The sequence below is a fragment of the Apodemus sylvaticus genome, chromosome 21 (genome assembly GCF_947179515.1).
Source record: "Apodemus sylvaticus chromosome 21, mApoSyl1.1, whole genome shotgun sequence".
Lineage (NCBI taxonomy): Eukaryota > Metazoa > Chordata > Mammalia > Rodentia > Muridae > Apodemus > Apodemus sylvaticus.
Window position 1 is genome coordinate 47,068,541 of NC_067492.1, and position 139,510 is coordinate 47,208,050.

At 51.6% G+C, this 139,510-nt stretch overlaps 5 protein-coding genes and 1 long non-coding RNA gene across 14 annotated transcripts in view; 2 read left to right on the forward strand and 4 right to left on the reverse strand.

Moving 5' to 3' along the window:
* Window positions 1-11,145: 11,145 nt before the first annotated feature.
* LOC127672021 (uncharacterized) lies at window positions 11,146-45,841 on the reverse strand. Of its 2 annotated transcripts, XR_007974818.1 has the most exons (4): window positions 45,556-45,841; window positions 44,904-45,106; window positions 44,369-44,741; window positions 11,146-11,240 (listed from the first exon to the last, which is right to left on the reverse strand). It is a non-coding gene; the product is annotated as an uncharacterized LOC127672021 (long non-coding RNA). The 2 variants fall into 2 exon arrangements; XR_007974817.1 differs by lacking the exon at window positions 11,146-11,240 and having other exon boundaries at window positions 44,254-44,741.
* Window positions 45,842-45,943: 102 nt separating this feature from the next.
* Adgre5 (adhesion G protein-coupled receptor E5) lies at window positions 45,944-65,675 on the forward strand. Of its 3 annotated transcripts, XM_052167179.1 has the most exons (20): window positions 45,944-46,073; window positions 53,242-53,292; window positions 53,554-53,670; window positions 54,093-54,245; window positions 56,188-56,322; window positions 57,985-58,131; window positions 58,792-58,938; window positions 59,017-59,063; window positions 59,159-59,236; window positions 59,985-60,150; window positions 60,221-60,337; window positions 60,613-60,836; window positions 62,717-62,884; window positions 63,654-63,845; window positions 64,000-64,229; window positions 64,318-64,387; window positions 64,487-64,578; window positions 64,697-64,865; window positions 64,987-65,085; window positions 65,163-65,675. In XM_052167179.1, exons 1-20 carry the CDS (start codon window positions 46,043-46,045, stop codon window positions 65,190-65,192), a joined length of 2,463 nt encoding a protein of 820 aa, XP_052023139.1. In that variant the 5' UTR covers window positions 45,944-46,042; the 3' UTR covers window positions 65,193-65,675. The 3 variants fall into 3 exon arrangements, with proteins under 3 accessions (XP_052023139.1, XP_052023140.1, XP_052023141.1); XM_052167180.1 differs by lacking the exon at window positions 56,188-56,322 and having other exon boundaries at window positions 45,957-46,073; XM_052167181.1 differs by lacking the exons at window positions 56,188-56,322; window positions 57,985-58,131 and having other exon boundaries at window positions 45,957-46,073.
* A 92-nt stretch (window positions 65,676-65,767) lies between these two features.
* On the reverse strand, window positions 65,768-73,718 carry Ddx39a (DExD-box helicase 39A). 2 transcript variants are annotated; one of them, XM_052167182.1, is made up of 11 exons: window positions 73,586-73,718; window positions 69,438-69,649; window positions 69,090-69,217; window positions 68,378-68,470; window positions 67,872-68,055; window positions 67,134-67,252; window positions 66,664-66,795; window positions 66,475-66,584; window positions 66,245-66,389; window positions 66,016-66,163; window positions 65,768-65,925 (listed from the first exon to the last, which is right to left on the reverse strand). In XM_052167182.1, exons 2-11 carry the CDS (start codon window positions 69,643-69,645, stop codon window positions 65,909-65,911), a joined length of 1,284 nt encoding a protein of 427 aa, XP_052023142.1. In that variant the 5' UTR covers window positions 69,646-69,649; window positions 73,586-73,718; the 3' UTR covers window positions 65,768-65,908. The 2 variants fall into 2 exon arrangements, with proteins under 2 accessions (XP_052023142.1, XP_052023143.1); XM_052167183.1 differs by lacking the exons at window positions 68,378-68,470; window positions 69,090-69,217; window positions 69,438-69,649; window positions 73,586-73,718 and adding an exon at window positions 67,462-67,522 and having other exon boundaries at window positions 67,872-67,986.
* A 23,831-nt stretch (window positions 73,719-97,549) lies between these two features.
* Pkn1 (protein kinase N1) lies at window positions 97,550-128,082 on the forward strand. 5 transcript variants are annotated; one of them, XM_052166711.1, is made up of 23 exons: window positions 97,550-97,763; window positions 104,242-104,542; window positions 106,965-107,116; window positions 110,670-110,814; window positions 113,340-113,485; window positions 113,890-114,103; window positions 114,486-114,680; window positions 116,782-116,891; window positions 116,971-117,114; window positions 120,096-120,171; window positions 120,255-120,396; window positions 120,489-120,582; window positions 120,790-120,969; window positions 124,333-124,412; window positions 124,486-124,561; window positions 124,651-124,742; window positions 125,876-126,052; window positions 126,236-126,298; window positions 126,414-126,490; window positions 126,765-126,907; window positions 127,185-127,292; window positions 127,393-127,473; window positions 127,816-128,082. In XM_052166711.1, the coding sequence occupies exons 1-23, from the start codon at window positions 97,743-97,745 to the stop codon at window positions 128,017-128,019; spliced, it is 3,021 nt and encodes a 1,006-aa protein (XP_052022671.1). In that variant the 5' UTR covers window positions 97,550-97,742; the 3' UTR covers window positions 128,020-128,082. The 5 variants fall into 5 exon arrangements, with proteins under 5 accessions (XP_052022671.1, XP_052022673.1, XP_052022668.1 ...); XM_052166708.1 differs by lacking the exon at window positions 97,550-97,763 and adding an exon at window positions 102,843-102,942; XM_052166710.1 differs by lacking the exon at window positions 97,550-97,763 and adding an exon at window positions 102,844-102,942 and having other exon boundaries at window positions 120,790-120,885.
* An 80-nt stretch (window positions 128,083-128,162) lies between these two features.
* On the reverse strand, window positions 128,163-130,804 carry Ptger1 (prostaglandin E receptor 1). Its single transcript, XM_052166715.1, has 2 exons — window positions 129,354-130,804; window positions 128,163-128,960 (listed from the first exon to the last, which is right to left on the reverse strand). Exons 1-2 carry the CDS (start codon window positions 130,401-130,403, stop codon window positions 128,694-128,696), a joined length of 1,317 nt encoding a protein of 438 aa, XP_052022675.1. The 5' UTR covers window positions 130,404-130,804; the 3' UTR covers window positions 128,163-128,693.
* Window positions 130,805-133,829: 3,025 nt separating this feature from the next.
* Gipc1 (GIPC PDZ domain containing family member 1) overlaps window positions 133,830-139,510 on the reverse strand; it is an 11,995-nt gene continuing 6,314 nt past the window's right edge. The window contains exons 2-7 of the mRNA XM_052166714.1: window positions 137,417-137,737; window positions 136,576-136,761; window positions 136,301-136,481; window positions 135,619-135,731; window positions 134,632-134,713; window positions 133,830-134,513 (exon numbers count right to left, since the gene is read on the reverse strand). Of these exons, the coding sequence (XP_052022674.1) occupies window positions 134,362-134,513; window positions 134,632-134,713; window positions 135,619-135,731; window positions 136,301-136,481; window positions 136,576-136,761; window positions 137,417-137,704 (1,002 nt within the window). The 5' untranslated portion in view covers window positions 137,705-137,737 and the 3' untranslated portion in view covers window positions 133,830-134,361. The remainder of the gene's footprint in view (window positions 134,514-134,631; window positions 134,714-135,618; window positions 135,732-136,300; window positions 136,482-136,575; window positions 136,762-137,416; window positions 137,738-139,510) is intronic.

The following is a 139,510-nucleotide window of genomic DNA, read 5'->3' on the forward strand; positions in this document are numbered from 1 at the left end:
GGACACTGCATGCACATGATGGATGTATATCTATAGAGGCAGAACACCAAAAGGAAACAGAAACTAAATAAATCTGGGGCCAGAGACATGACTCAGAGGCTAAGACAATGTTTTGAAGCCATAAAACTATATTTCTATTTGTAATCATGTATCCCTGTTTCCAGAGAAAGCTATATTCACAGGGGCAATAGCTAAGCTTTAAGAAGGCCTTTAAAGTCTTTTCTTATATGTTGCTTTTTTATTGTATATGTGCAGACTTGGGCATATCGTGGTGCACATGTGAAGGTCAGAGGGCATCTGGTGAGCTTGGTGTCTTCTTCCATTCTGCAATCCCTAGAGACACAAGCCAGGCTTGGAGGCACACAAGGTAAGGCCTGGGCTGGACAAGAAACCCATCTCAGCTGTTCAGGGGGGGACACGGCTAAGCCGTCCTCGACGGGCAAGTCATGGGTAAGGTGAGGCTGGTGTGCAGGGAAACGGGGCCCTCCCGGGCTGCATGTATGGGCATATGGTCATGAGCTGACCTCACTTGTTCAAAGGCCAATACTGAAGAATAAGATGACCTAAAAGAAAAGCTAAATTGTGCGTGCTGGTACCGGCCTGTTATCCAGCACTGGAAGGCTGAAATTGTTCAAGGCTAGCTGGGTTTCACTGTGAAATCCTAAAAACCTTAACCAGAAAAAGCATTCTCTTGCCACGAATACCGTACCTCCAAAATTATGTGTGATTATGTGAATGTCGGTGCACATGTGCAGAGGTCAGAGGTCAGGATGTTGGTCCCCTGGGCTGCTGCTTGCTTGCCCCACTAGCCACACTTTGAATTTCTGAGGAGTCCTGATCTCTGCTGTAGAAACACTGGCATCCCAGATGTGCGTGGCGTTGAGGGGCGTTGGGGATCTGAGTTTAGGTCCCCATCCTTGCATGACAAAAGCTGTATCCACTGGGACCCACTTCCCAGCCCCCCTTACACAGTTGACACGAATATTCACTGTGCTCAGTCACCACACTCATAAGACTGTAAAGCCAAACTCTAGTTCATCTTTTTCTTAAAACATTTTATTTATTATGTTTATGAACGTGTTGCCTGTGTGTATTTGAGTATGCCACTTGTATGCTCATGGAGACCAGAAGAGGACATTGGCTCTTCTGGAACTAGCACTGCAGACAGCTGTGGGCTGCCATTGGGGGTGCTGGGAATCGAACCTAGGTCCTAGACAAGACCAGCCAGTGTGTTCTGAGCCATTTCTTTAGCCCTGTTTAGCAATCCCATGAAGTTTGAACCGGACAAAGCCCAGTTTTACAGACTAGGAAACCCTAGCCGGCCGTGCAGAATACCTGTTTCGGATCACAGTGCTGGTAGCTGACAAATGCTTGCCTCCTAGCCCCTGTCCCCAACTTTCCTTGTCACTGTGTGACATGAAACTTCCATGACCATTTATCTTTCCCAGTGACTCTGCAAAGAAAAAATAACCCTCGCCGGGCGGTGGTGACACATGCTTTTAATCCCAGCACTTGGGAGGCAGAGGCAGGCGGATTTCTGAGTTCGAAGCCAGCCTGGTCTACAAAGTGAGTTCAGAACAGCCCGAACTACACAGAGAAACCCTGTCTCGAAAACAAACAAACAAACAAACAAACAAACCCACAAAACAAAAAACCCTCGTGTTACAGATGAAGAAACTGAGGCAAAGATGAAGAAGAAGTTACCAAAGAGTTTGATTCTGTGTGGAGTATTGGTGACCTTTTGGGGGAGCCCAGGTCACATCTCTTGGCAGGTGGGCGAGCAGGCCCAGGAGCAGGTCGGGAGCCGGGGTTCTGAGCATGAGTGGCCCTTAAAGCTTTCACTGAGGTGCTGACCCGTGGGCCCTGGTTTTGGCCCCAACTGGATCCTCAGACCCTGAATGCCACATACTAGAGACTCACACCAGCCTCAAGATCCTTCAGAGCTTGGGGACCTGTCACTGGTCCACTGCTGATCCTACAGGGATTATTCGTTAATGCTAATCGGAGTATCTGTTCCCAGATCCAACCAGCCCTTTTGGGCTCACAGGAGGAAAAATACAAGAAATTGGACACCCTGCTAAGAAACACAGACTCTTCACCCGCCAAGGATCCTCTCCTGGGACTCATGGATGATAAAGGGAAACTGAGGCACAGAGAAGCCCATCACTGGTGGAGCTTCAAGAGTGCTGTCAGGCTGGCTATGATGGTATATATCCATAATCCTAGCACTGGCAAAGCTGAGACAGGACGGTTGTCATGAAGTTGGCGCCAGTCTGGGGTCTGGGCTTCAGGCAAAAAAATAGGGAGTTCAAGGCCAGCCTGGCTATTAGCTAGTTTGAGGCTAGACTGGGCCTACATGAGACTCTATCTCAAAAAAAACCAAAAATGTAGTTGTTATTTGAAATGAGCAAAGAAATACAAGGCATAGGCCTTGGAGATCTGAGCTCCCAGAGGTCTGGAGCTCCCCTCCCCCAGCCCTTTTTTTCTTTTGTAACTAGGAACAAGAGAGTTCCTTGTATGTTGCAGGTGTTGGGAACACCCCAGACAGCTGCTACATCTCAGCTACATTTGTAGCACTGTTTAAAAATTGTGGGGCTGGAGAGAGGCTCAGTGGTGAAGAGCTTAACCCTGCCCTGGCAGAAGACAGAGTTCAGTTTCCAGCACCCGGGGGGCTCTCAGTGCCCTGTAACTTCAGCTCCTGGGGATAAGATTCCGTCTCCTGGCATCTCTGAGCACCTGCACTGATGGGCACAAACCCATATAGGCACACACACACACACACACACACACACACACACACGGAACTTTTCAAATTAGATTCAAATTTTTAAATATTTTTATTTAGTGTGTATGAACACACACCTGGTGGTCACGGAATCCAAAAACTGTCACATCCTCTTGAACTGAACTTCCAGAAGCTGTGAGCCTTCAGAGGGGTGCTGGGACTCAAACCTGGGTCCTCTGCAAGGACATCCTGTACTCTTAACACTGAGCTATCTCTCCAACCCCTAAAAGTCTTCCTTTTTTGTTTGAAAGCAGGTAGGGTGGCTCAGGGCTGTAATCCAGCATGGGGTAAGTTGAGGAAGGAGGTTGGCCACAGGTGGCAGCCTTATGGGCTCCATGGTGAGTCTCAGCCCGTCCTAGGCTACAGGATAGGACTCTGTCTCAAACATAAAGTGAAATTCATTTTATAATTTTTTTTTTTAATTTTGAGATGGGCTCTTGCTCTGTGGCCTGGGCCAGCATGCAATTCACTATCCTCCCATGGATAGATAATCTTAGTTGTCAACCTGGTTACATTAGAAATTAACTGAAGTCCAAGCAGCTGGAGACACTGTGAGGGGTTTTTTTTCTTGATTAGATCCACCTTGAATCTGGGCCACACCCTCTACATAAGGATATGGAAGCCAGAAGCTCTCGTCCTTTGCCTGCGGGTCCTCACAATCACTGGTAAATTTGTTCCTTCTCTGATATAGAGCCTATTTCTTTGGGATTCTGCTGTACACTGAGGATCCCCCGAGAGATCCAGCCCTGTAGGTGGGACAAGTATTCGATTCTTGAGCTTGCTGTTGGGAGGCAGCCATTGTTGCACCAGCCAGATCACAGCCAGTAAGCCACTCTAATAAACTCCTTTTATATAGCTATAGATTTATTCTATCAGTTTCGTTTCTCTGGAGAACCCTAGATAATACACCTCCCTTCTCAGTCTCCAAGTGGCAAGAAAGGCATTGTGTGTGCCATTGCACCCAGCTCATAAAGCATTTAAGCAAGTAGAACGCTCTGGTTGGTTTATAGCAGATATTCCCTGTTTCTGGCTACCCTCTCTCAGGCCACCCTGGGCCTCAGTTTCTTTCCTGAGCACAGAAGGAGCAGTTCTGGCAGCTTGTCCTTTTGGCCTGGATTCAGGCAGGAACCCTCCCCTACTCTAGCCTCAGAGAATCCAGTGGGAAATCACTTCCAATCCATCTGAGCACACGTAGCAGTAAGATATTTCTCTGGCCCCCGATTGAAAACAGAAGTTTCCTCCGCATTCATGGAGACAGAGCAGAAGGATAAACAAAGACAGACACACTCGGGCCAGAAAAATCCGATGTAAACACATCGCAGCAGACAAACACATGGGCATGCCAAACATACACACAGCCGGCTGCAGCCACCCGCTTGGGCTAGGGTAGCAGGCTCACTGTGCCCAAAGAGCCTTCTGGATGGCCACAGCGAAGGGCGGGGGCAGCCCTGAGTAGATGCTCTGGGCGTGACCTCATCTGGGCATCCAAGCTTTTGATGAGTTCCCCAACCCCAAGCCAGAAGTTCAGGGATTAACACACCACAAGGTGAGATCTCTGGGGAGGTTAACACAGAGCCTAGCACCCAGTCACAGCAGGTGCTTGGTGTAGAGACCCAGTGACTTCTCAAGAGTCTCCAGCCATAAGCTTCTCTCCAAAAGCCTTTTAGGATTCTTGGCTGAATCAGGCACTAGGTCCCCAGTCTTAAATCCCATCTGATCTTGAACCAGGTAAAAGCACTCACCAACTTACAAAATCCTACATCTGTCTGCCCGATAGATGACAGACATTCTCTCTCATTTCCTGGCTATTCTCCCCCTAAGGCCTTCTTGCACCTGAGTTTCCCTCCTGTGCATTGTGGAGATGGGGGTCCAGGAGGGCCCTCTGGACTCTGACCTTGGAGAAAGTCCTGGGGTGGGGCTTGGAGTAGAGTCGCCACAGGCAAGGGGCCCACTGGAGGCAGAGGAGTTCAGCTTCAACGACCAGGGTTCTACCCAGCATCCTCCAAACTGCAGGATGATCTCCTTCAAACAGTGAGCCAACACCAAGAGGCAGAGACGCAGGAACCACAGAGACCGGCTGAGCCAGATGCCCTACAGCACTGAGCCAGCAGTGGGGTGGGAGCTGGGGAGAGGGAACATTCAAGGCTGACGTGTCTCTGGCCAGGGTGTAACCCACCTGGAAGAGGCATTTTATAGCCTGGGCACCACTCCTGTGCCAGGGTTTACCAATGCTTTTTGAGGGGGAAGGTCCGGGGATTGAACCCAGGACCTTATTCTGCATACTCAGAAATGTCCTACCACTGGGCCACACCCCCAGCTCTAAGCTATTTTATTTTATTTTATTTTATTTTATTTTATGAGATAGGTTTCATGTGGGCTGGAGAGATGGCTCAGAGGTTAAGAGCACTGACTGCTCTTCTAGAGGTCCAGAGTTCAATTCCCAGCAACCACATGGTAGCTCACAAGCATCTGTAATGGGATCTAACGCCCTCTTCTGGTGTGTCTGAAGACAGCGACAGTGTCCTCATATGCATAAAATAAATAAATCTTTTTTTTAAAAAAAAAGATAGGTCTCATGTTGCCTGGGATGGCCTTGAGTTTGCTATGAGATAGGGTCCTGTGCTTGTACCTTGTGAACACCAGATGACAGGTGAGAACCGCATTTCTGGTTTTATGCAGTGCTGGAGACCCAGCCCAGAGCAACATGCATACAGAAGAGAGAGCATTGTACCAACTCCAGCCTACATGCTTGGTTGGCTATTTATTTATTGACAGGGTCTCACCCTATAGCTCTGCCTGTCCTGGAACTTCCTGTGTAGAACAGGTTGGGCTCAAACTCACAGAGATCTGTCTGCCTGTTTTACTTATTCCTGGCGGAGGGGTCCATAGCGCACGCGCGGAGGCTAGATGGCAACTTTGTAGAACCCGTTCTCTCCTCCCACCTTCATGCGGTTTCAGGGGTTTGAACTTGGGTCACTAGGCTGAAATGTATTTTTATGTTCGGTCACCCATTCATCTGGTGACCTCAGCAAGTCATGTGACTAGCCTGAGCCTCAGTTTCTCTGTACAACAGAGAGTCATTCGTCCCTAAGGCAAATGTGCACCTACCTACACCCCAATGCTAGCTGTGGCCTGTGTGAGTTTAATAAGATACCCACCCGGTACCGCACACATACGCTGGGGGTTGCTTACTAGTGTACGCACAGCTAGGAGATGAGTAGAGAGGACACCTTCATCTGTACCTCACACATGATCAAAAAGCTTCCCAATCAGGCGGTGGACTCTGAAAAGGCGAAGTCTACAGGCCTCTGTCTGAGAAAATGCACAGGGACACATCACTAGTAACCAGGGCCGAGGCTGCGGCAGCGCGGGGAGTGAGCGCCACCTGTGGGCCGCCAAGGGGAGGTGCGAGCGGCGCCTGCGAAAGTGGGTCACAGCCACCTCCTCCCCGCCCAGGGCGCACCCTCCCCCATCCCCAGGAGTAGTTTTAGAAACAGCTCACGTTTATGAAATTCTCCTGCAAAGGACGCTTTCTCAGCCAGAATTTGTCCATGTATTCATGCAACAGACATTTGCTGAGCGCCGCTGTGCTTGTCCTGGCCTGGGGTCAGAGACAGGGAAGAGAGCATTTAAATCTGCCAGAGCTCCTGATAGCACGAGGGTGGGGGTGAGCTCAGGGGGTCAACTGGGACCGGACAGGACGATGGCTGGCTTCAGTAAGTGTCCTGAGGAGACGAAGGCTAATAGAGGGGTAAAGTGACTTCGTTCATGACGGAAGAGCCAGACCACGGATCAGAGAGGAGGCGTGGCTTGAAGAGCTCTGAGCCACCTCATGAGCTCCAGGTGCCAATACACACACATACACACATAGACACACACGTACATGCACACACACATGAACGAGAGAGAGAGAGAGAGAGAGAGAGAAAGAGAGAGAGAGAGAGAGAGAGAGACTACAGACTACATTAGATTTTCCAGTTAGGTGTGGCAAAGGCCCTGGGGCAAGTTTGAAGGTAAAGTGTCCTCCCTCTTTTAGATTGTCTTATGTGGGTGACTATTTTCCCTGCACGTGTGTCTGTACACCATATGCCTGGTGCCCTCTGAGGTCAGAAGAGTGTCCGATGCCCTGGGACTGGAGTTACATCTGGTTGTGATCCGCCAGTGGGTGGGGGCTGGGAACTGGATTCAGGTCATCTGTCAGACTGAAGCACAGAGCCGACGTCTTTAAGCCAATGTGCCATTTAATCATTTATTTCCTGTGTATGTGCACACATGACAGTGCACATGCTATAGCACACATGTAGAGGTCAGAGGATACTTGCAGGAGTTGCTGCTGTCCTACCAGGCAGGCTCTGGGGATTAAAGTCAAGTCATCATGTTAGGCTGATAGTGGCTCTACCCACTGAGCCATCTGGGGGCGGTGGGGGGGGGGGAGTTAATGAATTCCTTTTTTTTTTTTTTTTTTTTTTGGCTTTTTTCCGAGACAGGGTTTCTCTGTGTAGCCCTGGCTGTCCTGGAACTCACTCTGTAGACCAGGCTGGCCTCAAACTCAGAAATCCACCTGCTTCTGCCTCCCAAGTGCTGGGATTAAAGGTGTGTGCCACCATTGCTCAGCTAGTTAATGAATTCTTATGAGAAAGATCAGGGTAGCCAGAACTGAGAGTGGGCTGGTATCAAGACCCCCCCCTGCTGTGAGACTCACAGAAAGGACCCCGGCTCACAGAGAAGTCAAAGCATCACTCTCTTTAGCCTTTATCTCTGACCACAAATTTTTAAAAATGTATGAAGCTAGATGAGGTTGCAGAGGCTGGAGGACCAGGCTTAGCTACATAGCAAATTAGGGACTATTCTGAATGACATGAGTCTATTCTGAGGGTTTTTTTTTTTTTTTTTTGAGACCCTGTCTCAAAAAAATAAATGAAAATTTAAAAGCACGGGTGGCAGGGGTAGGAGGCCATATATCTAGTCCTCCCGCACAGCACAAAGCTCTTACTCCAGTCCTCAACAACCTTGCTTGCTCTTTGAATGTTAAAATAAAAGTATTTCTTTACTGTGTGCTGCTATGGCTGGAGCCTACAGCTTCCAGCCACTCACTCTCAGACCCTCAGTAAATCGAAGACTGGCCTCGAGCTTGCTCTGCAGCTCAGCCAGACCTCAGACACAGTCAGGAGGACTGTGGTGTCCGTCTGAGCAGCTGGGGTGAGTGACAGGAATGTGACATTCCGTGGCTTATGTGACCCTATAGACCTGGCTTAGTCAACCGTGATCTATGTGACAGGCCTGACCGCCGGCATCCTGTCCTTGCCCTCTTGTCTCCCTTGGTGGCTAACTGCAGGTTCTGCATAGCCATTTTGGGTCTGGAGCCAATGCCTGGCCTCAGATATTTAGTCAGCACGGGCCCAAGCAGGCCCTGTTCCCAGACACGTACAGCAGGGCCTGTATCTGGTCTCCTTTCCTCTCTGAGCCCTGAACCTCTGTCACCACCCCTGAGAGAGCCGGTGTCTCTACCTTCTTTACCTCAACCTGGGGCTGCAGTGTGAAACCTCTCAGCCAGACAAAAATGTCCTCGAAACAGATGTGGTGGCACAGGCCTGTATTCTTTTCACTAAGGAACCTGAGGCAGGGGAATCTTGAATTTACAGTGAGATTCTGTTTCAAAAAAAAAAAGTACTCTGCAAGCCCCCCCACCCCCACCCCGTGCTAGACCCCAGCCTAGCCTAGCCTCCTTGCTTCCCCCACAGTTTTGGGCACTCTCAGAAAGAAGAACTTGATTCCAGGAACACTGCTTCTTTCTATCTGTGAGGGGCCCCTGGCCAGACTGATGGCTTCCCTAGCCTCCTAGGAAAGCCAGGACTGTCCCCAAGTTTGCTGGTGCGCTTAGGGAGGGGCGGAGCCTCTAGGGCTTCTAATTATGGCTTCAGCAGCACAGACTTAATTACTGCCTTGCGAAGGGTTAATTACTCCTAATCGGTTGGGAATCAGGCAATTTCCTCGCCTCCTGAGAACCAAAATATTTTCCCTTCCTCAAGCCCCCTCACCCCCTCTCTTTCCTTGGGCTTTTTCTACTTTGCCTGCTTGGAGGGTCTAGGCCTGTCGACAAGTGGGAGTCAGAGCTGGTGTGATGGAGCCCGGTGGTTCTGACCTCGGGCATGAGCAGATTCTGGCCTAAGGCAGATCTGAGCACTGCCTTCGAGAGGTGGTCCAGAGCTTGTGTTCCTTGGGCTCTAGAAGAATCCTGGCCCACCTTGGGGGATTTCTGGGCTCTGGAGGCTGAAGCTGAAGATTGCTCTAGGCCTCAGTTTCCCCATCTGTAAAAGTACTGGCACCTGCCTGTGTGGCTTTGTAGGTGGCAGGGTGGCCTGGTAGTGAGGGTAAGCAAACTGACACCTACCTGGGTGGCCTTGCAGTCAAAGGACCAGGGAGCAAAGTGTGTGTCAGGCAGGGAGATGAAGCTCTGGACGGTCTAGCTGATAGTTACAAAAGTTAGAGGAGAGAGAAAGAGAGAGAGAGAGAGAGAGAGAGAGAGAGAGAGAGAGAGAGAGAGAGAGAGAGAGAGTAATGGCAGGCTGGGGGAAACAGGCCACACCACCTTTAGTAGGGAAGTAGGGAACCAGAACGAGCACACACACTTCATTGAGTCCTAAACCCAAGGGGCCTGGAGAAACATTGTTGCTAAAACTGTTTGTTACAGAGCGGTTTGTTAGGAAAGACAAAATGTATCTTTGTGCAACCTGTGTGTGAGAAGGTGGTGGGTGGTTCATTCTAAGCTGTGCTGAAGACTGGTGGTGAGGAGGGGCTTGGGGAATCACCTGTGGGAGCCTAGGCCTTCCAGTACCTCAGCCTGCTTTCTCGCCCGCTGTCTTTCAGCCTTTGTCCCCGAACCAGTGTCCTTGAAGTTCCCATTGTTATCTTTTCCAGTGACCCTCGGGGAGCTGCCCACGAAGGTGCCCTAGCCTCTCTACACAGCCTGGATCACCCTGAGTGAGGCTGCCTTGTGGGAAGAGCTGCCGACCCCCCATACTGTGGGGCTCAGCTGTGGAGGCGGAAGCTGGGACATGGAGCCCAACCTCTGAGGACCTCGCTGTCAGCTGTCTCCTGTTGCAGCAAAGCAGAAGGCAGGTTGTATGGGGGGGGGGGCACAGAGCTACTAATGGGTAGATTGATAAGGACGGTGGCTGGACCTCAGCACTGAAGGGATTGGCCAACTTCCTGTTTACAGAGATGCCAAAGGCCAAGCATTCTATGTTCTTCCCTGCTCTGCCCCCAGTGAGGGAGCTGCAGAGAAGCATTGGGACTGAGCCCCCACTCCCCGAGACCCCGGCTTCCAACCCCAGAACTGGGAATTTGTGGCATTTGCTTGTGTTCACCAGCATGCGAGTATGCGTGCACACACACACACACACACACACACACACACCTGTGTTCATGTGTGACTGCCCATATGTGTCTGCTCATGTGTATGTGACTGTGTGTGTTTGTGTGTATGTGACTGTGTGTGTGTATGTGTGGCTGCAGGTGTAAATATATGACTCTGCACGTGTGTGAGTGTGGAGGTCACAGGACAGTTCCAGGGGCCATGCCTCAGGAGCTGTGTTTTGAGATGAGGTCTCTCCCTGCCAGCAAGCCGGGGTGGGGGGGGGGGGCTTCTAGCTCACCCTCCCCAGTGCTGGGATTGAAAGTGCACACACATCCTGCCTTTTATTCTGTGGGCACTGAACTCAGGTCCTCATGCTTACAAGGCAGATACGCCCTCCTGAGCTAGCTTTCCGGGCCCCAAACTACTAAAGCATTAAAGGAGACATTAGCAGCTTTATTTATCTTTTTTGAAACACGGCCTTTTGTACTGCCCAGACTGGCCTCAAACACTGGCAGCTCTCCTATCTTGGGCAGTCGAGTGCTGGAATGCCAGACACTGGTCTTGTTTGGTTTGCTGTCAGCCCAACAAAGACTTGGATTTCTCTCCATCTTCCTCTCTGTACTGATCCGCCATTTGTATCAAACTGTGAAGTCTTGCTCCCACCAATGACATGAGATACAGTTACCACCTAAGTACTGGGTAGAAGACACAGGCGATTTTTGGTTAGTGTATTTGCTAACCAAACACTTTGAGTTCTGGTATTCCCTTTTTATAAAAAAGAAGAAATCACTTTGCCAAAGTTTCCCTTTGTTGGTGTGCTCCTTTGTGGGACATCAAGATTCTTTTCTTTTTTTCTTTTCTTTTCTTTCTTTCCTTCTTTCTTTCTTTCTTTCTTTCTTTCTTTTTCTTTTCTTTCTTTCTTTCTTTCTTCTTCTTTTTTTTTTTTTTGGCTTTTTGGATTTGTTTTTTTCAAGACAGGGTTTCTCTGTATAGCCCTGGCTGTCCTGGAACTCACTCTGTAGACCAGGCTGGCCTCGAACTCAGAAATCCACCTGCCTCTGCCTCCCAGAGTGCTGGGATTACAGGCGTGCGCCACCACTGCCCGGCTCTTTCTTTTCTTTCTTTTTTTCCTTCTTTCTTTCTTTCTTTCTTTCTTTCTTTCTTTCTTTCTTTCTTTCTTTCTTTTTCTGGTGGTGGAGGAGCTTTACGTAGGCCATGTGTACAGGCGTAGTAACTAGGCTCCTTCCATATTCATGCTAAACTAACTCAATTTTCTTCCCCATTACCATGAGCCCTTATTGGATCAACAAATACCCTAGAATTTTCTGCACTACTGCCATCCAGTCTGCATGTTCTAATGTTCTTCTAATTCCCCCCTCAATTCCTTATCCCAATTTCTTTCTCCCACCTCTGTCCCTCCCTTCTTCCCTTCTTCCCTTCCTTCCTTAGTCTTCACCTTCCTAATGCCTAATCGGATCATAGAAATGGGGTCTGGGGACAGCTCCACCATGAGCTGTATTAATTGCCAAGGTCAATACATTTTCATACCAGACAAAGGAGGTAACACGACCTCTGTGGTGCGCTTTTCCTTTTTAGTTTCTGGGTTTGTTTTGACGCCTTGTTTGAGATGATGTATTTACTGGTTTCTAGAGGGGGCTTGAGAGCCTTCCCAGCCGAGTGGCAACAACGCTAAAAGCATCCAAGAGGGCTGAGCACTGAGCTGTCTAGACTCGGACGCTCATGTGATTTGCAGTAGCGCAGGAAGACCTGGGGAGAGCACAGATCCCAAGCGGGCCTTGATGGCCCCAGGTGTGGCTGGTTACCCTTGGAACCAAGGAAACCAGCTTGCTTGGGGACACTGCAGTCTGAGACATTGGGGTCATCGAACCTGCTCTCTGCCGGTGTCTCCCATTCTGCGTTTCTCTAGCTGACATAGAGCATTCTTCCCCCTTTCCTCTCCCTGCTCGTCTGCTTCTGTTTCTGCCCCGTGGAGCCCTGGGCGCCCTGGGCTTTTACTCTCCGGTTACTCTTACATGGACAGACTAAAGCTAAGGCTGCCCCTCTCGAAGCTCTTAAGTTCGGCGCCACAGTTTAAACAACGCTTCCTTAGCTGAGTTCTTCCACTGTTCATTCTTCAAAGCCATTGGTGCCGCTAAGACAGGTCACTCTGTGTTCTATTAAGACAGTGTTTTCTACAAGACTTACCTGGGAAATTAAAAGCCGTGACTACATTGGCCTATGTGTGTAGTTTGGCGTCAACTGACTTTTATTAAATTGGTGTTGCACAGACGAACAGCTGTCACTGGCATGATTTCTTTGACTGCTTACAGAAGATCATCACAGCTGGAGTTGTTGATTGTTGATGTTCTTTCAATGGGGAGGGCATAACTGAGTCACTGGACCCTCGCCGAGTATCCAGCCCCCCCACCCCCAGGCAGCTGTGTGCAGTTCTGTCCTAATTGCGCTTGGCCTCGAGGTCTTAGCAGGGAGTTGGAGTTTAACGCTGGAGGAAGATTAGGAAGAGGGGCTCTGTCGATTAAGCTCCTGGGAAGCCACCATTCATGCTGGGTGTAGACTTTCCAGCATGGCTGCCCGTCAGTAACCCCTCAGCCACGTTCTAGTAGTAAGCCCCTGGGCTCTCCAGGGTGAACATTAGTGAAATCAAATTTGGTTTGTCATTGGGATGCTCTGAAGAGGGTAGACATTGCTTAGTCCCTTCATGGGGAGTGGGAGGGGTATTCTCACAATACCTGACAAGTTTGTTACTGTTTTTAGGTCTCATGATAAAAACTAATAATCAAAACTAAACCAAAAGGTTTATGCAAGTTACGAAGTTCCGAGCAAATGAAGGGAGTAAAAGATGAGGCTTAGAGTTGATGTATATGACATCAGATTTTCTAAGGTCAAAGTTCAACACATTGCTATCAACTCTCTGCTAAAAGCCTGAGGGGCCAAGCTAGGCTTTGGACTTTACTCTCACATAAAAGAAACAACTGGGAAAAGGGATGAAGGAGCCAGAGGTCTCTCTCAAACCCAGGTGACCCCTGAGGACCAGAGACTCAACTGGCCTTCACAGTTAAAAGAGAAAGGGTTAATATCACACCAATACAATCTTAACTTCCCAGCAGGAAAATACAACCAAAGACCAATGATTTGCTCTACAGTCCAGGGGGTCACACTCCCCGATGGTAGACTTAACTCCACACAGACCACTGTTTAGACAACCATGCTTCAGGAATGATTGTCTTCTCGATAAGAAAACCTCAGGCCTTGTTCACTGTGGCACCTGCCTGCCGCCCAGACAGACAGATGGATCCACTGTTATTCTCATCTTAACCTAAAACACAATGATAGCTAAATACCACGTCTCTCTACCCAGAAGCCACAGCAGGGTAGGGAGCACCCACTGATCCCAGCCACTCCAGCAGCTAGCAAAGGGCCTGGAAGCAGGTCCTGGGCTCACCACTCTGGAGACCAGCTTCAGAGGCCAAAGACTAACAACAGTAAATGGAACTCTTGTGAGCCCATCAGGAGATCCTAATGGGCTTTGATTTTGACACTTAAAATCTCGATCCTGACTCCCGGCTCCCCGCCTGGGCCTTGACATGCTGACCACTGTCTTTCCCTTGCCACTCCTGACAGCTACACAAATGAAGTCACCCATGCATCTGGGGGTGGGGGTGTCTTTTTTTCTAATAGTCCCACTAGAAGGGAATCCTGACTGCCATACCTGATGACACTTCCAGCTGCAAACGCCAGGCCAATGTTTGCCCTGTCTTCATAATGGCTGTTATCTCTTCAGAAAGCAGAGAGAGGATTTTTAAAAAATTAGAAAAGAGGGGAATTGGGGACATTAGTCTGTCTTTTCTTGAGCCTCCCCTTCTCTGTGCTGATTGGTCAATTGAGTCAGATGTCACCACCACCTTCACTAGGAAGGCAGGTGCCATTTTGCCGAGTGTGTGGCCTAGCCTAGTTTTGGGTTGTGGGGCAATCGATTTGTAAGAAGATATCACCTTGCCAAATTACATGTGTCCTGTGTAACACCCAAATTGTTCTTTTCCTGACATGGTGTTCCAGCTTGCTCTCTTACACCATCAGAGATCAGCCCTGCTCCGTGTGTGTGTGTGTGTGTGTGTGTGTGTGTGTCTGTGTGTCTGTGTGTCTGTGTGTGTGCGCGCGCGTGCACACGCGCTAAGCAAACGCTCCAACAGGCTGCATCCCCAGCTCTGCGACTGGAGGCTTGTAATGGGCAAATTACATGGTACATAAATCGTACCTCAACAAAGCAATTAAAATGTCACGATAACAAACCACAGGGATAGCCTTTCAGCTCACTGGGTTGACAAATACCCGTAGACCCTGTTCTAAGGAGCCTTGGGGAACAATCAGATAAAAATGCCCACTCTCTACACTGACCAGATGGTGTCTGTACCTGTCAGCGCAGCACTTCCTAGGTAGGCAGGAGGATCCAATGGGCGGCTACCCTGGCTACGTGGCATAAGCCTGTCTTGAAACAGCACCCAGAGGGAGGCTGTGGAGACGGCCTGGGTGCTAAAGTGCTCACTGTGCAAACATGAGGACCTCAGTGTGATTCCCCAGAACCTGGGTGGCTCACCTATAATCTTAGCACTGAGGTGTGTGTCAGGGTCGAGGCCGTGTGTGTGTGTGGGGGGGCGGGGGGGGTTAGGGGTAGGAGTTGGAGATAGGTGGATCCTGGAAGGCTCACTGGTCAGCTAAGTTTTTGGTTCTATGAAAGACTGTGTCTCAAAAAATGAAGACCATTAAGGAAGATACTTAACATGGACCTGTGCTAGGTCAAAGAAGCCAGGAGTGTGTGCTCTGGTCTCTAATCCTACCCAGCACTTGGGAGGCTGAGACAGGGGCATTGCTTTGATTTAGAAGACAACCTTGACTACAGAGAACCTATCTCAAAAGCAAAACAAAACAAAAATCCCCCCCAAACAAAGGAACCCCCACCTTCCACAGGGCAGACAGGAAGCAAGATAAACACATGCTAACAGCTGTGTTAAGAGAACGGAAACAGGGAAGGGTGGAGTTTTGTGTTTGCTTTTTCATTTGAGATAGATTCTCGAGTATCCCAGGCTGGCCTCAAACTAGATACATAGCTGAGGCTGGCCTTGATTGAACTCCTAATTCTCCCCCACCCCCTCCGCTTTCCGAGTGCTGATACCGCAGGCACGAGCCACCAAGACTCTGGAGCAGTTTTAAGCAGGGGCATCTGGGGACGTTAGGACGCGTATGGGGCTCTCTGGAGAAGAATACCAGGCAAACGGATAAGCAGAAAGAAAGGTCCCGAGGCAGGCTCACGCAGGGAACGGAAAGAAGCCAGTGGGGCTGGAGGGAAGAGAGAACACAGGGGTGCGGGGACAGGTCTGTGGGACCACAAGGACGGCTCTGACTCGGCACTGGCCAGAGAGAACGATTAGGCGGAGCTAAGGGGGAGGAGCCATCTGACTGCGCAGGTTCCTGGGCACAGAATGGGGCTGGACCAGGTGGGGGAGATGGCGAGCAGGTAGGTTCCGAGCAGATTTTGAAATTGAGACCTTGAAGTTTCCTGGTATGGTGTAAAGGAACATGAACTCCAAGCACTTAGACATGAGCTGCGGAGCCAACTTAGGCTCGGAGAAAGAGAAGGTGTCCCCGAGCTGCGGGTGGCGACGGCCACGTCCCAGGCGGACGTGGTTCTCCACTCTCCGTTTTCATCCAACCTCTCTGTCCACAACGGCTCCCCTGGGACCCAGTCCAGGAGCTTCTAATTCTTTTTGTCCTGAACTCAAAGGGCGCAAGCTTCCTCCTCAGCCACCCAATCACCGCCAGCCAAGCCTTAAGTGGAAATGTTTGGATGCCAGGGCTGCAGGGAGGCGTGGCGTCTCCCAGGCCGGTGAGGACAAGCTGCAGAGCCTGGCGCTACCGGCTCAGCTCCCCTCTACTCTCCCTCGTTCTTCTCCACCCTAGATCTTTGGATCAGACCCCTCCTTCATCTCTGCTCTCCCACTGCTCCTCCGGTTCACTCTCTGCTGACCACACAGGGACGCGTCCCATAGCCCGTTACGGCTCTGGCTTGGCTGTGTGGCTAGCACCACGCCCCCCGCCCCAGGCTCTCTCTTCCTTGTGCCTTTAAGCTTCCTTTTCTTTTCCATCTAAGCATCCTTCATCCCACTCCTTCCTCCAGAAAAGGATCCTTCATTCTCGTTCCTTTTCCTGGGCACAGCCCCGAGGCTACTACCAAAGCAGAAAACAAACGAACAAACAAACACACCTAAAAGATAAGTTTTGTAAAGGCCTCGCTGGGCATGGTGGGAATGTCTTTAATCCTAGCACTAGGGAGGCAAGTAGGTCAGCCTAGTCTACAAAGTGAGTTCCAGGACAGCCAGGGCTACACAGAGAAACTCAGACTCAAAATAAATAAATAAATAAATAAATAAATAGTAAAAAAAAAAATTAAAAAATAAACAAAAAATTGTAAATGCCTTACCAGGACAGGATAAACCAGCTGTGATTGGCCCTCAGACCTAAAAAAGCAAGTGTTCCCATTTTACAAACTGGAAGACTGGATCACACAGCCTCCTGCTGGAGGAGAGACTGGGAAATAAGTGATTAAGAAGGCCCAGCAAAGAGGCTGGAGGGAGGCTTGGCTCAGCTGTTCGGAGCACTAGCTGCTCTTCTGAGGGCCCTTGGTTCTGTTCTCAGCATCTACCTGGTGACTCAATCATCCTTAACTCAGGTCCTAGGGGATCTGATGCCCTCTTCTGGCCTCCAAAGGAACGTGCATACATGTGGTATACATACACGCACGCACTCAGGCATATCCCGACTCACACAAGCAGGAACGGCGTTGGCGGCAACGCTGGGGGCTTTGCCCAGAATCAATACTGCACTGGGGAAGAGGCTCTGCACAGAGTGCATTTGCATGAGAGCTAGGGCACCGAGTTCAGAGTTCAGTCTGCAGCGCATGTGTAAAACGCCGTGCCCATAGCAGCCAGCAATGCTGGGCAGGTGCAGGTCCTGGAGCCCTCTAGCCAACCCGCCTAGCAGATCTCAAGACTCAGGGGCCATGAGAAACCCTGTCTCAAAACAGTAATGTGGGCCGGGCGGTAGTGGCACACACCTTTAATCCCAACACTTGGGAGGCAGAGGCAGGGGGATTTCTGAGTTGGAGGCCAGCCTGGTCTACAGAGTGAGTTCCAGGACAGCCAGGGCTATGTAGAGAAACCCTGTCTCGAAAAACAAAACAACAACAACAAAACCAGTAATGTGGGCAGGCATGCTATTACACAAGAGGGTAGAGGCAGGTGGATGTCTACGAATTCAAGCCTGGTCTACACAGTGAGACTCTACTTCAAAAATTAATTATTTGAGGGAGTCTCTGCCATCTCTGGGGCCAGCAGAGGAACGATCTGAGGGGGGCAAGACGGTGGTTCAGTTCACCGTGACTAAGTAGCAGTGTTGGCTCAAACTTTGGGAGTCTCGCCCCAAGCAGCTTATTTTAGACACATTTAAGCACAGTACAATTTGGCAACAATTTCCTGATGATAATTAAGTCAATCCTCTGTGTACAGTAACATGTAAGACATGACTATGTTGAAGTTCTTTGCAAAGTGCATGTGACAGTTTCCATAAAGATGGGGTCTATTGATTAACAACATGTGACAGTTTCCATAGAGATAGGCTCTTATGGACTGATAAGCTCATGGTAACCGTCTGGGGAAGGATCCAGTGTAGCCACAGAGTACAGCAGAGATCACCGGGCTATTAGCCACATCGTCTTCCAGTCTTCTGGGCAGAAAACAGATTCTACGTCTCTCCCTTTGCAGATACAACTCTGTTTCTTCTGCTTGGCTCCCTAGTACTTATCTGTGAGCATTTATCTGAGACCCTCTGTCTTAGGGCTTTACTAACTAAGAGGACACCATGACCAAGGCAACTCTTATAAGGACAACATTTAACTGGGGCTGGCTTACAGGTTCAGAGGGTCAGTCCATTGTCATCAAGGCTGGAACATGGCAACATCCAGGCAGGCATGGCGCAGGAGGAGCTGAGAGTTCTACATCTTCATCTGAAGGCTGCTAGAAGACTGGCTTCCAGGTAGCTAGGATGAGGCTATTAAAGCCCATGTCCACTGTGACATGCCTACTCCAAAAAGGCTATACCTCCTAACAGTGCCACTCCCTGGGGCATACAATCACATACAAACCACCACACCCTCTGTGCCTCCCACAATTAGCTAGTTAAAAAAAAAATGCAGGCCAGGGACAGTGACCCAAGCCTATAGTCCCAGTACTTGGGAGGCAAACACAGGGGATTCTCTGTGATGCTGGTCTGCATAGTGACATCCAGGACAGTCAAGACATGGACATAGAAAGACCTGTCTCCAAAAAAAGAAAGAAAGAAAGGAAGGAAGGAAGGAAGGAAGGAAGGAAGGAAGAGAAAAAAGAAAGAAAGAAAAGAAAGAAAAAGAAAAGAAAAAAAAAAGGAAAGGAAAGAAAAGAAAAAGAATGCCAAACAGTGGTGGCACACGCCTGTAATCTCAACACTCTGGGAGGCAGAGGCAGGCAGATTTTTGAGTTTGAGGCCAGCCTGGTCTACAGAGTGAGTTCCAGGATAGCCAGGGCTATACAGAGAAACCCTGTCTCAAAAACAAAAACAAAAACAAAAACAAAAAAACAAATCCAAAAAAACAAAACAAAACAAAAAAGAAAAGTGTGGGCTGTGATTGAGAAAGACACCTCTAGCCGTCACACGTGAACATACATACATGTGTGTACACACATGGGGGGAGGGACCTCAGACATGAAGTTGAAATAGGGAGGAAGGTGGTGCCTGCCTAAGGGAGCCTCCAGACTCAGCTCTGTCCTCTGCTAACACCCGCACCGCAGACTAGCCTGAGACCCTGAACTGCATGACATCAGGGAACAGAGCTCCAGATGGAGACTGAGGACCGCAAAGGCCTGAGGTACCATTGAGCCAGCAGAAAGCCAAGGTCACGTGAATCAGCTGGGGTAAGAGGAGGGAGGCTGGCTATCTGAAGCCATACCAGAGGTCTTTCTGTCACCCGTGGATCCGGTGGCAGAAAACAGTCCTGAGCCCCCTCCGTGCCCCTCCCCCACCCCCGACTTGAGGCCTGGAGAACTGGGCTGCTGACTCAGTGGTGGCACCTGAGAGTGGGAAATGGAGGCTGTCTGGCTCCTGCCTTCCCTAGGGTAGCTTAGCTGTCTCTGTCCTCTCCGGCCTTTCTATTGGAGGTTTGGTCCTTGGCAAGAGGGCACTGGAATGGTAGGAACTTTAAAGAAGCAACTTGGTGGCGGTGGGAGATGGTGAGCAGGCTCGTGGACCAGAGTTCAATTCCAGTCCCCAGCACCTGCATGGAAAACTGGACACGTGGGGCTGACGAGGTTAAGCCTTCGCTGCTCTTGCAGAGGAGGATCCGGGTTCTGTTCCCAGCACAAGGCAGCTCACAACCATCCTTAACGCTCGTGCCAGGGGATTCAGTGCCCTCTTCTGACTTCTGAGAGCACCAGGCACGTGCACAGTGTACAGACACACATGCAGTCAAAACACCCACAAACAAACATCTTTAAAAGATTCAGCACAGTGGTTAGAGCTCTGCATGGCTTCAAGGCCTACCTGGGGCACTGAGGGAATGAAGAAAGGACACACACACACACACACACACACACACACACACACACGCACAGACCCATGCCCAGAAAAGCTGGGTTTGGGTGGGCTGGGCTGTGCAGAAGGTCAGCAAGTTTGCTCCGTCTGTGGGAATCGAGCAGGCAGTTCGCGTTGTACCGCTAATCTCAGCAGGAGGTCTCCGCGGAGGAGCAGCCTGACTGCAGTCGTCCAGAGGAGGAAGCTGTGGCTGACAGTGTTTATACTCCCTGGTGAATCATTCATAAACACTGAACTTGGACCAGAAGAAGGTTTTGCCTTTACCCAGAATGGACTTTGCCAATCCCATGAGGCACCGGGGTCCTACATGTGGCCACACCCATATCAACAATACATATTCACTCAGGATTTAATCTGCTGCTTGCACGTAGTCTCAGGGCTTCCTCCGCTCCCCCACAGTGCAGCACCGGGATCAGTTGACGCACAACTGACCGTAACTCCAGCTCCAGGGGAGCAAATGCAGGAGGTTCTCTTGGGGTACCTGTACTCATGTGCACGCAAGCATGCGCACTAGCACACACACACACACACACACACACACACACACACACACACACGCACACTCCTCAGGCCACTCTCCCAGGAGGGGACTGCTGAACCCAATCTCCTCGGGCGGGCATCTTGTCCTGTGTGTGGGCTCCTACCTCAGCACACATTTCCAGTACCGTGATGCCACCAGTGGCAGAGTGCTCACCAGCCGACACTGTCCCGGTCTTGAACTCTTAAGAGCTATGAGCTAAGTACCTTTGCCCCAGTTTTCCCAGCCAAATAAGTTGGTTAGGCTGACTTTCCAAGGAGCATCACAGCGCTGGGATTACAAGGATCACATCTTGTCCTGCGGTTCTGGGTTGAACTCAGGCCCTTGCCCTGGCACCGTCAACCAGTTACCAGCAGAGCCATCTCCCTGTCTTCAATTTGACTCTGACAACAGAATGTGACCCTGTCAAAATGCTCCAAAATGTTCCTTCTGAGACCGGGCTACAAAAGGCACACACACACACACACACACACACACACACACACACACACACGAGAAAGAGTGAGAGCCTAAAAATAAAAATTAGAAAAATAATTAAAGATTAAAAATAATAAAAACAGATGGGCAGTAGTATATTGGTGCACACCTTTAATCCCACTTGGGAGGTAGAGGCAGGCAGATCTCTGTGAATTGAAGTCCAGCCTGGTTTACAGAGTGAGTTCCAGAATAGCCACAGTTACACAGAAAGACCCTGTCTCAACAAAACAAAACAACAACATAAACCAAATAATTTTTAAGCCAAGAAAAGGAGGTCAATTCCCAGCAACAACATGGTGGCTCGAAACCATCTATAATGGAGTCCAGTGCCCTCTTCTTGTGTGTCTGAAGACAGCAACAGTGTGCTCAGATACATAAAATAAATAAATCTTTAAAAAAAAAAAAAGAAAAGAGACACACTGAATTAAAAAAAATAGTATTTATTCTTGCCAGATAGGGCAGCACACACCTTTAATCCCAGCACCCGGAAGGCAGAGGCAAGCTGAACTCTGAGCTCAAGGTTTGCCTGGTCTATGCTGTGAGTTCCAGGCTATTCAAGGATGAATAGTAAGACCCAGTCTCCAGTAAAATAGACAACAAACGATTTGTATATTTTAAATTTTGTATGTTGGTGTTTTGCCCTGTGGATGTCTGTGTGGTTTGTGCATGTAGTGCTTGTGGGTCCAGAAGAGGGTAGACCTCACAGGAATTAGAGTTAAAAATGACTGTGAGCGTTCACGTGGGTGCTGGGAAACGAACCCTGGTCCTTTAGCCGGTGCTCCTAACTACTGGGCTATCTCTCCAGTCCCCAAATAAACTTTTCTAGAAAGAGGCACCAGCTGGTGTGTGTGTCAGTCTGTGGTTGGCTGAGGTCACCTTCATACTGACAGTTTATTCTCTTGTTCCCGTGGTAGGGATGGAACACGAGGCCTGGAATATGCTAGAAGGTGGGCTATCGCTGAGCCACACCCCCAGCCCCTCACAAAGGGGTCCTAGGTGGAGGCTCAACCTCTGAGCAGTATCCCACCCTTCCTGCTAAAATCTGATCTTGATTATTGGTGAGAGCAGGACCCAGCAGGTCCTACAGTCTAGTTGTACAGGCAGAGCAGATCTTGGTAAGCGCAGGTCTGCTTTTGTGACTCTGGTTAGGTCTCCTCCAAGCCCCTATCTCTTATGACAAGAGACACTGCCTCAGGACCCTACCACCCAACGATGCCCCCCCCCCCCCCGACCTTGGACCATAATCATGACCTTATAAAAACTTTGTTTAAAACTCACACAGTCTGTGATGTTGGACTGCCAGCAACAGAAGACACAGCAGCTCAAGCATACGGCTGCTTTAGGCCTCTGGGCTGACTGAAGGGATTATTGTGTGACCCCCCCCCCATTCCCTTGCTGCCCTAGCAGCAGCCTCCTGAGCAGAATGCAAAAGTCTTTAGTAGGGGAGAGACCAGAAGGAGGTAACACAGACAAAGACCAAATCTTGGTGCCCCACCCCCCCTTTAAGACAAGGATTCTCTGTGTAGCCCTGGCTGTCCTGGAACTTGCTCTGTAGACCAGACTGGTCTCGAACTCACAAGGATCCACCTGCCTCTGCCTCCCAAGCACCAGGATTAAAGGTGTGCACCACAACTGCTGGGCAGAGCTGAAATTTATTTATTTATTTATTTATTTATTTATTTATTTATTTATTTATTTATTTATTGTTTTTTTTTGTTTTTTGTTTTTTGTTTTTGTTTTTTTTTTTTTTTTTCAAGACAGGGTTTCTCTGTGTAGCCCTGGCTGTCTGGAACTCACTCTATAGACCAGGCTGGCCTCAAACTCAGAGATCCACCTGCCTCTGCCTCCCAAGTGCTGGGATTAAAGGCGTACGCCGCCGCCGCCGCCGCCGCCGCCGCCGCCGCCGCCGCCACCACCACCACCACCACCACCACCCGGCTTGAAATTTATTTCAAACAGTGAAAGTTTAATTCATTATCTTGGATCCACCTTTCTTTTCATTAATTTTGAGTTTTACAAAATATGGCTCAGCCGGGCAGTGGTGGCGCACGCCTGTAATCCCAGCACTCTGGGAGGCAGAGGCAGGCGGATTTCTGAGTTCGAGACCAGTCTGGTCTACAGAGTGAGCTCCAGGACAGCCAAGGCTACACAGAGAAACCCTGTCTCAAAAACAAACAAACAAAAACAAAGAAAAAAAAAACAAATCCAAAAACAAAAACAGCAACAAAATATGGCTCAACCAGTAAAGGTTTTTCCCAATGAGCCTGATGGTCCGAGTTCAGTCCCTGGGCCTGGGCTGAAGTGGGAGAGTCATTCCTGGATTGCTGTCTTAGTTAGGGTTTTCATGGCTGTGATGAGATACCATCACCAAGACAACTCTTATAAAAGAAAACATACAATTGGGCCTGGCGTACAGTTCAGAGGTTCAGTCCATTGTCACCTCGAGAAGCATGGTAGCATACAGACTGGTGCTGGGAGAGGGAACTGAGAGTTCTAAGTCTGGAACTGAGGGCAGCCAGGAGGGGAGAATCTTCTGAACGGGGCGGAGCTTTAGCATAGGACCTCAACGCCCACCTCTGCTGTGATACACTTCCTCCAACAAAGCCACACCTCCTAGCATTACCACTTCCCATGGGCCATGCATATTCAAACCACCACAGTTGCCCTACCTTACCCATGCCCCCCCAACAATGAATAAAATGTAATTATTTTAAATGACCTGAGGCATTTAATCTCCTTTATTGCTTTTGCTTCCTTGTGTGTCCTCCCTTGTGAGATCAGGGGGCAAAACTGAGTATTGTTCCTCAGGCACTGTCCGCTGTCCCGCTTGGGGTTTTCCTCTTCTTCTTTTTCTTTTTTAAAGGTTACTTACTTATTGGGCATGATAGAACACACCTTTAATCTCAACACTTGTGTAGTGGTGGCAGGCAGATCTCTGAGTTGTAGGTCAGCTAGGTCTACACAGTCAGAGACTGTTTCCAAAATATGTGTGCCTGCATGCCTGCCTGTGACCACATGTGTGCCTGGTCTACGTGAAGGCCACAGAAGGGTGTTGGATGCTCTGGAATTGAACAGGTATGAGATGCTATGCCGGGGGTGGGGGGGTGGGAGGGCAGGGGAATGGGGGGCAGAGGAGGTGGGGGGTGGGGGGTGGAGGTCATGCTGGGGGGGGTCAGAGGGGGTGGGGGGAGTCATGCCGGGGGTGGGGAGGTGCGCACGCCTTTAACCCCAGCACTTGGGAGGCAGAGGCAGGCGGATTTCTGAGTTGGAGACCAGCCTGGTCTACAGAGTGAGTTCCAGAACAGCCAGGGCTACACAGAGAAACCCTGTCTTGAAAAAATAAATAAATAAATAAAAATAAAAATAAAATAAATAAAATAAAAAATAAAAAAAAAAGGAGATGCCATGCAGGTGCTGGCACTGAATCCAGGTCCTGTGCAAGAGCAGCCCGCGCTGTGGACCACGGAGCAACTGCTACAGCTCCATCTTGTTCTTTGAGGAGGGACCTGAAGTTTGGCAGCTGGACAAGCAGGCCATCCAGGGGACCTCAGGTTCTTTCTGTCTCTGCAGCACAGGGCTGCAGCTGTTCTTACCTGAGTGCCCGGAGGTGGGGAGGGGAGGGGAAGGAGGGGCTTTCTCACTGATTCATCTCCGAAAAGTTAGCCTTGGCCATCCTCAAACATGTGTAGCCAAGGATGACCCTGAGCTTCCAATCCTCCTGCCTCTGTTTCCCTGGTGCTGAGATTACAGGTGTGAGCCACACCTGTTTACAGAGCACAAGATTAGAAATATTAAATGCGTCTTCTCGATCAAATACTATTAGACGTGTTTAGGACAAGAAATTCAAAACTTTTATCTCCCTACGGTGTAAGAATTTTATGCAAATATTTTCATCTCATACACACCTGGCGATACCTTTGTTAACAAAGGTCCACAGATCTAGTTTTTGTTTGTTTTTTTTTTTAAATTTAGGTTTATTTATTTATGTTGAGCACATTGTAGCTGTCTTCAGACACACCAGAAGAGGGCATCAGATCCTATTACAGATGGTCGTGAGGCACCATGTGGTTGCTGGGAATTGAACTCAGGACCTCTGGAAGAGCAGTCAGTGCTCTCAACCTCTGAGCCATCTCTCCAGCCCTAGTGTAAAATGTGATGGCCTGGAGAGGTGACCCTTTTCCCCTTGGAACAGTGACCTTTTCCCCTTCCTCTGTCATTTCTGGTGTGCCAATTCTTTTAAAACCAGCCAATCAGATAAGACTGTGAGACTGGGCCCCACCCAGAGGGGAGAAAAGATGCAGAAACCCAAACTTCCTGTCTCTGTTGTGTTTGTTCTTCAGAGGGCACCCTCTTGGTCAAGAGTAAAGTTCTGCTGTTCTGCCTTTTCCAGACTTTACAGTTAGAGTAGTGGACTCTTCCCACCTGAATTTATGTCTTACGATTTGGGAGCTCCTCCAGGATCCTAGCTCACATGGGGAAGTGCTTCAGACCCCACACCCAGGTTTTCCACCATTGTGCGCGTGTGTGTGTGTGTGTGTGTGCGTGTGTGTGTGTGTGTGTGTGTGTGTGTGTGTGTGTGCGTGCGTGCGCGCGCCCTCTGATACCCTCCATGCTGGCAAAAGATCCTAGGGTTTAGAAGTCTCTATGGATGCAGGCAGGGCCAGCCCAAGAGAACACCCTGTGCACAAACCAAAGGTAAGAGGTGCTGTGGGGAGCACAGTGTCCCTGTGGCGGCTGCGTCATCTAGGGCTGGAGGCCTGTCTTTGGCATGAAGCTAGGTATAAGAAACTTCCATAAAAGGGCACCAAGCACAAGATATGCCAGGATGGGAAACCACCCAGGGAAAAGGAACTGCTTTGGTCTTCACTTTCAAATGCTGTGGCATAGCTGTGCTAAGGAAAAAGAACACTCTCATGCTGTCTTTTTCTGAATTATTTTATTTGTGACATCATGAAGATGGCGGATGCCATATGATTTCATCATTGTCTTAATTGATGTAACTGCATGGCATACACCAAAATGACAGCTCCCATAAACCTCCAGGTGCCCCTGAGCCCTCCGGGGTTTCCCCTTTTACAGTATACCTAGGAGGTAACACTTTTTATTTTTCCATGTTTTCTGTGTCCCACATCCTCTAAACCTCCGTACTTAATCCGAGATTGTGTGGAGTAAAGTATGCTAAGTCTTTTCTAACTGAGGCAGCCTGACTTACAGAAAGCCATCTTTGAAAAGGAGGTTCGGCCTGAGTGCTATCGTGCTTGCTTCCTGGCGAGTCTGAGGTAAGAGGAATTGACAGTTCATAAATGTGAAGAAAAGGGTCAAAGGAAATATTGGGAGGTTAACCCACAAAGGTGCCAAATTCTTCCCTAATTTACATGATCATTAGATGTTAACTGATTTCTTTGAATATATGAGGATATACTTTTCCTCAGGAGTGTCGCTGCATGAGATTTCCAGCACAAACAGGTTGAAACCAGCCAGGCAAAACACAGAGAATCCGGTCAGGTCACAGGCATTAGAGTCACAGCTGGAGAGGTGGATAAGTGGATCTGACTTTGTCTTCTCCGTGGCGGCTAATGATACAGGTGTCCCATCGGTACTGTGGCTAACCAGAGAGGAGGATTCTTTGCAGGGGGAGACAAAGAAGATCCGGAAGGCATCCCAATATGTGTCTTACAGATGGGTCGTTGTCAATCAATGCTCCCATACCACTGGGATCGCTTCCATCCATAGGCCTTCAGAAAGAAATGTCTGAAGCAGTGAGGTAGCTCAGAGATTCGTGCCGGCTGGCCCTGAAGAGGACCCGGGCGTGGTTCCCTGCACCCACATGGACATAGACACATTCTGGCAAAGCACTCATGCACATGAAGAAAAAAAGGAGAGTCTGATAGTTTCCTGTACACAGGCCTGGCCTGAGTATAAACTAGAGGATGAAAGGTGCCTCCCTAGAAGTGGCAGCCAGGGTATTGTATCGTCCTACTACACTGTCTCTTTATAGGAAGGAGGGTACTTACTAAGGTTTTTTAGGTGTTTGCCTTCCTCTGCAGATATACCCAGACTGACTGGGTATTGGTCACCCCAAGTCTAATCACGGAGGGTTCCAGTGTGCACATTTGTAAAGGCAGGTGTTTCTGTTGGCTTGATCTTCAAAACAGGTGTTCCGTCTGCTATAGGATGTGCGTGCACATGTGTCATGCACATGCACACACATGTGCACACGCACATTTCTTTCTCCCCCAAATCCCTTTTCCCAATGCAAAACCGAATAGAGGATAAAGAAGTAAGAGACTCAGGTGTTTCAGTCCATGCAGCTGTCTCCGGATTCAACAGCAAGTCTCTTTTCCAAGGTGAACCAATGGGTCCAGTGTTGTAAAGGAACAGTACTTTTGTATACACTCTTATTTATCACATGAGATAAAGATGTCTGGGTTGAAAAGCTAATGGGTTGCTCTTCCACGGAGAAGACAGAGGGACCCTGTGAAAAAGTCTCTCCCTAGAGACTGGCGCGTCATGGTTTGAACGGGGGCTCCTTGGGAGCACTGCTGGATGCTGTGACCATCCGCCTGGTGATGTTTTGTTGTGTGTCTGTCTCACACACTCATTCACAACCAAGAGCACAGCTGTGGCAGTGACCCCGCACACTGTACACGCAGTCTTCTGCTTTCAATGGGGTTTACCTGGGAAAGCCTCACAGTTTAACATTATGTCCCGAGTAGCATCAGTTGATCATCTTGTCTCACGTATGAAGTCTCTACTCCGCTTTGTTAAACTGGAGTTGCTCAGCACGACCCTGAGACAAACACTGGCCATGTTCTTGAGGCTGGCTGTGCCTGCCTGCGAAAGGTGGCCACTGCTGACCTGGTCACTGCTGGCACCTTTCAGAGAACGAGGGGGTAAGGAAGGTCGCTGGACCCTCACCTGATATCCAGTCTGTCTCCCAGCCAGTTGTAGCGACTCTGTCCTGATCACATGCGGCCCCACGGCCTTAGGGTCTAGAGTACATAGGCTTCGGAAAGACTAGGAAGCGACTCCAGCTGGGAGCAGTGTGCTCCTGTGTGCTGGGTGGAGACTTCCAGTGTGGCTGCTTGGAGACCCCACGATCCTGTCAGGAACCCCTCACTTAGGCCTCGTAATGAAGCCCAGTAAATTCATTGGTCCCCCAGGGTGAACTCTGCTGAAATGGCTCTCTGGTTTGTCATTGGGACCACACTTCAAGGCTATGGGAATGTGGTCAGAGAGATGATTAAAAGGGAGAACATTTCCCCTACCCCTTTCTGGTCACTGAGGTCCCAGGGGACTGCTGGCCTTCTCTCAATGATCTGTAGGAGAGTCACCTATTCAGGGAGCTTTCGAAGGCCCACCCAGTAACTCGAACCAGTGTTCAGCCTACAAAGAAGAGTCAGAACAGGGAAAAGATTTCCTCAGTGCTGCACGGAAGCCACTGTCCAGCAAGGCTCCGACTGCTCGCCAAGGAGAGGGAACAACTGACAAAAGCCAGGCTAGAGAAGAAAAGAAGTTCCTCTCAGGCCCAAGTGGCCCTGAGACCTAGATCCTCAACTGGCCTTGACAGTACCAAAAGAAAAAATGTAATTTTTTTGATACCCTCCTGGTTTTGAACATACAGCCTAATAGATGGGGCGGGGATGGGAGGTGTGGTGGGAGGTGTCTTGTGAACCCACAAGGGCTCTGATGGACTTCCACTGGGATTGTTTTCCTTTTAGCTTTGTTTGTTTGGCAGGGTCCCTCTGTGTATCACTGGTATAGACCAGGCTAGCCTCAAATTCAACAGAGCATCTGCCACTAAGTACTGCGACTAAGGCATGTGGCACCATGCCTGGCTGACAAGCGTGCTGTAGAATTGTCAGGGCTTCTCCCAGTTCTCTGCCTCAGATCTGTGGTGCCAATAACTGTTGTCTTCATTTCTCCCTTTCCAGACACCAGTCAAACACCTCCTCCCCTGCCTACATTTGATAATTGGGGCCTTTTAGATAAGCCCCCAAACTGCCACACCTGACACCCCAAATGCAGCTGGAAGAAGCCAGACCACTCATTACTCCAATCCCATAATGGTCTTTAGGGTTACCTCATCAGGGGGCTGAGGGGGATGAGAACAGTTGAGGTATGAAGGCCGCAAAGGACAGCAGGCCATTTCTTTCTCTGACTAAAAGCCAGGGAAGTCCTTGGGACTCTTGGCAGCTTCGCCCTTGCTAGAGGCTGGAGACGCCAAAGTGTTTGGGGGGCGCTGAGCTCTGATCCGGTTCCTAAATGATTCTAGGGAATAGAATGTTAAGGTTCCGATGAACGCCTGTTAAGGAGAAACTGGCTCAGCATCTCTGGCCTGGGTGCAGACTTAACATTCCAATGGGGCCAGGTCAGTCTGCTGGCCAAGGACCCACTCCCCCAGGAAGGCAGGCTCAGCACGAACCATGCTAACAAAATACAGGGAATACTAGGTGCCTATCATACATGAAGACAAAATGTTTATGCACGCGCGCGCGCACGCGTGCGTGAGTGTGTGCATACACACACACACACAGACAGAGGTATAGTCATACGTGTCTGTCATCCTAGCACAAGGCAGCTGAGGGAGGAGGATGCTGTGTTCAGTGACAGCCTACACCACACTGTGAGGCTCTGTCTCTAAAAACTAAGAATGACAGAGACATGGCAGAGCTGACAGCATCAGAAATGGACGGAGGATTGAGTGGGAAGGTGCAGTTGGAGGCCTCAGGGACAGGATGAAACCTGCCCAAACAGCTGAGGGAGGAGGGGAGAGGGGAGGGGAGGGGAGGGGAGGGGAGAGGGGAGGGGAGGGGAGAGGGGATGTGGGTATCTGGGGAGAAGCTTTCATGCAAACCAAGAACCCTGCAAGTGCCCTGGGCAGAGTTGGGAGGAGGTCTCAGTGCAGCCTTGGAGGCCAGGGTTTCTCTGCTAACACTAGGAAGGTAAACATTGCCCCTCCGAAGGCCTGGACAGAATAAACCATCAGGCCTGGGGTGGGTACTTTGTGACTTTGTGATCACCAAAGATTAGAATTTAGCAAGACAGTTTCAGGAGTGTCACCTTTAATTCCAGTACTCCCGAGGCAGAAGCTGGCAAAACTCTAAGTTTGAGGCCAGCCTGGTCTACATAAGGAGTTCCAGGCTAGCCAAAATTACACAGTATGACTGTCTTGAACACAAGCAGACTGGGAAAACGGCTCAGTAGTTAACCTGCTCTTACAGAAGACCTATGCTCAGTGCCAGCACCCACACCAGGCAGAGCACAACCACGGTGCCCAACCCTAAGAGGGCCCGCTCTGTTGTTTTTCTAGTAAACTCGGATTAAATTGTCCCCAGAATTCCTGAGTCCATTTCTAAATTCTTTTCTTAATGAGACTAATAAACCAGTAAGGACTCTTAGCTTCCCTGGTGACTAGGGAGTGTGTAAGGGAGACACTGGGAGGCCAGGAGGGAGGTGTGCAGCCTAGGGATTGAGGCCACACGGAGGGTCTGGGATTTTGCTCTAGGGGAGGGGGGATCACAGAGACTTTTGAGCTCAAAGGTATCACATGACCAAGGAGGGGGAGAGTCTGGAGTTTTCTTTTTCCCTTTTGAGATACGGCCTCCTTATGCATATCCCAGAATAGCTTGGAACTCACAGACCTTCCTGTCTGCATCCCTGGCACTGGGACTTGTTGTGCAATACCATGTCCAGTTCGTTGCATTTTTATTTGTGTGTGTGTGTGTGTGTGTGTGTGTGCGCGCGCGCGTGCGCACACGCGGTCCACAGCTTTGGGATGTTGCTTCCCTCCCTCCACTGTATGGCCTGGGGATTGAACTCAGGTACTCAACCTTTATCTGTTGAGCCATCTTTCTGGCTCAGGGCATCTGGATTCTTGAATTTACCCAGAAGTCAAACTCCTACCTCAGGGTAAAAGAAACTGTCATTGACCCCTGCACTGTCCCGTCTGTGACCCTGAGCAATTTCTACTCCCGTCTCAGTTTCCCCAGCTGTAAAGCTACGTGTAGTCCTTCCTGCTTGTGTTTCCGAAGCCAGACGCTGCTCAGCTTGGAGGGGCCAGGAGGGCAGGGCAGACCATCCTGAGACGTGTGTCCTTCTGCACCTGTGCGGCCCCTGTGCAGGCCATCCCCAGCCTCCCTCATCGCTGGGAGTCTAGGTACTTTGTTTCCTTTGTTTGTAGCGGCACTGGGGGCCCCCATCGCTGACTGGTACTTGGTGAGCAGGGCTCTTTACTGGGTGACACCCAGCACAGGGTACACATCGCTCGCGTACCCCTTGCTCACCGGTACATGGCCTGGTTCTAATCTAGGAGCCATCCTGCTCCAGGCGGCCGCAGCCCCAGAGCCCTGCACGGCCTCTCTCCAAGTGTGACAGGCTCCTCCTAAGCTGTCCTCTGGCTCCGTCCTCACCCACACCTTTTTCCTTTGCTTTTAAAAATAGTTTATTTATCGTTTTTATGTGTATAGACTTTTGCTTGCATGATTCTGTGCACTACACGGAGGCCAGGACAGTGTGTTACATCCTTGGAACAGACAGTTGTGAGCCCCTATGTGGGTGTTGGGATTTGAACTCAGGACCTCTGGAAGAGCAGCTGGTGCTCTTACCCGCTGAGCCGTCTCTCCAGCCCCCACTGAGCTCTTTTTAAACATTATCCTTCCCTTCCTCTTTGTTTTACTCGCACCCCCCTGCTCTCCCTCCTTTATTTTCCTAGCTCTCTGTTCCAAACTTTCTCCTTATTTTAGCATCTTACCCCCATCGCCTTGCTTTCTGCCCATCTGCAGTGTCTGCCCGTCTGCAGTGTCTGCCTGTCTGCAATGTTTGCCCGTCTGCAATGTCTGCCCCACAGGCCAGGGTTTTGGGGGGCGGGGGCGGTTCACACGCATGTGTTTCCTACAGCGCGACGTGTGCAGTGGTCACCGGCTCACTGAGTGCTCAGTGGACAACCGAGTAAGAAGGAGACGTGGGTGCCTTGTCTCAGGACTGTGTGGCTATGGATGGCCTTAACTCCTGATTGTCCCTGCCTCCGAGGGTGGGCCTGACGTGGCGCTTTCTGAAAGCCTCCCTACAACCTGCAGGCTCGGGCTTTGAGAACGGACAGCACAGGGCTGACAGCTGCCAGCCCAGCAGCATGGCACGCAAAGGAGACAAGAACTCAACTGGTGCCTACCATGGTGGTGCTCACCCTCAGTCCCAGCACTCCGGAGGCAGAGGCCGGCTGATCTCTGGGTTTGAGTCCGGAGTGGTCTACAGAGTGAGTTCCAGCACAGCCAGGACTACGCAGAGAAACTATCTTGAAAAACCAAAAGCAAACAAGCAAAAATCATCTGAGATGACAAAGCAAAATCACGGGGTTGAGTGCGGGAGGAGCAGTAGTCCTCCCAGGAACCAATGTTCAGGAACTAATCTTTCTTTCTTTCTTTCTTTCTTTCTTTCTTTCTTTCTTTCTTTCTTTCTTTCTTTCTTTCTTTCTTTCTTTCTTTCTTTCTTTTTTTTTTTTTTTCCAGACAGGGTTTCTCTGTGTAGTCCTGGCTGTCCTGGAACTCACTCTGTAGACCAGGCTGGCCTCGAACTCAGAAATCGGCCTACCTCTGCCTCCCAAGTGCTGGGATTAAAGGCGTGCGCCACCACTGCCCAGTTAGGAACTAATATTTCTTAACAAGTATCTGCTGAGGCAGACTCCTATAAACTCGGCTGTATACTTGTAAAAATAGATTTTATTTATGTTTTAAAATTGTCTGTGTATGCTGGACAGTGGTGGCGCATGCCTGTAATCCCAGCACTCTGGGAGGCAGAGGCAGGCAGATTTCTGAGTTTGAGGCCAGCCTGGTCTACAGAGTGAGTTCCAGGACAGCCAGGGCTATACATAGAAACCCTGTCTCAATTAAAAAAAAAAAAAAATCCCCAAAAAAAACAAAAAAAAATTGTCTGTGTATGTGCGCATCTGTGTGTAGTACCGGTGCCCATGGAGGCCAGAAGTGGGCATCCTAGTCCCCGGAGCAGGAGTCACAGGTGAGTGTGAGCCTGACAGCCTTGTGCTGCTCAGCCTGGTCCTCTGGCCTGCAGCAAGCATTCTGGAGAGCTGTGTGGAGGCTCTGTCAGGGGATCGAGAGCAGCTGCTTCCTTGATGGAGGCCAGCCCTCCTCTGGGGGAAGGTCATCCTCTTCCACTGAGCATGCGGCTTCCGGCAGGATGCACACGGAGCGGTGAGCTGTGAGGGAGGAAGAAGGCACCCACTCGGCCAGCCAGACCAGCCGGATCAACCCTGGTGATCAACGGGGTGACAGATATCGACTTCACATCCCAGCAGCAAGCACTTTTAGCCGAACCAGCTCTCCATGCCAGACCGGGAACTTTTGGTGACTTGGGTGTTAGCATTCTAAGCTCCGCCCCACAGTTACCTGGCAACAGCCAGGTAGGCCTGGCCCGCTATAAAAGGGGCTGCTTGACCCCTCCTCGCTCTCTTACTCCTGTTTCCTGCTTGCTTCTCTCTTGTCCTCTCTCTCCCTTCCCTTCCCCCTCTCTCCATGTGGTCATGGCCGGCCTCTACTTCTCTACTCTCTCCTTCTCTCTGCCTTTCTCTGCCTCTGCTACCCTCTTTGTTTGTTTGTTTATTTTTTGGATTTGTTTTTTTCCGAGACAGGGTTTCTCTGTGTAGCCCTGGCTGTCCTGGAACTCACTCGGTAGACCAGGCTGGCCTCAAACTCAGAAATCCGCCTGCCTCTGCCTCCCAAGTGCTGGGATTACAGGCGTGTGCCACCACTGCCCGGCCCTCTGCTACCCTCTTAACCCCCTTCCCATGCCCTGAATAAACTCTATTCTATACTATACTGTCTGGTCCCTCAGGGCGAAGGGGTGCCTCAGCATGGGCCCACTGAGGCACCCCCTTGCCCCACACCTCACCACACCCTATAGAACATATCTTTTACCCCTTTATCTCTTTATAATCCCAACACCGGTGCTGAGACTCAGATCTAGAAACTCTTCAGGTTCACATCTCATCGCAGCCACAAGAGACCCGTGCTCGCTGGTCAGCCCAACCCCACCCCCCACTGATCAGAGCACCAGGGGAGAGTTCTTGAGCTCCGGAGCTACCCCTGGGCTGCCCTGACCCTCATTTTAGGACTTTTCCCTTGGGTGAGATTTCCCTCTCCTTGGAGACAGTCACTTTCTCACCGCCCCTCCCCGGCTGAGCTGGTCTCTGGCTCAAGAGCACCGACTCTGAGCATCAGCCCCCAGGGCTCCATGTGATGACCTGGTGGTCGGGCCTGTGCTAGAATCCCTCTTGGGTTATTAATGCCCTCAGGGCTCTGGTAGTGCAGTTAATAATCTTATTCTCTCGCCCAGGGTCCGGTCTTCGGCGTCTCTGTCCCTGTTTAATAGGATGTCTTGGTCTAAAACAAAATCACCGCTAATCTGGCACTTTCTCAATTACTTCACAGACGTCCCCTACCCCTCCCTCAGTTGCTGGCTCTCGCCACCGCCACCGAGCCCGAGCACGATTTCCTACTTTTTCCGCCTTATTTGTATGCCCATATCCATCCGCTGGTACCCCACAATCCCGGCTCCAGCTCACAGGACACTGTAGAATTCAATAGAGGAGGAAGGTCAGACTGCCTCTAAACGTGCTGAGAAGGGGGAACTGTGCCTGAGAGTTTTCCCCTGGCCAGGAGCTCATTCAAGGTCGGCTTCAGGACTCAACTGGACTAATGCCTCAGCCTCAGCTAAGGGTGGGTGGGAACTCCTCGGAACTTACCACACTCTAGATGTGGAGCCCCACAAGCTAGAGGCCTTGTTGCTCAGGGAACCTTAGAGGGCTCTCAGGCGAACTCACTGCCACCAGGGCGTCAAACCTTCTTTGTTTAAAACCAGCATGGCAGGCGGTTCTAAGAGGGTTTAATCCCATTTTCAAGTTGCTAATCCAGAACTCACAATAAAGCACTCTGCTGGCCTGCCCACTCCATGGGGGGGGGGGGGAGTAGGGTGGGACAAGAGCCCAGTTGGGGACAGTAGATGGTCCCCACTGACCCTTTCACCTGCACATATCGAGTGCTGGGATTATTGATATGCTGGAGGCCTGGTTCTTTATTCCTGCTAATAACTGAATAATATCCAGCTCCAGAATGACCCATTGTGTTTATCCATTAAAACCTGCTGATTGACACTTGGATTGCTTCGGCTGTGGGCTACTGTGAACTGTACACGTGCGAGGAAAACAGATTTGGGGTCCCCGCTGTCAGTTATTTTTATTTGGAAAAATTTTTTTGTGTTTGTTTATTGCACATTTGTGGACGCACAGGCCTTAGTGTCCATGTCCACAGGAGTCCAAAGATTGCATCTGGAAGTCGGGTCTCTCCTTCTGCGGTGTGGCTTCCAGGACCTGAGGTCCTCAGACTTGGAAGCAACCCACCGAGTCATCTCGCTAGTCCAGTTATTTTAAGATTCTGTTTCATCTCCATGACCGACCCACCAGAGGATCTGAGTCGGTCTAGGAAGGGACTCTGGGCTGGGCCACGCCTCTGCCCCTCACCGCCCCCCCCCCCCCCCCCGCTTTCATTTGTGTTAAGCACGTGCCACTGAAGGAAATGACAGTCTCTCTGGGTAGCTGAAAAAGTGACAGTTTGTGTGTGAGAGGGTTCCTAACGGCAGGCTCTGACTCTGAGTCACAGGGACCTCGAAGCTCTGGTCTTCCCTTGCTTGCTGGGTCTGCTGGTGTGTTTGCTGGCTGACATCTTCCTTTTGAGGATTTGACACACAATCCCCAAGGCTGTACCACTCACCCCACCTGGATGGGTCCCGGCCTCTTTCTGGGATGGTTGTGACCCTCCATACCTTCCCTGTTCCTGGTGCCCAGGAAACCCACAGAGGTGTCTCAGGCAGGTGCAAGGGCCAGAACACCCCCAAAGAGGCCTCATCCTCACCCTGACTTTGCCACAGGCTCCCAGAAGACTCCTGTAGAACAAGGAGGAGGCAGGAGTCTGCGAGTCACAGAAACCCCACCAAGTGCTCTGGTATCCAGCAGGCTGCAGAGCTTCCAGCGGCCGGAGCCCAGCCCCACTCCCACGGGGCAGCTGTCCAGCCCGCCCGCCCCTCCCTGCCCCCCCTGCCCCTCCCTGCCCCCCCTGCCCCTCCCTGCCCCCCCCCTGCCCCTCCCTGCCCCCAGCCCCCCACACCCCCTGCCCCCCCCCCCGCCCGCCCGCAGCTAGTTGGCCCAGCCCCTCCCCCTCTCTAGTTCTGCCCCTAACCGTTTGTTGGCCCCTCCTCTTTCTTTTGTTTTATTTCAAAACAGGATTTCACTCTGTAGCCCAGCTGGCCCACTGAGCTACCCGCAGTGTAGCCCAGGCTAGCTTTAAACTCACAGTGGTCCTCTTATCGCCTACACAGCCTCTCCAGTGCTGTGATCAAAGGGGTGGGGTGCGCCCCTCCCACCCCCTCAGCTCTCCATTCTTAAAACGCAAAGAAAAGAGAAAAATTGAGGCAAGTGAGATGGACCAGAGGTAAAGGCGCTTAAAGCTAAAGAGAAAACAAATCCCACCACTGCAGAGTAAGCTGTGCTCTAACTTCCATTCCACGCGTGGGCCAAGATGTGTGCACCCCTCACACACACACACACACCCCGCATACCCTCGGAAAGTAATTTTTTTTTCAAGTCTTAGTTGATCTTGGGCTGGAGAGATGATGACTTAGAGGTTAAGAGCACTGACTGTTTTTCCAGAGGTCCTGAGTTCAAATCCCAGCAACCACATGGTGGCTCACAACCCTCTGTAATGGGATCAGACGCCCTCTTCTGGTGTGTCTGAAGACAGCGACAGTGTGCTTACATATAATAAATAAATCTTAAAAAAAAAAAAAAAAAAAGACTTATTTGGTCTTGAAAGTAAGGTTATCCTTGACTTCAGAGGTCGGCCTGCCTCTGCCTCCCAGCACTGGGAGTAAAGGTGTATGTCACCACACCTGATGCAAAACAAAATTTTAATGTAAGTAAAGTAAAATATTAAGTCAAAAAGAAAAAATGTGCCAGGCACAAATTTTAGTCCCAGCACTTGGGAGGCAGAAGAAAGCAGAACTCTGTAAGTTTAAGGGCCAGCCTGGTCTACATAGAGAGTTCCAGGATAGCCAGGGCTACATATTAAGAGTAGTATGTGCTAGAGTTCTACGTCTTCTCCACATTCACACGCGTGCATGAATGCATGTAAGCGAGAGGAAGCCCGAGGGCTACCTCAGTCCTTCTCCTCTCCTACTATTGTTTTGTTGGCGCTGAGGACCCACCCCCAAACTCTGTAACCTTTTGAGACAGTCACTCTATGAGAACCTGGAGCTTGCCTAGGCTAGACCAGCCAGTGAGCGAGCCCCCTGCCTCAGTGCTGGGACTATAGGCATGTGTCACTACGCCTGGCATTCTACATGGGTTCTGGGGATTGAACTTGGGTCCTCAGGATTGTGTGACAAGCACTTTACTGACAGAGCCATGTCCCCGCCCCAACCTTTGCTTCTGCTTCTCCCTAAAACTTTATCTATCTATCTATCTATCTATCTATTTATTTATTTATTTATTTATTTATTTATTTATTTATTTATACGTTTTGTTTCTGTAATTTTGAGGCGGAGTTCTCACCATGTAGCCCAGGCTGACCTCAAGTTCTTAACCCTGCCTTGAGATCTCCCCTTTAGGAGCACTTAACTCCTCCTGGCTCTTGTTATGTGTCTGTGGCGCCGTGGACACAATCTACAGCCTCTGGAATTAGCCCCTCAGCTTTTAAAGTAAATAAAAAGGAACACACCATGGAGACCCAGTCATCTTGTCCTCTCCCCCTTTTCACAGCTGTCTAATATTCCAAAGTGCTTTGCACAGTACTGCTGAGGCAGGGTTAAAGTCACAATCAGAATTGTGCTCATGATGATCAACAGTCACTCACAGGGCCAAGGCTGTGGCCCTGGGTGCTACTCTATCTACACTTAGCCCGAGTGAGGCTCCGAGTTCCATGTGGGCCCGGAACAGAAGGAAGAGAAAGAGGAGAAAGTCCGTTGACTTTCCGGTTCAGAACCTCAGTCTTGAGTTCGCCCACTCTGCCCCCGGAGCTTGGTGATCAATGGTTTCTGGATGAGGTGCCGCTGGCGGTGGAGCCTTCTGTGCAGCGCTTCCTGTGGAACTGTGTGGCAGCAGCTGCTTATATCTGGTCTATTTATAACCCCACCCCCACGCCTGCCCGGGCCCCCAGCTGCTGCCACTGGTGAGCTAAGAGGCCCGTGGGAAAGGGGAAGTGTGTTGCTAGGTGCTAGGATGTTTGGGGTTCGGGGGTGCCCCCCGCAGCTTTCTCAAGTCTTCATTTCTTAGAAGCTGAGAACATTCTAGTCATGCCCCCCTTTTCCCTCGTCGGCCGGAAGGAGATGGGTATGAGGCCCAAAACCTCCCTCAAAACTAGTTTGTCTCTTCCAGGGACCATCACCCCATATATATGTGGAAGTGACTTTGCGGTTTGTCCCTTTCCTGCCCCCCCTTCTTTCCTCCCTCCTCTGCCCTCCCCACCCCACTCTCCCTACTATCCCTGGCTATCCTTGGACCCAGGACCTTCCTGCCTCAGCCTCGCACGTTCTGAGTGGGAGAACGGGCCTCCCCACCACACCCGCGTTTCACTCTGCTGCCGTACAGCTCATGCCAGGTTCTCCCACTTCCCCAGGCGTGGGTCCCCCGCAGTTCCAGCCCCAGGGGACTGCCAGGCCGGGTGACCTTAGGGACTGTGACAACTCAGGTGGCAGGTGCGCTACCCTTCACTCTGCTTCAGGCCCGGGGCTCCAAATAACCCGAATTCTATATTTAGGCGCTGTCGCAGCACTGTCAACGACTATAAATACAGTCTCTGCGTTGACTGCCGACGCACAGGCAGCCTGGGATTCATTAGACAGGGTGAGGAGGAGACCGCTGCGGCCTGGAGGAGTCTGCAGCTGCGAGGCGCCAGACTTGGGGGAACCCGGGTGCTGGGGACTGGAGGAGGAAGAGCTTGCTTCCCGCCCTCTTCCCTCTCCCGTGGGGCTTCCTGGCTCGGTGACAGCTGTCCCGGCTCACAATGGCGCGGCCGCCCTGCTGGAGCCCAGGGCTCGCTCATCTGCGCGGAGCTGCCCGGCCCCTTCCTCTGCCATTGTCTCCAGTCGGTGGCATCCTGTTAGGGCCCCTCCGCCCGGGCTCCTCTCCGACCCCTGCCCTGCCCAGGCCCGTGTCCCTGCTGTTGGACCTGCGCTGGTGGCTGGTGGGGCGTCGAGGTCCCAGCCTGCTCGCCACACCCCAAGGGCGGCTGCTGGTCATTGCGGTCGCTGCGATGGCGGTGCAACAGGGTCACTTCCTCAGGGTCCCGAGGAGCTCCACTCACAGATGGCGACTTTAAGGCCCAAAGAAATACCACTTCCCCCCAAGGGCAGAACTTTGTCTAAACCCTCAGATATCGGGTAGATCGGAGCGCTTTGTGCCACCGAGCGAGTCATTGTGCCTCTGCTCCCTCATCTATCAAGTGGAAAGCACACGGCCTGCCTCCTGGAGCTATTGGGAGGAGGAACGTGTTCCGGGGTCGGATCGCTACGAGAGGCTACAAAGAGCTAGCAATGGCTGTCGCTCTAGTCAGTAAAGAACGTTGCATTTTGGGTCTCCAACACCTCAGGAAAAAGTGGGGTGCACAGTAGCTATCCGGAGCAGCTGTAATAAGAGTAATTATAATATGAAAAGGAGACTGTGTGGCTCAGTGCTGGCTGCAGCTTATGACTTTAATCCCAACACTCAGGAGGCAGAGGCAGAGGATCTCTGAATCTGACAGAGGATCTCTGAATCTGACGCCAGTGCGGTCTACAGAGTAAGACCTAGGACAGCCAGCGTTACACGGAACCCTGTTTCCAAAAACAAAACAAGCAAACTGTAGTTCTGGTTGCTCTTGCAGAGGACGTGAGTTCAAACCCCAGCATCCACCAGGGACCCAGCAGTCTCTTCTGGTCCCCTTGGGTGCCTGCATAAACATGCACATGCTCGGAGACTCATACGAGTAAACAAAAAAATAATAAATCAAAGTGAAATTTTACTAAAAATAAAAGGTAGGAACTGGAACGTGGCTCAGCTGCTCTTCCGGCTCACATTCCCAGCACCTGTGTGGACGGCGGGCGGCTCTTGACCTTCTGTAGCGCCAGCTCCAAGTCGTCTGTGGCCATCAGGCACACAGTGGTGCAGGCGCACGTGCGTGTGTGTGTGTGTGTGTGTGCATATATATGTGCGTGTGTGTGCAAATATATATGTGTGTGTGCATATATATGTGCATGTGTGTGCATATATATATGTGCGTGTGTGTGTACATATATATGTGCGTGTGTGTGTACATATATATATGTGTGTGTGTATGTGTGTGTGCATATATATATGTGCGTGTGTGTGTACATATATATGTGCGTGTGTGTGTACATATATATATGTGTGTGTGTGCGCGCGAGCGCGTTTGTGTGCGTGTGTGTGCATATATATATGTGTGTGTGTGTGTGCGCGCACGCGTGCGCACGTGCGTGTGTGTGTGTGTGTGTATATGTGTGTGTGCACGTGCGTGCATGTGTGTGTACATATATATGTGCCTGTGTGTATGTGTGAGCATATATATATGTATGTGTGTGTGCGTGCACGTGTGTGTGCACATGTGCATATATATATGTGTGTGTGCATGTATGTGTATGTGCATATATATGTGTGTGTGTATGCATATATATGTGTGTGTGTGTGCATGCGTGCATGCGTGCGTATGTGTGTGTGCACATATATATATGCGTGTGTGTGTGTGTGTGTGTGTGTGTATGTGTGTGTGTGCATATATATATGTGAGTGTGTGTGTGTGTGTGTGTGCAGGCAAACACCCATACACATGACATTTTTTTTTTTGGTTTTTATTTTTATTTTTTTGGATTTGGTTTTTTCGAGACAGGGTTTCTCTGTGTAGCCCTGGCTGTCCTGGAACTCACTCTGTAGACCAGGCTGGCCTTGAACTCAGAAATCTGCCTGCCTCTGCCTCCCAGAGTGCTGGGATTACAGGCGTGCACCACCACTGTGCATATATATGTGTGTGTGTGTGTGTGTGTGTGCATGTATGTGTATGTGCATATATATGTGCGTGTGTATGCATATATATGTGTGTATTATGTAACACATAACATTTTTTAAAAAAATAAATAAATAAAATAAAGGTATGAGGTCCTTAGTTCAATTCCCAGCACCCACATGGGGACATATAACCATCCATACTGGGATTTGATGCCCTCTTCTGGCATGCAGGTGTACACGCAGTTAAAGCACTCACTTGTATATATAAAATAAATAAATAAATCTGTTTTTATAAAGTATGTACCAAGTATGGTAGTGTATCTGTAATCCTGCACTCTAGAGACTGACACTGGAGGGTCATGAGTTCTAGACCAGCTTGGGCTACAAGGCCAGATTCCAACTTTAAAGAAAGAGATGACAAAAATCCTGCCTGAGGACTGACTGACAGCTGAGGGGGAGGGGTCAGACATAACAGCAACAAAGCCCGATAGACTTTATGGTGGACAAACGATAGTGCTGTGGAGAAAAGAGGAGATGCCTGGTCCCGGGAGGGAGGCGGAGTCAAGAGAGTCAGGGCTTGGTGGTGTCTAGCCCAGCAGAGTTTCAGAACCAGGGAGAGACCCCGACTCTGAAAATAATATAAAAACTGTTTGAGAAAGACACTAGGTATCTTCGCCAGCATGAGCAGGCAGGCACAAACACATGCACATGTGCACACACACACACACACACACACACACACACACACGCATGCTGCATAGGAAAAAGAAAAAAGCAAGTCTCCAGGAAGAACTGCTGGTTCAGGCCAGGGAGGCCTGGGCGGACTATCCTGATAAGGCTGTGGGAGCTTCCTCAATACTCAAACCCAAAGGTAAGAGCAGGACCCTTCAGAGGTCACCGTCAGGGGCTGCCAGGGGCCTTCAGAGGTCACCGTCAGGGGCTGCCGGGGGCCTTCAGAGGTCACTGTCAGTGGGCCTTTCAGAGTGGTCCACCTGTGCAGGGCCCCAGGGCTGACTTGGGTCAGTGGTGAGCATTTACCTAGCATGCTTCAGAGCCCAGAGTCTTCCCTAGGGCTGAGAAAACACGCGCCACCAACAGAACACAAGTCAGTGCCCAGTAAGGGCAGATGATCCCTGTAAGACCCATAACAACAGCAGTAATACGATCAAAAACTCACCAACTGGGTGGTGTACACCTTTAATTTCCACATGCAGGAGAAAGAGGCAATCCCAGTGAGGTGGAGGCCAACGTGGGCTATGCAGCGAGTTCCAGGCCAGCCAGGTTGTGTGGTGACTCAGGTGCGCACTGGGGAAGAGACAGAGGGTGGGAATAAGGCTGTGAGCCAGGGTAGGGGCTGAGAAGGGGAGCTGTGACTGTTTCAACCTGCAGACAGGTCAGATGGGCAGTGACAGAGGAGAGGACACCATAGAGCAGCCAGCCTGAAGCCTTCCTCCTGATACTCAGTCCCTTCCTCCATGTCCCTCAAAACACTGGAGTTTGTAGCAAGACTTTGCTATTTTAGAGGTTCTTCTTTTTCCCATGCTTTATCCCCCACCCCTGTCTCACCTTCAATCACTAGATAGGAGAGAGAGAATAGAGGAGAGGGGAGAGAGTGGGGAGGTAGAGGGAGAGAGGGAGAGAGGAGGAGGGGGGAGAATGGGAGAGGGGAGGGAGAGGGAGAGAGAAACAAACGGGGGAGGGGAGAGGAGGAGAGAGGGAGAAGAGGACAGAGGGGGAGAGGGAGAGGGAGAGGGAGAGAGAAGGAAAGAGGGGAGGGAGGGGAGAGGAGGAGAGAAAGAGAAGAGGGGAGAGGAAGAGAGGAAGAGGGAGAGGGAGACACCTATGGAGTGCTACCATTTATATACTCTCTGAAAAGTTCCCAGAATTCCAAATGTCACACAATCACAGAAACTATCTGTAGCTTGCAGGAGGCAAATCCTAGTGAGCTGCTGTGGACAGTCAGAAGCAGCCCCACAGCCCACACCTGGGGTTAAAATGAAAACATGCTCTTTTTTTTTTTTTTTTTGATTTGGTTTTTTTGAGACAGGGTTTCTCTGTGTAGCCCTGGCTGTCCTGGAACTCATTCTGTAGACCAGGCTGGCTTTGAACTCAGAAATCCACCTGCCTCTGCCTCCCAAGTGCTGGGATCAAAGGCGTGCACCACCACCTAATGTGGCCACTGTTACTTTTCAATGGTGCCTATGAGTTACTATGTACCACACATTTTCTTTTGTTTGTTTGTTTTTTAAATCCACACACTAAGGTTTAAAGAGAAATTGTGCTTAGAATTCTTCCCCTAGTCTTGTTCCGCAACCTTCGCCTTAGTGGCCTTTTCACTTGAATTGGGGGCAGGGGAGATGTTTTAGTGTAAAGTAAGGACAGGAAGGGAGATACACCAGAATGGAATTGTCAATATCTTTAGCCCTTCTAAATAGAGGAAGAATGATACCTATACATGACAGTCAATGAATTGCGCCTAACACATTTAAAATACCATTATAATTCACAAGATAAAAATAAAGATGTAAAGTTACTTAAAATTTAAAATCAGCGCATGCCTCTAATCCCAGCACTTGGGAGGCAGAGGCAGGGGAATTTCTGAGTTCGAGGCCAGCCTGAGTGGCTGAGTGGCCAGAGTGAGTTCCAGGACAACTAGGGCTATAAAGAGAACGGTCTCAAAAAACAAAAACAAACAAACAAAAAAAAACCCCAAAACCCAAAAACAAAAACAAAAAAACAAAAAATCACAAAAAAACAGAGAGAGAGAGGAAAAAAGAAAGAAACATTTAAAATCTATGTAAGAAGCTCACTTTTTCCAAATAAAACATTTATTTTTACAAAATGTTTCCTCTTCTATGTGTTCATTTGACAGGAATACTGTGTCTTTAATTTTGTTATTAATTTTCAGTTTGTTCTTTGTCAGTTTTGCCTGCCTGTATTATCTGTGTACCAAGTGTACTTTGTGCCTGCTGAGACCAGAAGATAGCATCAGCTCCCCTGGGACCAGAGTGACAGAATGCTGGGACTCTAACCCTGACTCTGGAGAGCAGCCGGGGTGCTCATGCAGCAGGGCGCCAGCTCTCCAGCCCCAGTAGTACACATTTTCTACAGCTTCCTTTTATTTTTTCTCTCACACTGTGCATCAGGATAGCCACAGAGTCCCAGCAACTCCCCTGCTTCAGCCTGGTGAGCTCCGCCATTACAGGTTGTGTACCATCGTAGTCAGCTACACTCATCCCTCAGAACTTGGAGTTTATTTTTTTTATTTTTTATTTTTTTGTTTATTTTTTTTTGTTTTGTTTTTTTTTTTTGGATTTTTTTTTTTTTTCGAGACAGGTTTCTCTGTGTAGCCCTGGCTGTCCTGGAACTCACTCGGTAGACCAGGCTGGCCTCAAACTCAGAGATCCACCTGCCTCTGCCTCCCAGAGTGCTGGGATTACAGGCGTGAGCCACCACCCGCCCGGCTCGGAGTTTATTTTTTTATTTTTATTCTTTGGGTTTTTTGTTTGTTTGTTTGTTTTTGTTTTTGTTTTCTGAGATAGGGATTCTTTGTGTAACAGCCCTGGCTGCCCTGACACACAGTGTAGACCAGGCTGGCCTCCAACTCACAGAGATCCACCTGCCTCTGCCTCCCAAGTGCTGGGACTAAACGTGTGTACCACCATGGCCTGACTTGAACTCAGAATTTGCTAAGGTAAAAGGGAGGCCTGACCCCTTGGTGGTTTACGCCTGTGATTCCAGCAGACTCAGGCTTTGGAGTCAGGAAGTCAGAACTTCAATGCCACCCAGGCTCCACAGAGTTGAAACGCAGCCTGGGCTATTTGAGACCCTGTTTCAAAGAAAAAAGAAAAAAAAAATCAATATTTTGAAAAAAATCACTAGATGTGTCTGAAAATGTAGTTTGCTTGGTAGAGTGTTGCCCAGCATGCACAACGCTATGGCTTTGGCATCCTTCCCGCCCCCAACACACATAAAAAGAAACCATAGTTACACGAGTAACTCAAACAGGAAGCCAGCGTTCATCACATGACTCTCTATGGATTGTGGCAAGGTCAGTGCGTGTAACCAAAAAGCCCCGTCGTGGTTAGCGAAGTCCAGTGGTCAACGCTTCTCTTCCTCTATTTTAAGTCCTTATTGCATTTTATTTGTTGGCTTATTTATTCAGTGTTCCGGGATGTGTGTGGCACAGTGTGTCTGTGAAGGACAGAGGACAACTTTCAGGAATTGGTTCTCTCCTTCTATCATCGACGTCCTGGGTATTGGGTCGTTAGGTTTGGGGACCAGTGCCTTTAACTTGCTAAACTATCTTGGTAGTACTAACCCCCTCCCCTTTATTATTTATTATTTTTGAGACGGGCTCTTGCTTCATAGGCCTGCCTGGCCTGGAACTTCTAAGTGGTCAAGGGTGACCTCGGCTTGACCCTCTGCTTTCTAGAGTATGCCGTACCCCCTCTTTTTCTTTGTGTGACAAAGGTCTCTTTTAGCGCGGGCAGGCTTCAAAAGCAATGACAAATGAGGATGAGTTAATGAGGATGCTGGGATTACTGGCTAGCGGTCCTCTGCCGGTTCAGGTGGCTTTGAGGCCAGACGGGGCCTCGAGCAGGTTAAGCAAGCACTGCGCACACTGAGCCACATCTCCAAACCTTGACGTTTCCATTCCGATCTTGTCACCCCGGCCGGACCCCCAGTCCTCCTCTGGTTCTTATTTGGCCCCGGCTTCTCTGAATCTCAGTTTCTTTCTTAGAAAAGAAGCCCGCAAGTCCTGCTGATGGGAAAGGCGGGGGTCGCTTAGGAGCCCAGGACATCGCTCGCTGCGGTGGGAGCTCCACCCAGTTCTCTCCAACGTGCCTGGGTCCCTGTCCCCGGACGGACGCCGGGTCTACACCGCCCAGCTCCCCGCGGTGTCGGGCGTCGGGGCCGTGCGCGCGGGACGGTTGTGTTTGTTCCAGACGCGGGCGCGCGCCGCGCCCTGGGTCTGTTTCCCCGGCACTTTCCTGTTACTTTCCAGAGGGGAGGGCAGTTCCGGGGAGGGCCCTGCCCCTGCCCACGCCCGCTGCATAAAGGCCCAGCCCAGCCGGCCGCCACAGCCCACTGTCAGCCCAGAAGCCGTCCGTTCCGTTCCGCGCCACCATGACGGGCGCCAGCTGCCACCTCCTGCTCGGTGAGACCTCGGGGTTGCGTGGGGCCCGGGAGGGAGCTCGCGGGACGTGGCCAGAAGGGACAGGGACAGGCAAAGCCCGCGCACCTGTGCGCCCCAGAAGGCTCTCAGTGGGGTGCCAGGTCCTAATGGGCTTGAGTGTTGCCAATTTAGAGGCTAAGAGGGAGACACTGGGGCACGGGGGCAGTTAAGGGGGGGGGTGGCAAAGCGGGCATAGTGTCGCAGGGCATTAGGGAAACTGAGGCAGGAGGGTCACCAATTTTAGGTGAGCCTGGGCCACCCAGCAAGACGCTGTCTCAAAAGAACAAAAGAAAAAGAAATTCAGGCTGAGGGCTGGGGTGGTGTCGAGGTTAAGGGCATTAAGAGAGGACCTGGTTGGGTCCCAGCGCCTGTTTGGTGGCTCACAAATAACTCCAGTTCTAGGGGATCCGCACTCTCTTCTTCCACAGGCACAGACATGCAGTGGCAAACATACATGTAGTACGTAAACATACATGCAGGCAGGACACGTGCAGTAATAAAATACAAAGCTAAAAAGAAATGTAGGTTAAAGGACATTTTGTAAACCGTTATCCATACAGACGCTCTTAATGTGAAGAAAAACCCATGTGACGTTGCTCATTTCTTTGAGGGTGGGAACTCCCCCTCCCCCAGTGTGTCCCCTGCTGTCTCAGTGCCAGGATCATTGCAGAGAATCTCCTAGGGACTTGCCTGGGACTGAGCTGCTGGCAGGAGGGACCTTACCAGGCTGTGGTTTGAACTTGGCTTTCATCATGACTTTTCTGGTCTCCTTTCCCGCCCCACCCTGGGTGCCTCACCATCAGTTTTTGACTGCTAAGTTACCTAAGTAACTTAACAACAAACAGTGAAAAAAAAAATGGAACTTGGGGCACAAGCTGGGGTTACCCCAAGATATGGACCTTGGGGCACAAACCGGGGTTACCCTAACCACAATGACTGGCCTGTGTGCTACTGGCAGGTGGCAGGTGGCTCGGTGGCTGTGGGTTCTGGAGCCAGGAGTCCCAGCATGTCACAGTTGGTGGCAAACAGCTGTAGGGGCCTGCCTAGCTGTCACACTGTGACACACTGGCTGTCACACTGTGATCCAGCTCTGCCTGGCTGGGTCATAGTGACCTTGGGCTGCACTTTCCTCCTCTGTAAAATGGAATAAGACCAGCTGCATTTTACCACAGTGTTTCAAGGACCAAGAGTTTGTATACAAACTTTCTGGTTTACAGTTTGAATGAACTGATCATGTGGGTGTGGTGGCTGTGTCTGCTATCCGAGTTCCCTGGTAGTAGAGGCAGGAGGGTCAAAAAGGTCAAGGTCATTCTCTGCTGTATACTGGGTTCGAGGCCACATGACACCTTGTCTTAAAAACCAACCAACCAGTCTGGCTAGCCGGTGTCTCAGGTTTTGATTCCCAGCACCAGAGAGGCTGAGGCAGGAGGCTTCCTGGAGTTGGAAGTTCCTGGTCTACATAGTAAGTTCCAGACTAAGCCAAAACTACACGATGAGTTAGTGTCTCAAAACACTGAGCTTGCTTCTGAGCTTGCATGTGAGTGTGCAACACACACACACACACACACACACACACACACACGCACACACAAGTGGACAGTTTTATCTTTGTGATTATTTTTTCTGGATAAGATGCTGGGATGTCTCTGGGACACAAAGGCCACCCCACCCCCACTCCTGGACTCCCTAAGCAGGAGTCCCTTGGCTCCAGTCTGAGCTTGGGAATTTGAACCAGATGTGTCTGGGAGCAGAAGGGAACAGTTCTGCTCCCGTTTGATTAATTTCCAAGTCTCCAGATGTAGGCGGTCTGGCCAATAGCTTTAGGATGGTGGGGTAGAGCCCAACCCAGCCCAGGGGACAAGGAACCTACGCTGGCATGGGCAACTGTTACTCTAGTCTACTGTCCTTTCTCTGGCCTGCTTTAACCACTAAGGTTTTGCCAAGATCCAAGCCTCAGTTTCTTTTTGTGTAGACTGGACACAGCCCCTGCCTCCTGATCTTCCTGAGGGCTGATGTGGATCTGAGTCTGTTTGTTTGGTTGCTTATTGGGTTTTCATTTTGTTTTTGTAAACAAGCTTTCAAGGTGGCCAGGATGGCCTTGAACTTCTGGTCCCCCTGCCTCCACCTCTGAGTGCTGAGATTACAGATTTGTGCAACAGCCTCTGACTTCATTTTGAGTCTGTTTTGGTTTTAGTTTTGAGACAGGCTTTGGCATGGTAGCTCTGTAGCGGTGACTGGTTTCGAATGTGTATGAATCCCCCTACTTCTATCTTGTTGTTAAGATAGGGTCTTCCTGCCGGGCGGTGGTGGTGGTGCACACCTGTAATCCCAGCACTCTGGGAGGCAGAGGCAGGCGGATTTTTGAGTTCGAGGCCAGCCTGGTCTACAGAGTGAGTTCCAGGACAGCCAGGGCTACACAGAGAAACCCTGTCTAGAAAAAAACAAATGCAAAAAAAAAAACAAAAAAAAAAAACAAAAAACCCAAAAAACAAAAGTTAGGTTCCTCCTATATAGCCTTGGCTTCCTAGGTAGACCAAGCTGGCCTCCAGCAGAGTTCTTCCACAGTGCTTCACCAGTGTTGACTCTGAAAGTGTGCATCACCACTCACGGCCCATTGTTCTGAGTCTTAAAGAAAGTTCCTAAGGGGCCGGAGGGATGGCTCAATGGTTAGGAGCACTGGCTGTTCTTTCTGAGGTCAGAGATCAGTTCCCAGGAACTACACCATCTTTAGCTCCAGTTCAGGGCACCCAGTGCCGCCTTCTTTATCTATGCCCCCAGGTAACTTACATGCAGACAATGCCCATACACCTAAAAATAAACCAATATTATTTTTCCAAAAGTGACTTGAGGGCTAGAAGGAGGGCTCTGTCAGTAAATGATTTGTGTGAAGGAAGCTGGATGTGGTGACACACACTTGTGATCATAGTGTCTCTCCCTGGGGCTTGCCCGATAGCTCATCGAGCCTGCTTGGTGGGCCGAGATTCACGGTGGAAGGCTCTTCACACTCGGACACACATGCTGGTACTGGACTTCAGGAACTGTGACTGCCCCAGGGCCCAGCATGAAGGGAAGGTCATTTTTGGTCTGTCCCCCAAAGAGGAACTGGGTTCTGATGGGTGTGGGAGAATTCCAGCTCAGTGGCTCGAGGAGGAAGGAAAAAAATCTGACTTTAGGGGACAACTGTGTGACCAGGCTGCCCCGCCTCAGAACACCTCAGCTTCGAGGGAGAAAGTTTCACACAGAGCCTCGAAGGAAACCCAGTCAGACAAAGGCCCGAGCTTTCAGGGGACCCTCTGAGCTCACTGTCCCTGCCCCAACAACCCTGCTCACAGCGGCTGACCCCAGGAATCCCCTGGGAACCTGGCATGCAGCCAGCACAGTGGTGGGTGAATCATCAAGGAAGTGACTCACCCCCCCCCCCCAGTCCGTCTCCCGAGGGCTCCCTACAGGATTCCTGTGCTTGGGATTATTGTCTTGCTGCAGTATTCCCCACATTGGGATCGACTCTGTCCCCTAACCACCCCACAGGCCTCCTGCTCGCTCCCCGACACCTTCCTGCCCAACTTTCCTGCCCAACTTTCGTCTGTTCCCTTCCCCCACACCCACTCTTTTCTTCTTCTGTGCTGAGAGGACAACCAGGGATTCACCACTGCCAGGCCAGCACCTTCACACATACCACACGCCAGGTTTTTCTTGGTTTTTATTCTGAGACAAGCATCTCCACTCTGTAGCCCAGGCTGGGGACTTGCAATCCTTCTGTGTCAGCACCCCAAGTCTTGGCTTTGCATGGCCACCGCATCCTGGCTTCCCATTCTCTCTCTCTGTCTGTCTCTCTCTCTCTCTCTCTCTCTCTCTCTCTCTCTCTCTCGATGCATTTTGTGTTTACCAGTGCTTTGCTTGCACATATGTGTATGCACCACATGCATGCCTGTACCCCTGGAGACCAGAAGAGGGCACGGAAGTCCCTGGCACTGGAGTTACAGGCTGTTATGAGCCACTGTGAGGGGACTGGAAATCGAACCCCGGGCCCTCCAGATGACAGTTTGTTTTTGTTTTTGTTTGCTTTGTTTTAGTTTGTGTGTGTGTGTGTGTGTCACCCATGTAGAGGTCAGTCTTCTCCTTCCATCATGTGGGTTCCCCGACCCCGTTCATGTCTGTCTGGTCCTGGGGATGGAACCCAGAGCCTTGTTTCAGTCAGGTTCCTGCTAAACTACCGAGGCCTGCCCTTGAGTTTTGTGGAGCTTTTAACTGAGGAGCCTCCTGCCCCAGCAGCCTCCTGCCTCAGCCTCAAGCCCCCGGGTTACCCCGCTTGCCTTCACGTCCCACTTCTCGTCTCCCCCCCCCCCCATTTCCTCTCTTTCCACCTCTGCTTTCTTGGATGCCTGTTCCTAGTGGCTGCTGTTACCCAGAGCAGCCTTGGGTGGGATACCTGCCAACCACAGCTAGGTATGCGGTGTGTTCCCACCCTCTACCGCAGCCACTTCCTGAGTGGGTGGAGCCCTCTCTGACATGTGACCACGGACTGGGGGAGGAGGAGGGTCATGTGGTTGACGGTGGGTACTCCTGTGGTGTTAGGGTGTCAGAGCTCAGATGGGACCTGGGAGATGTGACCCAAGCTTTCATTCTTTAAAAAATGACATTGGTGGCCATATCGATCGAAAGCCCAGCCTGAATTTCAAAATAGTAAAGTAAAGTGAAAAGGGCACCTGCCTAACATGAAGGTGCCGGGTCTGTCCCAGCATTTTGAGACAAAACGATAGAAAACAGAGAGGAAGTGTAAAAGACAGATCACACTGGGGCGTAGTAGCACACGACTTTAATCCCAGCACTGCGGAGACGGAGGCGTCTGGATCTCTGGGAGTTCCAGGACAGCCAGAGTCAATGTTAACTGTGGGCTTGGTCTGGGGCCACTGTATATTCAGATGCTCTACACCGGCCTCAAAATCTGGGTACCCCAAGATCTGGGTGCCCCATGAGGAGATCCCTGTGTAACCAGGTTTGTTGTGTGAACCTTGACTCCCCTTCCCAAGTTATCCCTGATTGGTTAATAAAGATGCCTCCAGCCTGGGGCAGAAGGGACAGGGCAGAGGTTCTCAGGCTGGGGGGGGGGGGGTCTCAGACAGGGACCACAAGGGGAATGGGGGAGGAAGGAAATTGCCATGGGAGAGTGCGGATTGTGAGGGCGTGGCCAGGAGGGCCTGCCTGATGGAGTAGGAGCGGCCCAGGCAGAACAGCTCAGGATTGTTGACAGGAAAATAGACAAAATGGCGCAGAGGGTTGACATCTGCCCAGTTCTAGTGCTATAGGGTTTTGTGTCTTTGATTTGGGAACTGGCTGGTCTAAGTGGGGATAGAAACCCCTAATAGATAAAATCAAAAGGGGGTATCACAAACCCCATAATAATAACTATAACAAATTGGCACCCCATGTTGGGCACCAAATACGAAATAATATTTATTAAACTTATCCCGATCTAGCTTCAAATGAATGAGACTCAAACTGTGTTTTTTTTTTTTTTTTTAAGATTTACTTACTTATTTCATGTATGTGAGTACACTGTCACTGTCTTCAGACACACCAGGAGAGGGCATCAGATCTCATTACAGATGGTTGTGAGCCACCATGTGGTTGCTGGGAATTGAACTCAGGACCTCTGGAAGAGCAGTCAGTGCTCTTAACCACTGAGCCAAACTATGATTTGTATTTATTAGGCTCTGTGCAATTACTGGGGGGTTACCCCAAATCTAAATCTCTAACTGTAGTCGGGCTTCTACCCCAACTGTGCTCTGCACATACTTGTTTGAAATTCTCTGGGTCCTTTCTGCAGCCGCAGCATGGTGTCCCGGGGGGCGTTTCACTCTGGTGCATGTGCTGCGGGTCCATCACACTCTCCCGTCTGCTCCTCCTCTGGGATCCTTCTCTCTCTCTCCTCTCTCCTCTGTGCCCCCCTAAACCCCCCCACCTCCAATCCCCAGGCTTGAAACTCAAACCTCATCTCCCTAGTAACTGGGGAGCAAGGTTTGCATAACAAATGCTGGTGGACTTGGAGCCACCAGATCTTGGGGTACAGAATTTGGCATTGAGTACAGGCAGCACCAGACCAACCCCCCATAGTTAATGGCTTAGCCATGTAGGGTTTGTAGCCACAAAGCCGGGCCCTCTTCTTCTCCATCCCCACAGAGAGGGAAACTGAGGGAGAGAGTGAGGAATCTACATCCAACATTCAACTGGGACCAGCAGGTTCCTCTGTCCGCCCATAGGCCTGGGGCCAAGCCGAGCTTCCCGGGTCTGGACCCTTCTGGTCTTCAGGTCCTGGGCTGGCCCACAGGCCACCATGGCTACTTACTAGACCTCTGGCTGTGGGGTCAGAGCCACAGGAGACAACAGCTGAGTTGTATATTTTTTCCCTCTGTTTCATTTTTTGAGGCAGAACCTCACTGTGTAACTTAGGCTAACCTCATCGCGCATCTGGCTTTTTGTTTGTATTATGTATTTATTTATTTATTTATTTATTTATTTATTTATTCATTCATTCATTCATTCATTGATAGGATTCATGTAGCCTAGGTTGGACTTAACCTCGATGTGTAGCCAAGGATTTTTTCAAACTTCTGATCTTCCTGTACCCCTCCCACATATTGGGGTTTCAGGTATAAGCCCCATTCTCAACTGTTATTGTTTAGGTTTTTTAAAGATTTATGTATACGGATGGGTGTTTGGTCTGCATGTGTGGCTGCTCACCAGGAGAGGGCATCGGATCCCATTACAGACGGTTCTGAGCTGCCATGCTGGTGCTGGGAATTGAACTCAGGACCTCTGGAAGAACAGCTGGTGCTCTTAACCGCTGAAACTCTCTCTCCAGCCCTGGCTGGTCGTTTGTTTATTTGTTTGTTTTGTTTTGTTTTTGCTTTTGAGACAGGGTCTCAGTATGTAGCCCAGGGTCAGCTTTGAGTTCCTAATCCTCCTGCCTCAGCATCCTGAGTGACTGAATGATCAGCAAGTATCCATAGGCCCACCCCCTGGGTCTGTCTTTTTGAAGGAGATACAGAACTTCAGCCCGGGCAGGGTCATCACCTGGTGCCCACAAGCGCATGGCTTGGGCCTCCTGCCACGCTCTGGCTTCCAACTGACCATCTATTACTTTTTGCAGTGGTGTGCATTTTACTGAGTCTCTCAGGAGCTGGAACCCAGAAGGCAGCGAGTAAGTGCATTGGACACAAGGGCTGCACAGCCAGAGTTGGGGAGGGCATCCCGCTGCCAGCCACAGCCCGGGGAGGGCATCCCGCTGCCAGCCACAGCCCGGGGAGGGCATCCCGCTGCCAGCCACAGCCCGGGAAGGGCATGAGCAGCTGCTTGGGAGCTTTAGGGCCCTCCTCACGCCTTCCTAAGATTCTGTTCTCGGTGGTACTTCTCCTCTCCTGGGCCCCCTTTACCTTTTCACCAGAGTATCTGTCTCCCACAGACTGTGCCAGGTGGTGCCCTCCCAACTCAGAATGTACCAGTATCAGAAGCTGTATCTGCAAGCCAGGCTTCAACTCTGAGAAGAAAATTATCACTAACCCTGCAGAGAACTGTGAAGGTAGACTTGGGGACGGTCACATGAAGAGTTGACAAGGTGTGGTCAGGGGCCGAGGGCTTTAGCCTTCATCAAAGACAGAGAAAGAAAGCAGGTGGGGAGGTGAGACGTGAAAGGGGGCTTCTTGAGAGGAGCTCCAGGGGTCTGTGCCTGAACTCTGCTTTAGGAAGGAGAAGACTGGCATTCCATTTCATATTGGTATTGGTATTGTTCAAATCCCAGGTTCTATCCAGAGGACCGAGAGGCACAGAGCAGACCAATCAGGAATAGCTTGTTAGACCTATAGCTCCGCCTTATGAGCAGAGCCCGTAACTTTTCCCAGAAGATACTAACTTATCAACAGTTCCCAAACTGGTCAGGTGGGGATGGGAGTCTCCTCCTCGGGAGAACTTTCAGGTCTGGAGGTGACCCCTGTTTTGTTGTAGACATCAACGAGTGTTTGCTACCTGAAGTTTCCTGTGGATCCTTTGCCACGTGTAAGAACTCAGAGGGGAGCTATGCCTGCGTCTGTAACCCTGGATACAAGCTCCTTTCTGGGGCAGAATCCTTTACTAACCAGAGTGAGAACACATGTCAAGGTAAGACACACACACACACACACACACACACACCCCGTGTCACCTCACCAAAGTCAGCTTCAAGGTCACCAGCATTTGGACTGCCCCAGCCATAGGACCTTGATGTTGGTTCTCTCCTGTGGTTTGCTCTGAGTCACGTGTCTCATACACCTGCAGGGCGGAGGGGAGATTCGGGACACCCTTCCAAGACCTCAGCCTGATAGCCACATGTGACTCAGAAAGCCCTGTCTAATTGGGTAGCGTGGCCCATGCCTGTGATCCAGCACAGATTCTAGTTTGAGGCTAGAATATGAACCAAGTGATGCACATGCTGAGAGTTCCAGACAAACCAGAGCTTTGTAGAAAGACCCTGTCTCAAAAACCCAGAAACACGTGGGCAGTGGTGGCACATGCCTGTAATCCCAGCACACTGGGAGGCAGAGGCAGGCCTGGTCTACAGAGTGAGTTCCAGGACAGCCAGGGCTTCACAGAGAAACCCTGTCTCGAAAAAACCAAAACCCAAAAAACGAAAAACAAAAAAAACCCAAAAAACCCAGAAACAGCCCGGTGGAGGCGGCACATGCCTGTAATCGCGGCATTAAGGAGGGAGAGGCATGAGGATCTCTGTGAGTTTGAGGCCAGCTTGCTCTATATTGTGAGTTTCAGGACAGCCAGCGCTACTCAAAGAAACCCAGTCTTGAAAAGCAAAATTAATCAATCAAACAAACAGAAAGAATTCTCCACACTTCTCTCCCAGGGTCTTCTGTCTGTCTCTAACAAAGAGATTTGTTCTGTATTTATTAAACAGCACAGAAACACACCATGGCAAAGGAAGGAGGGCTTCTCTACAGAAGTCTTTAACAGAATTTTACAAGGGGAAAATAACTTACTCAGAACAGCAAACGGTGGCAGGCAGACATCACCCTAAATCCACATGCTATTTCTAGCATCTGTGGGGCAGATTTATTGTATAGCATTGTTCTTAACCTATTGGTTGCTTTCAGGAAATGATTACCTCAACACATACTCGCACACACAAAGGCACGTGTACATTATTCTGGGTCAGGAGTATGGAAGAGCACCTATCTTAAGATTGAAGCTATGCATTTAGCATAGGTTGTAAAAGCTGATTGAATGGGAACTCTAAGGAACAGTAAGGTTGGTAATGTTCTCTTAAAGGCAGGTCAACCTTTAACACTGAGCACACAGTAGGAGAGCACACAGTAGGAGAGCACACAGCAGAGTTAAGTACATAGTCTTAAGTGATCTCAAGGCAGATTATTAACTTAATGGCAAGATCTAAGAAATTTTGTTCTCTTTGAATCCAAGAGACATTTTCAAAGCCAGGTGCGAGGCACAGTCCTTGAACCCAACACAGTAGAGGCCGGCAGATCTCTGTAAGTTTGAGGCCAGCCTGGTCTACACAGTGAGTTCCAGGACAGCGGAGCTACATACTGAGACCCTGTCCCAAAAAGAGAGACAGAGAGAAAGAGATTGATTTGCAAACAAATGGTATCCCTACGTGAGATGACACAGGAGTCTCCAGGGACCCCAAGGAAGGTGACAGAAAGCACCCAGCTTAGAGCAGAACTCATCCAATGCCTAAGGTGTGAGCCATCACCATCACCATCGCCATCACCATCACTGGGCACTCCCGACTCCATCCTGCACCGCATCGCTTGGAAGACACGCTCGCTCACCTGCATCGCACTCAAAAGATGGCAGGATTCCATCCTGGGCCATAGCCTCCTCTTCTCTACTTTGCTCTGGAAGTTCAGAACTCCTTGTGTCCATCTGCATCTCATTTGCATAAGGCACCATCCTTCTGTCATCCCATCTCATTTACATAAGCCACCATCCCTCTTTCCATCTGCATATCATTTGCATAAACCCAAGAGTCATTCAGAATGCTCTGCCTCTACCTCAAGCACAGTCCACACTGCAGTGTCTGTCCTCTTCCCAGCATCGGTGGACACTGGGATGACACGTGTGCCCTCCTGGAGCCACACAGTTACTACTGCGCCTGGAAATCTCCCCGAGCAGCCAACTACAGTGCACCAGACGCAACTGGGAGACTCAGAAGAGAGGACGCCCAAGGGTAGGCCACACCCCCTCCACTACTTCTGCTGGAAGACAACACTTGATGCCCTGACTTCCTTTTTGGTCAGCCTTGTCCATTGCTCTGCCTGATCACTGTTCTGACTCTCACCAGCAATTCTGGCTCCTTGAATACAGCATAGAATGGTGTGGCCAGATTGGGCAGGGTGGCATCAACCCCACCCCCAGTACATACCCAAGAGAGTTGAAGGCTAGCGCAATGCAAGAGAAGGTGTCATGGAGGATCATTGCTTCATAACCTACCCTTGCCTGATGATGTCAACCACCCACAACTGCCAGGCCAGACAATTCAGGATAAGAAAGCTGGGCTACAGTCAGCACATCCCTGGGTCTGTGGCCAGGACAGAGAAAGAGAGGACAGAAATGTCTATCACTCCTGCCCCCAGCAGCACATCTCCCTCTTTGGGCACTGTGATCTTGTAGGGCTGGCTTCGTACCCTCTGTAACTTCAGTCAAGTGATGCCTGGCTGCCCGTCAGCCCACAGCTGGCTCCCACTGTGAGGCATCATGGCTTGTGTAGTGTTAACCCTCTTGCCCTGCCTCTCCTGTTGAATTTCTTCCCAGAGGGAGTGTGGCTTGGGAGCAACACTCAGTCCTTCTCCACTGACAGAGCAGAGGTCTGGGGACCTAGTGTGACTGAGGGTAGCAAAGTCCTGAAGGTTCCTATGTGGAACTCTGCAATGGAGCAGTGCCCTGTAGGAGGGGGGACAGAGGCTGATATGGGGAATAGAGTCCCCCCTCCTTGCACTGGCTCTAGGGGTCATATGTAGTCTTCACCCCAAATCTCCAGGCAGAGATATTGATAGCTGCCACGCCCCAATTGCTGGCAGCTAGGGGACCCTTGACTGCTTCCCCCCTATATCCAAACAATAGAGTCAGAGCTACCACGGACCCTATTTGGTGCCTTTATATGAATTAGAAGGTGGTCTTCCCACAAGGAGGAGATTGAAATGTTCCAGATGCTTCTGTGTCATGAAACGTGGCCAACCTTATGCCTGCGGCCTCAACTTTAAGCACATAATCCCCTCCGCTTCTTCTCATGAGCGGATGAGGGTCTGAACCCTAGAGTCTGTAGGAACATGGCGTCTGCACCAGGCCAGGGCTGCTCCTCACACACAGGTGTGTGCCCTGGAGGTACACACAGGTGGAAGGCCACCCAGAAGAAGCCGTAAATCTGGACAGGAGCCGGGAGGAGACAAGGTCTGTTAGCCTGAAGAGGGAGATCTGAAGGGTCCAGGAGCTCCAAGAATTATGAAGACTCCCCTGAGGACTCAGCTCCCAGCAACATGGTACTACAGGGTAGGGAGGCCCCAGGAACTCCATGGAGCCCCCAGACCTCAGCTCTTCCTTGTCTCTGAGAGCAGTATCACATCTTATTCTGAGAAAGATTAAAAAATAACAGAGGCCTCGGTGAAGAAGTCCAGTCCTGTGACTCAGTCTCCGCTCTGGTTTTAGCTCTTATTAATTGGGTCCGCTGATCTTTGCTGGGCCTGTCCTGCAGAAACCACCAGGCGGTGCTCTGCAGGTAAAGTTGAAGATCACCAGGTGGTAACTAAATTTGTGGCAGTGAGAAGCTGGGCATGCATTACAGTGTATGGAGGAGTGAGTGGGGGCAGGGATGACCTTTTGGTTTTGTTCCCAGATGAGAATGAATGCGCCTCTGGGCAAAACCGCTGTCACCAATCCACCCACTGCATCAACAAGCTGAATGGCTATTCTTGCATCTGTCGCCAAGGCTGGAAACCTGTTCCTGGATCTCCCAATGGCCCAGTCGACACAGTGTGTGAAGGTCCGAATGCAACCTTTCTAAGGACTCACAATCACAATAGCTAATCTCATGTTCAAGAATTGTTTATTTTAGCCGAGTATGCTGGCACACACCTTTAATCCCACCACTTACAGGGCAGTGGAGGCAGGCAGATAGATCTCTGTGAGCTCCAGGGCCACTTCACATGTATGTGCCTTGGGTGTGTGTCTGTACCCACATGGGTACACATGCCCAAGGAAGCCAGAGGAGGCTGTCCGACCCTCTGTAACTGAATCCACAGGTTACAGGCGGTTGTGAGCCACTTGATGTGGGTGCTGGGAATTGAATCCACGGGTTCAGCCATCTCTTCAGCTCTTGTGTTTTATCAAAGGAATGGAAGGAGGCTCTGTTGGGCCAGGGATTAATCTCCTGAGGCTAATCTGAAAAGCTATGGGACCCAGGAAAGAAGCCAGGAAACCAAGGGGAAGCCCCGGGGATCCAGATGCCTTCAGTCACTAAAAGTCCATAGTTCACATTTTCTCACATCTATAGGCCCTAGGCCTCTGCACGTTCCCTACCCGTCATGTTACCATGACCGTCAAGTGAGACCACCAGGGATCAGTACCTCGGGCCAGAGACTGTACCAGTACCAAAGAGATCAGTGCAAACCAGCAAAGGCTAACCCCTTCCTTGTGTCCCCAGATGTGGATGAGTGCAGTTCTGGACAACATCAGTGTCACAGTTCCACCATCTGCAATAACACCCTGGGCTCCTACAAGTGCCGCTGTCGCCCAGGTTGGAAGCCAATTTCTAGGTCCCTTGATGGGCCAAAGAACACCATATGCCAAGGTACCTGACTCAGCCACCCAGACCCCATGCCCCGCAAGTGCACTCTGAGATTACTGAACTATAGTCCTGTCCCCACAGAACCAGCTTTCCCTACCTGGACACTGCTGCCCTCAGCCCACAGCCAGGTGAGTAGCCGGTGGAGACCAGGAGGTTGGATTCTTTCACACATCCCCGTCAGCTGTGCGGCTGCTCACCCATGACCCACCATTTCCCTTCCCAGACTCTCTTGAGATTCTCTGTCGAAGTCCAGAATCTTCTCAGAGACTTCAATCCAGCCATGGCCAGCTACACCATCCAGGTGAGGGGGACTCTGGGGTCCCCGGTACAGCAGGGAACATGCCACAGGCTTCAGGGCAGACTGACAGCATTCCAGCCGTTCCAAGCAGTACTTCTGGTTTGGGGTACACGGGTCAGCCATGTGTGTGGCTATTACCCAAGGGTTAATGGCAGTGACCGGGGCAGTTAAGGTTGGAGTTAAGCAGAGCGAGGTGACCCATGCTGCTTGGAGACTAGAGAAAGATCTCAAGTTCCTGAGCTACACATCGAGACCCTGAAAACAAACAAACAAGCAAACAAACAAACAAACAACAGGACTGGGATGGCATACTTGGTAGGAGGCTTGCCCAATGTGCAGAACACCCTAGGGTTGGCCCCAAGCAGTGAATAAACAAGGTGGTGTGTGTCATGCAACTCCAGCAGGTATAGGCAGGAAGATCAGAAGCCCAAGGTCACAAGTAATTTCAAGATTATAGGGCTGGGGCCACGGCTCAGTGGAAGAGTGAGGGGCTGGGGGCGTGGCTCAGTAGAGCCTTGGCAGTCAACTGGGCCTGCTGTATGTGTGCTGTTGTGACGTGCACGTGCACAGGCTCATAAACTTCATCTCCTTGTTGTCTGGCTACTGTGTACGTCTTAATGCATCCCGCCAGCTGGTTCCCCAGGGAACCCACGTGGCTCTCCAGTGTCAGCTGGTGGGAAGAGTGGTCAGGGTCCTTCATTTAGTTCCTGTGGTTCAAAAATCTTAACAACTCTGTTACTCATCACCCCAGAAACTCATTGATGCTGTGGACAAGCTGCTGGGAGGCCCCCTGGATCTAGAGACTCAAACCCAACAAGTAGCCACCCAGTTGCTCTCTAACCTGGAACAAAGCCTTCGGACCTTGGCCCAGTTCTTACCCAAAGGCCCCTTCACCTACACGTCCCCTTCAAACACTGGTAAGCCTTCTTCCTGTCCCGCCCCCAGGAATCATCCTTAGTTCCCCCAATCATGTCCCTGTCTCTTCAGAACTGTCCCTGATGGTCAAGGAGAGAGACAACAAAGATGTCACCACAGTGCAACACAGCCAAGCTTGGATGAAGCTGGACTGGGCTGTGACAGCTGGAGCCAAAGGCTCAGAAAATGGTAGGGATCCAGGGAGAGCGCCCACCAGGGGACCAGGGTGAGGGAGAGCGCCCACCAGGGGACCAGGGTGAGGGAGAGCGCCCACCAGGGGACCAGGGTGAGGGAGAGCGCCCACCAGGGGACCAGGGTGAGGGAGAGCGCCCACCAGGGGACCAGGGTGAGGGAGAGCGCCCACCAGGGGACTAGGGTGAGGTCGGAGTGCAGGACAGGTGGACCCCAGCCCATTGGGAGGAGTGCAGAGAGGACAGGAGTCCAGCCTGCTTGTCAACCTCCAGGCTACTCAATGGCCGGCATCCTGTCCAGTCCAAACATTAAATCGCTGCTGGCCAACGCCTCCTTGGACCTGGAGCAGACGAGGGCCACCTTGGAGGACGTCTATGGAAGCCCTGTCAGGAGAGTCTCACTTAGGTTGCTCTCAGACATCAATTCCATCTTTCTGACCAACACGGACACTGAGAAGCTCGCCTCGAATGTCACGTTCAAGCTCAACTTTACTTCTGTGAGTCCTGGAATGGGAGGGAGGGGATGGGAGCGGATGCTTTGTGGCTCACCCCCTAACCACAGTCAAAAGTCAGGGCAGTGCCCTTTGACCCATGTGGGACGAGAGAACCAACGCCTTCCTCTAAAACACACACACACACACACACACACACACACACACACGTGCGCGAGTGCAAAAAATGTAATAAAAACACCAAAAATACATTAAAAAAATTAAAATTACTGCCTGGTATGGTGACACATGCCCACATGCCTTTAATTCTAGTACTTGGGAGGGTCTCTAAGTTTGAGGCCAGCATGGTCTACAGAGAATTTCAAGATAAAGCTCTATAGAGACCCTGTCCCAAAAAACAGCAAAACACAAAACTAAATAGATTTAAAAAAGAAATAGAATTTGAGCTGGGTCCTGGGGCACAGCCATTTGACTCTGAGCTGCCGGGAGGCAGGAGATTCAAGGTCCAAAGCCTGCCTGAACTAGAGTGAGGTTAAGGCCCACCTGAGCAACTTGGCAAGGCCTCGGATTCAAACTCAGTGCTACAGTTGCTTGGCATTCAGAAAGTCCCTGAGTTCAGCCCCTAGTACTGCTGAATTGAATAAATGAATGAATGAATGAATGAATGAATTGAACAGCTAAGTGTCAGCCAAGGCCAGTCGTTGACTCAATGGTAGAATGTTTATCTGTCATAGTAAGGTTACAGGGTTTGGTCTTCAGTATCATAAAGTGTTTTAAAAGGGTTGGAGAGATGGCTCAGTGGTTAAGAGCACCATAGGCTCTTCCAGAGGTCCTGAGTTCAATTCCCAGCACCCACACGGTTGCTCGCAACCATCTGTAGTGGGATCCCATGCCCTCTTCTGATGTGTCTGCAGACAGCTACAGTGTACTCACATACATACAACAAACAAATCTTTTTTAAAAAAGTATTCTGGATCTGACAAGATGGCTCAGGGGGCAGAGGCGCTTCTCACCAAGCCTGAGTTGGGACCCACATGGTAGGAGAGACCAGTTCTTGTGAACCGCCCTTTGCCTTCCACATGCTTACCCTAGTTCAGGTGCAGCCCCATCAATGTGATACTTAAAAGTTATGTGTTCCAGTGCTTGCTTGCATGTATGTCTGTGAACTAGTTCATGTATGCCTAGTTCTGTGGAGGCCGGAAGACATATGATTCTCTGGAACTGGAATCAGACAGCTTGGGTAGGGGGAGCCACCATGGGGGTGCTGGGAATTGAACCTGGGTCCTCTGGACCAGCTAGTGCTCTCAACCACCGAGACATTTCTCCAGCCCTCAGACCCCCATCTGCCCCTGTATATGAGACAATGTCTCACTATGCATTTCTGGCTGGCCTGAACTCAGAGATCCACCTATGTCTGCTGTAAGTGCTCTTGGATTAAAGGTGTATGCCACATCTAGCTATACATGTTAAGTTTCAAAGTTAAAAATTAATCTAGGCTGGTGATATTGGTGGAATGCTTGTCTAACACACATGAAGGCCTGGATTCACATAAAGTCTAAACTGTAGTCCTAACACTCGGGAGGTAGAAGGGGAAAAAGCCCAAGTCATTCTCAGCCACAGCGTGAGTCTGAGGGCATCCTGGGCTGTATGAGACATTATACTCTGAGGACATCCAATAAACCTTGTTTTTGTTTTAAAATTACAATCCGTAGGCAGCCATTCCCGCTGGCTTTTTTAATTTCTTTGGCATTTATTACCTGTTACTGCTTGCGATTTGTTTCAACTCGAGGCAGGGACTGGCATCCTTGTCCCCCTGCTGGCTCTCCATGCTCTGAGTCGAGAGCTAGGTCTCTGCTCGCCGCAGACGGACCGGAAGTGTGCAGCAAGTGTGCTTCAGACACCCTCACCACCTGTCTGCCCCGTAGGCGGAGTCAGTTAAGGAGCGTGAAGAACTGATGTGTGCCTTCTGGAAAGCCCGTGAGAACGGGAGTGGGTACTGGGCCACTGACGGCTGCTGGATGAATGACACAGGCTTCTGCCACTGCAATCACCTGAGCAGTTTTGCCATCCTAATGGCTCAGTACGACGTGCAGGTGAGCAACAAGTCCTGAGGCCAGGTGTGCCCCGGCAGGGCCAGGTCTCCACTCAAGGGTGGTCTTCAAGCAGACCCCCTTGGATGGCCCCATGCCCTGCTTTAGTTCCTCCCCTGGAATTCCCCTTTTCCTCTTTTTTTGGGGAGGGGAGGGGAAGATTTATTAATTACATGTTAAGTACTCTGTAGCCGTCTTCAGACACTCCAGAGGAGGGCATCAGATCTCAGTACAGATGGTTGTGAGCCACCATGTGGTTTCTGGGATTTGAACTCAGGACCTTAGGAAGAGCAGTCAGTGCTCTTAACCGCTGAGCCATCTCTCCAGGCCCCCTGGAATCCTCGTTATGACCCAGTAGATGATGGACGTAGGCCTGTCTGAGTCCCTGCACAACTGTCAAGTACTGCTAAAAACACCAGTCTGGGCAGATGAGATGGGTCAGTGAATAAAGGAGCCCGCCGCAGGCAGCCAACCTAATAACCTGAGTTCCATCTTTAGAAAGCACAGTGACAACAGATACTTCCCCTCCCCTAAAGCGCCTCCCTGCTCCTCCCCCCCAATGTGATTAAAAAAAAAAAAGGCCCTGGGTAGACTGTCCCAGGTAGTGTAGCTTCCTGGACATGGCCATAGCCTGGGCCACATGGTCAGCTTGAATTAGCCAGTTGGCCCTGTGGTCCAAAACAGGATGCAGGATCATAGGAAGGAGGCCAGCTGGGGTCTGGAGCACCCGGAGGGGTGTGGGGGACCACTCATCCTGGCTGTCTGCCCCTAGGACCCACGGCTGGAACTGATCACCAAGGTGGGGCTGCTGCTGTCCCTGGTCTGCCTGCTGCTGTGTATCCTGACCTTCCTGCTGGTGAAGCCCATCCAGAGTTCTCGAACCATGGTGCACCTGCACCTGTGCATCTCCCTTTTCCTGGGCTCCATCATATTCCTGGTCGGCGTTGAGAACGAAGGGGGGAAGGTACGTTTCTGTCTTGACCCCACCAGAGCGTGGAGTAAGGTAGCCTGGTATAGGCCTGGGGCTCGGTGTGGAACCAGAACCTGAGAAGCCCAGCTGCCTGGGTGTGAGGAGGTCCAGCCCCGCACTGACTCTTCCTGACGCTCCCTACCCACAGGTGGGCCTGCGCTGCCGCCTGGTGGCCGTGATGCTACATTTCTGCTTCTTGGCAGCCTTCTGCTGGATGGCCCTGGAGGGCGTAGAGCTCTACTTCCTGGTGGTGCGTGTGTTCCAGGGCCAAGGCCTGAGTACATGGCACCGCTGCCTGATTGGCTACGGGGTGCCCCTCCTCATCGTGGCCATCTCAATGGTGGCTGTCAAAATGGATGGCTATGGGCATGCGACATAGTGAGTGTGCTAAGGCAAGGTCCAGGTTGGGCTGGGCTGGGCTGGGCTGGGCTGGGCTGGGCCACTGATGAGGCACCTTCTCCCCCAGCTGCTGGTTGGACTTCAGGAAGCAGGGCTTTCTCTGGAGTTTCTCGGGACCCGTGGCTTTCATCATTTTGGTAAGTACTCTGCGGGTATTCTGGGAGGCCTGAGGAAGACTGTTAGAGACTGCTAACTACATGCAGCCCTCTAACCTGAGACCCGTGATCCCCACCCAGTGTAATGCTGCCATTTTCGTGATCACTGTCTGGAAGCTCACAGAGAAGTTTTCTGAAATCAACCCAAACATGAAGAAATTAAAGAAGGCGAGGTCAGAGGGCAGGGAGGGAGGTTTTGGGGAGAGCCAGGTTGAGGGCCAGGGCTGAGCAGGCGGAGTCTGCGGGCTGGAGACCTGGCTGTTGGCTGCAACTGTCCACCCCACCCCACAGGGTGCTGACCATCACGGCCATCGCCCAGTTCCTGGTGCTGGGCTGTACCTGGGGCTTCGGCCTGTTCCTCTTCAACCCCCATAGCACATGGCTATCCTACATCTTTACCCTGCTCAACTGCCTGCAGGGAGTTTTCCTCTATGTGACGCTCTGCCTGCTCAACAAAAAGGTAGGGTTGACCAGAGCTGGCTACAGGAAGAGCCTGGGGTGGGAGGAGGCAGGGCCAGGCCCTAGTCCCAAGGCCGGCTCCTTTCTTCCCCCATAACCTGGTGGGTGCTGTGGGCTCACAGGTGAGGGAAGAGTACTGGAAATGGGCCTGCCTGGTGACCGGAAGCAAGTACACGGAGTTCAACTCTTCCACCACAGGCACCGGCACCAGCCAAAGTCGGGTAAGGGGCTAGCCTGCACTAGGGCTGGGAGGGCGTGCCTGGGTGAGCTCAGCCTCAAGGGCCTCCTTCCTCTGCAGGCTCTCAGGCCCTCAGAATCAGGGATGTGAAGGCAGTTCCGAGAGGGACGGCAGCATGTACTCAAGGCTGTCGTCACTTTGCCTTCTGTTCCGCCTTCCTCCCACCTTTGGCCCCGCTTCAGATGAAGAAGGGACGTGAACCCAGCACTGAGTGCGCACAGCCAAGGGGCCACTGGCCCTGCTTCTGGTGGCCTCTGCCTCACCACAGCTACTGCCTACCAGAGAAACAGGGCAGACAGCCCAGACCTGCAGCCCACTGCGGCACATGAGGCAGGCAGTCCTAGGACAAAGTGAAGGTCCCTGAGACCTGGACTCAGTTTCCTTAAGCTAAGACTGACGATGCCACGGTGGCCACTGAGATCTGCCTGCCGCTGAGGCTCACGGTACAGAGGCCTGGCTGCCCCACATCCAGGGCAGACGGTCTCACAGTTAAAAGACTAGTTTTGTAATTTTTTTTAACCTGTAAACCTTTCAATGTTGACACATAAAATAAAATATCATCCTGATAAAAAAGCTGGCATGCTTGCTGGTGGAGTGGAGTGTGTGCTGGCTTGGCCCGACCCCTCTCCCATGGGATGCTGACCGAAAGAAAGATGGGCTAGAGCTAGGCATTCACAATAAAAGTTTATTCTTACATAGCTAAAGCTTTGGAACAATAAAAAGAGACACCGATTTGTCACCTAGAAAGAGGATCTGAAGCAGCAGCTGGGAAGAGGGTGGCCATGGTGCCCTGGCTACACGTATGGTTACCGGCTCTGCTCAACTGTGAAGACAAGGAAGAGGCAGTGAGGATAGAGGGCGGGCCTTTGCTCCTGCAGCCCAGCCCCTGCCCAGAGCCGGCCCAGGCACTCACTGTATGTGGAGATATCTATTTCTTCCGGGAGCTCTGCCACATTCACCTCAAACCGGTCCTGGACGTCGTTAAGGATTTTGGCATCATTCTCATCAGACACAAACGTGACTGCCAGGCCCTTGGTACCGAAGCGACCAGCACGAGCCACCTGCAGAGAGGTGGGGTCAGGATCTGAGGAAGGGGGAGGGAGGCCCTGACCCACCCACCCACACTGGGGGGAAGCACTCACGCGGTGAAGGTAGGTATCTGAGTCTTCTGGCATGTCATAGTTGAAGACGATGTTGACTCGCTCAATGTCCATACCTCTGCCAAACAGATTAGTAGCCACCAGGATGCGACGCTGGAAGTCCTTGAACTGCTGGTATCGGGACAGGCTAGAGCGGGGACGGGCAGAGGTATTAGACCGGAGTCCTGCGTGTGAGCCCGGGCCCTGGGCACATCAGACACTCACGCACTCACCGCTCCTCCTGGGCCATGCCTCGGTGAATAGCGATCGCTGGGAAATTCTGCTCCACTAGGAGCTGGGCCAGGGCCATGCAGCGTTGCACAGACTTGACAAAGATCACCACCTGAGGAAGAATGGTGTTTAGGCCCAAGGATAATCACCCCACAGGCCCATCCATATCTTGGCGTGGAAGGAAGCATCACCTGGTTAAACTCTAGCACGTCGAGGAGGTCGAAGAGCTTACGGTTCTTCTCGCTGTCCTTGAGCTTGACGTAATACTGCTGCAGCCCGTGCAGGGTGAGCTTGGTCTCGTCGTCCACAAACACCTCCATGGGCTGTGTAGGAAGGGAAGCAGGAAGGGGCGAGTAGGGCTCACTTCTGGGCGTCTCATGTGCCCGGAACCTTCCAGGGAGCGGCTCCTCTGTATTGATGATTCCCAGAGGGCCGGTTGCCCCCAACCTCAGAAAACAATTCTCTCCCAAAAGCCGGATGTAAGCTCTGCCTCTGGCTCAGGTGTGGACCACTCAGCTCCCAGTTGGACAAACCAGGGGAAGGAAGGAGGCCGGCGGAGCCTCCTAGCACCCTCCAGGCCATCAGGAAGGCCAAAGCTGCTGCGCCGAGGTGTTGGCCATGGTGGGCAGGCAGGCAGCAGCTGGGGCGTCACCCTACTCACATCCTGCATGAACTTCCTGCAGACGGGCCGGATCTCCTTGCTCAGGGTGGCGCTGAACATCATACACTGCTTCTCATGGGGTGTCAGACGAAAGATCTCCTGTACGTCCCGGCGCATGTCTGGATGGAATGCCAACAAACAGCAGGCCTGAGTATCTCGTCGGACTGAGCAGACCCACACCACATAGGAACCAGCCCTTCCCAACCTGGGCCAGACAACACTGGCACCATAGCCGCGGTGGAGTGGGCCCGGGGGTGTCCCCGCTGCCTGAGGGGCTGGGCTCGGATGGGCGGGAGCGCAGGCATGGGAGGAGCTGCGGTCCACTTACTCGCTGCCAGCATGGAGCGGCCCTGCCAGTGCGCCTTGAGCCACGCTTCAGGAAAGGGAGCCTGAGGCAGAGACAGCCACTGGCGTGAGAGCTGCAGCCGCTTCCCAGGACACATGCCCATCTCTCCCAGCCCCTGATGGGTGGCAGAGGCCACTCTAGTCTAAGTCCCTGGGTGTGCCTACATGTCCTAAAGGGATAGCAGCTCATGGGGCCTATGGTCCGAATCAACTTGGGTTCAGAAGCAGCACATACTGTCAACAGATTTTTCCCTTAGGCTTCTCCTAGGAGCCCTGAGTTCTGGCCACCCATGTGACCCACTATGAGAGCCACTGCCTGCCCCATCAGGCCCCCTAGAAAATGGCTGTGACTCTGAGTGGGAAACCAGCTGGACAGGCCAGTAGGATGCTCACCCAGCTGTTCCAGCATCTTGTCACATTCATCTAGCACAAAGTGCTTCACATTCCTCAGGTTGAGGCTCCTGCTCCGCACGAGTGCCAGGATCCGGCCTGGTGTCCCCACTACGACGTGAGGACAGTTCTTCTTCAACACATCTTCATCCTTCTTAATGGAGAGGCCTCCAAAGAACACAGATACCTATAGGGACAGAAAGCAAGCTGTCTCCGCCCATCTGAGGGCAGTGATCCTTACAGCACAGGCCCCAGCCATCCTGAGGGCACCCAGCACTCAAGCCCCACTCCCTCAGACCCCAGGGGAGCCTGAAGACCAGGGCCAAGGCTGAGGTATGTGGACCAGCACAAGCCTGCGGAGACTGGGCATAATTCACCAGGCTTCTAAGGAACGGAGTTACCACAAACCTCAAGACTGATAAATGCTGCGTGAGCTGGAGCTGAGACCAGCATGGCTCCGGAAGGCCACATGGTAGGTACCCAACTGCACCTGAGCTGAGGCCGCCTACCTTGACACTGGGCATGTACTTAGAGAAGCGCTCGTACTCCTTGCTGATCTGGAAGGCCAGCTCCCTCGTGTGGCACATGACCAGGACTGACACCTGTACAGCAACAAATAGGTCTCCTTTCCCAGAGTCCACAGCGCCTCCCCCAGCCCACAGCAACCTCTTACAATAGTTCCTTTCACACAGGCCATCTGCAGCCCAGCAGCTCTACTTCTCGTCACCCTGACCTAGCCTCCTCATGGCTACAGAAGGCGGGAACAGAGAATGGGGCGCTGACCCTAGATAAAAGGGTTACCTCAGGCTGCCACGTCTTTTGACCACCTGCAGCACAGCCCTTCCCTAAATCCTCATGCTCTTGTAAGACCCTGAAAAGACAGACACCCACCCAAGAACACAAGCCAAAGCCTCACTCAGGCCACCAAGAACCTACCATAGAGCCACACTCCAGCCCACTGCAACATGACGTTGCCTTTTTTTTTTTTTAAACCCCCTCAGCTCCCTATCCTGGACTCCAGCATAACTCTTAAGATCCTACAATTTATCTATAATGGTGGTGTTAGAACACCTGCAAAACCAATCAGCAGTAACTGTGGTGATGGCAGTCAGTATAATTTCACTTTCCAGGCTAAATTCAAAAGCCCACAAAGAGAAAACAGAAGCAGTTTCACGAGACCCAAGGCTGTACTGTCATGTGGTAACTCCAGCCCACACCTACCTGGCCATTGATGGGCTCGATCTGCTGCAGGGTGGCCAGCACAAACACAGCTGTCTTGCCCATCCCAGACTTGGCCTGGCACAGGACATCCATACCCAGAATGGCCTGGGGAATACACTCATGCTGGACTAAGGAAGAAAAAAAGTGTGAGTTAAGAAACTGGCTCTGCCTCTCTGCACACTCCTGAGCCAGAGGTCAGAACAGCCAGGCCCCATCCATTTGCTTGCATAGAGGCTGCTGACATAACTGACTCATGGGGAGGGCATACCCCTCTCCAAGGCACAGGAGAAGCGCCAGATGGACTAACTGTGGGAAGAGGGCCTAACTGGGGCGAAGCAGGCAGCATACCCTCTGAAGGGTGCTCAAAGCCACAGTCAACTATAGCTCTCAGGAGCTCCGGCTTCAGCAGGAAGTCCCGGAAGCCAGAACTGTGGATGGAGACATAAGATCCTTTGACATCTTTCTTCGGGGGAGCTGGAGTGCTCTCCTGGGGTGCCTGGGGCTCTTCATCTTCATCATAATCCAACAGCTCATTTTCCACATCCTGTTCTGCCATGGTACTGAGAACAGAAGAGAGGGGAAGACAAAATGCATCTGAAAAGCACGCAGAAAAACCCTCTTGGCAGAGAAGACAAGGAAGAAATGGGGTCGGCGGGGCAAACCCTGGAAACAGGCAGAACTCAGTGGTGTACAGGACTTCCCACTTCCGCCTACTGTCCTTTGTCACCGTCCTCTCAGCAACCTCCCATCTGCTACGCAGCACACACTCCCATCCAATGCCACCCACCTCAAGTATCCCAAGGTCCACAGTGAAACACCAAGTCCATATTTACAGATGGGGATGTGGCTCAGTGATAGATCACTTATCTACCAGGTTCTATCCCCAACACCACGGATCAAAGAAGTGAGTTATCACACAGATTCTTCACTATAACCTTCCTGGCCCAGATCCTGCTCATACTTCCCCATACTTCATTTGATCAGAACCCCCACCCGAAGGATGCCCTGTTCTCAAGTCTGCACACACAAGAGTTTTTTCAGATATCCCCAACAGTCCTAGCTGGTCCAGAACTGGCAGTGACAGGTTGACCTGGCTAATGTGTACTCCCTGACATTCAAGTTTTGGCACTAATAAGGCTTCTCAGACCACCCTCCCAAGGAGCTCCTGGAACGCACAGCTTGGACCTGAAGCTGTTCCTGCCTCGGAGCTGAGAAAGGAGTGGTGGTCAAGAAGCAAGCAGCACTTCCTTACCAGGGCCCAGCCCAGCCTCCCCTGCTGTTTGTGGTCGACACAGGGGACTCATTAAGAGCTTTTATGAAGAGGATTCCCACTGGGCCAGGGCAGCCAGGGCGGCCAGGGCGCCAGCCAGTTGAGATGCTAAATGGAATTCTCAGGAGACGAGCTCATCCCTCACTCTATTAATCCCTTACACACCAAGTACAAGACACACACCAGCCAGGCTTGTCTGTCTTCTCCAGCCTGCAGAAACAGTTCTCTTTCTGAGGTGAGATGCTAACATGCTACAACCCTCGCTAGCCCTCTTATTCATTCTCTCCATGACTTTATCCAATGACATTCAGCCATTTCTATGGTGAGTTTCTACAGTCATATGCCTTTTCCACTCCAGAAGTGTCCGTTACCGGCACCTCACAAGTTAACATCAAGTGGTCTACCACAAAGCCTCTGTCTCACCCCAAGAGCCGCATCCCCATCTCAGAAATAACCCCTCCATTTTCAGGTTGGGGCAGCCTTGACTGATCAACAAATCTTACTCAGTAAATCCCACCTACCGAATCCAGCCACTTCTCACAAAGGCTACCCCGCTGGCCCAAGGTGAAGTGACCTTTTGTTTTATTTCTTTGAAATTGGAAGAGTTTTACTAAAACAGTCATATGCTATACAACTCATCAATCAAAGCACACAAATCAGGAATCACAAACATGCTCACACAATCAGCTCTAACATAACATACTTCACTACCTTTAAAAAAGAAAACTTCCTGGATGAGCTTGAGAGATGGCTGATTAAGAGCACATCATCTTTCAGAGCACCAGGGTTTGATCCCAGCATCCACATGATGATTCTGTGGATCATCACATGGACTGTCCATAACTCGCTCCAATGAGACCCAATGTCCTCTTCTGACCTTCTGACCATGTAGCATGCACTCTGAATATAAATGCATTCAGACAAAACACTTCTATAAATCAAAATTAATAAATCTTAAAAAAAAAAAAAAAAACAAAGGAAAAAAGCCCCTGAGCCTGGGGTGTGGCTCAGGGGTAAATGCCTAGCATGTGAGAAAACCCTGAACTCCATCTCCACACCACAAAGTAGCCTGTAGCCCGCAGCCATCACCTAACTCCCAGAACCATTAATCTGCTTATCTCTGCAGACTAGCCTGTTCTGGGCATTTCCTATAAATAGGTTCAGGCAGCGTTACTCCACCACTCTCAACACTCACCCACAATACAATGGGACTAAACGATAAATAATATAAATTCCTTTTTATAGCCAAACAATATGAGACCGTGTGAATTGAACCCCGGTGCTCTGAAAGATCATGTGCTCTTAATCAATCAGCCATCTCTCTAACCCATCCAGGTTTTCTTTTTTAAAGGTGGTGAAGTATGTTCCAGTTGATTGTGCTGATGCCACAGCATGTAAGAATATCACATGGTGTCATTTGGGTAACACTGTCTGGATCACACCAACAGCCTACTCAGTGTCCATTGATCCTATGTGCTACACAACTCCCACAGCAGGCAGAGGGAGCCTACTCCAGCTAAATCATATCTGGCTTGACATGCGCTATAGGTAAAAGAACGAGTCCCCCAAATCAACAGTGGAGGAAACTGACAAACTGTCCTCTGATCTACATACACACACCCCTATACATACACAAAGTAAAATGCTTTAAATAGGTTATCAGTCATTAAAGCACCAGATCCTAACAATGGTTTAAAGCAGAGACAGCTAGGAGAGGAGAGCTGGGCAGGCCCAGGGCATGTGTACTTAAATTGCTAAGCCATGGAGAATTGCTAACTAGGCTTGGAGTTGACTAATTCAGTAAGAATTTGCTCAAGATGGAGTGGAAGAGAAGAGCAAAAGCGGGGAGAAACCAGATCATTGAAAGGGAATTAGCTAGGGTGGGACTGAAGCCAAGAAGAGCTCAAAGCCATTCCTGGGAGAAAAGAATCACACATTTCTGGGTTCCAACCCCGGAATGGCCAAGATGTACCTATTTTTATTTAAAATTTGGTCTTGATCAGCCCCTCAAACTTTCGATGTAGCTCGGGGGAGCCTTGAATTCTAGATCCTCCTGGCTCCACTTCCCAAATGCTAGAATCTATTAAAAATTAATTCAAAATATACCTGAAACAGGGACAGGCAGATCTCTGAGTTCCTGGCCAGCCCAGGGCTACATAGTAAGATCTTGTCTCAACAACAACCAAAAAAATCTTAGAAGTTTCAAGACTCGCCAGGCAAGGTGGTCCATGCCGCCGAAAGCTTGGTGATCTTTCATACGACCTGAGTTAGGTTGTTCAGTTCACAACAACCTCCTAACTCCAAGGACACCTGCACACAGGTATTCATTCAAATATACACACCTAAATAAGAAACTTGAAAGGACAGCCTCGATTTCAGGAGAACCTGTCTTATGGCCTCTGAGATGTGTAAAGTACTGCTTTAAAAACATGTATTGTGCTGGTTAAAGGGTAAATGCGAAGCTGGGCATGGTGGCACACGCCTCGAATGCTCCGGGGACCGAGGCAAGAGGATCTCGGTGAGTTCGAGCCCGACCTGGTCTTCAGCGAGTTAGTTCAAGGATTGTAGACAGGATTATGTAAAGAGATCCTGTCTCCAGAGACGAGATACACAAAAGATTACAGGTTGAGGTGCAACTCGGAGCGTTTGCTCCCCAAATACCTCAGGCCTCGGTTCGATCAGGAAAATGAAAACGCGTGAACCCAGGCTGTCACAGACCCAAAGTTTCAACTCGTCCCAGGAAGACGAGATGCACCGGGCCGAGCCGGCCTCACACCGGGAAAGCGACCCCGGCTGAATGGCCACGTTCCTATGGAACGCCACACCGGCCTTCCGTTTCGGAGTCTGGAGAAGAATCTCCTGGGATGGCGGCGGAGCAAGACGGGAACCAGGTGACTTCAGACTCGGGACGTCTGCCCAGATAGCCTGAGTCCTCTCGCCGCAACCGAAAACGCAGCGTGGATTCGCCCTGGGCCTCACTCCCACCACAGTACACATGCGGGCCTCCGAGTGCCGCCATGACACCGTTCCCGGAAGCCGACGCACTAACGGCTGGCCCGCCCCTGGCGCATGCTCACTGGAGCCCAACGGCCGCCCGCTCGAGGTGGATGCCTAACCGTCCCGCCGCTGCGCGCCCACGCCTCCCGCTGCACCGCGCCCCGCGGCCTCCCTTTCGGTGAACTCACAGTCCCGCACCGCGGCCCCGGCCTCGGGACCCGCCACTTACCTGCCGCCCGGTTCGTCTCCGCGAGCTGCGAAGAGAGCCGCCCGTCCGGTTGTACGCCGCGCCCCTGGTCGCGCGCTACAGCGCTTCCTGCCTGGAACCCAACTCGGGTCTTGCTCACTGGACAGCTGGCTTATCACTCAACAGAGGCGCGAATGATGGTTGGGTTATAAGGACGCTGTCGGCCCGCTATTGGTGAAAACGGTGAAAGAGGGCGTACCTAGAGGCCTCAGGTTCATTGGGCAGTCGCAAAGTGGGCGTGTCCTAAGGGGGAGTGGGCTAAGCGGCAGACCCGCCCAGTCACGTGAGCTGAGTTAAGGCCCTGGGTGGATGCTGTCACTTTTAGTACTGGCAACCGCACGTTAGTTGCGCTTGTGTGTGCCTCACCCATCGAAAGTGCCCTTTCCTGCCTGGCTTAGAAGCCCTGACTCTTTTGTTTGGTTGTATCTTTTCGACACTGGGTTTCTCTGTGTAGCCCTGCTGTTGTAGAATTCCATCTGTGACAAGGCTGACCTCAAGAGATCTGCCTGCCTCTTCCTCCATTAAAGGAACTCGTACACACATTAAAGGTGTGAGTGCTGTGATTAAATCTGCGCTGTGCCTGTGTGCTACTACACCTAGGGAAGCACTGGCTCCTACATTTCAATTCACTGCCTCACCTGCAGACGCTCAGAAAGGGCTTTGAGGATGGAGAGATTGAAACTAAAGAGTAATTTGGTTTGTTACATGAACGAAAGATGTAAACGTGTTAATCTTATGTTTCTTTTTACTTTTGGGGGAAAGTGTGCCAGCCTCACGATTGAAATACTCTAGAGCCAATTCTTTGTTTTTTTGAGGCAGGGATTCTCTGGGTAGCCCTGGCTGTCCTGGAACTCACTCTGTGGATCAGGCTGGCTTAACCTCAGAGATTCACCTGCCTCTGCCTCCTGTGTTGTGATTTAAAGGCATTACCGCCTGGACCAATTTAAAAAAAAAAGATTTATTTGTTTATTACATGTAAGTACATTGTAGCTGTCTTCAGACACACCAGAAGAGGGTGTCAGATCTCATTACAGAGATGGTTGTAAGCCATCATGTGGTTGCTGGAATTTGAACTCAGGACCTTCGGAAGAGCAGTCAGTGCTCTTAACTGCTGAGCCATCTCTCCAGCCCCTGGACCAACTTTTTAAACTCTTTTTTGTTTTATTTTTAGCTGTTTTTCCCCCTACGTTGTACCACCACTAAAACAAACAAAAAAGCCCAGGCCATAAACCGAGCTCATAGTTTCAGAAAACCAGCTTTGGGGATTGCAGAAGAAAATCAGCTGCCCAACCCCAGAGACCTGGTGATACCAAAAAGACCTTATCTAAGGAAGACAGCTCATTCCCATTCTGCCCCCTAGGAAACCCTCTTCTCCCTTTCCCATCCTAAGCTACAAAAGCCCAGCCTGAAACAGTCTACATTGTCTAGATCAGTCTGAGAAGCCACCTGCCACATAAAATTTAAAACCTACCCTAGCTGTTATGCCATCTACACTCATCCTTTATTTCTTTCTATAAACATAAACTAGTAGCTGGGAACGCAGGAGAGCACTATCCTGCCTGGCTTGACAGTAGTTAACAAAATTTGCTTTGTTTTTTCCTAACCAGATTTTCTCTGTGTAGTCCCATCACCCTGGAACTTACTCTGTAGACCAGGCTGGCCTTGAACTCACAGAGATCTGTCTGCCTCTGCCTCTTGAGTGCTGAGATTAAAGCCACGCAACACCACCTCACCTCCCTGTAATTACCAAATCGTTAAGAACTAGGGTGTGACCCAACAGCAGAGCACTTACATAGGGTACACCAGGTCCTGTGTTCCAATCATAGATTGAAAAACAAAGTGTTGGGGTTTTTTTTGGTTTTGTTTTGTTTTTTGAATTCTAGCACTTGGTAGGCAGAGGCAGGCTGGTCTTTGAATTTGACTCCAGCCTACTCTATACTGAGTTCCAGAACAGCCAGGGTTATGTAGTGAGACTCTGTCTCAAAAAAACAAAGCAAAACAAAACAAAACAAAACAAAACAAAAAAGCAGTCATAGTGACATATACCTTTAATCTCAGTTCTCCAGAAGCAGAGAACTCTATGCGTTCAAAAGGCCTGGTCTACATAGTATAGTTAGAGGCAAGCAGAATTCTTTGAGTCTGAGGCCAGCCTGGTCTATACAGTAAAGTCCAGGATATCCAGGGCTAAAAAGAGAGACTCTGTCTCAAAACACAAAAACAAAATGAACAAACCGCCCAAGCAGATCTAGATTCCATCCCTGCAGAGCTGAAACCACTCTTAGTTATGAGCATGGCAACTCATAAAGGAAAGCATTTAGTTGGGGGTTTGCTAACATTTCCAGAGGCTTAGTCCAATACCACCATGTGGGGAGCGTGGCAGAACACACGGAACGTCTTACTGTGTACGCTTCTTTGTTGGCATGTATGTGTATGCGCCGTGGAGGTCAGCAAATCCTGAGGAGCACACTCAGGTCGTTAAGGCTTGGTGCCAGCACCATCTCGCTGGCCCTTTATTTTCCCTTTTTATTTGTTTATTGAGACAGGGTCTCACCATGTAGCTCTGGCGGTCTTGGAAATCGTTATGTAGATCAGGCTGGCCTTGAACTCAGAGATCCACCTGCCCCTGACTTCCAAGTGCTGAAGTTAAAGGTGTTGTTCAGGCTACCCTGAAGTTGCCATCTTCCTGCTTCAGCCCTCCCTGTAGGTGCTGGGGTGACGGTCCTCCTTCCCAGCCAGCTAGACCAGGGGCTTTGTAATGAGCAGGTTCTCAGTGCTTCTAGTTTCCTTATCAGGTACTGAGGATGGACTTAGGACTGCGTGAGTGCCAGGCAGGCCCTGTGCCGCTACCTACAGCCCCACTCACTGTTTCCGGATGATTTAGGGCTTTGATTTTTAAATTTTAAGAAAAATTATGTATACGATCCTTTTGACTTTAGGTAGGCACGTGTATTACGTGAGCCTGGTAGCCCCAGAGGTCAGAAGTTGCCATTGGATCCTCTGGAACTGGGGTTACAGACAATTGTGAGCTGTCATATGGTTACAAACACAACAAAGCCTCTAACCATTGAGCCAACTCTCCCGCCCTGGTTTTGCTTCCCTCTACCCCATCCACCCCACCCCCCACACCTGAGGGAGGGAGAGAAAGAGAGAGAGAGAGAGAGAGAGAGGGAGGGAGAGAGACACACACACACATACACACCTCCCAGGATAGGGTTTCTCTGTGTAGCCCTAGCTGTCCTGGAGCCTCGTGCACTGGCAGGGTCATGGTTTTGCCAGCTGCAGATAATTTCTGCAAGTGTGTGATGTTTAGAATTCTGAGAGCTTGTGAGAGGGTATAAATGTGGGAGCCCTGGAAGGGACTGGGGAGCTCTGGGGTCACTGCTGCTCAATGCAGTGGCTTCCTGCTGTTGTGTTTGCTGAGTTGCTGGTTTGTTAGGTATTCTTTTTTTTTTTTTTTTTTTTTTCCGGTTTTTTCAAGACAGGGTTTCTCTGTATAGCCCTGGCTGTCCTGGAACTCACTCTGTAGACCAGGCTGGCCTCAAACTCAGAAATCTGCCTGCTTCTGCCTCCCAGAGTGCTGGGATTACAGGCATGCGCCACCACCGCCCAGCAAATGTGTAGCCCAGGCTGGCCTCGAACTCGTGATCCTCCTGCCTCTACCTCCTTCAGCAAATCCTACCGGCGTGTGCCACCACAACCAGCTTGATAGATATTCTGATGGCAATAAATGGACTGGCCCCTAGGACCCGATGCTCCTAACTGCAGGAAGTGGTCTACAAGAGATCTACACCCTCTCTCCTCTCTAACCTCTTTCTCTCCTACCTAGTATTGCAGAATTAGAAGGGTGGTAGGTATGAGAACCCAATAAAGAGGTCTGGAGAGATGGCATAGTGGCTAAGAACACAGACTGTTCTTACAGAGGACCTAGGTTCAACTCCCAACATCCACATGGCAGCTCATGTCTGTAAGTTCAGTTCCAGAGCTTCTGACACCGACATGTAGACAAAAGACCAATCACCATAAAAATAAAAATAATAAAAAAACAATAAAATAGCTGTAAAAATACTCCAACATGCACAGACGTCCCCAAATAGGAAATGAGACAATGAAACATGTTTTCTTCTCCAGGACACATGCGCGAGAGCTATCAGCGTTGAAGCTCAGGCCTGTGGTAGCAGCCCTTGGCGAGCTGAGGCACAAGAAGTTTAAATTCCAGATTAACCTGGGCTATACAGCGAGATCTTGTCTCTAAAAGTGCATTTGGTTTGATTGAATTAATAATTAACTCAGAGTCAGCAATAACACATCTGTGTCACCTTAAGGAAAGAAATTAAAGCACTTCCTCTTGGTGTCATTAAGTCAAGAGCAAACCCTGATGTCTAATCTCTAGCCTGCTTCCCTCGTCCCCTGTCATCCCCGGCTGTTTGTTGATTGAGCCTGACATGAAGGCTGTTGTGAGTCGTGAGTCAGCCCCTGTGTGTCCACAAGAAAGAGCTTCACTCTCTCACTGAGCAGCACAGAGAGCGTCACATGGGGAAGGAAGGAGGGATACCTCACAGAAATATTAACAGTCTTATAAGGGACTAAGTCACTAGATCCAACTGACACGGGCTAATGAAAAGTATTACAAATATCATTATCAGGTAATATCCATACACTGATTTCAACATATACGGTGCATATTCTTTTTTTTTTTTTTTGGTGTTTTGGATTTGGTTTCTTCGAGACAGGGTTTCTCTGTGTAGCCCTGGCTGTCCTGGAACTCACTCTGTAGACCAGGCTGGCCTTGAACTCAGAATTCTGCCTGCCTCTGCCTCCCAGAATTCTGAGATTACAGGCATGCGCCACTACCACCCGGCTACGGTGCATATTCTTATAGTTTCCAGCAAATGATTATCATAAGCAATTTATAAACACACATGCATTATTCTTGGGTCAGGGACATAGACCAGTACATAATTTAAGATTATAGCTATGCATTAGCTTAGGTTGTAAAAATGGATACGGAAATGGGAGCCAAGTAAGGCTGACATAGTTTTCTTTTAAAGGCAGTTTAAACAAGCCAGTCAGTAGTGGTGCGCACCTTTAATCTCAGCCCTTGGGAGGCGGAGGCGGAGGCGGCAGAGGCAGGTGGATCTCTGTGAGTTTGAGACCAACCTGGTCTACAAAGGTAGTTCCTAGGCCAGCCAGGGCTGTTACAAAGAAAAACCTTGTCTCAAAAAAAACCAAAACCAAAACAAACCATGTGCAGTGGAAGAAGACAGTTTTGAAAAATGGTGTGTTTATTGCTGATTTATGCACTGGAAAGTTCGAGAACAGGATCGTTTATAGTGATGGAGTCTTTGTGGCCTGTGAACGGTACAGCAGAATTTAAGGTGGAATAGGCCGAGTAAAGACAAGAGGGTTAAAAAATGAGAAAACCAGCTCCAGAGCTAGCAAGATACCTTGGTGGGTAAAGGTGTTTGCTTCCAAACCAGACAACCAAGTTCCAGGTCAGCCTGGTCTACAGAGTGAGTTCTAGGACAGCCAGAGCTATACATAGAAACCTGTCTTGAAAAACAAAAACCAAACCAAACCAAAACAACAACAACAAAAATAAAACAAACCAGACAACCTGAGTTCAGTCCCAGGGATCAAAGAAACCAATCAAAGAAGGAGAAAACCAACTACAAGTTATCCCCTGATTTCAAAACATATGTGGTGTTATGTTTATATCCACACATACACACAATTGAATAAATACAATAAAAAATAATTACTGGGGCTGGAGAGATGGTTCAGCAGTTAAGAGCACTGACTGCTCTTCCAGAGGTCCTGAGTTCAATTCCCAGCAACCACATGGTGGCTTACAACTATCTGTAATGGGATCTGATGCTCTCTTCAGTGTTTTTGAAGAGAACTACAGTGTGCTGTACAGTGTGCCAAACAAATAAATCTTTTAAAGAAAGAAAGAAAGAAAGAAAGAAAGAAAGAAAGAAAGAAAGAAAGAAAGAAAGAAAGAAAGAAAAGAGATCCTGAACTAGTGAACTCTTAGTTAAAGTCTCCTGGGCTGGAACAACCATCCCGGGCCACAGACCCTGCTAAGTCGTGGCAATAGACCTGCTGCTAGGGCGCTGAGTGCTGTGTTAGAATCGAGGCTTGTGTCTAGACAGACACGCCAGGCCAACACAGTTCCACATGGGGAAAGAGGGCAAAAGTGACAATGAAGACAAAGGGGAAAAAGAGGGCAGAGGTCAGGAGAGTCTGCCTTTTATTTGGGTTGTGTCATAACCACTCACAGGTAAAGGTGGGAGGTGAGCCAAGTGGATTCTGGGAATGAATGGCATAGTGGTTGCCATGGCAACAGATGTGAGGGTCACTGTTGCTTGTGGGTGATGTCACTGGGTTGGGGGAGGGGCAATCTACCAAGCGGGTTCCTGATACCAACACCTGAGGCAGCGTCACTAAAGCCCACCAGGATCTGGAGACCCAGAGCTGCTGTTATCGGACGTTTGGGTCTTTTGTGTGTTTGTTCAGTTTGGCTTGATTTGGTTTCAAGATGGTTTCCATGTGTAGTCCTGGCTATCCTGGAACTTGCTCTGTAGACCAGACATTTGGCTTGATTTGGTTTCAAGATGGTTTCTATGTGTAGTTCTGGCTATCCTGGAACTTGCTCTGTAGACCAGACAGCTATCAAGGCCAGAGCTCCACCTGCCTCTGCTGGGCTTGAAGATGTAAACCATCACACCTTTCTGTTTGGTTTGTTTCTGACTGTGACAGTTTCTGCATGTAACCCAGGCGGAAATGCTGGAATTAGGTGTGAATATTGCATGATGGTGGCAGATGTCAACCCCAAACACAGTTCTCACTTCAAAGGAAGTGATAGTTTATTCTAGAGCCAGACGTGAGTGGTTGTGGTCCAGGGGCACAGGTTTCGGTTACTCCAAAGTCCAGGGTTCCAACAAGGAAGCAGCTTCGTGGAGTTTTTATAGTAACAGGACCAAGAACATCATAAATCAAGGCACTTTTACTTATTATCTTATTTCTTGAGTTTTGCTTTGTTTTTGAGACAAAGTCTGGCTTTCTTGGAACTCACCAAGCAGACCAGGATCAAAGGCCTGCAGCCTCCCAGTGAGGGACAAGGACACCAACCCACCCATGAAACTTTTGACCCAAAATCTGTCCTGTCTAAAAGAAATGCATGAAAAAAGATGGAACAGAAACTGAAGGAATGGCCAACCAATAACCAGCCCAACTTGAGACCCATCCCAAGGGCAGGCTCCAATCCCTGACGCTGTTATACTCCGTTATGCTTGCAGACAGGATCCTAGAGTAACAGGATCCTTAGTGTCCTCTGAGAGACTCCACCCAGCAGCTGACTGAGACAGACGCATAAGACCAAGGACCAAGGCAAACAGTGGCTGGAGGTCAGAGACTCTTATGGAAGAGTTGGGGGAAGGATTGAAGTCCCTGAAGGGAGATAGGACCTCCACAGGAAGACCAACAGAGTCAATTAACCTAAACCCCAGGGGGTGTCCAGAGACTGAGTCACCAACCAAAGAGCACTCTCAGGCTGGCTGGGGCCCTCAGCACACATGGGGCAGATGTGCAGCTCACTCTTCATGGGGGGGGGTCCCCTAACTATGAGAGAGGGCGCTGTCCCTGACTCTGCTGCCTGCCTGTGGATCCTGTTCCCCTAACTGGGCTGCCTTGTCTGGCCTCAGTGGGAGAGGATGTGCCTGGATGGGTTGGTATCCTGGGGTGGGGGGTGAGGGGGTGGGGGGGGTGGCCGCTCCCCCTTCTTGGAGGAGAAGGGAGAGGAGGATGGGAGAGGGGTCGTGAGGGGGTTGGAGAGGGGAAGAGGTGGCTGGGAGGAGAGGAACAGCTGTGATTGGGATGTAAAGTGAATAAGTAAATTAATGGAGAGGACAAGAAAAAGCCTTCACCATGGCACCTAGATAAATGAAGGCATTGTAAAGACACATCTGTAGAAACATCAGAGAGGGGGTCACCATGAGGCAGACAGGCCTCCGTTGCCGTCTGTCAGCATTCTTAGACTTCTGGTGAGAGCAGAAGGTTTTCTAAGTTAACACAGTCCATTGTTGATCAAGATGTCAGGTCTGATGTCATAGACTGGTGTGTTAGTTTGGGCTCTCTAGAGTCACAGAACGTATGGGCAGTCTCTATATAGTTAGGGAATTTGTTGATGACTTACAGTCTGTAGTCCAACTCCCCAACAATGGTCAGCAGCAGCTGTGGATGGAAGTCCAAGGATCTAGCAGTTGCTCAGTCCCACGAGGCAAGCAGGCAAGGAAGAGTGAGTAAATCTTCCTTCTTCTAATGTCCTTATATATCTCCAGTAGAGGGTGTAGCCCAGATTAAAGGCTGTAGGTCTCCAGCAGAGGGTGTGGCCCAGATTAAAGGCGTGTACCTCCAAGCCTTTAATCCAGATGATCTTGAACTCAGAGATCCCCTTGTATTAATCTTCTGGAATTCATGGCCACTATGCTTCAAGATCTCCATGCCAAGACCCAGGTCAGAAACTTATATCTCTGAGCCTCCAGATTAGGATCATAGGTGAGCCTTCCAATTCTAGATTGTAGTTCATTCCAGATATAGTCACGTTGACAACCAGGAATAGCCACTACAACTGGGTTAGCTCTTTAAGGTGGAAAGATCTCCCGTGAGAAGCTATAGTTAGGTTCAGGACCTCCAGCATTCCAAACTCAGATCAGGCATTGACATTTTAATCAGCTAGCCTTTAACAGACACAGCTTCTTCTCAGGAATCCTCATCACACAGGGCTTATTCCCAGGTTCAGTCTGAACCCAGATGAGCCACTTCTTGCTTGCGGGATTGAGCTCAGAGCCTCAGAAAAACTGGGCATGTGCTCTGCCACTGAGTCCACCCGGCCCTGCTGAATTTGTTCTTGTTGAGGTAAAGTAGTTATGGCCTGGAGGTCTCAGTCTCCTGCCTGAGCCTCTGGAGCAGCACTCTTAGTGCTAATGGTCGGTAGGCCTGTCCTGTGGTAAATGCTCTCCCTCCTTCTCTCTATGTGAAAGCCAACAGGACACCAGATGTCTTCCATTGCTTTCCATCCTTTTCAACAAGATAAGCTCTCTCCATGAAGGAAGCTTGCCACTCCTGCTTAACCTGTGTCATCTCACAACGCAGAGGCTGCAGGGGCCCACATTCGCGCCAACTGGGCTCGAACCGGCTCCTTTGTTTTCCTTTTTGCAAAATGGTAAGGGTTAATTTTTTTCTTTTGTTCTTTCTTTCTTTTCTTTCTTTCTTTTCTTTCTTTTCTTTCTTTCTTTTCTTTTGTTCTTTCTTTTCTTTTCTTTCTTTTCTTTCTGTTCTTTTCTTTCTGTTCTTTCTTTCTGTTCTTTCTTTCTTTCTTTCTTTCTTTCTGTTCTTTCTTTCTTTCTTTCTTTCTTTCTTTCTTTCTTTCTTTCTTTCTTTCTTTCTTTCTTTCTTTCTTTCTTTCTTTCTTTCTTGTTTTTTGCTTTTCAAGACAGGGTTTCTCTGTGTAGCCCTGGCTGTCCTGGAACTCACTCTGCAGACCAGGCTGGCCTTGGACTCAGAGATCTGCCTGCCTCTGCCACCACTGCCCGGCTTCAGGTTCATTTTTATTTCTGTGTCTATATGAAGATCTCGTTGGAGCAGGGGTTACAGCCACTGGGAATCAAACTCTGGTCCTTTGGAGGAATGGGTAAACATTCTTAACCACTGAGTCATCTCTCCAGTCCCTGGTGTTTGAGGGTTTTTGTTTTGTTTTAGTTTTTAAAAAAAAGATTTATTATTTATTTTATGTATATGAGTACACTTTAGCTGTCTTCAGACACAGCAGAAGAGAGCATCGGATCCCATTACGGGTGGTTGTGAGCCACCACATGGTGGTTGGGAAGAGCAGTCAGTGCTCCTAACAGATGAGGCAACTCTCCAGTCCCTGGCATTTTGGGGGTTTTGTTTTGTTTTAGTTGAGTTTTGATTTTCAAGACAAGGCTTCTCTGCATAGCCCAGGCTGGCTTTGAACTCACACCAGTGCGGCACAGCTTCCGGATTGCTGGATGGATGCTGCCTCACGCCACTGTGCTCAGTTTTATATTTGGTTGGCAAAGAACCTTTACTTTTGGAGAAACCCAACCTCAATTCAGCTCCACCCAGAGAAGGGCTTTCTGATTGTCACTGACTCCAAGCCCAGGAGGTTGGCTCTGGATTCCTGGTGTGAGGCTGTGGATTCCTCCTGAAAGCAAATGGAGCTGGGCTACCTCTCCGGAGCTACAGCCTCCTCCCCCAGGAGCTCCTCTACAGGGTCATCTTTTCAGGCCAGCCGTACCCCATCGCCACACCTGTCTATCAAACACTCCGACCAGATTCTAGCTGTGTCCAGTTTATTTCTCTTTGCAGTCACTCGGTAGCTATGCTGTTGTTAGCTATCCTTTGGTGGTTTGGGACATGGGCCCCAAGGCCTCCTACATGCGGGAGGAGTGATTCACCACTGAGACATGTCCCCAGCTCCTCCTCACTGGAGGATTCTAGGTTGGGGCCCTGCCACTGGCAGTTGTTGACAAGGTTTCTAGTACATTCTAGACTTCATTATAGAAGCTTGGAACTCAGTTATGAACAGGATAAATCCCTAATCTCAGAGAGACAAGGAACAACAGGGAAAATTTACTTACCTTTGGTGGGACCTAGTCACACAGGCCTGTAATCCCCAGTTGCTCCAGATGCTAAGTCAGGGAGACAAGGAGTTTTGAAGCTGCCTAGTCTACAGGATGAGTTCAAGGCCAGCCTAGACTATGTAGCAAGACTCTGTCTCAAAAGTTCTGGCTGGAGAAATGACTCAGCAGTCAGGAGTTCTATTCTGGCAGAGGACATAAGTTTGGTTCATAGCTCACAAGTCAGAACCACGTGTAACTCTAGCTCTAGGAGAGTCAATGACCTCTGTCTGGCTTTGGTGGATACCTGCATGCATTATATAATATACATACATACATACATACATAAATTCTAAAAAATACTTTTTAAAAGTCCTTATCTTTATCTGAATGCTGGGAGAATAAAGAGTAGTTCTCAGTTCTCTTTTTTTTTTTTTTTCTTTTTTTTTTTTTTTGAGACAGGGTTTCTCTGTATAGCTCTGGCTGTCCTGGAACTCACTCCAAGGCTGGCCTTGAACTCAGAAATTCACCTGCCTCTGCCTCCAAAGTGCTGGGATTCAAGGCGTGCACCACTACTGCCTGGCTTTTTTTTTTTTTAAGATTTTATTATTTTTAAGATTATTATTATTTTAAGATTTTTATTAAGCCGGGCGGTGATGGTGCACACCTGTAATCCCAGCACTCTGGGAGGCAGAGGCAGGCAGATTTCTGAGTTCGAGGCCAGCCTGGTCTTCAGAGTGAGTTCCAGGACAGCCAGGGCTATATAGAGAAACCCTGTCTTGGAAAAACCAAATCCAAAAAACCAAAAAAAAAAAAAAAAGATTTATATTTATTTATTATATGTAAGTACACTGTTGCTGTCTTCAGACACACCAGAAGAGGGCATCTGATTTCATTACAGATGGTACAAATGGTTGTGAGTCACCATGTTGGGAACTGAACTCAGGACCTCCAGAAGAGCAGTCAGTGCTTTTAACCACTAAACCATCAGGCCCCCTCCCCCACCTTTTCTCTCTCTCTCTCTCTCTCTCTCTCTCTCTCTCTCTCTCTCTCTCTCTTCTCTCTCTCTCTCTCTCTCTCTCTCTCTCTCTCTCTCTCTCTCTCTCTCTCTCTCTCTCTTAAATTGAGACAGGGTTTCTCTGTGTAGCCCTGATTGTCCTGGAACTGACTCTGGAGACCAGGCTGGCCTCATTGAGATCCGCCTGCTTCTGCCTCTGTGTGCCTGGATTAAAGGCCTGTGCCACCACCACCAAGGAGTCCAAGTCTAGACTTCCTAGAGTCATCTTGTTCCAAGACCTAAAAATCTTGTTTTTAAAATAAAAAGCTATTTTTAAAAGAGGAGGCAGGGGGTCTTGGAAATACAGCTCCTTGGTAGAGCACATACGGAGCGTGGGTGTCCAGCCCTACAGCACCAAAGAGATTACAATTAGCAGGGAAGAGAGCTGGCTCCGTGCTTGAGAGCACTGACTGCTTCTCGAAAAGACCTTGGCTCTTTTCCTAGCAGGCCGCTCTGTGAATCACACTAGCACTCGTTGTGTGGATCACACCAAGTACTCACTCTGTGGATCACACCAGCACCCACTCTGTGGATCACACCAGCACCCACTCTGTGGATCAACTAGCACTGCTCTGTGGATCACACCAGCAACCGCTGTGTGGATCACACCAGCACCTACTCTGTGGATCACACTAGCACTGGTCTGTGGATCACATCACACCAGCACCCACTCTGGATCACACTAGCATTGCTCTGTGTATCACACCAGCACCCACTGTGTAGATCACACCAGCACCCACTCTGTGTATCACACCAGCACCCACTCTGTGGATCACACCAGCACCCCACTCTGTGGATCACACTAGCACTGCTCTGTGTATCACACCAGCACCAGCTGTGTGGATCACACCAGCACCCACTCTGTGGATCACACCAGCACCCACTCTGTGGATCAACTAGCACTGCTCTGTGGATCACACCAGCAACCGCTGTGTGGATCACACCAGCACCCACTCTGTGGATCACACTAGCACTGGTCTGTGGATCACATCACACCAGCACCCACTCTGGATCACACTAGCATTGCTCTGTGGATCACACCAGCACCCACTCTGTGTATCACACCAGCACCCACTCTGTGTATCACACCAGCACCCACTCTGTGGATCACACCAGCACCCACTCTGTGGATCACACCAGCACCCATGCTGTGGATCACACAAGCACCGCTCTGTGGATATCACCAGGACCCACGCTGTGGATATCACCAGCACCCATTCTGTGGATATCACCAGCACCCAAGCTGTGGATATCACCAGCACCCAAGCTGTGGGTATCACCAGCACCCAAGCTGTGGATATCACCAGCACCCAAGCTGTGGGTATCACCAGCACCCAAGCTGTGGATATCACCAGCACCCACTCTGTGGATATCACTAGCACCCGTGCTTTGGATATCACCAGCACCCATGCTGTGGATATCACCAGCACCCGCTCTGTGGATATCACCAGCACCCTGCTCTGTGGATATCACCAGCACCCTGCATTGTGGATATCACCAGCACCTGCTCTGATTACATCAGCACCCTGCTCTGTGGATATCACCAGCACCTGCTCTGTGGATATCACCAGCACCTGCCCTGTGGATCACACCAGCACCCTGCTCTGTGGATATCACCAGCACCTGCTCTGTGGATCACACCAGCACCTTGCTCTGTGGATCACACCAGCACCCTGCTCTGTGGATATCACCAGCACCTGCTCTGTGGATCACACCAGAACCCGCTCTGTGGATATCACCATCACTAGTTCTGTGGATCATATCAGCACCCATTCTGTGGATATCACTAGCACCCAAGCTGTGGATATCACTAGCACCCGATCTGTGGATATCACCAGCACCCGATCTGTGGATATCACCAGCACCCACTCTGTGGATATCACCAGCACCTGTTCTGTGGATATCACCAGCACCTGCTCTGTGGATCACACCAACACCCACTCTGTGGATATCACCAGCACCCACTCTGTGGATATCACCAGCACCCGCTCTGTGGATATCACCAGCACCCGCTCTGTGGATATCACCAGCACCCGCTCTGTGGATATCACCAGCACCCGATCTGTGGATATCACCAGCACCCTGCTCTGTGGATATCACCAGCACCCGCTCTGTGGATATCACCAGCACCCTGCTCTGTGGATATCACCAGCACCCTGCTCTGTGGATATCACCAGCACCCGCTCTGTGGATATCACCAGCACCCTGCTCTGTGGATATCACCAGCACCTGTGTTGTGGATATCACCAGCACCTGCTCTGTGGATATCACCAGCACCTACTCTGTGGATATCACCAGCACCCGCTCTGTGGATATCACCAGCACCCGCTCTGTGGATATCACCAGCACCCGCTCTGTGGATATCACCAGCACCCGTGTTGTGGATATCACTAGCACCCGCTCTGTGGATATCACCAGCACCCGCTCTGTGGATATCACCAGCACCCGTGTTGTGGATATCACCAGCACCCGTGTTGTGGATATCACCAGCACCCGCTCTGTGGATATCACCAGCACCCGCTCTGTGGATATCACCAGCACCCGCTGTGGATATCACCAGCACCCACTCTGTGGATATCACCAGCACCCGCTCTGTGGATATCACTAGCACCCGCTCTGTGGATATCACTAGCACCCGCTCTGTGGATATCACCAGCACCCGTGTTGTGGATATCACCAGCACCCGCTCTGTGGATATCACCAGCACCCGTGTTGTGGATATCACCAGCACCCGCTCTGTGGATATCACCAGCACCCGCTCTGTGGATATCACCAGCACCCGCTCTGTGGATATCACCAGCACCCGCTCTGTGGATATCACCAGCACCCGCTGTGGATATCACCAGCACCCACTCTGTGGATATCACCAGCACCCGCTCTGTGGATATCACCAGCACCCGCTCTGTGGATATCACCAGCACCCGCTCTGTGGATATCACCAGCACCCTGCTCTGTGGATATCACCAGTACCTACTCTGTGGATATCACCAGCACCTACTCTGTGGATATCACCAGCACCCTGCTCTGTGGATATCACCAGCACCCTGCTCTGTGGATATCACCAGCACTCTGCTCTGTGGATATCACCAGCACCCGCTCTGTGGATATCACCAGCACCTGTTCTGTGGATATCACCAGCACCCTGCTCTGTGGATATCACCAGCACCCTGCTCTGTGGATATCACCAGCACCCGCTCTGTGGATATCACCAGCACCCGCTCTGTGGATATCACCAGCACCCGCTCTGTGGATATCACCAGCACCCTGCTCTGTGGATATCACCAGCACCCGCTCTGTGGATATCACCAGCACCCGCTCTGTGGATATCACCAGCACCCGCTCTGTGGATATCACCAGCATCTGCTCTGTGGATATCACCAGCACCCTGCTCTGTGGATATCACCAGCACCAGCTCTGTGGATATCACCAGCACCCGCTCTGTGAATATCACCAGCACCCTGCTCTGTGGATATCACCAGCACCTGTGTTGTGGATATCACCAGCACCTGCTCTGTGGATATCACCAGCACCCTGCTCTGTGGATATCACCAGCACCTGCTCTGTGGATATCACCAGCACCCTGCTCTGTGGATATCACCAGCACCTGCTCTGTGGATATCACCAGCACCCGAACTGTGGATATCACCAGCACCCGAACTGTGGATATCACCAGCACCTGTGTTGTGGATATCACCAGCACCCGATCTGTGGATCACACCAGCACTCTGCTCTGTGGGTATCACCAGCACCTACTCCGTGGATATCACCAGCACCTGCTCTGTGGATATCACCAGCACCTGCTCTGTGGATATCACCAGCACCCTGCTTTGTGGATATCACCAGCACCCGTTCTGTGGATATCACCAGCACCCGAGCTGTGGATCACACCAGCACCCACGCTGTGGATATCACCAGCACCTGTGTTGTGGATATCACCAGTACCCGCTCTGTGGATCACACTAGCACCCTGCTCTGTGGATATCACCAGCAACTACTCTGTGGATATCACCAGCACCCTGCTCTGTGGATATCACCAGCACCTGCTTTGTGGATATCACCAGCACCCGAGTTGTGGATCACACCAGCACCCGAGCTGTGGATATCACCAGCACCTGTGTTGTGGATATCACCGGCACCCTGCTCTGTGGATCACACCAGCACCCTGCTCTGTGGATATCACCAGCACCTGCTCTGTGGATATCACCAGCACCCTGCTCTGTGGATATCACCAGCACCTGCTCTGTGGATCACACCAGAACCCGCTCTGTGGATATCACCATCACTCGTTCTGTGGATCATATCAGCACCCGTTCTGTGGATATCACTAGCACCCAAGCTGTGGATATCACCAGCACCCGATCTGTGGATATCACCAGCACCCGCTCTGTGGATATCACCAGCACCCGTTCTGTGGATATCACCAGCACCTGCTCTGTGGATCACACCAACACCCACACTGTGGATATCACCAGCACCCGCTCTGTGGATATCACCAGCACCTGCACTGTGGATATCACCAGCATCTGTGCTGTGGATATCACCAGCACCCACACTGTGGATATCACCAGCACCAGCTCTGTGGATATCACCAGCACCTGCACTGTGGATATCACCAGCACCCGTGCGGTGGATATCACCAGCACCCGCTCTGTGTATCACACCAGCACCTGCTCTGTGGATCACACCAGCACCCACACTGTGGATATCACCAGTACCCGCTCTGTGGATATCACCAGCATCTGTGCTGTGGATATCACCAGCATCTGTGCTGTGGATATCACCAGCACCCACACTGTGGATATCACCAGCACCAGCTCTGTGGATATCACCAGCACCTGAGCTGTGGATATCACCAGCACCCGAACTGTGGATATCACCAGCACCTGCACTGTGGATATCACCAGCACCAGCTCTGTGGATATCACCAGCACCCAAGCCATGGATCACACCAGCACCTGCACTGTGGATATCACTAGCACCTGTGCTGTGGATATCACTAGCATCCTACGCTGTGCATCACACACCAGCACCCTACGCTGTGCATCACACACCAGCACCCTACGCTGTGCATCACACCAGCACCCTGAGCTGTGGATATCACCAGCACCCGTGCTGTGGATATCACCAGCACCCGTGCTGTGGATATCACCAGCACCCACTCTGTGGATATCACCAGCACCAGCTCTGTGGATATCACCAGCACCTGCGCTGTGGATATCACTAATACCTGTGCTGTGGATATCATCACTAACATCCTACGCTGTGCATCACACACCAGTACCCTGCGCTGTGCAGCACACTAGCACCCTGAGTTGTGGATATCACCAGCACCCACGCTGTGGATATCACCAGTCACCCGTGCTGTGGATATCACCAGCACCAGAGCTGTGGATATCACCAGCACCAGCTCTGTGGATCACACCAGCACCCGTGCTGTGGATATCACCAGCACCAGCTCTGTGGATCACACCAGTACCCGTGCTGTGGATATCACCAGCACCAGATCTGTGGATCACACCAGCACCCGTGCTGTGGATATCACCAGCATCCACTCTGTGGATATCACCAGCCACCTGTGCTGTGGATATCACCAGCACCTGCTCTCTGGATATCACCAGCACCTGCTCTGTGGATATCACCAGCACTCATGCTGTGGATCACACCAGCACCCGAGCTGTGGATATCACCAGCACTTGTGCTGTGGATATCACCAGCATCTGAGAGCTGTGAATATCACCAGCCTCCGAGCTGTGGATATCACCAGCACCCTGCATTGTGGATCACACCAATACCCGCTCTGTGGATCACTCGAGCACCCACTCTGTGGATCATACCAGCACCACTATGGATCACACTAGCATCACTCTGTGGATCACACCAGCACCCACTCTGTGGGCCACACCAGTACACTGAGCTGTGGATCAAACCAGGACGGCTCTGTGGATCACACCAGGACCCCTCTGTGGATCACACCAGCACCTGCTCTGTGGATCACACTAGCACCCTGCATTGTGGACTACACCAACATCACTCTGTGAATCACACCAGCACCCACTCCGTGGATCACACCCGCACCTGCGCTGTGGATTTCACCAGCACTCCACGCTGTGGATCACACTGAGAGACCACTAACAATTAGCCTAGACACAATGCAACTTAGAAAACTGTCAACCTTAAGATAGCACTCCTGTCCCCCATGGTCTGCTTCAAAGACTGGCACTCCCTCCGCACTCCCTCCAGCTGCAAGGGCGAGCACTCCCCGTGCTTCAAGGACCCATTCGCACTCAAAGTAACTGTGTCTGCCCAAGATAACCTGTAACCTTCCCCTGAGCCATGAACTGCCGCCGATCTCCCCATTCCTTATGACACAGATCACAGCCTGAGCATCCCCTGCCCTTTTTCTTTATGGTCTGTTTCTTTAAAAAGCCCCAGCGGCAGCTGCTCGGGTCGAACTCCTCTGTCCATGCTCGGGACACGCCCAGTGCACTGGAGAATTAAACTTCATGTATTTGTATCAAGAATGGTCTCTCGTGAATTTTTGGGGGCATCGTCCTATTCCAAGACTTGAGTGAAGATTCCCCAGGATTCGGGAGTCTTTCAACACCAGCACCTGCTTTGTGGATCACACTAGCACCTGCACTGTTCATCACACCCGCACCCATGCTGTGGATCATACCAGCACCCCATGCTGTGGATCAAACTAGCACCCCATGCTGTAGATCACACCAGCACCCGCTCTGTGGATCATACTAGCTCAGCTCTGTGGATCACACCAGCACCTGCTCTGTGGATTACACCAGCACCCTGAGCTGTGGATCACACTAACACCCCCTTATGGATCACACTAGCGCTTGTGCTGTGGATCATACTAGCACCCCATGCTGTGGATCACACTAGCATCACTCCGTGGATCACACCATCACCCACTCTATAGATCATACCAGCACCGGCTCTGTGGATCACACCAGCACCCCACTCTGTGGATCACACTAACACCTGCTCTGTGGATCACACCAGCACCCCGCTCTATGGATCACACCAGCACCCGCTCTGTGGATCTCACCAGCACCCCACTCTGTGGATCACACCAGCACTTGCTCTGTGGATCACACTAGAACCCCGCTCTATGGATCACACCAGCACCCACTCTGTGGATCTCACCAGCACCTCACTCTATGGATCACACCAGCACCCCGCTCTGGATCACACCAGCACCCACTCTGTGGATCTCACCAGCACCCCGCTCTGTGGATCACACCAGCACCCCGTTCTGTGGATTTCACCAGCACCTGCTCTGTGGATCACACCAGCACCTGCTCTGTGGATCACACCAGCACCTGCTCTGTGAATCACACTAGCACCTGCTCTGTGGATCTCACCAGCACCTGCTCTGTGGATCTCACCAGCACCCCGCTCTGTGGATCTCACCAACACCGCGCTCTGTGGATCACACCAGCACCCCGCTCTGTGGATCACACCAGCACTCGCTCTGTGGATCACACCAGCACCCCGCTCTATGGATCACACCAGCACCCGCTCTGTGGATCACATCAGCACTCGCTCTGTGGATAACACTAGCACCTCGCTCTGTGGATCATACCAGCAGCCGCTCTGTGGATCACACCAGCACCCCACTCTGTGAATCACCATCATCTGTGACTGCGATTCCAGGTGATCTGACGCTGGCTTCCGCCTTCTGATGGCACCAGGCACATGTGTAGTACACAGATGCACAAGCAGGCAAAAGACCTGCACATGCAAACTAAGTGGGAAAAAAATTACTTTCAGGAAAGCAGAGGATGTAACTGAGCAGCAGAACCTTGTTCAGATGCACAGGCCATAAGTTCAATCCCACGTGCCACGCAAAAGTGATGTTTGTGGTGCTGGCAGGAAGGCTCAGTGGTTAAGCGCATTTGTTGCTTTTGCAGAGAGCCTACGTTTGGTTCCCAGCACTCACTTGGTGGCTTACAACCACCTGTAACTCCAATCCCAGGGGATCTGGTGACCTCTTTTGACTTCTACAGGACCAGGGATGCATATGGTACACACACGTACACACAAGCAAGATACTCATACACAGAAAAATTATATATACACACATATATGTATGTGTACATATACACATACACATACATATATAGTGTGGATGGGGCTTGTTTTAGGTGAAGGTGCCAGAAAATATCCGGCTTAGGAGGTGACATTTGAACAAAAGTGGAATGAATGGGGAGAGAGAGAGAGAGAGAGAGAGAGAGAGAGAGAGAGAGAGAGAGAGAGACAGAGACCACGAAGATGAACTGTAACAGCATTACAGACGGAGGGAATTGCTGGTTGAAAGGTCCTGAGGTCAGGACAGGCTTGCTCTGTCTGAGGACCCGAGAGGAGGCCCTTGTGACCACAGTGGATTGATGGAGGCAAGAGATATAAGATGAGGGACAGAGAAGCCAGAGTACCCCAGAGCTTCACTACTTTCCTTAAGGATCTCTGGACATCTCCCCCGATCTTCCTTCTTTCCTTCCTTCCTTTCTTCCTCCCTCCCTTCCTCTCTTTATTTTATTTTGTTTTGTTTTATTTTATTTTTTGAGACAAGGTCTTACTATGTGGTCTCAAATTCACAGTGCTCTATCTCCTCCTACCTCCTGGGTTCTGGACTTTTCTAACCATTGGGAATGTTTCTACTCATTCTTTAACACTCGGTGCCAGGACCAGCTAGCTCCTCAGGGAACCCTGGCCTGCTCAGTGCAGTTGTCAGGGATAGCGTTCCCCCGCCCTCACTCACTGTGTCCACTGCTCCATTCTACAGACCGAGACAGCAAGGCCTGTATCTAAGTGACTGTTCTATTGCTGATACACAGGAACGGTGCAGAAAGCAAGTCTGGGCCTAACCTGGGCTTTCGAAACCTCAAAGCCCACCGCCAGGAACACATCTCTTCCGACAAGGCCACCCACCCTAGTCCTTTCCAGACAGTTCACCAGCGAGAACCTAACATTCAAAAGTCTGAGTCTGTGGGAGCCATCCTCGTTCAAACGACCACCACCGCTGGAGTTGAGTATCTTTGATATCAAGTCAAACCATGCCAAGGTCTGGAGATGCAGCGCTGAGCCACAGGGGGAGGTCCCAAGAGTCTCAGAATGGTGACATTTCCACAGATGATTAAAACAAATACAAATTATTAAAAACCTGGCCAGTGAGATTCTTCAGAAGGTAAAGGCAGACACCACTATGCTTGACACCCAGAGTTTGTACCCAGGACCCATGTGGTGAAAGGTGAGAGTGAGTCCTCCGCCCTCCACACATGCCATTGATAACACATGTGCTCTCATTCTTACACACACACACTCACACACACACATACTCAGACATACACACGCACACATGCACACGCACACACAGAGTAGGGGGAGGCTATATTTTGACACGTAATGAAAATTTGCGCTGGAGAGATGCAGCAGCTAAAAGCACGTTTCGCTCTTGTAGAGGACCCAGGTTTGGTTCCCAGCGCCCCCAGGGTGGCTCACAACCATCTGTAACTCTAGTTCCAGGGGATCTGATGCCCTTTTCTGGCCTCCATGGGTACCCGGACTCATTGGCACATATCTACAAACACACATACATATATACACATAAAATACATTTAAATACATTTTTTTGTTTTTTTTCGAGACAGGGTTTCTCTGTGTAGCTCTGGCTGTCCTGGAACTCACTCTGTAGACCAGGCTAGCCTCGAACTCAGAAATCCGCCTGCCTCTGCCTCCCAAGTGCTGGGATTAAAGGCGTGTGCCACCACCGCCCGGCTAAATACAATTTTTAAATACAATTTAAATTGTTTTGAAAAAAAATGTATGAGCAAAGGGGACCAGCTTGGTGAAATACGACAGAAAGACATTTTAAACCAGGTAGCAACCCGTGTAAAGACCCTGTGGCTGCAGCAATATGAAGAGACCAGAGTTGCTGAGTTGCAACGTGAAGAGACCTTGAAGGCCAAATGAGGCTATGAAACCTCTTCTACAGCTGCTTCAAAGGCAAGCCCAGACTCTCCAGCACAGAGAAGCAGAGCACTGGGACATGTGACAGGTCTGGGGTCCAGAGTAGACAAGGAGATCGGCCAGGGATGCCTCAGGGATCTGGTGGGACTTTTCTCATTGCTATGTGTGGATTTAACAATAAATTCTTTGTCTATCCCTGTCCCTTTTAAAGCCTAGAGTACAGCTCTGTTTCCAGGCCACCCAAATCCCTAGCAGACCGTGATAAAGACTCACTGAGTAAATGAATACCGGAAGGTTAAGGAGAATCTGGCTGGATTCCCAAGCCTCATCCCCAGAGGCAGCTCAGAACCTGGCAGGCGGGGCCGTGGGCAAGGCTTTCTCCCGGCCAGCTCCGTGCCGGCCTCATCTGTAAGATGGGTGGGTTCCCTGTCTTATGCAAAGGACCAGGAGCATCCTGGCTAGATTATGAAAGCAAAGGGGTATCTCTCTTTTATCAGTCTGCAAATGGAAGTTAGATGACTAGTGTGGCGAGTTATTTAATTCCCTCCACGAACCTTTGAGGTATAATGAGGTCAACTTGCTGAAGTGGTGAGTGAGCCCAGTGGAGAGAGCCGGAGCAGCAGATGACACAGGGCTTGGTGCCTTCCCCAGGGAGATGTCTAGACGTTAGGCCCTGTTGGTATGTGGTTTGGGGGAAGAAACTGTAAGGAGGAGGAGGCAGGGGGACAAGGAAGAAGGCTTCTACTGTAGCCCTGATCGTTCAGAGATGGTGTGCTGGGCCTATCCAGGGCTTAGACAAGGAGAGTTTGGGTGTCCCCCCCCCCTCCGCAAATGATAGGGTGCAGAAGAAAAGTGATCATGTAAGTTATTCACTGACCACCATACATTTGCCTTGGCATGTGCGTGTACATGAACGTGAACACACCCAATAAATGGTATAAAGATTAAAATAGGAATGGAAGAGATTGCTCAGCGTTAGGAGCAATACCGCTCTTGTAGAAAAACCAAGTCCGGCCCCAGGGCCCAGGGGGTGCAGCTCAGTTTATAACTACATTTTAGGGGATCCCATGTCGTCTTCTGACCTCCAGAGGCACCCCCACACGTGCATAACTCACACAAAGAAACATATATACACATGTAAGAAATCAAATATTTGTTCTTTGATTACTGTTGATAAAAAAATACTGTTTTGGACAGTAATTGAAACCATAATCTACCCTATCTTGTAGGATTTTTGTTTTTGTTTTTGTTTTGTTTTTGTTTTTGTTTTTTGGTTTTTTGGTTTTTTTGGATTTGGCTTTTTCCGAGACAGGGTTTCTCTGTATAGCCCTGGCTGTCCTGGAACTAACTTTGTAGACCAGGCTGGCCTTGAACTCAGAAATCTGCCTGCCTCTGCCTCCCAGAGTGCTGGGATTAAAGGCATGTACCACCTCTGCTTCTTGGAGGACTTTTAAGGAGTTTTAATCTTCCCCACCCAGTAAAACTTTTGTTTACACAAAGTGCCCCCCCTCCATTCTAGGAAATTGATCTCTTGGAGCAGTGACCCCTTCCCTTCCTCCTCAGTTTCCTCTGCGCCAATTTTTTCAGACTAGCCAATTGAACAAGACTGCGAGGTCACCTGAGTTAGAATAGAAACCAAACGCACTTCCTGTCTTCTCTCTGCTTTTCCGCAGGCAGCACACTGTCTCGATGAAGAGTAAAGTTTGCTTTCTTCTGACATTTCATTTTGAAGGGTGGTCTCTTTCTTTGCCACCCTGGAACTTATTTCTAACACACATGAATCTAGATAAGCGTTTTCAAAACAGTGAGAGATAAAGGGACCGCTGCTGCTGGTGTTTAATGCGCACTTGGGGTCTATACACTTGCCCTACTCTTCCTCATTACGTTTTTACAGACACCCTTGTCCTGAGAGGTACAGTGGTCCTCCAAGGCCCAGGACCCTGGGATTTCAAGTCAGGTTCTCCCTGTGCTTGCCTCCGGGTAGATGGGAGGATGCCTCTGTGCAGCTGGGCGGGGTGTGTGTGTGTTTGTGTGTGTTGGATTGTGACTTTTGCTTTCCGAGGGATCCGAGGCTGGAGACAAGGTTTTTGAGGCTCGCAGCCGCTTAGGCCTGTTCAGAGTCCCCCATGCTACGAGGAGGAGCGCTCTGCCACTCTGCACAGCACAGCCAACAGGGACCCCACTCCGTTGCAAGCCCCGGGGGCCGCCGGGAGCCCCGCCCCCGCCCCGCCCCGCGGCCTCCCCAGGCGCGGACCTCAGAGCTCACGTGACCCATCCTGCAGCCGCTTGGGCCCGAGGGCGCAGCTCGGCGGAGGCCTGGCCAGGCCGGGCCGAGCGCAGCAGGCCAGAGCGCGCAGCGCGCCTGGGAGGGTCTGGACGCCGCGCCTCCCGCCGCATACGCCCGCGCGCTTGCAAGCCCTCCCTCGGCGCTGGGACCCCTGGCGGGCGGCCGGAGGACATGGCCGGCGACGCCGTGCAGGTAGGCGACTTGTCCGCACCCGCGGGGAGGCCGGACGGCGCGGAGGACCCCAGGCACGGGTAGAGTCCGGGACGAGATCCCCCATCGGGAGCCCGCGCGGGCCCTTGGAGCAGGTGGAGGCGCCGACCCCATCCGAGGAAGGGGTGCTGTTCGGGATTCTACCACTGCATCCCCTCCTTCGGCCCTCCCCGAGAGTCAGCGGGTGTAGTGGGGTACCCACTTCGGTGTCCGAAGCCAGCTGCGGGTCCCGGTGCCTCTCGTCCCCACGCCCTACTCTGGGTCCTCAGCGTTCGGTTTCTGGGCAGGTGCCGCTTCACCTGGAGCAGGTGCCTGGCACCCTGCCGCGGTCCAGTGGAGTGCCCGGCCCGATCCCCTCCCCCGCACAACAAAGCCCGGGCCACCCCCGCCTGCAGACGTCTTTACGATGGTCTTGACGCCACCCAGATGGGCACCTGTTGGAGGAAGTGTCTAAGTCACTTCATTAGGCCTGAGGCCGGGTTCCTCCTTCCGCCCCGTTCCCCGTAGCCACCCTTCGGGCTGACAGATGGAGCTGTAACCCAGGTGGGGCGTGTCCTGTCACACAGACAGGAAGGATTTTGTCTGGAAGGTGACAGGTCTGGGTCTCTACTCCCCCCGCAACACACACCTGTGACTGGCATCTGCCAGCCACATGGCCTTCCCCGTGTGACCTGTTGGGCGGTACTGAAGCAGGGTCAGGGTCGGGGAGGGGGGGGGGTGGGGTGGGGGGTCGGGGTGATAGACTCCCCACTCTCTAATTCAATGGCCCAAATCTGAGATCTTTGTATCTTTGTGGCTTTCTTCACCATGCAGTCCATTGTCCTGTGTAACTGGTTCTCCTTCTACACCTGCCCTCATATCTCCCCTGTACCCCCCTGTACCCCTCTTCCCCAGTCCTGCTGATGGCCTGCCGGCCTTGCCGAGGAGCTGGGCGTATCTGGTGCTGCCGATCTCACAAGGTCAGACCTCTAGGCTGATGCACCGGTGCCGGCTCCCCTTCAAGCCCACTGAGGGCTGGGCAGGGCTCTCCCAGTACATGCATGTGCTTGGTGTGTCCCACGTAGGACGCACATGGAGGCTGTGATCCCCAGAATGAGGCGGGACCTACATCTTTGGTCCCCTTCCCGTCTTCTCCCTTATGTTCATTCCTGCTTGAACTTGCTGCCCCATTCCACCGTCTCCATGCCTGTCTGTTCTGTGTCTGGCAAACGGATGTCCTGTCTAGATTCTGGAAACGCCCCAGGCATTGAAATCTCAGGAAGTGGGGTTTTGGGTTCCTAGCCACTTTGCCAAGAAGTGCTTCCCCAAGGTGACAGTTCTTGATCTGGTGTGTCCAGATCCGTAATGACAGGTGGAGAAGCTGACGTTCTAAGTCCTCAAGACCAGGCCAGGCGTTTGCCTTGCTGCCCTCAAGTGACTCCTTGTCCCTGGGCAGAAGTGACTCACCCAGGGGAGGAGGACCCAGGAGGCCCTGCCTCCCTGCCCGCATGCTTTTCATAGTCTCAGGCCTTCTCTGCCGGAGGTGGGGCCCAGGACCTTCACCTTTCCTCTTTGCTCGAAAGCTTGAGCTGGCCCTGCTCCTGGGCTCCTGGCTGTGGACCTGCTTTGCCTGCTGGGTTTGGGGCACTGGTGGGTGACAGTGGGTGGGGCCTGGTCATGCCAGAGTGTCGTTCAGTGAGGCCGGGTTTAAATACCAATGCTGCCTTCCCTAATGAATTCTTGGGTCAAACGCCTTTACCTTACAGGGTCTTGTTTCTGCTTTGAAGGAGGCAGTGGGGTTTAGAATGGCTATGAGGGCCTGGTGGTGGTGGCACGCACCTTTGGTTCCAGGACTTGGGAAGCTAAAACAGGCAGATCTCTGAGTTTGAGGTCAGCCTGGTCTACATAGTTCCAGGGCAGCCAGGGCAACTCAGAGAAACCTGGGGCTGGGGGTGGGGGTGGGGTGGAGGTGATGGTGGTGGGGAGCGAGGTGGAGCCTAAGCCAGTTTTGGGGTTCTATGGTGTCTTCCGAATACGGAGCTTGGCAGCCTAAGCTGGAACCCGTGTCCCTTCCCAAGGCCCCGCAATGGCCTTTGTGTGTGGATCATTTTGTGGTGGGGGCTGTGCTGTGCACCTCAGGATGTTGACATTTGATAGGTGTCCCCTATATACTTTGGCTGTAATGACAACAAGAACGACCCCAGACATTGACGCGTGTTTCTAGAGGCAATGAGAAGAGAACCCCGCTTCCCTCAGAGTGCAGCTCTGGCCGCTCAGCCTCGGTTTCCCCTATGGTGACTACTGCTCAGATACACAGTGAGGTGACGACAGGGTCACAGGATCTGTGCTCTTGGCCTACAACCTCATCTACCCTCCAGAAGGGCCTAAGAGCCTAGGAGAACACTGCTCATGTGATGGTGGCTCGCTACTGCAAGGTGTGGTGGGCGTGGGGCTCTTCCCAGCTAGTGTGAAGCTAGTGTGAACCTGGGGCCCCAGCTGGTTCTCTCTTTCCTTCTCCCTTTCTTCCCACCTCTCTCTTTCTTTCTATTTTTCAAGACAGGGTTTCTCTGTGTAGCCCTGGCTGTCCTGGAACTCACTCTGTAGACCAGGCTGGCTTCGAACTCAGAAATCCACCTGCCTCTGCCTCCCAAGTGCTGGGATTAAAGGCGTGCGCCTCCACTGCCCAGCCTCTATTTTTTTGTTTTCTTAATTGAGACAGGACTCACTATGTCGCTCCTCCTGCTCTGGAACTCAAAGAGATCTCCAGCCCCTGCCTGCTGAGTGCTGGGATTAAAGGCACGCAGCAACACACTTTGCTGGGTCCCAATTTCTTCATTTTGAAGATAGTTTCATATCTGTCTGTCTTATGTATACATCTCGAGCATCTGCACTTTGCTATGCTAGGTGTGAAGGTGCACATTACAACCTTAGCTTTGGTGGGGTGGAAGCAGGAAGATCAGGAGTTCAAGACCAGCCTTCACTATGTATTGAATTCAAAGCCATACGAGACCCAGCCACAAAACAATATGAAGCAAAACAAAATAGATAGTACCTGTGATGTGGAGCTGCTGCGACTGCCGTTCCGTTACTTTTGAGGTACAGAGCTTGTGTGTGCCACCAAGCTTTGCCCTTTGTGGCAGCTGCTGTTACCGCCACCACTATTTTTATTTATTTGTTATTTTTAGTTATATATGTTGAGGGGTATGTCCGCATGCCCACAGAAGCCAGAGAGGTCATATCCACCCGGAACTGACTTTACAGGCATCTGTGAGCCATTTGTCATGGGTACCTGGACCTGAACTCGGGTCCTCTGGAAGAACAGTGTGAGCCCTTAACTGCTGAACCCTCTCTCCAGCAGCACTACTATTATTTTAAAATATGACATACTATTTTTTAGAGCAGTTTTAGGATCACGGCAAAATCCAGGGGGAAGTAGAATGTTCTCATATGAATCTTGATCCTGATATAAACAGCCTTGCAACTGCTATCTCTGACAGTTGAGATTTAGTGTGTATTTGGCAAACAGTTGTGGACTGCTGTGGGGCCCCTCGGGGCTGCTTCTTCCTGGTGTTGGCTTCAGAGAGCTACGACAAAGCCAGGGGGGTTCCCTAGGCCTCTGCGGGAGCAGCCAGGGTGGACATCTGGGTGGGAGGAAGCAGGAAGTTGATGCCGCCTGTGAACCGGAAGCCTGCGCGCAGCACACACACAGACACACAGACACATACACACTCCCTACAGAACCTGCTGTTCTGATCCTTAAGGGGAAGTTGGGGACAAGGGACAAGTGGGAGGGTCTCTCAACAGTAACATGAACACGTAGCAGGGCTGAGGGCCTGAGGGACCTCAGGGCTGCTGTTGGGGGATGGGCGGTGCATCTGAAAAGAAGTGTGAGCGTGTACAAGCCCTGTACACCCCCCCCCCACACACACACAGGTGCAAGTTGGCATGCACGTGTGCAGGAGCAGGTGGAGGGTGTGTCACTGGCTTCCAGAGGGACTCACACTCGCACCCACAGCTGTTTTTTATAAGGGTCTGTGCAGGCAGGCATCGGGTATGCACATTTATGAAGCTGTGTCCCACCTCCACGCTGATACCGTTGGGAGTGCAACACGTGTGAGTCTACTCTGTGCATCCCTGAGCCTGGGTCTCAGACACACACCTGCAGGCGTCTGTGTGTGAATTAGCATTCTGCACACACACTGAGCTAGGCACAGACCTACAGAGCTAAACACACACACCTTTGGGAACCTGTGTTCTACCCACACCTGCAGGTGGGGACTGGTCTGGACTGCTTTCCATTGCTGTGATAAAAGACTGACCAAAAGCAACCTGGGGAAGACGGGGTTTATTTGGTTTTATAAATTACAGTCCATCATGGAGTGAAGTCAGGGCTGGAACTCAAGACAGACACTTAAAGGAAAACCACAGAGTAACACGGTTGCTGGCTCTCCTCCTCGGCCTTGCTCTGTTCCTTGCCGTCTCAGGGCCTTGCCCTCTGCCCTCAGGCCCACCGGCCCGGGTGGCACTGCCCACAGAGAGCTGGGCCTCCTACATCGATTAGCCATCAAGAAAAGATCCCACTCACGTGCCTCAGGTCCGTCAGAGGCAGTTCCTCAGTTGAGGCTGCAGATCTCAGGCCTGCAAAGCTGGGAATGTGACCACACCTATAAGACTATGGTCTCCACGCATGCTGTGGACCACATAAGATCCTGCCTGCTACAGAGCATACTGTAGATGTGGGTGTCCAGTCTGTCAGGTGTTGAGGGCTGCTTCTCCCTGGCTTGCCTCCAGAGAAACAGGCATGATGGCCATTTAGGGGGTGCTGTGGGAAGAACCTCTTATATGGCACACACACTTAATCCCAGTACCTGGGATATAGAAGCAGGTGGGTCTCTGAGTTCTAAGCCACCCTGGTCTGCATAGTGAATTCCAGGTCAGCCAGAACTTTGTGCAGGGACCCCATCTCAAAAACAAAACAAAATAACCCCCATCCCAAACAAAACAACAACAAAAGACTTGCCCTAGAGCTGGCCTGGCGCAGAGGATGCTGGGAACTGGAAGGAAAGAGGAAGTGGCAGTCCAGAGGCCGTGGCAGGGCCGAGGTTCAGGAAGAGGGTGTGGCTCTCAGACCAGACCTAGGACCCAGATGGCAGCTGATCCCCCTTTGGATTTGGAGCTGGAGGTAGGGGCTGGGGTTTCTACAGGAGAGCAGAAGGAGACCCCACGTGGGAGAAACTGAGGTTCTGTTCTGGGTGTCTCTGGATTGGAGACAAAGATAGGAAGGAGTGGGGGAACTGGTGACAGCTCTCCAGGTAGAGGGTAAAACTTGGGTGCTGTGTCAGCGCTCAGGTTCGGGTGATGGGAGGAGATGAGCTCTGCTCTGCGGAGTGCCAGATGTAGAAGACAGGGAAGCAGGTTCAGCCCTTGGGACCTCCTCCTAGTTTGGGAATCAGATGAGAGATGTCAGGATATGTCTCCTGGGTTTGGAGGACAGCAAACGAAACGGTAGTCTGCCCTCGGGACTTCCTGGTTAGGAATGCAGGAAACCAGAAGAGAAAGGGGGTCATCTGATCCTTCTGGCAGAGCCCCATTGCATGGGAACAAATTAAGGGAGGGGGACCCTGGCGTGCACATGGGGAAGGAAGTGGTCTTGCGCTTGGCCTAGTCTGTGGGGTTATGTACATGTGCATACTAGTGCCTGCAGAGGCTAGGGGCATCAGGTCCCCCTGGATCTAGTGCCTGCACAGGCTAGGGGCATCAGGTCCCCCTGGATCTAGTGCCTGCAGAGGCTAGGGGCATCAGGTCCCCCTGGATCTAGTGCCTGCAGAGGCTAGGGGCATCAGGTCCCCCTGGATCTAGTGCCTGCACAGGCTAGGGGCATCAGGTCCCCCTGGATCTAGTGCCTGCACAGGCTAGGGGCATCAGGTCTCCCCTGGATCTAGTGCCTGCAGAGGCTAGGGGCATCAGGTCTCCCCTGGATCTAGTGCCTGCAGAGGCTAGGGGCATCAGGTCTCCCCTGGATCTAGTGCCTGCAGAGGCTAGGGGCATCAGGTCCCCCCTGGATCTAGAATTAGAGGCTGGAAACTGAATTCAGTTCCTCTGCATGAGCACTATATGTTTTTAGCTTCTGAGTCATTTCTCCAGCCCTCGATTCATTCATTCATTCATACATTCATGCATCTACGTGTGTGTGTGTGTGTGTGTGTGTGTGTGTGTGTGTGTCAGAGGACAATCTCTAGGACTTGATCATCTTCCACTATGTAGATTCCTAGGGGATCAACTTAGGAAGGCTTGGCAGCAAGAGCCTTTACCCCCTAAACCATCTCTCTGGCCAAGACATCCCATTTATGCGGGTCAGGCCTCTGCCCTTGGGATTTTAGGGTGGAGTCCGGTAGGGTGGTGGTAGGTCAGGTGGGCTGTGTCCTAGTGAGGTCACCTGCCCTCTCTAGCTTCTGACCTGTGTGTGGTCCCTCCCCTGCAGAGCGAGCCTCGCAGCTGGTCACTGCTGGAGCAGCTGGGTCTGGCGGGCGCAGACCTGGCAGCCCCGGGGGTGCAGCAGCAGCTGGAGTTAGAGCGCGAGCGGCTGAAGCGGGAGATCCGGAAGGAGCTGAAGCTGAAGGAGGGCGCTGAGAACCTGAGACGGGCCACCACGGACCTGGGCCGCAGCTTGGCCCCCGTGGAGCTGCTGCTGCGGGGCTCCGCTCGACGCCTTGACTTGCTGCACCAGCAGCTGCAGGAGCTGCATGCACATGTGGTGCTGCCTGACCCTGCAGCGGGGAGTGGTGAGCAGAGAGCCTGGGAGCTGCATTCCCTCAGGACACTGTCCAGGGTCCACAAAGCCACGGAGAGGCCGCATTCACGGGGCCACCGCCACCCGGACGAACACAGTCACACATTTCCCAGACCCCACTCAAAGCTGTCCTTGGCATTAGGAGTACCTAGATAGACAGGCCAGCATCCAGATAACACTGGAGACCCACACACTGTCACCAGATACCTAAGGACACCATTACAGCTATTCCCAGAGAACATCTGAGTAACATGCTATCACGTGAGAACCCAGAAGCTCACAGTCACATTAACAAACACCCAAATATTGCCCATTTGTCAACCTCATGGCTCCCTAAGTCATTCCAATACATCAGCAGTTGTAGACCTTTTCCTGTTGTCTTTGCTTAATTTGTGTGTGTTTTATATATTTATTTTTTTTAAAGACTTATTTATTATATATGAGTACACTGTAGCTGTCTTGAGACACACCAGAAGAAGGCATCAGATCCCACTATAGATGGTTGTGAGCCACCATGTGGTTTCTGGGATTTGAACTCAGGACCTCTGGAAGAGCAATCAGTGCTCTTAACTGCTGAGCCATCTCTCTAGCCCCTGTTTTATATATTTATGCTCTTCTTGTTTTTTGTTTTCTTTTTATGTTTTTTAAGACAAAATTTTTCTAAGCTGCCAGGGCAGGCCTATGCTTCAGTCTCTGGAGTGGCAGAGATTACAGACTCGAGTCTTTTTTTAATTTGACAGTGGTGGCACATGCTTTTAATCCCAGCACTGCAGAGGCAGAGAAAGGCAGGCCTCTGAGTTCAAGACCAGCCACTATGGAATGAGTTCCAGGACAGCCAGGGCTACGCAGACAAACATTGTTTTTAAAAACACAAAATTTTGTTTTTGATTGTGGTTAAAGTAAAACCCCATAGGTTGAAGAGCTGTGCTAGTAAACACTTCAGCTAGGAGAGTGTTTGCTGTGTAAGTATTAAAATGCGAATTTGGATTCCAAGCACCCTTGTGTTGGCAATCCTATCACTTAGGAGGTAGAGGTGTGAGGATCTCTGGGCTCACTGCTCAGACAAGTCAAATCAGAGAGCTCCAGGCTTAGTGAGAGACCTTATCACAGAATGGAAAGAAGAAAGGAAGGAAGGAGGGAGGGAGGGAGGGAGGAAGGTAAGGAGGGAGGGAAGGAGGGAGGAAGGGGGAGGGAGGGAGGGAGGGAGGAAGGGAAGGAGGGAGGGAAGGAGGGAGGGAGGAAGGAAAGAAGGAAGGAAGGAAGGAAGGAAGGAAGGAAGAAAGAAAGAAAGAAAGAAAGAAAGAAAGAAAGAAGAAAGAAAGAAAGAAAGAAAGAAAGAAAGAAAGAAAGAAAGAAAGAAAGAAAGAAAGAAAGAAAGAAAGAAAGGAGGGAGGGAGGGAAGGAGAGAGGGAGAGAGGGAGGGAGGGAAGAGAACTGAGTAGCTCACCCGCTGTCCCTTCGGCTTCCATGTACACACACTTTCATGCACATATGTGTACATGTACATAAAAGAAAACCCACAGCACAACTTATCATTGTCAGAGTTCAGTCATTCATTTTATGTGTTCATACAGTAACAAAGCAAGGCCACAGTTCCTTAATCTTGTAGTTAAGATGGTCATGGTCACAGAGAGTGTATACTGTCACACATATGCCCAGAGAAGTACACAGTCAATTATGCCACTTGGGCCACACAGCAAATGTGATTCCATGATTCCAGAGATAGTTGTAGCACAGTCTCGCCCAAACAGTGTCCAAGGTTTGCATCCTGTCACTTATACCTAGAGAGACACACTAACCCACAGTGACATTAGAGCTCTCCCACTGGGTCACACCAACCTCAGAGGTATCCCACCACCTCATCCACGTACAGCAGAGTCTACAACAGCTAACAGGCTCGGCCCCTCTACGTATGGCTATGTCAGCTGCTGGGGTCCAATACTGGTGGAGTTCGGCCAAGAGTCTCATAAGCCCCTTCTGCAGCGAGTTCCCCACCACTGCACCTCTCTTGAGTTACAGACCTCACCTCTGACAACCACAACAGCCAAGTCTCAAAACAATCCCAGAAGCCCCTAGAGATCAGAACTGAACTGTACCAACATGAAGCGGTGTCATTGGAGGCTCACACATAGACAGTTACACCCACATCTAGGTGCTACACCATGGCCTACAGACATAATCACACTCACCCCAGTGGGCTTGTACACCCTGAGGTAGATGGGGCATTTATTCCCGCTAACCCTGAAGACCTGCATACCCACCTCCATCTCAGGCTCACTCATGTCTCCTGCCTGTGTGCTGGTCTCTGGGCTCCCTTTCTGGATGACGGCTTCCTATTGGCTGGGACAAACTCTCCTGGGTCTCCTGGGTCCATGAAGTGAGCACTCTGTGATTGTCTTCTCTTCTTTCCTCAGATGCCCCCCAGTCCCTTGCAGAGGGCAGCCCTCTCTGCTCGTCCGCCAACCTGAGTCGAGTGGCCGGCCTGGAGAAGCAGCTGGCCATCGAGCTCAAGGTCAAGCAGGGGGCGGAAAACATGATCCAGACCTATAGCAATGGCAGCACCAAGGTAAGGGGCTTCCAGCACATTCATCGCTGTGCGAGGAGGCTGCTTCCTGCCTCTGACTGCCTGCCCTAGGCGTCTCACGTCATCGCAGTCCACGGCCTTATCGCAGTCCACGGCCGTCTGGGGCCCTGCAGACACTTGCATGGAGATGTTCCGAGAGGCGAGGAGCCTGTAGCTCCAGCAAGTTCAAACTGGGCTCCGAGGCCTCGGTCCAGTGGACACCAGACGGCAGAGGAGGGCGCTGAGGCCACACGAGGGACAGCAAGGCTCAGACCACAAAGCTAAACTGCAGTGGCGATTTTGGAATTTTTTTGTTTCTTTACAAACTCAGAAATAAGAACATAGTTTCAGGATACGGCCGCTTCAGCTCATCCACACAGCTGACTAGGATCTGCTTCGTGGTCTAGCAGAGGGATGGTTTTGCCAGCTACAGATTGTTTCTGCAGTTGTGGGAACTTTTCAGAGTGTGTATAAATGCTAGAGCCCTGAGAGGTGGCGTGAGTGGTTTGTGGTCATTCAGGGGGTGTTGGTTGCAGGTTCTTAGTAACTGTTCTCAAAGAAGAAAGAAGGAAATTAGACCCAAGGATCTCTCTCTCTCTCTCTCTCTCTCTCTCTCTCTCTCCCTCTCCCCTACCCCATCCTTTCTCTCTTATCTAGTGATAGGCAGTGAAACCAGGAGGATAATGGTTGGGAAAAAGAAGAACCTATAAAGTAGCAAAAGACAGGCTAAAAGTGGTGCCCAAACATGGACCTCAGAAGTTAAGGATAAAAACGGGAAATTCGGGGCGACAAGCAGGGAACAAAGGAATAGATTTTCTTTTTTCAAGACACCAGCAAAAAAAAAAAAAAAAAAAAAAAAAAAATTACTGTGGCTGTTGCCACTGGGATGTTTTCTGCTTTGTTCTCGGGGTTTTCTGTTTTTTTTTTTTTGTTTGTTTGTTTTGTTTTGTTTTGTTTTTTGTTTTTTTTGTTTTTTGTATATTTTGTTTTGAAAAAGATTGAAGGACTGGCTGGGCCACTAGAAAAACTGCTAGTGGAAATGGAGGGTCCTGGGAAACAAACAAACAAAAATGACTGAAATGGGGAAGGGGGGTCACTCTGGCCTCTCAGAGCAGGAGTTTCCCACAGAAGGAAAGAGGGAAAGAAGCTGCCCGGGACGGTCAGGTCAGAGACAGGTGAGAAAGTAAGAGGACAATCTGATGGACCTGTTTAGAGAGATGGGGTTAACTTTGAACCAATTGCACCTCCAGAGAGAGAGGAGGGGCAGCCTGGCCTAATGAGATCCCAGTCAGCTTTCCCAGTAGTTGCACAGCACGTGCCTGCTGGTGCTGTGGAACAGTGTTATGGGGAGATAGGATGGTGTCCTCTAGACATGATAGAGCTAAGGCCTTTTAAAGGGCTAGGACTTAAAACAAATTTCAGGTCCCTGGTTCTGGAAAGACTCAGTGAAACAGTATTTGGCAAAACCAGAACGGGGAACTGGGAAGGGGTGGGAGGGAGGACAGGGGAAGAGAAGGGGGCTTACGGGACTTTCGGGGAGTGGGGGGGGGCCAGAAAAGGGGAAATCATTTGAAATGTAAATAAATTATATCAAATAAAAAAAAAAAGACAAAAAAAAAAAAAAAAAACAAAAAAAAAAAAACAAATTTCAAATAACGGTGCTCCTCAAAATAGAATTGTTCTCCCAGATTAGAAAGGATTGGTGACTGCTTAGACACTTGTCTGCAGTTGCCATGGTTAACATGATGGAGGGAAGAAGTTGCAAATATTGAATCATGAAATAGAACGAGGGAATGAATACAGGAAAAGAGTTGCTGGGTGAAGGACTCTGATATACAAGAGCAGAGTCAATTTGATGACGTTATTGTAAAACATTGTCGATCTGTGGCTTTAAGAGCATGAGACAAAGGGAAAAGTCCACTTCATTTACAAAGATTATACCAGGTTCTGGAGAAGCCTTCACTGATTTATTTATGTATTTATTTATTTTTACAAAGATTAGTCTCAGCTGTATCAGACTATCAAGCAAGACAGATGTTGATAGAGGACTTGGTTATGAAAATTCGAATACCAAATGTAAAAAAGTTATTAGATCATTAAAGGTTCAAGCAGTGCCTATAGATGATTGGATCTAATGTGTACCGTGCTAATATAATAGGTCAAGGTATAGCTAGAGGTGTCCAATATCAAAATGTCTGGCACTTCAGTTGTAAGAAATACCGTCACTTGCAAGGAGACTGTGAGTAAAATCTTACCTCTCAAAATGCCTGGCGCTTAAGCTGTGGGGTACTGTCATTCAAAAACAAACTGTAGACGAGGCATTTGAATAGGGAATGTTTTTCTAAATATCAACCAGAAAGATGACCGAAGAGTGTGCAGGTAATGTGGCAAGAGCCGCCATTGGACTGAGAGAATCAAACACGGTAATTTCTTACTGTCCAGAACTGGCCTTGGGGCCTAGCTCAGGGAGCCTAGCTTGAGGCCTCGCAGAAAAAAAATAGGAACAGTTTGCCTCATGTCAGCCGGGAAATAACAAGCAGGCAGGAAAAACCTCAATGCTCAGCAAGAGAGAGTCACCAGGTTATAGGGAACACTGTGGAATTAAATCAGCCTGTATACCAGAGGAATGTGTGAGCACCAGAATGGAAGCCAGTGGAAGTTTGCGTTGGGGATGCAGATTTGTTTATATTTCCTCAGGGAATGAAAAGCTGTGCATGCTATCAAAGTTTGGTAACGGTTGGAGCCAAGCAGGAGAGGGCTCCTCAAAGCCTGGGCACTGACCGGAAAGCACTTATTTCATTGAAAATGTCTGTTTATAATTCCTGCTACACAAAGTTGATGGCTTAAAACAGAAGGGGGAAATGTAGTGACAGTTTTGTAATTTAAAGAAAAAACACAGAAATATTTTAAGAATGTGTTTTTGTTTTAATCCCAGGTGTGGGATACAGGGCTGCTTCAGCCTGTCCACAGGGGCTGACTGTGATTTGCCTCGTGCTCTAACAGAGGCATGTTTTTGACAGCTGCAGATAGTTATTGCAAATGTGTGATAGTTGGAATTCTGGGGACTTTTCAGAGGGTGAATAAACGCTAGAGCTCAAGTCAGCAGGGATGGTGGGTGTTGGTCATTCAGGGGGTGGCTACAGTTTGTTAGTAGTCATGCTTAAAGAAGAAGACAGAAATTAGACCCGAGAATCTCTCTCCTTCTCCCCTCCCCTCCCTTCCCCCTCCCCCACTCTCCCTTGCCCTCCCTACTCCTTCCCCTCCCTCCCCTCTATCTCTCTTTCTCTCCTATCTAGTGATAGGGGGTGAAACCAAGGGGATAAAGGGTGGGAAAAAGAAGAACCCACAACATAGCAAAGACCAGCTACACTAAGTTGTAGGTAGCAGAGCTAGAATTGGAGCCCACGGACTACCTGTCATGCACTGGCCAGGACAGTGGGACTATGTGTCCTTGTACGCATTCATGAATGCGCTTACCTTTTATGATGTGGACAGCAGGGTCAGTGCTCACACTTGAGCTCCCACTCTGCCTGCCACCTTGCATGTCTGTCTCCAGGACCGGAAACTGCTGTTGACAGCCCAACAGATGCTGCAGGACAGTAAGACCAAGATTGACATCATCCGCATGCAGCTTCGCCGAGCGCTGCAAGCAATGCAGGCTGGCCAGCTGGAGAGTCAGGCAGCCCCGGACGACGCCCAGGGTAAGGCCTTTCCTGGTCATTGGCTGCCCGAATTCAGCCCTGCAGGGGTCAGCATTTGACCCAGGGTGCCTATTCCTGTCTATTTCTGGCTGTTTCCTTCAAGGTTTGGGCTAGGATAGTTGTTGCCAAATGCTACCCTCAGGTCAAATGCACCTGACGCTTCCTCCCTTCCTTCTTTCCTTCTTCCTGTCTGTCTGTCCGTCCGTCTGTCCATCTTTCCTTTTGTTGTGGTTAGGGTGGGATCTGGGGGCTCCTATAAACTAGGCCTGTGTTTTTATTGAACCGTGCCCCCAACCCTTCAATGGTAAGTTCTGTAGTACTTAACTTGCCCTAGCCCTTGTTTATAGGGTTGTTTTAAAGATTTATTTGTGTGTGTGCATGTGCTTGTGTGTGTGTGTGTGTTGTGTGTGTGTGTACAGGTCCCTCAGAAGCCAGAAGAAAGCATCAGATCTCTGGAACTAGCACAAGTGGTTGTGGGTCATCCATTGTGGGTCTGGGTAACCAGATTTGAGTTCTCTGGAAGAGCAAAACGCTTTTTCAACAATCAAGCCATCTCTCTAGCCCTATCCCTTGGTTGCTTTTAGTTTAATTTAGTTTAGTTTTGAGACAGGATCTTTCTATCATAGCCCTGCCTGTTCTGGAACTTACTATGTAAACCAGGCTGGCCTCCAACTCACAGGAGTTCTTGCCTCTGCCTCCTGAGTGCTGGAATTAGGCATGTGTGTTACCATGTCCAGTCTGTCTTTGTGTTTTGAAGCAGGACATCATTATGTAGCCCTAGCTAGCCTTGATCTATGTAGACCAGGCTGCCTCTAACAGAGATCACCTGCCTCTGCCTCCATCCCCCACTTTATCCCTGTCTTTTTCTTTTTTTTTTTTATTTTGAGAAAATATCTCAGTCTGTGGCCTAAGAGTGTTCGGAACCACAAGCTTGTACCTCCAGGCCCACGGGCCTTTGTAGAGAAAGTCTTATTGGCGTGCAGGTATAATCATTTCTTCATGTTTGCTTTTTATCACATGCACAGAGCTGAGAAGTGGTGACTGAGCCCTGGTGCGCCAGGCGTAGTGACACAGGCCTATCATCCCACACACCTTTAATCACAGCCCGCAGAGGGCAGAAACAGGCACATCTTTGGGAATTCCTGGCCAGCCGGGGCTACATGGTGAGACAAAATAGAACAGAATAGAAACAGCCATCACAGATGCCAAGAGCTGAGCACGGGTCCTGAACTTGTGGTGATTCTCCTGCCTCAGTCTCCCAGATGCTGTGGTTGATTATAGTTGTGTGCTAATCTGACCAGCATTTTTTCTCTTGTTTCATTTTCTCCCTATTCATTTTTGTGTATGCGTTGGCACAGGCGAGCGCTCCACCGTTTGGGAGTTGACTTTCTCTATCCCGTAGGTTCTGGGAATCAGAGTCAGGTTGCAGTGTCAATGTCAGGCTCTGTATCTTCCCCGATCCTTTGCTTTCTTGGGGGTGGGGTGGGGGTGGGGTCTCATGTACCCCAGGCTGGCCTGGAGCTCCCGCTCTCATTCCAGCTGTGTCCCAGGTGGGCTCCGCCCTGCTCAGCTCCTTGCTTGTCTTTTGGTTTCTCGTTTCATTTGCTGATGCAGCTCTTCTGGTGCTGGGGGTGGGATCAGGCCTGGTGCGCTCCAGTCAGGCGACTCCACAGTAGTGAGGCTCACACTGGCCCTGCTACTGCTCTCAGGGCGATGCTCCCTCCAGCCCTCATCTCACGCAGAGGCCCTGACTCCAGCACCAGTTCACGAGGGTGAGCTCCACGTGTAAACTGCTCCTGCATACACACAGTCAGTTTCTTACTGTGTCCCTATTAGTGGAAGTTCAGTAGGACACGAAGGGTACCAGTGTCATATGAAACTCTGAGTTTTCAAAAAAACAAAACAAAAAAAAAAAAGCCGGGCGGTGGTGGCGCCTGCCTGTAATCCCAGCACTCTGGGAGGCAGAGGCAGGTGGATTCCTGAGTTCAAGGCCAGCCTGGTCTACAGAGTGAGTTCCAGGACAGCCAGGGCTACACAGAGAAACCCTGTTTCGGAAAAAACAAAAAACAAAAAACAAAACAACAACAAAAAAAACCAAAAAAGGAAAAAAAGAAAAAAGAAAATCTGAGTTTAGTCTTTGACAGTCCCTTGGTAAAATATGAAATGTATGGCTGGCAGCTGCTGGGGGTGGATAATGTCTGTCCTTGTAGATCACAGTGTTCTCTTTGTCCTATGCTCGTCCCTGTGAATGACTAGGGACTGTTAGAATATATCTGTCCCTAAGCCTAGGTAGTCAGTGTGCCTGTGTGTCATCTCTGTGAAGGTACTTGGGTAACCATGTCCCTAGATATTATGGTGTTCGAGTAAGAGTGACTGAATTTGGGTGGAAAGTGACAGTCCCTCCCAGGGCAAGAATCATGATGTGCTTTGGTGGCCAAGTATGGTGAGGCTGTGCCTGAATATGGAGGTGTGTGTGGGATCAGGCTAGTCTGGAGGTCACCTTACTGCTGTGGCCGTGTCCATAGGAGATCCAGACCTGGGAGCTGTAGAGCTACGCATTGAGGAGCTACGGCACCATTTTCGAGTGGAACATGCAGTGGCAGAAGGCGCCAAGAATGTCCTGCGCCTGCTTAGTGCAGCAAAGGCCCCAGACCGCAAGGCTGTCAGCGAGGTGACACTGAGGGCTTCTGCCAGGGGCATGGCGTTTAGGGGACTAGGAGAGATAGAGGGATTCACCAGCAACAGGTCCTGGTGAGGGTGGAGCTGTAACTCTGATGGACTGCCCCTAGGTGCGAGCCTCAGTAGGAAGGAGAGACATCAGGCCATGGCTAAGCCAGGTGCAGAGTGTGGAGCCTCGGGAGCTGAGGCCTAAACTGGGGCCTGTGAGAGGCCCACAAGAAGCTTCAATGAGGTAGTGCCTCAGGCTCCAGCGAGGGGCCAAGCCTGGTTTTCAAGGCTCCCCACCTGACTGGTCTAAGTAAGTTGGAGGTTTAGGCCTGAGGAAGAAGCTGGAGGTGGGTGGGTTCTTGGGGAAGGGCCTATGCCTGTCCTCAGCTCTCTGCCTTCCTGCCTCAGGCTCAGGAGAAATTGAATGAGTCCAACCAGAAGCTGGGCTTGCTGCGGGAGTCACTGGAGCGGCGCCTCGGGGAGCTGCCTGCAGATCACCCCAAGGGGCGGCTGCTGCGGGAGGAGCTGACTGCAGCCTCCTCAGCGGCCTTCAGTGCGATGCTGCCTGGGCCCTTCCCTGCCACTCACTACAGCACCTTGAGCAAGCCTGCACCACTCACAGGTGGGCTCCGGACTGACCTGACCGCACTCTTGGGACCTAGCCCTGAGACCACTTGCCTGCCCTCCAGGCTCCCCGGCCTTGACCACGCTTACCCTGTCGCCTCCTTCCCCTCTGATCCTGGTCCCCGTTTCCATCTTCTTGCTCTGTTCTGATTCTAGACTGTTGTCCTCACCTCCTCCTTGGCCAAGCAGCAGCCCAGCAGCCCCAGTCCTGCTGTCTCAGTCCTTTCCCTTGGCTGCCCTGAAAGTCGCCTCCTTAGGCCCCCATACAGCCTGTCAGAGCCCCGCTGGCCACCCTCTCTCAGCTGCCACTTGCGTGAGGACAGGTCCTTTCCCTGTTGTGCTCTCCTCTGCCTGCCTCCCATGAGCCTGCCCTCCTGCAGGGACCCTGGAAGTACGAGTGGTGGGCTGCAAAAACCTTCCAGAGACTATCCCCTGGAACCCGCCTGCCTCAGTGGGGGCATCCGGGACCCCCGAAAGCCGCACTCCGTTCCTGAGTCGCCCAGCTCGGGGCCTTTACAGCCGAAGCGGAAGCCTTAGTGGACGGAGCAGCCTCAGGGGGGAGACAGAGAGTGCCAGTGAGTGGTCATGGGGGGCTGGGTGGGTGGGTGGGTGGGTGGGGTGGTTGTATTTGTAGTGTATTCTTTATTTATTTGTCTAACTGCTTATTCATTTAAAGCCAGGGTTTCACTCTGCTGCCCTGTCTGCCCTCAAACTGGGCTCACGTGATTCATGGCTGAGCCAAGCGAGTCAGCTGGTGGCACAGCTGCTGTGGCTCCTGTAGTACTGACGATTCTATGGCAGTGTGAGGGAGGACTCAGGGATTAGGAGTGTGCACAGAGCTGGCAGGAGACCCCAGCTCTCGTCTGCCTCTGCTGCCTTTTAACAGTTATCACTACAGTCAGAGGAGAGGATCCCACGCTCTCTTCTGACTTCCCTGCTCACTCCACCCGTGTGCACAAACTTCCACAGTCCCTCACACACACAATTCAGAAATAAAATATAGGGGCCAGAGGGATGGCTCAGCAGTTGAGAGCACTTGGCACTCTTGAGGAGGACCTCGGGCTCAGTTCCCAGCACCTACATAGCTGCTCACAACCATCCCTACTCCAGTTCTCAGGGGTCTGACACCCTCTCTGACCTCTTCAGGAACCAGGTACATACCTAGTGCACATACATGCACGCATGAAAAACACATATACACATAAAAGTAAACAAACATTAAAATGCATGCATTAAATAAATAATTATGTGACATCCATTGGGATGACTGACCAAAACAATAACAACAAGAGAAACAAAACAAAGAACCTATAAGTGTAAGAGAAAGTGTGGAGAAACTGGACCCTGTGTGGGGTGTGGGATTGCAAAGTGAAATCGCTCTCATGAGGAGCAGAGCAGAGGCGGGGGGCATGGGGCAGTGGTGGAGCTGCCTAGAACCCCCAGTGAGGGGCTGGCATCACTGATTAGGGGTCGAATACTTGCCTACTATATTTGAGGTCTTGGTTTCTTCCATCCTAAGCCCAGCAAAGATAAAGGTGAAATTAGCAATAATCACATGATCTAGCAGTTCAGCTTTTACGTGTCCATCAGAGAACTGAGCAGGAGTTTGAGTTATTAGATGCCCAGTTTGTGGCATTATTCACAACGGCAGGAAGGGAGAAGCCATGCCACGGGTGGCCAGGCACGTGGTGTTTGCAGAGTGGACTAGGATTCAGTCTTAAAAGCAGGAAGAGCATGAACTATGCTGTAGCGCAGAGAGACACTGAGCATGGTCCACGAACCAAAAGATGCCAGGTGCAAGACAAGGATGGCCTGATCCCACTCACACATGTCCCAGAGCCACGGAGCCACGGAGACAGGAAACAGACGGAACGGCAGGTGCTAGAGGCGAGAGTGGTCAGTGGGCACGCGCATCCTCATCCTCTGGAACTAAGGCTCAGAAGCCCCTGAAGGGCAGATGACTGGTAGCGTGGGCACAGCAGTGAGTATGCTGAGCTCTGTGGGTCTCCACTTACAGGAGCGCAGTGGGCGGGGAGCAGGGGCTGGGCGGGGCCTGCCTAGCATGTAGAAGGCCCTTAGTTTGAATCCCAGCACGGGATAAACCAAGTATGGTAGCACACACCTGCACTCCCAGGAGACTCGGAAGTAGAGACCGGACAATCAGAAGTTCATAATCATCCTAAAAACAGAGACTATCCAGGGACAGCCTGAGTTACACAAGACTATCTTAAAACAAACAGGCCAAACACATATCTGGTGTGATCCTACAGCCTTCCAGAATTTAGGAGGTAGAAGCAGGAGGATCAGAAAATTATGGGCCAGCCTGGGATACATGAAACATTGTATCAAAAACAAAACAAAAATGAGGGCTGACATGTGGTGCATGCCTGTAACCCTAATACCCAGCAGGTAGGCTAAGGCAGGAAGATTCAAAGCCAATCTGGGTTACTAGTAAGTTCTAGGCTAGCTTGGTCTTTAGAGTAAGATTATATCTCAAAACCAAAAGAAAAACACACACAAATGAGCAGCCCCCTTTCCCCAAACCCACAGTCTGCATTAAAGGCTTTACTGTGAAAGGCAAGTGAGCAGAGAGAGCGTTGAGGGAGCTGAGGGACTCTGACAGGATTTGGAGCAAGCCCTCCCCTCCCCCTCCCTGCCGCCCTCTCCTGGTTTCAGCTGAGGTTAGCACCGTGCTCAAGCTGGACAACACAGTGGTGGGGCAAACAGCCTGGAAGCCGTGTGGCCCCAGTGCCTGGGACCAGAGCTTTACCCTGGAGCTGGAGAGGGTGAGCCGCGTGCTGGGGGACGGGAAGGAGAGGGAGGTAAGGTCAGACGCAGGAAGTGATGGCCCTGTTTCTTCTTAAGGCTCGGGAGCTGGAGCTGGCTGTGTTCTGGCGCGACCAGAGGGGTTTGTGCGCTCTCAAGTTTCTGAAGTTGGAGGACTTCTTGGACAACGAGCGACATGAGGTGCAGCTGGACATGGAGCCCCAGGGCTGCCTGCTGGCTGAGGTACAGCCTGGTTTCTGACCTCTGACCCCAAGATGTTTCCTGCCTCCTTGCCTCTGATTGTCTAGCGCGGGGAGATTAATTTCAGATGCTTCTGAGCCTTCATGGGAAGTAAGGTTTATGAAGGCTGGGGTTGGTGCCAGGAGCCACACATTGCACATAAGGAAGAATCAGCAGGGACAGGCCACAGACATGCCAGGGCTCCCGGAAGGCTGTGCCTTGTCAATTGCACGTTGGTCCGATGATATAGGACTCAATGGGTAGAACGCTGGCCTCGCATGCACACAGCCATGGCCCCATTTCTAGTTCAGATAAAGCTAGGTGTGGGTGCTGGAGAGATAGATGTCTCATCAGTTGAGGGTACTGGCTGCTCTTCCAGAGGACCCAGATTGATTCCCAACACCTGCGTGCCTGCTTATAGCTGTCTGTAACTCCAGTTCTGGGGCGTCTGACACCCTCTTTTGGCCTCAGTCACTAGGTTCACATGTGTTGCACAGACATACATGCAGGCAAACCACTCATAGACATTAAACAACCAAACATTAAAACTAGATGTCATGCAGCATCGAGCCACATGCTGAGCAGGAGGGCGGGGACATAAGGACGGTCCCAGAGCCGGGCGGTGGGAGCTCGCCCTCAATCCCAGCACTCTGGAGGCAGAGGCAGCAGAGCTCTGAGTCTGTGGTCAGCCTGGTCTACACAGTGTGTCCCAGGCCAGTCAGGTCTGTAGAGAGACCCTGTCTCAAAAACAGAAAAACAAGCCAGACACACTTTCTGCCGCTGCAGCTTAGTGAGAGCAAAACCAAGCGCCGTGAGAGCCTCGTGCGGAGCGCTGGACCCGCACCCTCGAAGCTCTGCCTTCATCCCCAGCGCATGACGCATGACGGCAATAGCAAACTCAGGTGGAGGCAGGGTGCTGGTGGCAGCCATCAGCAAGGGACGGCCGCAGTGCTGTTGTCACCGAGTGCTGTTGTCTCTGAGCCCACCATGTCGAGTTCTACCATGGGTAGAGTGCTCTGTCTGAACTGTGGCTGTTGTAGCTGGAAACCAAAGCTTTTCCCACTGACACTTTGAGTGATCTGCACAGGAACACGCTGGGTCTAGAGATCAGTACCTGTGTGTGTTGGAGTTGGAACACTAGGCTAAGCCACCATGGCTGTCACACGTGGGTGGCCCCTCGTCACTGGGCCTTCTGATCTGGAGCAAGGTGCAGGCTCCGTCCCTCTTGCTTCTGATGCTTCGAAGATAGGGGTCGGTCTGAGAATACCTTTCTCAGTTCCCAGGTAGGTAAGGCGTCTTTCTGTCACTGTGGCAAATTCCTGAAATAATCAGAAAGAGGAAGGGTAGTTTTGGCCCGTGGTTTCTGCCTTAGCCCTGTGGATCTGGGCTTGAAGCTCAGCGTGTCACTATGCCAGCAGCATAAGCAGAGGAGGCGTGTGTACCCAACGGGCGCAGAAGCAAAGACACAGGGAGGGGCCGGGCTCCCAATACCCTGTGTGAGGACTTACTCCGGTGACCTCACTTCCTCCTACTAGGACCCGCCTCTAATGGTTACACTACCTCCCAAATAGAGCCACAGGCTTGTGGCAAACATTTCAATACACAGGGCCATTCTGGGATTGCTGAGCCTAACAACCGTGCCAGATGAAGCCAGTGTGGCCAGCCTGGGACCATACTTGGGAATCAAGCCATAGGTGATGTGGGACCTGTTTTGCAGACTTCCATGTCAGTCTTGGGCGGCAGACTCCTTCCTTCCCTCTAGAGAAGCATCTGATTGCCTGGGTTCAAGATGGAAGCCTGTTGTCGGAATATGAGTGTTCCTGTCTTAGGTGTTTTTCCCGTGACTGTAGTAAAGTACCCTAACAAGCGCATTTGAAGGAAAGGAGGGTTCTTTTGACTCAGAGTCCACCATGATGGGGAAGTCAAGCAGGAGCAGTAAGTGGCTGGTCACACTGCATAGGAAGTGAGGGTGGGAAGCACAGTGGTGAGTGCCTGGTGCTCAGCCTGCTCTCCGGGATCTAGGTGGGGGTCTAGGGAAGATGCCTCTCCCAGCTTTGGTGGGTCTTCCCTAACAGACATGGGTGATCCCCGGAGGCCTGGAGGCTGGTCTCCTAGGTGATTCTAGTCAACCTGACGACTGACTTTAACTATTTCGGTCCCCATGAGGGCCCCTGTGTTTGACCGCTTGCTCCACAGCTGGCGGCTCTTGAGAGGTAATAGATCCCTCAGGAGGTGGCGCCTCACCGAAGTGTCTCACTTAGACCCTAAGTCCTGCTGCTTTCTGTTCCCTGGTCCTCTGAGATGTACCTGGGCTTCAATCTTCTGCCACTGTGGCCTCCACTGCTTGAGCTGCCATGTCCTCCTTCCCTGGTGGACTGTATTCCCTCAGTCATGCCCAGAATAGAGCCCCACCCCCGCCCCTGGAGCTGTGTCTGTCAGGTACTCTGTCACTGTGAGGAGAGCACAGCACGCACTTCTGAGGGCAGACAGTAAGTGCACTGCCTCCTCGTCTATGCTCCGCAGCTTTCTGTTGCTTGATCGAATACTCGTGAGAAATAAACGTAAAGGAAGCGGGTTTTGTTGGGTTCGTGGTTTCAGGGTGGCAGCTCTTCACCCCGTCGCTTCTGGGCTTGTGATGGAGCAGGCCGTGGAGGAGAGCTGTTCACATGCTGACAGGGAGGGAGAAGGGAGTAGATCTGGCAGCTAGAGACCAGCTTCGTGCGGTGACACGCTTCCCCGAGAAGCCCCCTGCTTCCCAACAGTCTATGAAGCTCTGAAGCCGTCTCTGGATGCGTCCATGAGAGAAGTCATCGATCGCCCCTCCTGTGCAGAGTCACTGCCGACGGCTGAGTTTTGACATGGCTGCTAGAGCCAGGCCCCCTGTCCTCAGGGATGCTTGGTGTCACTTGGTGTCACGGTGCTCCTTACATAGGTTGTATGTGCACCTGTTCCTGCGACCACTGCAGCGGAGCTTGTCCCCACAGGTCACCTTCCGGAACCCCATCATTGAGCGGATCCCCAGGCTCCAAAGGCAGAAAAAAATCTTCTCCAAGCAACAAGGTAAGGAGGGTCTGGGTGAGCTGCGTTGGACCGCCGAGGACCCCGGGATGTCATGGGTGGTCACCCTACCCTTGCAACTTCAGGGAAGGCATTTCAGCGTGCCAGGCAGATGAACATCGATGTGGCAACTTGGGTGCGGCTGCTCCGGAGACTCATCCCTAACGCTGCGGCCACTGGCACCTTCAGTCCCAACGCATCTCCGGGCGCTGAGATCCGGCACACCGGGTACGGAAGGAAGGAGCGTGGCCCCAGATTCACTGTCGCTCCTGTTTCCCAGAGTCCCAGGTTCCCCACTCATCCTCCTTCCTCTCCTGCAGAGACATATCCATGGAGAAATTGAATCTTGGTGCTGACTCAGACAGCTCATCCCAGAAGAGCCCGCCAGGGCTACCCTCCACCTCATGTAGCCCGGTGAGTGTGCGCCATCTGCCCCGGGCAGGGGAGCCTAGGGGACCTGCTTTTTTTTTAATCCAGAAACCTCCAGATGCTAACCCAGTATCATCCAGGAGAACAAGGCTGGCTGTTTGGTTGGCTGTTTTTGTTGAGTATAGTTTCAGGCTTTGGACTCTTGAACACCTCAGTCCCCTGCATGCTGGGATTACCATGTGCTGTGTACAGGGTACGGGTGATGGAATCCAGAGCTTCCTGCGTGCTAGGCGGTGCTCTGACATCTGCATCCCGGCACCTGCCCTGGTTTCTCCGTGTGGAAGCCGGGTAAGGCGCCAGCAGCCTATCTTCCCAGCAGCGGCATGGCTGAGGCGGGACGGTCATCAGTTTGAGTCCAGCCTAGACCACATAGTAAGTTCGAGGCCAGTTCAGGCTACATACCAAGACCGTCTCAGAAGCCAAAGCCGGGGATATGAGCTTGGAGACCGGAGGTTTGCTCGCTCGCAGAGCTCTTGAGCAGTGTGCTTGCAGTTCCGGGCTCCATCCCAGGTGGAAAACCAGCAAAGAACACAAGTGTGAGCTGGGGAGAGAGAGCAGAAAGGCGCCTGCCTGACTCCTGCGCTGGGAAGCAGAGGCAGGGGCATCAGGAACGAAATCTTCTAGAGAGGAGGGAATGTTTTTCTCTCATTTTTGAGATTGTAATATAGCTTTTCTCTCTCCAAATCATCCTGTAAACCCTCTTCCTCTCTGTCAAAATCACGGCCTCCTTTTTCATTAATTGCTATTGCATGCATCTATGAATGTGTAAATATTTATATATTCCTACATACATCTTGCTCAGTGTATGTAATGTCACTGTTCTGTATGTTTTCAAGTCTGGCCATTTAATTCCGGACAGTCAATCAGTGTGCTTTTCCTTTGGGACAACCCTCTCCCACGCGAAGCACACTTTAATTGGCTGTAGAACCTTTAGACAGTTGGTCCTCGAGGGCTTTTCCCATACACTGTGGCATGTCTGTAGCTCTCGTCCTTATCCAGCTCATTTGGACGGAGGGCCATGCTGCTGAGATGGACAGGTGTAGCTTCTGACCAGCTTAGCTTCATAGCAACCCCCCATCCTCTGGCCCCACCCCTCTTCCTCTCTCAGTGTTCTCTGAGACTTAGGTATGGAAGTGCTTTTTGGTGTATCCAATGGAACTGGGCTCCACACTTCTGCATTTATTTTTAAGATTTATTTATTTATTTCATGTATGTGAGCACACTGTCACTGTTTTCAGACACACCAGAAGAGGGCATCAGATCCCATTACAGATGGTTGTGAGCCACCATGTGGTTGCTGGGAATTGAACTCAGGACCTCTGGAAGAACTGTCAGTGCTCTTAACTGCTGAGCCATCTCTCCAGCCCCACACTTCTGCATTTTGACTGAGTGTGGTTTTCTTTCTTTCTTTTTCTTTAAACGTTTTTTTTTTTAAATCACTTATTTTATGTATGTGAGTACACTGTCACTGTCTTCAGACACACCAGAAGAAGGCATCGGATCCCATTACTTCTGCATTTTGATTGCGTGTGGTTCTGTGTGGTGGTTTCTATCTGTTGCGGAGAGAAGTTTCCTTGATGAGGGATGAGGACCACTTTTATCTGTGGGTATAGGCAGTGGTTCTCAACCCGCCCAATGCTGACCTTTAGTTCAGTTTCTCATGTGAAAAATAAGATTATTTTCATTGCTACTTCACAACTATTTTGGTATTGTTATGAATCATAATGTAAATATCTGTGACAGTCTTATGTGACCCCTGGTATAGGGTCATTTGACCTGTCCCCAGGGAGCCGTGACCTACAGCTTGAGAGCCCCTAGAACCATAAACGTTTGGAGTGTAGTTAGAGTGATGCTGGTTCAGTACAGTGCTGGCCGTCAGTTCTCCAGGGCTATGAGCTCACTGACCCGGGGTAGCTGGTGAGGTTTCCAGTGCCTGGCATGGTGCTTCCCTCTTTAGAAGTGGTCCTAAGCTCAGTTAGGGAGCTATTGACCCAAAACACAAAGGAAAAAACACAACCTATATCAAGGACAAACTGTGTTGCTCTATTGATAGTGGTTACCAAAAGAAGTGGGGGTGCAGCTGTCAGGAACTTGCTCTAGTTCTGTGGTCATGGATGCTTTTGGTAAAGACACGAGGAATTGACTCTGTTCTCTGAGCCTGATGAGAGCTGTGTGGTTGGGTGGCCACGGCCGTGGAGGCCAAGTAGACAGAACTTGTGTGGGTTACTAGACACTCCTTTCCTTTTTTTCCCTCCAACCAGTTCTAGCTCTGGCAGGTTATCTAACCACAGGCTGGCCCATCAGTGATTCTAACCACAGGCTGGCCCATCAGTGGTTCTAACGACAGGCTTCAGGCTGGTGCTCTGTGGCTGTCCTGTTATCATCCTTGCCAAATACAATATTCCTTTCCTTTTATTCTGTCTGTCTGTCTGTCTGAGACAGGTCCTCTCTATTTAGCTCTGGCTATCCTAGACCAACTCACTATATAAACCAGACAGGTCTTGAAACCACAGAGATTGCCATCTCTCTCTTAGGATTAAAGGCATGTGCCACTATGTCTGGCTTCGTTTTACAATTTTTACTACCATTCCATTTATCTTGTGTGAGTGTGTGGTACTCACATCGTGGTCAGAGGAACCTGGCAGGAGTCAGTTCTCTCCTTCTACCGCATGAGTCCCAGGGCTCAAACTCCAGTTGTCGGTCCTGGCAGCCGCCGCCTTCACCTCCCACCCTGCTGCTGGCCCACTTTCCATTCCTTTTTGACCTTCTGCCCCAGCCTCTCGATCGGGAGAGTGTGCCTGGCTCACTGTCCACTTGCTGCCTTTTCTCCATTTGGAAAAGGAAGGCAGGTGGAAGCCAGGGTCTCACAGGAGAGGCCGGCGTTACACCACAAAGCCACACCCTCAGATCCCGGGTCTTTTTTTGTTTGTTTCAATATTTGTATTTGTATATTGGGTGTGGAGATCAGAGGACAACTTGCAGAAGTTGATTCTCTCCTTCCACCTGTGGATTCCAGAGATCTACCTCGGGCCAACAGGCTTGGTGTAGTAAGCACCTTCTTTTTCTTGAGCCAAGGCTGCCCCAGGCCCTGCTTCTTTTCAGTCATATGTTCATGTGGTATGGCTAGGCTGGGAGGGAGCCCTGTAGTAGAGGGTTGGTTCATCTAGGAGGCATGAAGTCCTGGGTTCCATGCCCAGCATTAGAAATCAATCCATCCATTAATCTGTGCAGGCTAAACCAGTAAATTAAATAAGCAGACAAAAGATATTTAAATAAGCAGGATTCTGGGAGGAAAATGAGACAGATGGACAGGCTATGCCGAGGGTCTCTGCTCTATAACCCAGGAGTCAGCTGAGCCTCACTTAGACAATATCTCAGAAGGGTTACAGAGGGAGGAAGAGCTGGGCCCAGTGCAAGCCTGGGGTCCCAGTTATCCAGGAGGCCGAGGCAGAAGGAGCACAGTTGAGGGTAGCTTGGGCAGTTTGGTGAGAGTCGGCTCAAAGGAAAGAAAGCCCAGAGCTGGAAATATGCTCAATGCTCAGGTCTGTCCCTGTGCTACCCCTGTGAAGGCAAAGTGAGCTGAGAAGGTGGCCCTGGGGAGGAGGGTGTGGGGCAGTCCTGGGGAGGAGGGTGTGGGGCAGTCCTGAGGCGGAGAGGGTGTGTGTGGCCCAGGCCTTCTTGGCTCTTGGGACTCGTGAGCTCTGACTTATGGCTACTGTGACCTCTGCACCACAGAGTTCTCCAACCCACGAGTCTACCACCTCTCCAGAGCTGCCTTCAGAGACCCAGGAGACCCCCGGCCCTGGCCTGTGCAGGTGATACCCCTTCCCAGTCCCTACCTGTCCCCCACACACCCTCCGAGGCCCCACAAGCTCTCTTTCTCCACAGCCCCCTGAGAAAGTCACCCCTGACACTTGAGGACTTCAAGTTCCTGGCAGTGCTTGGCCGGGGTCACTTTGGAAAGGTGAAGCAGGGGGGGATCTAGGGGGTCACCAAGTTTTTACCCCAAGGGCTTGGGCTGACCACTAAGGCCCTGTGCTCACTGTGTGCCAGGTGCTGCTGTCTGAATTCCGTTCCAGTGGGCAGCTCTTTGCCATCAAAGCCTTGAAGAAAGGTGACATTGTAGCCCGAGATGAAGTGGAGAGGTGAGGTCCTGCCCTGACCCTTGGGGTTTTGGAAAACAGACCAAGAGTGTCCTCTTGTGAGCATGTCAGTGAGAGGGACCTCTGACCAGTGAGCACTGACGTAGGAAGCAGTTCCTGGGACGCTGTTGTGACCTACTTCCCTTTCCAGAGTGAATACTGAGGTTGTCGCCTTTCTGCTCCTGGTTCAACAGTCCACTAGAGTCACACAGTCACAGGCAGGAGGCCCAGGACTCATATGTCAGGTCTTGGAACTGCCTTGGTTTTGGAGTCAGGGTCCTAGGTTAAAATCATGCCTCTGTCAGATGCTTCCAGATGCTGGGAAGCCGGGCCTTTCTCAGGACTTAGCATCCTGATCTATCTAGTTACCAGATGCCCGTGGATCTCGTCCTCTCACAACTGTCGAGTACATTAAAGAAAAGGTGGGGGCTGGAGAGACGGCTTAGCGGGTAAGAGCACTGACTGCTCTTCCAAAGGTCCCAAGTTCAAATCCCAGCACCTACATGGTGACTCACAACCATCCATAATGAGATCTGATGCCTTCTTCTGGTGTGTCTGAAGACAGTTCAGTGTACTTACATATAATAATAAATAAATAAATCTTTTTTAAAAAAAATTAAAGAAAAGGTCTAGTCAAATAATTCTTCATAGTTCTTGATCCCTGAGAAGGCTTTAGCCTGACCATAGACTTTCCAGCCATCTTCTTAAAGACCAGGAACTTTAATAACCAAGAACAAAAGCTCGGATAAGTAAGATTTATTTATTAATCTGGGTTGCAGAAGCCCAGTTGTGTCTGCCTCTGTCCCGAAGCTTGGTGCTGCTGCTGTCGTGTGTGTCACTGAGCTCATGAGCACAGCGCGCCCTCTCTCTCCACGGCCAGTCAGACTCCATGCTTCAGTCCTCCACCCCCACCCCCACCCCCGGGCCTGTTGAGCCGGCCTCCTGGTTCCCAAGCCAGGGCCCAGCATGGACTGTGTCGGTCCGAGCCTGAACCCTTACCCATTTCCCAAAATGAGAAATGAGTCCAGTTGCTCAAAGCTGCAGAGCAGTGCAACTCAGCAGATATCTGGGTGAGCCCGGAGGGCATGGGCGAAGGGCAGGGCCGCTGGGCTCTCTGACTTCTGCCTCCTGCCCAGCCTCATGTGTGAGAAGCGGATTTTGGCGGCCGTGACCAGGGCAGGACATCCCTTCCTGGTGAACCTTTTCGGCTGTTTCCAGACCCCAGAGCACGTGTGCTTTGTGATGGAGTACTCAGCGGGTGGAGACCTGATGTTGCACATCCATAGCGATGTGTTCTCAGAGCCTCGGGCTGTGTGAGTCTTCATCCCAGCGCCCCGCCCCTCTGCACGCCACGCCCCTCCTGCACGCCACGCCCCTCCCACACATCACCTGAGACACCACCTCTCCGCCCTCAGGCCTTCTTCCTGCACAGCTTTGGGGCCCTAGGGGTCAGGGACTTTGTAGAACCAGGCTTGTGTGATTTTATGCCTTTACAGCTTCTATTCGGCCTGTGTGGTGCTGGGACTGCAGTTCCTTCATGAACACAAGATTGTCTACAGGTGTGTACGTGAGAACATGGTCTGCCCACAGCCTGGACATGGTCGAGCTCTGCACAAAGCCCCGATCCCCACCCAGCCATCCCTCTTTACATCCCCTGACACCCCCATTCCCCAGGGACCTGAAGTTGGACAATTTGCTCCTGGATACTGAGGGCTACGTCAAGATCGCAGACTTTGGCCTCTGCAAGGAGGGTGAGGGGCTGCAATCCCGGGATGAGAGGAATAGGGGGTGGGCTACCCTCTGGCGCAGCTGTACCTAGGTGGTCAGGTGCCATTTTCTCCTCTATGGGCTCTGCTGTCAGCCACCTGCTCACCCTAGCAGCTTCAGGGTAGTTCACCAGCTCCAGCCCCCTCTGGGGCAGCCCATCCTGACGTGGGGCAGGGCTGCATGGCTATCTGGAGTATCTCATGCTCCTACTCCCCCACCTACAGAGGCTCACGTGGTCTTGCTTTCCACCCCACCCAGGGATGGGCTATGGGGACCGGACCAGCACATTCTGCGGAACTCCAGAGTTCCTGGCGCCGGAAGTGCTCACAGACACGTCCTACACACGCGCAGTGGACTGGTGGGGACTAGGCGTGTTGCTCTATGAGATGCTGGTGGGAGAGGTGAGGCCCAGGCTGCCTGTTTTCTGTAGAGAACATGCATGTGCCTCAGAGTGAGGTGGGAATCTGCTCCTACCATGGGCAGTCTGATCTGGGGCCCCCAGCTTTACCTCTCTGAGCTGTTTCTGTAACTGTAAGGTGGGATACTTAGCCCTAGAAGCGAGCAGTGGTGCTAGGTGCTCCCGGAGGGGCGGGGCACTTTGGTAGTGCTGGCTGTGTGGACAGGCTAAAAGTGGGATCTTACAAAACCCGGCTTTCTCTGTCCCACCCCCGCCCCCAGTCTCCATTCCCTGGGGACGACGAGGAGGAGGTATTTGACAGCATTGTCAACGACGAGGTTCGCTATCCTCGATTCCTGTCTGCGGAGGCCATCGGCATCATGAGACGGGTAGGCATACGTCCCACCTCTCGACCACCTAGTCAAGGCAGGCTGGGAAGGGGCCTTGGGACTGGACTCAGATACAGATTGACTCGTGTGCCCTTCACAGCTCCTGCGGAGGAACCCAGAGCGGAGGCTGGGATCCACCGAGCGGGACGCAGAAGATGTGAAAAAGCAGCCTTTCTTCAGGGTAAGCAGGCCCTCCCCGTCCTCTCCGTCGCCCCAAGGACCTGAGTCTTCTCAGTCCCTGTTCATTTGCACCCCAAATCTAGTAGTTATATTTAAAGAGTTTCGTAGCCCCACCCTCCAACAGTCGCCTTGGTTCCTCTCAAATGTTGCCTGTTTGTCTGCCCCCTTCATTACCCTTAACCGTCACTCCCACTGCTTCTCCAGGCCCATGTCGTCGTCATAGGCCTTACCCTGCTTTACCTGAGTTCCCACTCCCGCTTCTTGTCTGCTTCCTGCTGACCTCTAGATGTCCCTTCGTCCCCCCCAGCCTCCATCGTGACTCTCTCTGGCCCCCTCTCCACAGAGTCTGGGCTGGGATGTCCTGCTGGCCCGTCGCCTGCCTCCACCCTTCGTGCCTACGCTTTCAGGGCGCACAGACGTCAGCAACTTCGATGAGGAGTTCACCGGAGAGGCCCCCACACTGAGTCCTCCCCGGGATGCACGGCCCCTCACAGCTGCGGAGCAGGCGGCCTTCCGGGATTTCGACTTTGTGGCCGGAGGCTACTAGCCCCCAGCCCCTGCCTTGCCCCAGAGGTCGCGGTTTTTAAAAAAGCCTTTGGGTTACTCTATACATGCATGGTTCAGCCTCTGTGTGGAATCGGTGTGTGTGTGTGTGTGTGTGTGTGTGTGTGTGTGTGTGTGTGTGTGTAGTGTGCTTGGGGCAGGTGACAGAGGCAAGGCAGACTCTTGGGGACAGGATTGTCGGGGCTCATTTGAAAGGTCAAGATGGGAACATGCAGCAGTGGGCTCAAGGGTGTGTTGGGGAGCATTGGGGTTTTAAGGTTGGGTGGGTACAGGTGTTGAGATTCTTGGCATAGTTAGGGACCAATGAACGGAACAAGCAAGGGTCTATTGTGGTGGCGACAGAGATGGGAAGTGAATCCAAAACGTTGCTCTACTTGCTAAGAGCCCCAATTTTAGAACTAAGGTTGAGGCATGGTGCGCATGCTCTTCAAGCCGCTGGCCTGGGGAATCCCACCTCTGGTGCTGGGGGCATCCTGTGTATCTGTGCCATCGCGTGACCAACGTTAGAACTGTACTCGTCCCCGGTGGAGCCTCTTTTGCCCCTGTGCGGTGACAGTGTTGCGGACCCACAGGACGCAGCTCCCTAGGCACACTGAGTTTGAGACTCAATGCCCTTGAGCCCGGCCCAGAATGGTTTGGCTTAGCTTCTGGGCACATTCAGAGGTGGCCGAAGCCACTGTGCCGTGAGCTACGCAGGGAACTGGCCTCCCAGGCACTCTTGGTTAGGCCCAGCTCCGTCGGACCACCCTTGGCACTGACCCTCAGGGGTAGGAGGCGAAGCAGCTGGCGCAGCATGGCCTGGCGCAGCAGGATGTATACCCATGGGTCCAGGATCTGGTTCCACGACGCGAGGCGGACAGCCAGAAAGAGCGGCCGCTGCAGGGAGTCAGAGTCCCAGCCCCCGACGGCCAACACCACCAACACCTGCGAGAAAAGCAGGCGTGAGCAGTGGAGCGGTGGGAGAGGGGGGTGGGGTGGACGGTCAGGACGCTGGGCGGGCGAGCCGTGCAGGACAAATAGGATCTGTGCTGCGGAAGGGAAGGAGAGTGACCGAGAAGGCCCCCAGTGACTGCGGAGAGTCCCGCTGGAAAGGCCCAGCATCCCAACACACAGAGGACTCTAAGGTCAAAAAGCCGGGGAGGAAGAAGGCTATGGAAGGATGAGCGGAGGGGCGTAGAAAGTGGACTGAAAGGCTTGCGTGAGTGAGGCTATTTACAGAGATCTCAAAGACAGTGGCGGCAAGGATCCTGGAGAGCAGAGGGGCAGGGTCTTCAGGGGACAGAAAAGTTAGGCTTGAGGAGCGACTGCGCCCCTCACCAGCAGGGGGCTCCAGCAGATGCACGACACCACCATGATGCCCACGAGCTGGCCCACCATTTCCACGTCGTGTGCGTGAACCCTGCGCGCGGAGCCGCCGCCCCGAGAGCTGCGGAGGGTGGCTGTGGCTGAAGTGATGGATGAGGCGGACGAGGTGGAGGCCAAGCGGGGTCCACGGGACCCCCAGCGCCGGCGATCATCGGGACTTGCGGTCTCTCGGAAACGTCGAGAGCGACGCCGCCTCCAGCGGGCCCGGAGGAGCGCCAGGCCGCTGAGCGTATTGCACACCAGTGCGGCGAGTAGCGCGGCCAGGCCGAGGCCGGCGAAGAGGCCGGCAAGCAACGCCTGGCGCCAACCTCCACGAGGCCCGAGGCCAATGAAACACCAGGTGCCTGGGTACTGTAGCTCGTAGTGACCCACGTGGACTAGTGGCAGCAGCGCCACCGCCAAAGCCATGGCAGCCAGCACGGCTAGCGCTAGGCGAGCGCGGGCCACGGACACGCGCGCCGCGTGGATCAGCGGCTGCGTGACACCCACGCAGCGCTCCACGGCCATTCCACAGCCAAGCAAAAGTGGGCACAGGCCGAAGAAGACCATGCAGCCACCCAGAAAATGGCAGGCCCCGCCAGCAGGCGCACGCCCCGCGGTGTACAGGCGAAGCACGAGGGCACCCGGGATCACGTGGCCTGCTAGGTCGGTGGCAAGCAGACTGGCGACGAACAACAGGAAGGTGGCAGCCGAGCGGCGGCGCCGCATTCGGCCTGCAACCTGAGCCAGCAGCACCAGCGCCAGCACGTTGGACACAGCACCCAGCGTCATGGAGAAGATGGGCAGCGCTGGGGATGTTCCGTTAGCTGCTGGCAGCACCACAGATGCATTGGGGACCCTGGGTGTTGCACACGTTGTTGCCTCATCCGATAGGCTCAGGTTAAGCCCGTAGGGGCTCATATCAGTGGCCAAGAGGGCTGCGTAGATAAGAAGAGGGCACAATAAGGTAGGGTCCCAACCTTCTGTGCCCAGGGCACTGCCACATGCCCCTGGCTGCTCCATTTGGGACCCAACTTTACCTGCCACTGCCCCATCTCTTGTGTCTGGCTTCACTGTGCTCTCCTATCTGCGGGGGGTCTTGACTGACCTGGCACGGGTCCTCGGTATCTCCTCATCTCCACCATACCCCCACCTCCTGGTTTCCACCCCATCAGTTTCCTGGTCCATGGCCCCATGGAATAGAGCCTCTCCTGCTTCTGGTCCCAGTTTCCAGCTTCATGTCTGCCTGCCCATCTCTCTCCCTTTTCAGAAGTGTCCTTGGCTTGCCCTGGAACAGGCCAGATAACCTGAAACTCAAAGATCTCCGTGTCTATGCCTCCTGTGTCTTGGGATTAAAGGCTCACACCACCATGACCAGCTTTGGTCACCTTTTAACTCTGCCCTTGGTTTCCATGTCCCGACACCTCCACCACTATAGTTCATCTCTTCCAGTGGCCGTGTGCCTGTCTCCAGAGACTGACTCAATCTGCAGTTTTATCTCTTCCCCAAACAGCCTATCTCTACACCTATAACCCATTCCTGTGCCCCAAGGCCTCTACGCCACATCTCGTCTCCACGGACCTCTCTGTGCCCACAGACCCCTGCTGCCCGGACCCACCTCTGATCTCTATGATGCTCTCAGACCCAGGGTCCCACCTCTTCTCCAGAATCCCATCCCTGTTGCCTTCTGTTCCCATGGCAATCTCACAAATCTGGCATTGCCTCATTCAGATGCCCATCCCATGCCCCTTTTAAACCAGCCTCTGGCTTCTCCTTCAGTCTCCAGTTGAGAGGAGATGGACAGCTTAGGGCGGAGAGCCATTAAACAGCCCGAGAGCAGGATGGCTAGAGCTAGCCTTCCCTGGCCTGCCGTCCCTCAGTGTCCCAGCGTCTTACCCAGAGCTGCTCAGGATGCAGGGTCCCCATGGCCTGGAACGTGGCCCCTGCTGCCCGCCCCAGCTACTCCCTGGCTCCCGGCAGGCCGCTCCCTCTTCCTGGGGCGGCTCCTCGGCTCCGTGCCGCCTCCACCCGCACTCCACTGGCCTCCAGGGGCTGCTCCACCCCATGCATGTCTGCCCTCTGGGGCTGGGAGCCTTGAGTGGGCAAAACCTCTACTGCTGGCAATGGTCAGGGCAACAGGGCTCAGATCCTTCCCTCCAAGGACTGAGGTTCTCTGAATTGGTTTGGTCTCTGTGACCACCCCCCCCTCCTCTCATCGGGGCAGGAGCAAAACCCCACACCCTCACCCGGGCCGCCTGCCCGCCTCATTAATAAAGCGGATAAAATCTAAACACTGGAAAATGTGAGCATCGCCTGGGGCGGCCTGGGAGGGCTACGAGCTCCCGTGGGGGGAGTGAGTGTGTGTGGGGGTGGGGAACTGGGAGGGCTGAGCTCCGTGGGGGGAGTGAGTGTGTGGGGGGGTGTTGTCCTCACTGGGCTTGAGGGTTTGCTGTGATGGGAGCTAGTGGTGCCTCCTACCTTGCCTTTAAGGCTGTCACAGTTGAGCAGAGGTGGGCAGCCCAGACCAGGGCAACCTGGAGTCATCCTAGGAGAAAGGGAGGTGGCTACACGGCTCAGGGAGCCTGGCTTCCATCTGCATCCTGCCGTAGGGGGAGGTGGGCAGTTCGCAGGGCACCTGAGTCTTTCTAATCCTGCACCCATAGCTGTGTCTCACCTTATGTCTTAAAAGGGGCACATCCACCGTCAGATCAGTCAGAATGGGAGGCAAACACTGGGTAGCACTCACCACTGCCGACTGTAACGTCTACTCCCCGGATACGGACCCCTTGAAACTGAGGCTTGCCCATACCTCAGAATGGCATTGTAAGTCTGTTCCCAGCCCCAGAGCACACCGCCTGATGTCGTTCCCCTCAAACCAATGCCCATGGACTCTGAGAACTTGTCCTGAGGTACATAGTCACATCTCTAAGGCCTGGCTGTTTATCCTGACACACACACACACCCCAAACAAGAATACACCTGAGACCCATGCACACCCTGATCACAGCTCCCTGAAACTCTTGAGCAGCCAAGGCTTACCCGCAACAGTCACAGCTCTGGTTCCACCTGACTACCCACTACACACGGTCCCAACTGCTCCCAGCAGACATGCAAGACCTCACTATAGGTAGACTGGCCTATACTGACAACTTGAACAGGCTGGAGTTATCACAGTGAAAGGAGCTTCAGTTGGGGAAGTGCCTCCATGAGATCCAGCTGTGGGGCATTTTCTCAACTAGGGATCAAGTGGGGAGGGCCCCTTGTAGGTGGTTCCACCTTTGGGCTGATGCTCTTGGGTTCTATAAGAGAGCAGGCTGAGCAAGCCAGGGGAAGCAAGCCAGTAAGGAACATCCCTCCATGGCCTCTGCATCAGCTCCTGCTTCCTGACCTGCTTGAGTTCCACTCTTGACTTCCTTTAGTGATGAACTGCAATGTGGAAGCGTAAGCTCAATAGACCCTTTCCTCCCCAACTTGCTTCTTGGTCATGATGTTTGTGCAGGAATAGAAACCCTGACTAAGACAATAGGACTTGGGGTACAGTTCAGTGATAGAGCACATCCTTAGCACGGACAAAGCCATGGATTCCACTATCAGCATTGAAACCAGGCCTGAGATCAGGGGGTGGCAAATAGGTATCTGCAGGGCTTTGTCCTGTAGACTCATCTCCGGGGACCAGGGAACCAGCGTCACTCAGACTTCCTGCAGGGTTTCTGCTGGGCTTACCCCAACATTCCCACTGGGTGCTGGAGACCTCTGGCCTGAATCCCCTTGTTCCAATTGCCTCCCTTCTCCCCATGTCTGGCCAGGGTCCCACCCCACCCTTTCCTTGATCTCCCTAAATCCTAGGATGAAATGGACTGTCAAAACAAGCTTGGCAGGTTTACATCTCTTGTGTAGCGCTGTGACATGGCTGCCTGTGCCCTGAGTACAACCAGGCACAACCTGGGTAACAGCTGGGCTATCTCAAGGTCCAGGTTCAGTTCGGCCTTGCTGCTGCACAGATGGGCTCTCACACAGAGGGGCATATGTGAGGCCTTGGTGAGTGGGGTACCGGGTCTGAACCCCAAGCAAGCCACAAACTCCAGCACAGCCTGGAAGCTCACAGGCCTCCAGCCAGGGGGAGGGGCAGTGGGGCAGCCAACTCCTAATTCAATTTGGAATCCAGGGATAGATTTCAGCTGCTGCATTCTTTCCCTGGTCACCCCTCCTACCCCAGGGCCAAACAGCTCCCAGAGTAAAATCTCTCTATCCAAGGGAGTGTGTGGATACAAAAGCCACCGCCTCCTCATCCCCCCCCTTCACTGTCTAAAGGAACCAGAGTCCACAGCAGTGGCCACTCAAATGGGAGGTGACAGAACCCAGCCGAAGGGGCTCCTCTCAGGTGCGAGATGCCAATGGGAAGGAAACCATGGTGTGTTTCTGGTGTCAAGAAACAGGAAGAGCCGGGAGTGGTGGTGCACACCTTTAATCCCAGATCTGTGAACACAGATGCAGGTGGATCTCTGTGAGTTCAAGGCCAGCCTGGTCTACAGAATGAGTTCCAGGACAGCCAGGGCTACATAGTGACTCTGTCTTGAAAAGAAACAAAACAAAACAAAAAAAACAACAAAGCAAAAAATGTAGGGAGGTCATGACCCCAAAGAGAACTGAGGCCCAGGGGGACAGAAGGGGCAGCTGCCAGCTGACGGTGGGAAATGCTGGGGACAGAGGTGACTGCCCAGTGTGCTGGTCCCTCCCCATGCGCTTACTCTATTGAGGTAGGTGGGGAACCCGGCAGGGGTTGGCCGGGACCCCAACCAGGCTGGGCACCGTGGTGGTACTGATCGGAGCGGGCCAGGACCACGGGGCACTTGCACCCCGTGCCATTCCGGGCTGCTGAGTTACAAGCCAAGGCTGTGCCCAGGTCGTGGTTGCGGCACCCTTCTCGAAGCCTTAGCCAGGCCAAGCCAGGCTATCTCAAGGTCCAGGTTCAGTTCCAGTCTTAGTAGCGGCCAACCTTGGCATCCCCGATGGCGCCCCAGACATCAAAGACAAATTCATCTGGGAATGCGAAGTCCCCGAGCCGCTCGTCCAGGGCTTCCGCCAGCTCGTCTGGGTTCCTTTTGTCTTTTCCCAGCTCCACCATGGTAGCGGCTGTCAGGGAGGAGAAAAGATGGAGGCACAGATGGCGTGATGGGCAGAGGTAGGCTCAACGCAGTCCGGGTGAGCCCGGGAAGCCTGCCCCCATCTCAGGCATGGGCACACCACTCACCCAGTTCTGTGTCTCTGATCCCCATGTAGCTCTCTAGCAAGTCATCCACCTTTTCAATGGCCTTTTCCTCAAAAGCCGACGGCTATGGAGGGTGGGGACAAGACAGCATAAAAATGTCAACAGATGTCAGTGCTGTGATACGCACTGGGCGCCTGCAGCGCTGGGGACGGCACACCGGGACTCATGCTGGGCAACAGAGATCATGAGCGGCATCCCCAGCTACTGGGTTTGTTGTTATTTATTTTATGTAGAGGATTCTTTCGCCTGCTCATATGTGTGTGTACTAAGTGTCTCTCTGGTGCCATGGAGGTCACAAGAGAACATGGGACCTCTGGAGCTGGAGTCAACAGCTGACTGCAAGCCACTCACTGTGGGTACTTGGAACTCAACCTGGGTGGCTGCAAGAGTCACATGTGCTCTAAATTGCTAAGCCATCTCTTGAAAAACTTTGAACAGGGGCTGTAGAGATGGCTCAGAGGTTAAGGGCACTGACTGCTCTTAGGTCCTGAGTTCAACTCCCAGCAACCACATGGTGGCTCACAACCATCCGTAATGAGATCCGACTGAAGACAGATCTGAAGACAGTGTACTCATATAAATAATAAATCTTTAAAAAAAAAAAAAGAAAAACTTTGAACACTAAATTATATCTTAGCTTCCCAGGTAGCTAGGACTATAGGTACATGTCCATACTGAACTGGGTCTCATGTATTTCCTATATGACCTCGGTGACAGCGGCTTGCCATGGTTTGAATGTGAAATCCTCCTGTCGGAAGTTCCAGGACTGGCAGTGCTGTTTGTTTACATCATTAATGTCTGCTCTGACAAGAAGTTTCTGATGCCTATGCTACAGGGAGGAGACCCAAGGCTCGGCGGACCACAGCTGGACCACGGCGGGTCTCAAAGCTGGGCAGAGTAGGCTTAAGCAGGTGTCCAGTGCCTTTCACACAATTAGAATGCTGTCAGTGGCTGGGGACAGTCACTCACCAGATCCTCCACTGTGGCTGGGCCCCGCGATCGGAGCCGGAGGGTCCCTCGGCCAGTGCCCAGCTGTGGGCCTGAACCAGGGCGGCCGCCTGCTGAGCGCTGGCTGATCATATCTGTGGGAGGGAAAGGTGGTGGGCTGTCTCAGCACACAGTCCTCAGGCACGCACTTTACACAGTCACCTCCCACCATCTCCCAGTTCTGCAGCCCCTGGGAGCGGGGCTGGGCTCCCGGAAGCCAGGACTTGGCATGGAGCGAGGGTAGCTTCGAGGGAAGGATCGAGGGGTGGGAAGGGTGAGTGTAAGTGCCGAGCCCCAGATAAGCCCTTTCTAGCCACCCCAGGGGCCTCAGGCCCATTCCTGAGAGTTAGTGAAGCCAGGGAGGAACGTGGGCAGGGCACCAGGGCTGGCCAAGGCAGCCAAGCCTCACTTCTCCGGGCTGAGGGGGCTGGCCAGGGTTGGGGGCACCTGGCTGGGCTAATGGCTCCTGGAAGTCGGGTGTGGGGGCAACTTCCTTCAGGCTGGGCCGTCAGCCAGCACTAGGTTCTAGGGCAGGGTGGGGCTGTCCCCATTTTGCTTTGCAGGTTTGGGTGCCACCTGCTGGTGATTCCCAGGACTGCAATCTGTATTTCTCAAGAGCTCAAGGTCATCCCTGTGGGTGGCCCACGGTGTAAGGATGGCTCACCAAAGGCCTTCCGAGGCTCTGTGAGTTTGAGGGTGAAGGTGCGGCCTCGGGGCAGCTCCTTGAGGAGCCTGGCAACCTCATAATGCCGACAGCCCAGCAGGCTCTGCCCGTTGATGGCTTCAATCATGTCGCCCACGCTGATGAGCTGGATGTGGTCAATCACACTGCCTTCCTTGATGCGCTGTGGAGGGGCGGACGTCAACCCTGGGAGCGCCACTCTAGGTCCCATTACAGACCCTGACCACTGACTAAGGCTGTGCCACCCACCCGGGCACCTTAATGAAGGCATAGCCGGCCCCGTTGTCGGTGATGGTGAGCCCCAGAGCGTCCTCAGATTTGAATACTTCCACCTCTTTGCGCTGCCCCTTGACATGGGCAAAGATGAAGTCCTCCAGCCCGATCTGGCCCCCCAGGAGCTTGTCCATATCCACTTTATGGGTGTTGAGGGTGCAGAACATCACCTGCAGAGGTAGGGCAAGATGCTCACTCCTTCCCCACTGGGCCCTTTCCCAACCATCCCTATCCTAGGGATTGGTGACACCCAGAGCCAAGACGAGGTCCGCTGGTACATCAAATGCTACGAGCAGGATTCCTGTCCTGGTAAAACCTCCGAGCTAGCCTGACATACAGGGAGCACTCAGCGTCAATGGCGTCTGGACTCCCACCCAGCCTCCCTCCCTGTCTCCACTTGAATCTCAGCCCCACTGCTGCCCTCCCTGCGGCTTCTCGCTGACCCTCGAGCTCACAGCCTTTGGGGGCACAAGCTTCCCAGTGCCTTATGGGAACCCAGCTTCCACCTGTGTCCGTCTGTCCGTCCGTCCGTCCTCCACAACCTACCAGGACACAAAGCACTTCAGACCTGATGGGATTAGTATCTGCGGACCCACAACTTACTAGATTGCGACCCTCATAAGGCCTGTTGGGAAACTGCCTCTCCCTGACCCCCATACCTACTTGAGTACCAGTCTCTCAGGGCCTGATAGGAACTCGGTATCCTCCTGTGGCCGCGCCTCCTAGATTCAGGGGCTGCTGGCCGGCGGAACATGAGCCCCAGCTCCTAAGAACACATGCCTAGGCCTGTGGCTTGCTCTGAAGGGGCCTTAGTCCCACTGGTACCTCAGCAGCTGGTAGTCGGAAGGCCTCTGCGATCTTGCCGTACAGCTCCTTGACATTAGTGAAGCCTTCGATGCGACCCGTGGGGCTGCCGTGGGCCAGCTGGGTGTGGAACACGAGGCGGGGCCGGAGGGCAGCAGGAGGTGGAGGCAAGCCCACGTGGGACTCCCCGGCTCCGCTTCCGCCCAGGGGCCCAGGCTCCCCGACGCCCAGCCCGCTCCGGCTTGGCTCTGCCTCCTCATTTTCCACCAGAGGTGGTGCTTTTTTCCTTCGCCCCAGTCCCAGTGGCATGAGCAGCCAGAAGTGGGCACTCGGCCGGGAGACCTGCAGGAAGGGAATCAATCGGGCTTCATTTTCTGAGTACTGGCCCTGGGTGCCACCCGGCATCGGCACATGGTATCAACATCAACCAACATGGTTCTGTTCTGCAGAGCAGGGTTCCTTAACCCAGGGGTCTGGCGCAGGCTGGTCACGTGCTCCACCACAGAGCGGCACAGCAGCTGATGCTGAGAACCGGGCTCCTAAGCACCGGGTGCCAGGGTGCCAACCTCGCGGCCTATAGAGCACTGTGTTGTATTTGCATTCTGCTGAGGCTCTTAGCGCCCCTGCTTGGCTGGCGCTTGTCCACAGAGCTGGCTCCTCCCACACACTGCAATCAGCTCTATACACTTATAGCTATGAAAACGTGCTCCACTGTATTGTTTAAAGAGTAACAATAGAAGATTCTGTCCATGACACTCTCCCCGAATCAACCAACCCTCCCTCTGTACGGGGTGTGTGTGTGTGTGTGTGTGTTTGATTTTGGCCTTGTGTTATGTGGACCCACATGCCTAGCTTGCTTCATACTTTTTGAGGCAGTTATCTCTGAGTTGCTCAGGCTATTCTTGAACTTGCAATTCTTTTGCCTCAGACTTCAGAGCAGCTGGGACTACAGGGATACAGTCGCACATCTGCCTTACCCAAGTATTTCCTGTGTGCAGTGCATTGGGTACCCAGAGCTGATGCGAAGATAGAGAGCTGGCTCTAAGGAGGGCCCAGATGCTGGGGTGCGGCTCAGCGGTGGAGCAGGTGCTAACGAAGACCCAACAATGTTCATCCCTGCCTCACACTGCACAGTGCGCACACAGCCTGCTACGGGACCTCACTCGATCCGCATTCCAGACGAGGTCCCTGAGGCATTCCGACCACACCCACTGGCGCACACAACTGAGGGAGGATAAAGCCCTTGCCTTTTCCTTTCTCCGAGCAAGGCTCTCACTCTGTAGTGCAGGCTAGCCTAGAACTCAAACTCCTGCCTCAGCTTCTCAAGTGCTGCGAAGACATATGGAAAACCACACCCAACTTCTTTCATTTTTCTATCAGCTGCAGTCATTAAAGCTATGTGCAAAAAACCTGAGTTTGGATCTGGTTTATGTAAAAAAGCCAGCTGTGGTAAGATGCGCTTGTAATCCCAGAGCTGGGGAAAAAGGGATCCGTAGGGCTCAGCACCAGCCCAGCCTACTCAGCCAGTTCCACGTCAGTGAGAAACCCTGCCTCAAAAGCCAGGAGGGAGGCTGGCAGGATAGCTTGGTGGGTAAGGTAATCTGCCATCACCCCTGCAGGGTGGGCCCGGGGGAAGGAGAAAGCCTATAGCTGTCATCTGACCTTTCCGTGTACACCGGGCTATGTGTACCCACAATGCACACAAAACAGACAACTGCACTAAGAGACACCCCGAAGTGGACAGCTCCCGGGGCGTGACGCCGAGGCTGCCCTCCAGATTCCATGCTCATTTGCACCTGCACACGTGTGACACACGCACACAGAGGAAACAAAACCCTCCCGAGTCTCTCCCTCAAAGCACGGTCCCCACCGTGTCCCTTAGGACAGATGGCCAGTTCTGCTAGTGAGTTTTAGCAGGAAGAGGCATGTGACGCGTCCTCATAGAAACAGTCAATCACTGGGGTAAAATCCTCCAGAGCAGTACTGCCCTAGACAGCAATGGCTGACCTGTTGTCGGGCTGCGGGGGTCTTTAGTAACTGAAGCTGTGGCGGTCTAAAAGAGAAGGCCTCATAGACTCATATATTTGAATGCCTGGTTCCTACCTAACAGACTGG

Excerpts from the sequence above, each read along its gene's own strand:
- Ddx39a (XM_052167182.1), bottom strand. The coding sequence starts at position 69,645 with ATGGCAGAACAGGATGTGGAAAATGAGCTGTTGGATTATGATGAAGAT. Across the intron at positions 67,253-67,871 it reads CAAGATGCTGGAACAGCTGG|ACATGCGCCGGGACGTACAG; the intron begins GTGAGCATCCTA and ends CATTCCATCCAG. Across the intron at positions 66,164-66,244 it reads CAGATACCTACCTTCACCGC|GTGGCTCGTGCTGGTCGCTT; the intron begins GTGAGTGCTTCC and ends ACCTCTCTGCAG.
- Pkn1 (XM_052166708.1), top strand. The coding sequence starts at position 102,907 with ATGGCAGCTGATCCCCCTTTGGATTTGGAGCTGGAG. Across the intron at positions 107,117-110,669 it reads ATAGCAATGGCAGCACCAAG|GACCGGAAACTGCTGTTGAC; the intron begins GTAAGGGGCTTC and ends GTCTGTCTCCAG. Across the intron at positions 120,172-120,254 it reads AATCTTCTCCAAGCAACAAG|GGAAGGCATTTCAGCGTGCC; the intron begins GTAAGGAGGGTC and ends TTGCAACTTCAG.
- Ptger1 (XM_052166715.1), bottom strand. The coding sequence starts at position 130,403 with ATGGAGCAGCCAGGGGCATGTGGCAGTGCCCTGGGCACAGAAGGTTGG. Across the intron at positions 128,961-129,353 it reads TCTGCTGGAGCCCCCTGCTG|GTGTTGGTGGTGTTGGCCGT; the intron begins GTGAGGGGCGCA and ends CTTTTCTCGCAG.
- Adgre5 (XM_052167179.1), top strand. The coding sequence starts at position 46,043 with ATGACGGGCGCCAGCTGCCACCTCCTGCTCG. Across the intron at positions 53,293-53,553 it reads TGGAACCCAGAAGGCAGCGA|ACTGTGCCAGGTGGTGCCCT; the intron begins GTAAGTGCATTG and ends TGTCTCCCACAG. Across the intron at positions 59,064-59,158 it reads TGCCCTCAGCCCACAGCCAG|ACTCTCTTGAGATTCTCTGT; the intron begins GTGAGTAGCCGG and ends TTCCCTTCCCAG.